The 144,179-nt window shown below is 43.5% G+C and overlaps 1 protein-coding gene across 3 annotated transcripts; it reads right to left on the minus strand.

Annotated features, from left to right (window-relative positions):
- Positions 1–45,139: 45,139 nt before the first annotated feature.
- PXYLP1 (2-phosphoxylose phosphatase 1) lies at positions 45,140–100,749 on the minus strand. Of its 3 annotated transcripts, none has more exons than XM_040349054.1 (6): positions 100,550–100,744; positions 68,029–68,085; positions 59,831–60,001; positions 54,666–54,792; positions 53,891–54,030; positions 45,140–46,504 (listed from the first exon to the last, which is right to left on the minus strand). In XM_040349054.1, exons 1-6 carry the CDS (start codon positions 100,626–100,628, stop codon positions 45,573–45,575), a joined length of 1,506 nt encoding a protein of 501 aa, XP_040204988.1. In that variant the 5' UTR covers positions 100,629–100,744; the 3' UTR covers positions 45,140–45,572. The 3 variants fall into 3 exon arrangements, with proteins under 3 accessions (XP_040204988.1, XP_040204990.1, XP_040204991.1); XM_040349056.1 differs by lacking the exon at positions 100,550–100,744 and adding an exon at positions 73,061–73,234; XM_040349057.1 differs by lacking the exon at positions 68,029–68,085 and having other exon boundaries at positions 100,550–100,749.
- Between the last annotated feature and the right edge of the window lie 43,430 nt (positions 100,750–144,179).

Here is a 144,179-nt window from a genome sequence, read left to right on the forward strand (position 1 = left end):
TGATCTCACCCCAGGTCAGCAGGTGGCAGCAGTGGAGTCAAGGATTGGGTGCTCTGGCCCAGCAGCCTGTCAGGGAGGTTTGGCCTCACTGTGCATGCTGGGAGAGGGTGTTTGTGGGGCAGATGCCATCTTCCTGGGTTTTTTTTCCTCGTGTGGCGACCACCTTTAGGGTAGCCACTAACGCCACCCCGGCAAATGGCCTTCCGGACCGGGGTTGCGCGTGCAACGCAAGGATCCTGGCTTCGGGACCACGTTGGCCCGGAGCAATTAATCTCCCGCTTGGGGACTCAGTAATCGACTGGGTCCCACCTAAGAAGGTCCTGGGCTGTCCGTCCAGTTGGAGGAGGCCGTACGGCGGAGAGTCTGCCTGAGGAGTACCAAGAGAGGCTGATGTTCCGATAGGGGCCTGACCATCCATCGGGGACCAGGGAAACTGGACACTGAGAGGCTGGATCTTGGCCGCCTATCAGTCGGTACCCTAATTCAAAACTACCTGAAGGAGATCCAGGTGCCAAGTCTGCTAAGGAGGATTATCTCCGCTGTTCATTTATCAGAAGGGTCTTTGGCAGAGACTTTTTCCTAAGGTTCGAGTGACAGGCTGCCAGGCTGGTGAGAGAGGCCTGTCCGGGTGCACTACACCCACTCTGACTCCGTTACTACAACTTTCACCAAACACCCCTAGACATCAGAGAACATAAGGTAACATGCCCCCCAAAACAAACCAGCAGCTTCTTTGGGGGTAGTGCTACAATTGTTTTTAAGAAAAATAGGGTTTCTTTTAGAGATATGGACTTCCAAAAATTATGTAAATGCCTATATAATCAAAAAGAGATAAACATTTGAAAAAGGTATTTTTGTTTTGTTCCTAATGCTAACTAAAAAAACAAAACAAAATAAAAATAAAACAAAGAAAAAGAGCAAAAAAATATTTTTTTTGTACAAACTGCTGAATTGCGGACGAAAGCAATTTCTTGGATGTTCAAATTTGTCAAGTAAACTGTAAAAAAATAAAAAATACATTTAATTCTAATCTGGTCTGTAGATCACAGAGAGAACTTAGGCCTGATAACATTGTTTGAGATTTCAGGGCAGTATTGTTAGCTCACTGTAGGAAGTCAGGAGTTTACTGGATTTCTGCCAAGATTAACAAGTATTTTTTGTACCCATTGAAGAGATGTAACAAAACACATTCAACTACATACTAAATAGACCAAAACAGAGCAAATACAAACAAACTGTATAAACTTTAAGCTATAAAACAGTTTCAGTTCAGTCACTAGTTAGAATAACCATTTTCAAACAATAAGAAAAAAAGACAGCCTTTTAAAACAGTCATTTTGCTATAATTTATATCAAAACAGGTTCTCCTTGGCGTGACACCAGCCACATACATTTTTCACAGGTGTCAGTTAAACGGCAAGATTACTGCAGGGCTGGAAGCAAGTTTTAAACAAAAACTTCCTGTCATTAAAACATGCAGATGCTGGTAGAATATCACCAGACAAGGCAAGGAACACATTTCTGTGACTCAGAGTTTTTTGTTTCTCTGAACTTAATTGACTTTCGACAGTACAGAGGTCAGTTGGAAAAGAAATAATAAAGAACATCAAAACACCTACAGCAAGTAGCTAGAAGATGTATGCAAATAAAGTAGATGTACACCATGGCCTAAAGCGGTCATGGACATGTGATGATCAACCCTGATTCAGACAATTACAGCTGGGTCTGGAATTAGTCAAATATCTGTGGGCTGTCAAAGACATTAGTAGAAAATTGCCAAGCTGGAAGTCTAGGATGGATTTTCCTGGCTGATCACTATGCCAGCACCAGGGGAGTTTTCTCAGTCAGAGGCGGCTCTAGGCTTTGTGAGGCCTTAGTCAAAACTTGACATGGGGCCCCACTCACGCCCATGATGGGGAAAAAATAATTCAAGTACAAGAGCCTCTTACCTACAACCCTGGCCAGTGGTTGTGGGGGTCAGGGGGCTTATCGGAATCTGGAAGCCCCCTTTAACAAGGCAGCCCCCAGATCCTGCTCTTTAATAACTAATAGGCGGGGACCACCCGGTGATGTCACCAGGTGAACCCGCCCCCTTGTGATGTCATTGACTGAGGGCATGCAGGGTCATTGACATCACAAGGGGTGGTGTCACCGATATTCACTGGTTGTTGGGGACACTGGCGGCCCCGCTCCTGAGTCGGGGCTCTTAATGCTGCCTGAGCACAGCAGCGTTAATGTCCCTTGTCCCTCAAAACTGGGGTAATGCATTGGGCAAGTTAGGCAGCCGCGAGGCCCCTGTGAGTGTGAGGCCTTAGGCGACCGCCTAATTAGCCTAATTAAAGAGCCGCCTCTGTTCTCAGTACATGTATGTTCCAGACCCTTGGAAAAGTGTTTTAGTGTATTTGATTGTGGGCACTCAGAATTGATTTGTGCTCTAGCCTTTTCATTCTGGGGTCCTGGTTTCAGTTATGAGCCATTCTGGGTCCTGGTTAGGGGCTGGGAGGAAGTGGGGAGTGGTAAAAGGGGTGGGGGGGGGATTTGTGGTGGCAGATAGTAAGAGAAAGAGCTTCTCAAAGAGTGCTAGCGGGTTAAAAGGAAGGGGAGTATTAGGCCCGGTTCACACTTGTGCGAAGCCAGACAATGTGATTCGCAGCGCAATGCTGTTCACATTACATGCGATGCCTGTGCGGTGCGATTTCAGCCATACAGATAGTATGGCTAATATTGCACCACATTTGGTCCAAACACGCACAGGAAACTTTTTTCTGTTCGGACCAGAATGCGATCGCATTTGTGTTCACACATATGCAATCCGATTCATGTCCGAAATGTCAGTTCGCACTGCGATATGCGAGCTGAAATGGTGGTGTCGTTAACATATAATGACACTCCCCAGCAGTTCGCATATGGCAGTGTGAACTGCCGTGCGAGTCCGTGCGATGTGGGAACCCCAGTGGATTCACAGGGTTCTCACATCGCACCAGTGTGAACCGGGCCTAAGATCACAATAAGTTCAGAAATTAAAATATATGTAATAAAATTGGAGAAGGCAGGGAAAGAGTGTTGAACACGCTAACTGAAATGTAATTAATACTTCGTACAAAATGTGGGCCTCTTCTATGTACTCTGATCTTTAGTTCTTTCCATAGATTTTCTTTTGGATTCAAGTCAGGTGATTGGCTTGGCCATTCTAGCAGCTTTATTTTCTTTCTTTGAAACCAATTGAGAGTCCTTGGCTTCGTGTTTGGGATCATTGTCTTGCTGCAATGTTCACCCTTGTTTTATCTTTATCATCCTGGTGGATGGCAGCAGAATTTTATCAAGAAGGTCTTGGTATATTTTTCCATTCATTCTTCTCTCAATGACATGAAGTTTGCCAGTACCGTATGATGAAATACAGTCTCCCACCATGATCTTCCCAGCATCAAACTTCACTGTTGGTATGGGAGTGTTTTTAGGGTGATGTGCAGTGCCATTTGACCTCCAAACACGGTGTGTATTATGGCATCCAAAGAGTTCAGTTTTGGTCTCATCTGACCAGACTATTAGCTAGATTAACAAGACCGCCCTAACTTTGCGGCGGCGTAGTGTATCGTGTTTACACTCCGCCACCGTAAGTTAGCGAGGCAAGTACATGATTCACAAAGTACTTGCCTGCTAAGTTACGGCGGCGTAGCGTAAATCGGGCGGGCGTAAGGGCGGCTAATTCAAATTCGGCTGAGGGGGCGTGTTTTATGTTAATGGGGGTTGATCTGACGTGATTTTATGAACGGCGAATGCGCCGTCCGTGTACATATCCCAGTGTGCATTGCGGCAAAGTACGCCGCGCGGTCCTATTGGTTTCGACGTGGACGTAAATGACGTAAGTCCCTATTCACGGACGGCTTACGCAAACGACGTAAAATTTTCACATTTCGACGCGGGAACGACGGCCATACTTAACATTAGTATTCCAGCTATTTGATGGAATAACTTTAGGCCTGAAAGTGCGTTACGTAAACGGCATATCTTTACTGCGTCGGGCAAGCGTACGTTTGTGAATCGGCGTATCTACTCATTTACATATTCTAGGCCGACCGCAATGGAAGCGCCACCTAGCGGTCAGCCTAAAAGGTACACTTTAGGATACGACGGTGTAAGACACTTACGCCGCTCGTATCTGAGCCTAATTTAAGTGTATCTGGTTACCAGAATACGCTTAAATTAGCGTCGGCGCAGATTCAGACTTAGGCTGGCGTATCAGCGGACCCTTTTTGTGTCCGCTCCGTGTGTGTCCGTCGGCTCAGCGGGGATCATCCGTAATCAAAAAAATGACATCACTTCACGCAAAGCACGGCAGGAGTTCGGAAACGAAGCATGCGCGGTAGGTCCGGCGCGGGAGCGCGCCGAATTTAAATGGCACACGCCCATTTGAATAGGCCCGCCTTGCGCCGGAGACCGCCGGCGTAGGTTTTCATCGCAAGTGCTTGGTGAATCGGGCACTTGCGATGAAAAATTGCGGCGGTGTAACGTATCTAGGATACGTTACGCCGCCGCGATTCTATGTGAATCTGGCCCGAAGGGTCTATCATTATTATCATAGTTGTATTTTAAATTATAAAGACAGAATATTAACCAGAAATCCAGAAACAAAAATATGATGCAAATGTTATAAATGGAGTTGCAGTTCAGTGAGTAAAATAAGTATTTGATTTTCAAGCAAAACACAACTTAGTATTTGGTGGAGAAACACTTGTTGGCAAGCACAGGTAAGACATTTCTTGTACTGTAGTTGGTTAACAGGTTTGCACACAGGATTTTGGTCTACTCTTTTTTACAGATCTTCTCTAAATATTAATGCCCTGTACACACGATCGGTTCAGCCGATGGAAACGGTCCGATGGACCGTTTCCATCGGACGAACCGATCGTGTGTGGGCCCCATCGTTTTTTTTCCCATCGGGGAAAAAAATAGAACCTGTTTTAAAATGTTCTGATGGTTAAAAACCCGATAGAAAAAAACTATCGTCTGTGGGGAAATCTATCGGGTTTTTAACCATCAGAACATTTTAAAACAGGTTCTATTTTTTTTCCCCGATGGGAAAAAAAACGATGGGGCCCACACACGATCGGTTCGTCCGATGAAAACAGTCCATCGGTCTGTTTCATCGGACAAACCGATCGTGTGTACAGGGCTTGAGAGTTGCCAAGTGATATCAAAGAAACCTTTATGCCACGTACACACGATCGGTTCATTCGATGAAAACGGACCGATGGATTTTTTCATCAGATATCCGATGAAGCTGACTTTCATCAGTCTTGCCTACACACCATCAGTTAAAAATCCGATCGTGTCCAATGAGGCGACGTAAAACACTACGACGTGCAGAGGAAAATGAAGTTCAATGCTTCCGAACATGCGTCGACTTGATTCTGAGCATGCGTGGATTTTTGACTGATAGAAAAAAACTATCGTCTGTGGGGAAATCTATCAGTCAAAAATCCACGCATGCTCAGAATCAAGTCGACGCATGTTCGGAAGCATTGAACTTCATTTTCCTCTGCACGTCGTAGTGTTTTACGTCGCCTCATTGGACACGATCGGATTTTTAACTGATGGTGTGTAGGCAAGACTGATGAAAGTCAGCTTCATCGGATATCTGATGAAAAAATCCATCGGTCTGTTTTCATCGGATGAACCGATCGTGTGTACGTGGCATAAAGGTTTCTTTGATATCACTTGGCAACTCTCAAGCCCTGTACACACGATCCGTTTGTCCGATGAAACAGACCGATGGACTGTTTTCATCGGACAAACCGATCTCGTGTGGGCCCCATCGGTTTGTTTTCCATCGGTGAAAAAAAATAGAACATGTTTTAAATTTTTCCTATGGATAAAAAACTGATAGAAAAAAACGATCGTCTGTGTGGAAGTCCATCGGTCAAAAATCCACGCATGCTCAGAATCAAGTCGACACATGCTCAGAAGCATTGAACTTAATTTTTTCCAGCACGTCGTAGTGTTTTACGTCACCGCGTTTTGGCACGGGCAGATTTTTGACCGATGGTGTGTAGGCAAGACTGATGAAAGTCAGCTTCATTGGATATCCGATGAAAAAATCCATCGGATTAGATTCCATCAGATATCCGATCGTGTGTACGAGGCATAAGTTTCAGCTCCCTCCACAAATTTAAAGGATTAAGGTCTGGAGACTGGTTAGGCCACTTCCTGATCTTAAAGGGGTGTTCCAGCCTTTTTTTAAGTTTATTAAAAGTCAGCAGCTACAAAAAGTGTAGCTGCTGGCTTTTAAGAAACAGACACTTACCTGCTCCACGGTTCCAGCGTTCCTTGCCCCCCCTCGCCGGCCGGCTTCTTCATTCCTAGTGTGGGCACCTGGCAGTGACAGCTTTCGGCTTCACGGCCGGGCACCCACTGCGCATGCACGAGCCGCGCGACAGGCGCTCGCCTACAGTGAGGGGCTGCAATAAGGTATTGCCTTACCAGCCCCTCGGTGGAAGGAGAAAGTGGGAAAGGAAGTCCCACTCCTCCTGAAGCCCCCACTCCCTCCCCCAAAAAAATTACATGCCAAATGTGGCATGTAAGGGGGCAAGGAGTGGATTAAGCGGAAGTTCCATTTTTAGGTGGAACTCCGCTTTAATATGTTTCTTCTTGAGCCACTACATTGTTGCCTTGGTGGTATGTTTTGGGTCATTGTCATGCTGAAAGACCCATCCATGACCCATCTTTAGTGTTCTGGCTGAGGAAAAAAAGGTTCTCATCCAAGATTTTACAATACATGGCCCCCTCTATTAGCCTCTCAATACGGCAAAGTCGGTCTGTACCTTTAGCAGAGAAACAGCCCCAAACATGATGTTTCCACCTCCATGCTTGACTGTAGGAATGGTGTTCTTAGGGTCATAGTCAGCATTATTCTTCATCTAAACACAGTGAGTCTCCCTTCCTTAAGAATGCACATGTACAGTTATGCCAATGGACATCTAAATGATTCAGAGAAGGATTGGGAGAAAGTGCTGTGGTCAGATGAGACCAAAATTTAGCTCTTTGACATGAACTCATCTCGCTGTGTTTGGAGGAAGAAAAATGCTGATGGGTGCACTATTATTGACGGTGGACCATCTTGGATACTGCATAAACATTGGGTCATAGGTGCACTCAGTGATGGCTACCTTAGATATATGTATGGGGATATGGGCGCACTGTTCATGATGGCTGACCACACACCATATTGGTGGAGCTCAAACACTATCTTGATAAAGGAAAAATTATTTACCCACCTAAAAGTTTTTACTTTTACGTTGTACTACCAAAACATTATTTACCTGTACAGAACTAATAGAATGCTTAATCTGTAGTATTATTTTCACTATTAAATTAAGGGGAAACATGAACATCATTTCTCTTCCTGTATTCTTCTTTTACAATAACTATGGGATGGAATTGGATTTGGTTGTTCTCGGAATGCCTAATCAAACTGCCTGTTGTAGTTCCACAACACACAAATGCTGCGTACACACACGGTCGGAATTTCCGACAACAAACGTTCGATAGGAGCTTGCTGTCAGAAATTCCGACCCTATGTAGGGAGCCTACATAGGGTCGGAATGGGCATTTGCTGTCGGAGTTTCCGACAACAAAAATTTGAGAGCTGGTTCTCAAATTTTCCGACAACAAAATCCGTTCTCTTAAATTCTAATTGTGTGTGGACAATTCTGACGCACAAAATTGTTCTGAATCAAGTACAAGACGAAAGCGCTTGGTCTGGTAAAACTAATGTTCGTAATGGAGATAGCACATTCGTCACGCTGTAACGGACTGAAAAGCACAAGGCTGAAAAGCGCTAATTGTCTCTCACTAAACTTCTACTAACACGACTGGTATTCAACTACCCTTTAATAGTGTCATCGTACGTCTTGTTCTTGGCGTCCGGAATTTCCAACAACATTTGTGCGACCATTGTGTGTATGCAAGACAAGTTTGAGCCAACATCCGTCTGAAAAAAATCCATGGTTTTGTTGTCGGAATTTCCGATCTTCTGTACACAGCAAAAATTGTCTCTTCCCAATATTTTACATAAATTTTTTGTAATAATACCGCCATAAAAATTACTTTTAATTTACGCTTTTATAACCAAAATGCACAGTGCAAGAAGTAGGCATATACAGAAACATCATACATTTAGCTAAAAAGCAGCAGATTACATCCTTTCATTTAGGATATATCAATTTGTGTGTTTTTTTTTATTACATAAATGAAACAATTTTCTTATATACCACTAAATCCTGTGGAAATATTCTGAAAATGAAGCATGCCATTACTGAAGAAGAATAAATGGAATCCGCTCTGTGGATTTTGTTCATTTCTCAATGGTTCATTATATTTTATCAGTCCTAAGTCTATGCAGTATAGAGAGACCTCTGTTGGTCATTGGGTATAATAACAGCTTGACTCATGTCCAAGCAACTCCTAGTGATGCATTAATTTTCTGCTTGTCTTGTCATTGTAATTAGCCTACAGCATAAATAAACTCTAAATTGAACTCCTGCTTTGAGGATCAATAAGCAACAGTAGCTGGTGAGTCAGACGAACAGTATTACACAGCAAAGAAAGTATAAAAGAGTGGCAGACACAGATTGCAAAAGTCTCTTGTGCAAATGAACAATTTGTGCCTCTGTCTGGTGTACACAGCTGTTCATTTTGTTTTTATCCTCTGCCATATCTTTTCAGTCATTACTGCTTTATCCCCAGCTGGGAGCGCCAGCACAAAAGCATCACTTCTGGGGAAATTTCTAACACCCAGGGATCTTTTCTTAGGTCTTATGCTGCGTACACACGATCGGTTTGTTTAAAGAAAACGGTCTGATGGACCGTTTTCATCAGACCAAACCGATCGTGTGGGGGCCCCATCGGTTATTTATCCATCGGTTAAAAAAATAGGAACTTGTTTTAAAATTATCTGATGGTTAACTAACCGATAGAAAAAAACGATCGTCTGTAGGCAACATTATTATCCCCCCCCCCCCCCCCAAGGAGGTTGTGTCCTTTGTTAATTACACATTGTGGGCCAGATTCAGGTACAAAAGCTAATTAGCATACCCGGAAATGGACGGAAAACGACGCGAACTCCACCCAGCGGGCACCGAAGTATTACACTTACGATCCGAAGGCGTACGAAGCCGTACGCCTGTCGGATCCAAGCCAAAAGCCGTTGTATCTTGGTTTGAGAATTCAAATTAAAGATACGACGCGGCAAATTTGAAAGATTCACAGTATAAGTACGCCGGAGTATCTACTGATACTCCGGCGTACTTATACTGTGAATCTGGCCCTGTATTTCTGAAATGTTTTATCGCTATTCACCAGAAAAACAAATAGACAAGTATTTAACTTAAAGTGGAGTTCCACCCATAAATATAACATTACATCAGTAGTTTTAAAAAAATGTCATTAGTCCTTTAAGAATTTTTTTTTTTTTTTAGATGCCTTTAAAGTGTTGTTGCTAGGCAGAATAGTTAATCTTCCCACTTCCTGCACCTAGGTGCTTAAGCTTCCTAACCTACACCGCACAGACTCCTGGGAATGAAAATGGGTCTCGAAGAATCATGTGACTTGGACAGTACAGGTGCTGAAACCTGATTTGAAACCTATTACACTGCTTGTCCAGCACTGAGCATGTGCGAGATCTGCAAGGCTGAAATCCAGGAAGTCATACAGTCTGGCTTCATGATGCCCACACTTAAGATGGCCCCAGTCAATTTCTATTTTATAAAGTGTCTAAATGCTGTAACAACCTAACAAAACGAACCTTAGTTTACAGACTAACTTTACTAGAATACATTAAGCTTGTGTATTACAGGGGTATTTATATTTAAAAAGTGAAATTGTGGCCGGAACTCCGCTTTAAATGAATTCTCCATTTATTCTGGACCAAAAAAATTAACACGAAGGGCAACAATTGAGCAATCAGCCAAATATATGCAGACTTTGGACCCCAAAGGCAGATTTCACCATGATAAACAACAAAATCAATAACATGAGGAGTCCCTCTAATTGGGATCACAATCTGGACACCAAATCCCAGAAATCAGAAGCAGCAGCAGATGTCATACATGTCCCCAAGCTGTGGTACTACAACAACAACCTCCGTTTTCTGGTAGATCAGCTTGAAGCCAGGGAATCACTTTCTGGTCTTCCTTATAGCCTTCCTTCCACGGCGCCCTGCAGCGTTCCTTCCACGGCCCCTTGCAGGTGGTGAGAATGTGGCAGCAGGAGGAGGAGGAGGAGACTGGGCCAGGTCACTGAGGTGTCATATTTGCCAACTGTCCTGTTTTTAACGGGACAGTCCCATCAAATAGGACCTAGTCCCGGCTAATTTAGCCTGCCGGGACTTGTCCCGGCGCCGAAGTGTCAGAGGGCTTCCCTCCCTCCTCCTCTTCTTCATCCGTGCCAAAGCTCCGTATGCGCCAGGAGAAGCCGCGGCCGCCCACTTACATTTTTTTTCTTGTTGTGGCTTCACTCGCGTCCGAGCGGCGTGTCAATCGCCGTCTCGGAGGAGGTCGCGGACTTCAACTCCCAGAAGCCACGGCAGCGGTGACGGCCGACGCTGTGGCTTCTGGGAGTTGCAGTCCGCGGCTTCCTCCGAGACAGGCGATTGACGCGCCGCTCTGACTCGAGTGAAGCCACAACGAGAAAAAAAATGTAAGTGGGCGGCCGCGGCTCCTCCTGGCACTCCTAACAATACTACTGTCACTGTGAGTGTGTTTGCTAATTTCTAGCGTGCTGAGAGTCTTGAGTATTCCTCAAGGAAGGAGAGGAAATAAATCTGTTTCTGTTTTATTCTGCAGGGGTCTGCCTGGGCACGCTGCTGGCTGCAGTCAGTGCATGTAATTGACCCCAGCAGCATCGCCATCACACCCCCCCCCCCAACAATGGAGGAGGCCATGCAACTTGCAGGGAAGAGGACATGTCCTGCTGAGCTGGCAGCTGCCATTGGACAATGGCTGAGGTGAGAGACCCTGACCGCCACATGAGCATTCTATTTATTTCCCCCCTGCTCTGGTGTGCTGCGACTGTATCTATCGCATACCAAGGATTATGGTGTTGTTGGTGGGAATTTGGTGTTATAAAGGCCTACTCAATAAAGAGAGAATTGCAGGGAATTGTGATGAGAATTTTAAACTTTAAGCAGAAGTAGTGCAGCTGAATGGGAGAATTATTCCAACTCTGCTACATTGGTCTTAAGTTTGAAATTCCCGTTTCAATTTCCTGTAATTCTCTCTTTATTGAGTAGACCCTATAATCTGATAAGTAGGCGAAGATTATGCGGAGTGGGTGGAGCTTCGGGGAAGTGAGTGTGGTAATTAATTAATAGCTGTGCTGCAAAGTGTGGATTTTTTTTTCAAATGTTGGCAACTATGAGGTGTGTGGTCTCAGTCAGAAGGCCCCTTCCCCCCTGAATCACAGAAGCAAAAAGATCCTCTGCCAGTGCCCGTTGTCCCTCCTGCATTCTCTGCAGCTGTAGCCCTCTACAGGGTTAAGGGGTGCTTTCATAATTGCAGCTGCCTCCCTAATGACCTGCAGAGACTCCTCCTTCAGCTGGGAAATGCACCTCTGTCTTTTTGATCCAGCGACGGGTGATCTCCTCTCCGGTCCAGCGATGAGAAGATCGTCCAGGATCCAGAGCGCAGCATCGCAGGCCGCCTGTCTCCACCGCCGGAGACAGCCCGGCGAATGACGCTGCTGGAGCTAGTGACATTTCTACTATCGGTGAGGCAGGGCCACCCATAATGTGACCCGCCCCCTTTGACGCAAGGGGGAAGCCCAGGCTTCCCCAGTGACGTAGCAGAGGGTGCTCAGAGGGGGACGGAGTCACGTGACGGTGGCCCCGCCTCACCTATATAAGAAATGTCACTAGCTCCAGCAGCGTCATTCGCCGGGCTGTCAGCGTGACAGCCCGGCGGTGGACACAGGCAGCCGGCGATGCTGCGTTCTGGATCCCGAACGATCTTCTCATCGCTGAACCGGAGAGATCACCCGTCGCTGGATACCGACAACCGCAGACCCCACAACCACCGGGCAAGGGTTGTGGGGATGAGGCCCTTGTCCCCATCAACATGGGGATATCCTTCCCATGTTGAGGGCATGTGGCCTGGTACGGTTCAGGAGGGGGGGGCGCTCTCTCGTCACCCCCTCTTTTCTGCGGCCGGCCAGGTTACGTGCTCAGATAAGGGGTCTGGTGTGGATTTTTGGGGGAACTCCACGCCATTTTTTTTTACATTTGGGGTGGAGTTCCCCTTAAAATCCCTACCAGACCTGAAGGGTCTGGAATGGATATTTGGGGGGAACCCCACATCATTTTTTTTTTAAATTGACGGCGGGGTTACCCTTAATATCCATACCAGACCTGAAGGGCCTGGTGATTGAATTTGGGGGCAACCCACGCTTTATTTTATTTTTTTTTATGAATGAATTCTCTCTGAATTGCCGAGAGCCGACAATTCATTATAGCCGCGAGTCAGTTTTAAATGACTTTTTTTCTTTCAGAAATGACACTTTGTGCAGAGACAGTTCTAAGTACGGGAAACATGCGCCATTTCACATGCTTACTTTACACCCCCCCAGGTACGAAATTTAAAGGAATATTTAACTTTTATTGTTTCACTTTAAGCATTATTAAATTCACTGCTCCCGAAAAAAATGCAGTTTTTAAAACTTTTTTTTTGCATTGATACATGTCCCCTGGGGCAGGACGCAGGTCCCCAAACACTTTTTAGGACAATAACTTGCATATTAGACTTTAAAATTGGCACTTTAGATTTCTCCCATAGACTTTAACAGGGTGTTCCGCGAGCAGTTCATGCAAGACAGCCCAATAATTTACAGGAACTGGAGGCTTTTTGCCCAAGAGGAATGGGCAGCTTTACCATCTGAGAAGATAAACAGCCTCATCCACAAATGCCACAAAAGACTTCAAGCTGTCATTGATGTTAAAGGGGGCAATACATGGTATTAAGAACTGTAAATGTAAACTTTTGATCAGGGTCATTTGGGTATTTTCAGTTGCCATTATGATTTAAAAAGATTAAACACAGTTAATTGATAATAAATGTTATACAGAGGCAGGTTGGCTCTCCTGGGTGAATAGGCGTGGCTGTATGGCGGGCGTTTTAAGGGGTACAGAAATTGTCGCTCTTTTTTTTGTTTACAGTGCAAAAAATAAAAACCGCAGAGGTGATCAAATACCACCAAACGAAAGCTCTAATTGTGGGGAAAAAAAGGACATCAATTTTGTTGGGGTACAACGTCGCACGACCACCAGTTGTCAGTTAAAGCAACGCAGTGCCGTATCGCAAAAAATGGCCTGGTCATTAAGAAGGCAAATCCTTCCGGGCTGAAGTGGTTAAATGACTGGGACACCACTATGTCCAATCATGAAAAGGCTTTTGGAGACTAGGTAAAACCTGAAACAGACCTTTCCTCCTTGTTTTTCACATTGAAAAAAAGTTATTGGACAAGAAGTCTGCATTGCATTGGCACTCATTTAGGCTTGAAAGATATATTAAGGCAGGCTATAACCCCAAAGGCCTACGAATCCAAATTTTTCCCAAAATTCCAAAGGTCTCAGATGACCTTAAAGCGGGGGTTCACCCTATTAATAAAAAAAAAAATTTTTTTTTTCCTCTAGCATAACATGAGGCATAGTAGCGCGAGCTACAGTATGCCTGTCTTTATTTTTTTAGTCCCGTACTCACAGTGCAATCGTAAACACAAGATTCCGACCCCCCTCGGGGAATGGGCGTTCCTATAGAGAGGGAAGGTGATTGACGGCCGGCTCTGGCACGTGACGCTTCTCCGGAAATACCCGAAATAGGACTTGGCGCTTCACAGCGCCTGCACATAGTCTGTGCGCAGGCGCCGTATAGCGCCGTGAAGAGCCGAGACCTGTTCCGGCTGTCTTCGGGGAGCGTGACGTGCCAGAGCCGGCCGTCAATCACCTTCCCACTCCATAGGAACGCCCATTCCCCGCGGGGAGTCGGAATCTTGTGTCTACGATTACACAGTGAGTATGGGGCTAAAAAAATAAAGACAGGCATACTGTAGCTCGCGCTATATGCCTCATGTTATGCTAAAAAGTTGTTATGGAGGGTGAACCACCGCTTTAAGAAAAGCTGGGATGATATTCTAACATCCTGATCCAGGAACATGATGATACTTCTCATCAAAGATTATAAAGCACAAATAGAAAACCTCAATACAGAAATCCAACAGATTAATACCGCTTTAAACATATTTAAGTTCCATACCAAATTTGAGGAAATAAATTCAAAACTAAACTCTGATCTCAAAATATACAATAGACAGATTTTGATAAATGACAAGAAGTTTGAGAGAGACAAAAGAGCTTGTATTGGTCAAAATGCATACAATTGGGAGAGATTTCGTAGTAAGAGTTTCAATACTTCGGTTTCTCAAAACTTTCCCAAGAACAGCCATATGGATGTCAATACTCATTCTTTTTCTGATTCCTTATCTATTTCACAGGTTTTGCCACAGAGCAATAGGTCAAGAGCTCTGCGTAAACGCCGTGCTTGCACACTGAGCACTATTTTGGATAAAGCACACAAACGCACTTTGGAGTCTGAATCTCACTCACAATCCACAACCATGTGTCAGGTAATAATCTTGGTGGTGGCTCTTCACCCTCTTTGTCTTCCGTTGAGTCCTCCATGCTGGGGGGATCTCGAGCTCAGGCTCAACCCCCCCACTCCGAGTGCCATCGCACGCACATCCATTTCATATCCTTTGTTCACGCCTGCGCCCTCAACTTCCACTTTTCATATCGCTTTAGATCCTAGTCACCTAAAAATAGGCAAAGGGACAAATCCTCTAGTCACCAACCTTCCTTTGATCACGAAACAGGAATGAAAGTTATCAATCTCTCGTCTCACTCTCTGTCATTGGAGGAGACTCAGGTCCTTTCCCTAGGCCTAAGCTTCTATCCCACGGCCGAGATTGATAGAGTCACAGTCATCAAAGATTTAAATCTCTTTGCACGAAAGATTTTGTTATGCTCTATGTTTGACAAATCGCCTAATCCTGAACATAAACTATCAATGCGAGAATGCAAAGATCTTCATGATCTCACATTATTACATGAGGAGAGTCATTCTGCTCAGTCTTCTGACGCCGCTGAGTCGGTTGACTCAGTGGATTTAATTGATAAGATTGATCTTGAACCACTTCTTTCCAACACTTAGGCCCCATACACTTAGGCCCCATACACACGGGAGGATTTATCCGCGGATACGGATTTCTATGCGATGGCGTGTACACACCATCGCATTGAAATCCGCGCCGAAATCCTCTGGCGATGACGTGTCTATACAGACCAGCGGATCCATCCGTTGGGATGGATTCCAGCAGATGGATTTGTTTGGCATGTCAGCAAATATTCGATCTGCTGGAATCCATCCCAGGGGATAAATATCCGCGGAAACAGATCCGCTGGAGTGTACACACCATAGGATCTATCCGCTGAAACCCATTTGCTGGGATTTTTCAGCGGATGGATTCTATCGTGTGTACGGGGCCTAAGCCTGATAAATCTATTCCGGATCCCACTTTACTTAAAAAAATAAGTCTCAAAATGTCCTTCAATTCAAATCGAATCCCATTTGTCAGCCTTAATTAAAGTGGTTGTAAACCATTTACAACCACTTTAGCCTACAGGTAAGCCTAGATTAAGGCTTACCTGTAGGTGCTTGAAATGTCTCCTAAACCTACACGGTTTAAAAGATATTTGCAATGTCCCCGAACAATGCCTTCTACTGCGCATGGGCCATCTTACAAGGGCACGCTGTGCCGTTTCAAGCTGGGGTCATGCCATGACTGGCGGTTCCCGCACACATGCGCGCGAGTGACATCACGTGACTCAAGCCAGTCAGAGAGCCGGAGTCAGAAGAAAGAGGTGTGAAGAATTGATGCTCGCTGCCAGCAGTGGCGGCTGGTGCTCAAAATTTTTGGGGGGGCGCAAAAAAAACAAAAAAACAAAAAAAACAATTGCAGCCTCACTGTGCCCACCAAACGCAGCCACTGTGCCCATCAGCGGCAGCCACTGTGCCATCAAATGCAGCCACTGTGCCATCGAATGCAGCCACTGTGCCATCAATTGTCGCCACTGTGCCATGCCATCAAATGCAGCCACTGTGCAATGCCATCAAACGCAGTCACTGTGCCATCATTTATCACCACTGTCCATTGTCGCCACTGTGCCATCAATTGTCGCCACTGTGCCATCAATTGTTGCCACTGTGCCATCAATTGTCGCCACTGTGCCCATCAATTGTCAACACTGTGCCATGCCAAACGCAGCCACTGTGCCATGCCAAACGCAGCCACTGTGTCATGCCATCAAATGCAGCCACTGTGCCATCAATTGTCACCACTGTGCCATCAATTGTCACCACTGTGCCCATCAAACGCAGCCACTGTGCCCATCAAACGCAGCCACTGTGCCCATCAAATGTCCCCACTGTGCCATGTCATCAATTGTCCCCACTGTGCCATCAATTGTCCCCACTGTGCCATGTCATCAATTGTCCCCACTGTGCCATCAATTGTCCCCACTGTGCCATCACTTGTCCCCACTGTGCTATGCCATCAATTGTCGCCACTGTGCCCATTAATTGTAGCCACTGTGCCCTGTAAAATGCTGCCAATGTTCCCATCAATTTTTGCCACTGTTCCCTGTAAAATGCACTTACCTGAAGCTTCCATGTCCTCCCTCGATGTCTTCTTCCGCCTTGGTGACGCTTTAGCCAACCAGGTTCCTGATAACCAGAATACAGGAACCTGATTGAGTGAAACGGCTCTCAGTTTATCCAAGGAACGCAGGGGGGCTGCGGTCCGAGGATAGACATCCGAGAGGCAGAGGGCTGTACTCGGAAAGCCTATCAGAGCAGCTTGCTCTGATAGGCAGTTCCGCTCAGCCAACCAGCTGCCGTTATTCAGGTAATCGGCGCCCTATGTCCGGTTATCTGAATAGACCAGGCAGCTGGCAACCAACAATAACATACATTCGTGCAATACAATGCATGAATGTATGTTATTTGCGAGAGGGGGTGGCGCTGCAGCGCCCTCTATAGTTGGCCACCAGAACTGCAGTTAAATTATAAAAATGACATTTTAGCTAAATAAAAGTTCTTAAAGGGCCCGTTTTTTTTGTGTGACTACGGGAGGGGGGAGGGGGGGCGATGCCCGGGCGTCCCTATGGACGGGCCGCCACTGGCTGCCAGCGGGGAAGACTGGGACATTGCAGGCTTCTCCTGCAGGTAAATGTCACATAATAGGCTACTATGCGATGCATAGTAGCCCAGTATGCTTTACCAATGCAGGGAAACAAAGAGGAAGTTAAACCCATCAGGGTTTACTTCCTCTTTAAATGTGTAACTCAGGCAATTAAGGGGATTAAGGGGATACCAAAGTGTGGCGTTGTGGACTCCAACTTATCCATTAAACATTGTCAGACTATAACAGATTTACAAAACAATTCATCACTTATAATCAAATGCGCTAATAAAGGAGGAAACACGATAGTCATGACTAATGCAGGATGTGCATGGACATCCTCAATAATAAGGACTGGTACAGACCAATTTCAGAGGCATGTATCGAGGAATCCAATCAAACCTTTTGGTTCTTGATTTCCAAAGCCAAGGTGGATGGAATTATATATCCAGGAATACTTAGAATTTCATGTCAAAAAAGATTACCCCGGGCCAACCTATTATTTATAGCAATTCCAATCTCACGGAAAATGCCAGCAAGTGGGTCGACACTTTTCTGTGACCATTTGTTATAAGTTTGTCATCATATGTCAAAGGCCCCATACACACGATAGAATCCATCCGCTGAAAAATCCCAGTGAATGGGTTTCAGCGGATAGATCCTATGGTGTGTACACTCCAGCAGATCTGTTTCCGCGGATATTTATCCCCTGGGATGGATTTCCAGCAGATAAATATTTGATGACATGCTATCAAATCTATCCGCTGGAATCCATCCCAACAGATGGATCCGCTGGTCTGTATAGACTCACCGGATCCATCCGTCCGAAGGGATCCCCCGCATGCGTCGTAATGATTCGACGCATGCGTGGAATTCCTTATATGACAGCGTCGCGCACGTCGCCGCGTCATAATCGCGGCGATGGCGCGACACGTCATCGCCAGAGGATTTCGGCGCGGATTTCAATGCGATGGTGAGTACACTCCATCGCATGGAAATCCGCACAAATCCTCGAGAGGATTTATCCGCGGAAACGGTCCGCTGGACCGTATTCGCGGATAAATCCTCTCGTGTGTATGGGGCCTAAGACACAATTCATTTTTTGCAGCTATTTGAGGATCTGAATGTTCCTTCTGGTGCCGTATTGGTAACCATTGAAGGGGAAAGTCTTTATTGTTCTATTCCACATTCCAGTGGTGTATGTGTTGTAAAAAACTTTTTTGATCAAAGCATTCAACACCCAAAAGCTTTGTTTGATTTGGTATTGCAGATCCAGGATTTTATTTTGAGACATAATAGGTTTGTCTTTAATGACTCCCACTTCCTCCAGGTGCAAGGCGTAATGATGGGGACTTGTTGTGCCGCATCCTATGCCAATTTGTACCTGGGGAAGTGGGAGCCTTTTTTCTTACTTTCAGAGAATTTTTTCAAGTATTGGACCTGTATCATGACTTAGTTAAGATACATTGATGACATATTTCTGGTCTGGGATGGTCCTGTGGACCTGTTACTTAAATTCCTTACAACCATGAACGTCAACCCATATAATCTCACCTTTATTATGTCGTATGATTGCCACAAGGTCACCATTTTGGATGTATCAGTTGAGGTTGATGACAATGGAACCATAAAGAGCAATTTATACAGAAAACCGATGGCTGAGAATACAATCCTGCAGGCCCAGAGTCTCCATCCCAGACCTTTGATACAATCCATTCCATATTCAAAGCATCTGCAACCGAATCATGCTTATGGTAAGGGTTTAATTGGGTGACTGAACAATCAAGGCTGCAATTACTTTTTGGTTCTTGTCCAATACGCAAGGACAAAACCACTTTGCGTATCATTACACCTTATAACACACAACATAAATTGGTTCGAAAACACATACAAAAACATTGGCATCTTTTTTTCTGATCCTCAAAAAGCCACATTTGTGACACCTTATCCCCAAATCAGATTTAAAAAAGGGCATTCTTGCTGCGTGACAGGCTAGTGTCCAGCAACTATCCATCTGACAATCAATCCACATTTGGAAATACCCTTTTTGGTACCTTCCCCTGTGGTACTTGCAGTTACAGTTACATAGGAGGTCTAGTGCTAGAATTGTTGCTGGTGCTCTAACGCACGCGGCGATGCCTCACATGTGTGGTTTGAACGGCGTTTACATATGTATTTTATTTTTTATTTTACTTAATTTATTAAATTTTTACACTTTTTTTTTACATTTTTTTTTATCACTTTTATTCCTATTACAAGGAATGTAAACATCCCTTGTAATAGGAATGGTGACAGGTACTCTTTATGGAGAGATGCGGGGTCAATAAGACCCCACATCTCTCCTCCAGGCTGGAAAGCATGAGATTGTGAAATAAAATCACGGATCTCATGCTTTCAGCCACAATTGCGGCTTTGTTTACATTCCGGTACACGGCTGTGACGTCATAACATCGTGCCCGGGCCGCCAACGATTATAGAGATGACTGGTGACCATCTGGTCTCTATGCCTCCGGCACCGGCAGATCGTTTCTCCGGGTCTCCGATGGCACGGGAGAGCCCGGAGAAGCACCGGATAGCGGCGGGAGGTCCCCTCCCGTCGCCTATAAGAACGATCAAGCAGCGGAACTGCCGCTATGATTGTTCTTATGGATAACAGAATCGCCGGCTGAAGGGATGGATATCTGAATGATGCCTGTAGCTGCAGGCATCTTTGAGATATCCCCATTGAAAGTCCAGGACGTCATATGGTCTAGAAGTGGTTAAAAACAAAACAAAAAACACATTAAATGCTTTTTTTTATTGTGACTAATATACATACAGGTACCTGGATTTGACTTTATGACTGCCTCTTGTAATTCCCTCTACAAAAGCACAAAAATTGAGAGAGGAGGAAGTAGAGTTTAGGGCCAATCTGGTGTCTTGCATGCACCTGTGCAGACAAGGAACAAACCGACAGGAAGAGAGCAGACAGATGACCTGATTAGCCTGTTCCTGCTTTTTCAATGTCCAGTCACAGGCTTGGGGGCAGGGATTTCACCAGTTTTACTTAAAGCGGGGGTTCACCCTTAGAGGGCACTTTTCCCCCTTAGATTCCTGCTCGTTATTACTAGGGGAATCGGCTATTTATTTTAAAATATGTGCAGTACTTACCCGTTTACGAGACGCATCCTCTCCGTCGCTTCCGGGTATGGGCTTCGGGAATGGGCGTTCCTTCTTGATTGACAGGTTTCCGAGAGGCTTCCGACGGTCGCATCCATCGCGTCACGATTTTCCGAAAGAAGCCGAACGTCGGTGCGCAGGCGCAGTATAGAGCCGCACCGACGTTCGGCTTCTTTCGGCTACGAGTGACGCGACGGATGCGACCGTCGGAAGCCTCTCGGAAGGCTGTCACTCAAGAAGGAACGCCCGCTCCCGAAGACCCATACCCGGAAGCGACGGAAGAAGATGCAGCTCGAAAACGGGTAAGTACTGCTTATATTTTAATATAAATAGCCGATTCCCCTAGACCGAACGAGCAGGAAGCTAAGGGGAGATTTTTTTTTTTTTTTTAAATGGGTGAACTCCCGCTTTAAACACTTCAGCCCTGGAAGATTTTACCCTCGTCCTGACCAGAGCACTTTTTACAATTTCGCACTGTGTCGTTTAACTGTCATGCAATGCTGTATCCAAATGAAATTAGCGTCCTTTTTTCCCCACAAATAGATCTTTCTTTTGGTGGTATTTGATCACCTCTGCGGTTTTTATTTTTTGCGATATAAACCAAAAAAAAAAGACCACAATTTTGAACAAAAAAACAATATTTTTTACTTTTTGTTTTAATAAATATCCCCCAATTTAAAAAAGAACAAAAACAAATTTCTTCATCAGGCCAATATATATTCTTCTAAATATTGTTACTAGTAATGGTGGTGAGCTGAACAGATTGGACACTTTTGACACATTTTTGGGACCATTGACATTTATACAGCGATCAGTGCTATAAATATGCACTGGTTACTGTGTACATGTCACTGGCAGGGAAGGGTTTAACACTAGGGGCGATCAAGGGATTAAATGTGTTTCCCCCTCAGTGTGTTCAAACTGTATGGGGATAGGACTGACTAGGGGAGGAGACAGATTGCGTGTTCCTACTTAGTAGGAACACACGATCTGTCACCTCTCCCGACAGCACAGGGATTTGTGTGGGTTAGGATGAAGGAAAAAAGCTGGGACAGCCGCACTCCAAAAAAACTCCTCCTTTAATTAAAAATCACAAAATACATGCCACAGCAAAAAACAGCACAACAAAAGAAAAGCTGACGTTTCGCACTATGCCTTAGTGCTTCTTCATAGCTAGTGTGTAAGCAGTAAAATGAGTGAATATATACCCTACAACCCAATGAGTGGGAGGGGGCTCTGGAAACAATTAAGTTAAACAGGGTCCCCTGTGAAGTTTGGGTGTGTGTCGACAGACAATCAGAGAGTGTCTCATGTGGACTATGTCTCATACAAATTCATAGTGAATAGTGAACATTGGATAAAATGATGTGTTGACCCAATAGAGAAGTGGGGTGCAGAAAAATGTGAAAGAGAGTATAGGGGTATGTGTAAGTGTGAAGAAATATATTTGAGTGTAAGAGAAGTGAATTAAGGAGGATAGGAAATGAAATGATATGTGTAAAACATGTATAACATGTATAAGTAACAAATAAAATGAAATGAAGAAAACAAAAAATATGATATGAATTAAAGTGCAATAAAGTAAAGTGAAATGAATTAAAAAAGAAGAAGAAAGAAAAACAAATGAAAAGTGAAATGGGGGGAAAAAAAAAAAAAAAAGGGAAAAAAAATGGGGGTGAATATGACGGTGAACCATATGAAGGACGATGCATAGACCATAAAATATGGTGTAATGTAGTGAACAAAAAATGCCTAAAGATTGAGCATAGTGAAAAGGTGCACCTTAATTCTAATGGTCTTATTTGTTTTATAGTATATTAACTTGTGTTTTTTATTATTTTTATGATTATTGTTATATTATTTTTGTTTTTTGTTGCCTGTATGTGTTTGTGTACTTACTCATTAATGTAATAATAACTGAGACACCGGGGCATCTATCTGGACTGGTTAAACATTCATTGTGAGCTGAACCATTAATACAAAGACAAAAACAAAAGCAAAAAGATGTGAACATGTGTGGCCGTTTATAGAAGAGTTCTAAAATATCTTAAAAACCAGTAAATGAGTAAACATGCAGAGTAGTATGAAATGATAGTAAAAAAGAGGCACTTGAAATGTCGGGAAGTGTCAATGTGGCTATATGAGGCTGATGAAAAATAACCGCTATTAGCGGACAATTGCCAACATGTGAACCTCAATCTAAATAGAGAAACTCTCTAGAGAATGATAGCGATCAGGGTATGGGCATGGAGTGTGTGTCAGGTTGCATAGCGGAATCAATATATTGGTATTACAATATTTTAATACTTTAATGTTAGACTGGAAAGGGAAAAGTAAAACCAAAAGGAAACCAAGAGGTTGATGAAGGGTTAATGAAAAACTCCCTAGGCAGTAGGTAAACATGTGTTGAAATGGAAATACGCCATCTGATTCTCTGTCTTGACACATCCAATTACAAAAAAAGCCACATTTGAGGCCACCACATCTCGCCGACAACAAAGACATCGCCATACATGTCGCGATGACTGTGCGATCTACATGAATGAAATACTTAAATATGTATTTACAAGGAACAAATAAAATTCGATAAAACGGAGAAGCCGAACATTACTGTTGACAGCTGTATATACAAAAAACAGTTAATACAGTAATAAGAACAAAAAACACACAATATGCATATGAAATGTCCCGATAAACATATTAAGATAACGAACAATATCGTATGAATGGCTGGGAAGCCAGCAGAACTGTAATCGTGGGACATATCTTACAATGTATGTTGGTTGGTTCTCTAATGAAACCCAAAGAGAAAGAAAGAAGAGAGTATAGGATACTGAGATCTTGTTGAAAATGGTGCCAAGAGCCTAGGTGTTTTGTAGTCCTCTTACAAAGAAGGAGATACTGGGCCAGATTCATGTACAATGGCGCATCTTTGGACTGGCGTAGTGCATCTTTTTTACACTACGCCGGACCAGCGTGGAGAGGCAGGTAGGCTATTCACAAAGCACTTGTGCCTAACTTTGCACCGGCCTAACTTAATTTCCTCGGCGTAAGTGGAAGTGGGTGTGACCTTATGCAAATGATGTTCTGAACGTGGAGCAGTGATTTACGCCCGGCGTATCTTGAACGGAGCATGCTCAGTACGTTCGTTCCCTTCTGAGCATGCTCACAACTATGCCGGCCCAACTTACAGAGATACGCCGGCCCAACTTACGCCCAGCCGATGCAAATGTACATCCAGTTTTATTCCCCCCCCAGGGAAGGTACATTTGCTGTGAGATGGCTACTCCCGTTCCCCACAGGCAGAGGAGGAAAAAAAACTTTAACACCCAGGAGATGTCAGCCCTCATAACAGCAATGGAGACTTATGACCAGGGCCACCATCAGGGGGGTACAGGCAGTACACCTGTAAGGGGCCCGGGGGTCCCCAGGGGCCCAGATGGGAACCCCCCTTTTAAAAAAAAAAAAAAAAAAATGTTTTAATATATTTGTAATTATATTTTTTTGATGGACAAGAAGGCCTGTCTTGCAGTCTCTGCTCTAATTCATTTCAAAGGTGTTCTATCGAGTTGAGGTCAGGACTCTGTGCAGGCCAGTCAAGTTCCTCCACCCCAAACTTGCTCATCAATGTCTTTATGGACCTTGCTTTGTGCACTGGTGAGCAGTCATGTTGGAACAGGAAGGGGGCCCTCCCCAAACTGTTCCCACAAAGTTGGGAGCATGAAATTGTCCAAAATGTCTTGGTATGCTGACGCCTTAAGAGTTCCCTTCAATGGAACTAAGGGGCCAACCCAACCCCTGAAAAACAACCCCCCACCATAATCCCCCCTTTCATCAAATGATTTGGACCAGTCCACAAAGCAAGGACCATAAAGACATAAATGAGTGAGTTTGGGGTGGAGGAACTGGACTGGCCTGCACAGAGTCCTGACCTCAACACCTTTGGGATCGAATATTCCGATGGACATGTTGTGTCGTATAATCAAACCATCTGTACACTCCATCGGACAAAAGAGCAGAAAAACTACGTAGTTTCGTGAATGTTGGCTGAAAAAGTTCTGCCGTCTGTATGCAGAACAAGTTCACGGCCAGTGCCTTTCGGACAAAAATATATATATATAATTATTATTATCATTATTATTATTATTATTAAAGGGCCCAGAGGTCCCGGATGGAAAGCCCCCTTTATTTGGTAATTTATTTTTATAAAAAAAAGGGGGGTTGCCATCTGGGGCCCTGGTGGCCTCCGGACCTTTAAGGGGGTTCCCATCCGGGCCCTCTCCAGCTGACTTGAGCAAGTCTGGTGCAAAGTTACCCCTGCTTTATAAAGGGTAACTTTCCGCTGCAAACCAGAGTTACACGCACCGGGAGTAGCCTGCGCCGGCAATTCGTAATTTGCTGAATCGGACCAACTCCCTCATTTGCATATTTAAAATAGAAAAACCAGGGCTGCGCTAGTTCAGACCAGCGTAAATGGGCGCCCACGCCGCACCGGCGTGGAAAGGTCCAAACGAAAAAAAAAAATCTACGTTACGGCGTAATATTGTTTGCTGAATACGGCGCGGAGATACGCCGGCGCAAATTGGCATTTACGCCGCGCATCTCAGTCTACACCGGCGGAAATTGTTCCTGAATCTACCCCACTGTGTTTATGGATCCTGTAAAAATCGGGGAAAAAAACATCCAGGGTGCTTGTAAGAAAATAAGGTTAGGAAAAAAGGCAAGATGAAAAGAGAGGGGGGGGGGGGGAGGGAAGAAAAAATGGGAAAATGTGCGCAAGGAAGAGCGATGAAGAAAAAAAAAAAAAAAAGGTGGAAGTGGAAGTGGAAGAAAAAAAAAAAAAAGAAAAAAAAAAAAAAGGGTGGAAGCGGAAGCGAAAAATAAAATAAAAAAATAAATAAAAAAAAAAGGGGTGGAGGTGGAAGTGAAAAAATAAAAAAGGAAGCGGAAGTGGAAAATATATAATAAAAAAGGAAGCGGAAAAAAATGTAAAACAATTAAAAAAATATATGGAAAAAAAAAAAAAAGATGAAATGAAAATGAAAAAAGATAAAAGTCAATGTAAAAATAAACATAGGGCAGGGACAACCGGCAGATCGAGGGAGCTTAATGTATGTTTAGGACCGGGCTCATATAGAATGAAGTATGATAAGCCTCTTAAATACCTAGAGTGAGATATGCAGTGAGATGAGATCCATAGGAATCGCATGCATACATAAGATAAGATGGATGTGCTGGTACTTGGGCATATACATAATCTGAATGTGTAATTAGAACGCTTCAAAAACCAAAAATCTACCACATGTGTTGTAAATACATGTATGGGAGAGCGTGAAGATGGTATAATGTAAAATCCATGTCGGAGAAATATCGGTTATCAGCGAAATAGTTCTGTATGTATATATATAATGCACTCAAGAACCGGACACGTCTAGAGTAAAAAAAGGGGGGGGGGGAAATTAGGAGACACAAAATCAGAGAAAGATCTCCAAGGAGATGTGATGAGCTGTGTAATATGTAATTGTGGCAGTAATGGACAAAGGTACAAACGTGAAACTGGATACTGATACTGATCAGTCATAAAAATGGGACACATCCCACTCAAAATTCATTCCAGACGGAATTCTGGTTTGGAGTGAAAAGATCCAGAACACTTCACGTTTGCACAATGACCGGAATTGTTGCCTCCCCTGATGGGGGTTTTGACCTGTTCTACACCCTGTATAACAAGACTGGTGATGTCCTTAAAGTGTATGTTGTTCCAATGTCGTGCCACATTGGTGTTTTTATTGGTGGAGATATCATAAAGATGGTCCCTGAGGCGATCTCTGAGCCTACGAATTGTACATCCCACATACTGTATATTACACAGTGTGCAGGAAATGACATACACAATGTGTTTGGTGTTGCAATTCATGAAACTCTTAATCTCAAATTCTCTATGATTGCTACATGAAATGACGTGTTGGCCTGTTTTGATGAAGCTGCAATAGATGCAGCTTTTAATACCACACTTGAAGGTGCCCTTAAAACTCAGCCAGCCATGATGGGTGATTTTGCTATTAAATAGGCTGGGTGAAAGGGAGCTTCCAAGCGTGGGTGCCCTTCGAGACACTGTTTTAATGCCCTTGAGTAGTATGGCACTATAGGCTGGGTCACTATACAGTATGGGCAGATACTTCATCACTGTGTTTTTAATTTTCTGAAACTCTAGACTGAATGGAGTAGAGAAAACTGGAGTATTATTGGAGAATTTGGAAGCTGTTCTCTTGGAACTTTGTAGCAAATTATCTCTGGGAACAGAGCTGGCAGCCAGCAGGGCTTTAGTAATGATGTGTTCAGGGTACCCTCTATCTTTAAACCTGGTTGCCATATTATGGGCCTCCTCGTTAAAGGTTTCAGGTGCACTGCAAAGTCTCCTGAGTCTGAGGAACTGGCCATACGGGACCCCCCTGATGGTGTGTCTCGGATGGGCAGAATCTGCTCTTAGAATGGCATTGCCCGCTGTTGGTTTTCTGTAGAGGCTAGTAACTACTGTATTGCCCGCACCTGTCAACTTAACATCCAGAAAGTTTATGGATTTGGAATTTAATTCACCGGTAAACTTTAAATTCAGAGAGTTATTGTTGAAATAATCAAGCCAAAGTGTGAGATCTGCCTCACTGTCTGAAGTGATAAACAGGAGGTCATCAATGTAGCGACAATAGAACACTGTATCAGTCCTGCGGGAGCTATCATGTCCAAAGATGCGGGACCTCTCCCACCAGCCCATGAATAGGTTGGCGAGCGAGGGAGAAAACTTGGCTCCCATGGAGGCCCCGCATCTTTGGAGATAATAGCCCCCGTCAAACATGAAAAAATTGTGAGTAAGTAAATATTCCAAAACAAGTAAAATGAAATCTTGAAGTACCAGGGACATTTTACCCGATTCCCTCAGGAAAGTAGCCACAGCTCTGATGCCAAGATGATGAGGAATGCTGGAGTATAAACTTGTCACATCACAGCTGACCCAACGATAGCTGTCATGCCATTGAAATTGGTTGAGTTTGGTCAGAAGCTGTGTTGTGTCCTTGAGGTAACCGGGTAAATCCACCACTAATGGTTGTAGTTGCCCATCAAGCCATTCCCCAAGACGCTCGTTAAGAGAGCCTATACCAGCCACAATGGGTCTCCCCAAAAGGGGATCTAGCCCCTTGTGGATCTTGGGTAGGTGATGGAATACCGGCATGATGGGACAATCTGGAATGAAAATGTCTCTCTCATGAACAGAAAAGATCCCAACTGATGTGCCTCTATCCAAAAGGCATGTAAGGGCCTTGGTGAAAGCTGCAGTGGGGTCTGATTTGAGTGCCTGGTATGTGTCTGTCAGACAATTGGCGAAGTGCCTCATTCTTATAGACATCAGCATTTAAAATTACCACAGTCCCCCCTTATCCGCATTCTTGATGACTATGTCTCTGTCTGATTCAAGGTCATTCAAGGCTCTTCTTTCCATGTCAGTAAGATTGTTGTGGGGATAGGGTCTCCTATGGCAGTCACGGGCAAGGTGGGTTAAATCTTTTTCTATCAATTTCTGAAAGAGGTCTAGTTCCTTACACCTGGAGTCCACCGGGTAGAAGTTGGACCTGAGTTTGAAAGACACAGTGTTACCCGTGTTGGTAGGGTCCACAGGGCTAGGATCTGACTGTATGGCAAGTTCACTTAGATCATATAGAGCACATACTTCTCTAAATAAAATAGGAGAAAGAGGAGACTCACCCACATCCGTGTCTTCACAAAGACTGTCACCGGAGTTGTCTGAAGATTCAAAGTAGAATTTTTTAAGTGTGAGACTGCGGGAAAACTTGTTGATGTCCAAGAGTGTAGAAAACAAATCAAAATGCTTAGTAGGGCAGAAATTAAGTCCTTTAGAGAGTAATCTGGATTCGCCAACACTCAAAACCCTGTTTGAGATATTAAGGACGTTGCTCACTGTTTCTTCTTCCGTAAGGTGTAGATGGGATTTTTGGTTCCTTTTTCCTCCTCTTTGGGTCTTTTTGTAGTGGATTTTTTCTTCTTTGATTTTGTGCTGGATTTCCGAGGGTGTGCCGGGGCTCGTCCTCCATCTGTGCGGTTCATAGATGTTGAGGGTCGGTCGGGCGATGACTCTGAAACAGAGGTGGCCATGGTGTCATTTGCCGCATCGCTCCCCTGATCTGAAAAGCTGACCCGCTTACCCGAAGGTTTGCGTGACCGGTTGGTGAAGAATTGAGGTTTTTTCCATGTATAAACATTGCCGCTTTCATAGTCGGCTCGGTCTCGGTTCATTTTTCCTTTCTTGGTCTCGATCACTGATTTTTCCAGTCTGTCCAATTTGATATTGAGACGACTATCCAGATCGGCGAACTCAGTACATGTTTGTAGGACCGTCAGCTCAGTCTGTATGAGTGTCATTTCCCCCTGCAATTTTTCTGCTGTCTTTTTGTTGGACTTGACTAAGATGTCCATAAGTTTAAAAGAGCAGGCATCCAGGGTGTCAGTCCACTCCTTCTTCATTTCTTCGTCGAAAAGGTCTGAGGTGGGGAACTTCTTAATCCTTAAACCTCTGGGGATTTGGCTGAGTGTAAGGTATTCCGTTAGGTAATGTGTGTCCCAATATGACCGGATCTCTCTGGCCATTAGGTGTTCAAGCCTTCTGAACATTCGGATAAGCGATATCCCCTCATTATCTGCCGATGAGGTCGTTTGTGTCCGTGGGATGGTTCTCAACGGATTGTCTGATGGTGCTGTAAGGGTTCTGCTGTAGCTAGTTTCAGCTGTTGGCAATGCAGGCGTGATGGTATCCATAATGGGAGCAGGCTCGGAGAATGAATGGAAGCCTTGAGTGAGGTAAACAAGGAAGATTTGGCTGGTTCTCGGGCTGGTAAACAAATGTTGCAAAGTCCGAAATGAAAATGAGAGAGTGGGTAACCGCTCAAAGAGAACCAGGTAATCTGATTCCTGTGGTCCGAGCCAAGGGTGCAGGCAGTGCAATCAAAATGCAGGTTAGGATGAAGGAAAAAAGCTGGGACAGCCGCACTCCAAAAAAACTCCTCCTTTAATTAAAAATCACAAAATACATGCCACAGCAAAAAACAGCACAACAAAAGAAAATCTGACGCTTCGCACTATGCCTTAGTGCTTCTTCATAGCTAGTGTGTAAGCACTAGTGTGTAAGCTTCTTCATAGCTAGTGTGGAGTGCGGCTGTCCCAGCTTTTTTCCATCATCCTAACCTGCATTTTGATTGCACTGCCTGCACCCTTGGCTCGGACCACAGGAATCAGATTACCTGGTTCTCTTTGAGCGGTTACCCACTCTCTCACAGGGATTTGTGCGTTTACACACACAAATCCCTGTACTGGCTCTCATGCACGCAATCGTGCGTGGCCGGCAGCGATCCTGCCCGCCAGCCACACACATCGGGTTCCCTGCTGTGCAACGGGTGTCTCACGCATGCCCTCTGGTGGCTCTCCTGGGCAAAGCTGTACCGGTACAAGATTTCGCCTAGGAGAGCCATTCTGCAGCAGTAAAAGTATGTGAACCTTTTAAAGTGGTAATAAACTCTTTTTGGTTATTTTTACCTACAGTTAAGCTTACCTGTAGGAACAGCATACCTGTGCCGTTCCTTCAGAGCTGTGTGCTGCGGCCGCGACTTCTACGTGTGGAGTGACGGCTCAGCCAGACGGTCAGAATCCGGACTCCCGAAATGCGGAAAGAAGACCAGGTGAAGATGGAAGCCTCTGCAGCGGTGACAGCATGCCGCTGGAGGGCTTTGCTTTAAGATGTCTTTCATAATGTGCTAGTATGCAGTGCTAGTATGCTAGTATGCAGACTTTACTATCATTTTAACTACAGCAGAAAAAGTCAAGGCACCAGGCCGGCTGTGCTGGGCAGCAGGGCTGTAAAAAAAATCCCAGGACCGGCTGCACAAAATTACAAATCCTCTGGCAGTTAAGACAGCTCCCATATTTCAACTGGGTAAGTAGCTGTAAAACACCTGTGTTTTTTGGTGCTTTTTGCAGAAACGCACTATAGTTCATTTAATATGGTTTCTTATGGGACACGTTCACATCTATGCTTTTTTCTTTTTTCAGCCGCTGCGTTTTTGGTAAGTGTCAGGGACTTATTTTAAATGCAAAACTGTGCTTTTTTTTCTCTTTTTTGGCTTAATGGACTTCAATGGAGAAGCTGCAGAAAAGCATGCATTACATTTTTGTCATGATTTTACTGGGATTTTGCTGCAATTTGTGTTTTTTAATCTGCCCAACAAATTGGCCAAAAAAAAAAGGATAAAAAAAGTGTAAAGCACAAGTCTTGGCAAAATCGTGTATTCAAAACGCACAGCAAAAAGCACTGAAACAGATCAAAAGTGAACTGCATAGGTGTGAACCGAGCCTTATTTTGGGTACACACAACCATTTTTCCTGACGTTCAAAAACCCGTAATTTTTCACAACGCGATTCCTCTCCAGCCTGACTTGCATACACACGTTCATGCAAAAAAACGTCCGACTAAAGCGTGGTGACATACAACGGGACTATAAAGGGGAAGTCCCTTTCAAACGGCGCCACCCTTTGGGCTGCTTTTGCTGATCCTAGTGTAAGTAAAAGTTTGGTGAGAGACGATTCGCGCTTTTCAGCCTTGTGCTTTTCAGTCAGTTATAGCGTGTTGAATGTGCTATCTCCATTACGAATGCTAGTTTGCCAGAACGAGCGCTCCCGTCTCATACTTGATTCTGAGCATGCACGTTTTTTTCCCCTCGGAAAAGCATACACACGACCCTTTTTCGCGACGACAAAAAAGAGCTGGTTTAAAAAAAAAATCTCGACCAATAGAAAAAATGGCAGTTTTCTCATCGTGAAAAATGGTCGTGTGTACGAGGCATTAGACTGGAGTTAAGCAGCAAGGTCTGCCAAGAAATATCCACTCTTAAAACATATCTAAAACCATGAACAAAGGGCCAGATTCACAAAAGAGATACGACGGCGTATCTACTGATACGCCGTCGTATCTCTGTTTCTAACTATGCGGCTGATTCATAGAATCAGTTACGCATAGCTAGTCCTAAGATCCGACAGGTGTAATGGACTTACACTGTCGGATCTTAGGATGCAGTACCGTGTCGGCCGCCGCTGGGGCCATTTCTCGTCGTAATCCAGCGTCGGGTATGCAAATTAGCACTTACGGAGATCCACAAAGCTTTTTCCCTTTGTTAAGTCGCCGTAAGTGTTAGTTTGCCGTCGCAAAGATAGGGTACCTTTTCCAAAGTGTAAAGTTAGTACACCATGTAAAAGTGTACCCGTCTTTCCCGCGTCGCTGTCAATTTTTTTTTTTTTTTCGCTGCATCTCTTTTTTACCCATCGCGAATTCACAAAACTCGGCGTAACGTAACTTCGCGCAAAGCACGTCGGGAAAATAGCGTCGGGAGCATGCGCAGTACGTCCGGCGCGGGAGCGCGCCTAATTTAAATGGGACTCGCCCCATTTGAATTGGCCCGCCTTGCGCCGGACTGATTTAGGATACACCGCCGCAAATTTCCAGGTAAGTGCTTTGTGGATCGGGCAATTTGCGGCGGTGTAACTTAAATCAGAAAAGTTACGTTGCGCCCGCTCGTTGTGAATCTGGCCCAAAAATGTTATAAAATTGTAGCTTACCAGTCCTTCGATATGGTGGCTGCATTTGTTTTTACTTTTTTAGGTTCCTATATTTTCATCAGGTGATCTTGTCAGCAACACAATTTCTGTTCTAGGGTGACGGTGACAATGCTCACTTATGCACTGTACTTTCACCGTTAGGACAGGACTACAACCCCACCTTCCCCCAATAACTTGGAAGGGGGTATACTGTAGTATAAAGAGAGGAAACAGGCATAAAGCAGGCATAAAGCACAAAAAAAATTGCTCACAACATTCTTGGCAGAATCAACTGTTTTTTTTGCATTTATCAAACACATTTATCAAAATATAATAAAACACTTTAAATTGTATATGTATTAAAAAAGAGAAGCTTTTGGTCTTGAGTAGTTCTAATAACTTAAATACGAATTGCCTTAACTGGCAAGAAGCAGTTCTGATGTAATAAAATCTTCCTTCAGGCAACAAAGTACTGAAAATGACATTGAAATTGCACTCTACTTTACCCATGGAAGCGTGTGATCTCTAGTTTCTTATTTTCAATCATTAACACAGTTTAAATATTTTGTATTTTAATGTACATAGCTGCCAGAAGGGCTTTTTATAGCATAAGTATCTGAAAGGAAGAAATCCTGTATTCCCTTCATTTGACCCTGGGTTTTGTATGTCTAGCGCATGTTCCAAAAGGAAAGAATCTGACTAGGTGATCTTTATGCCTCGTACTCACGGACGGATTTTCAGAGACAAAAAGTCAGACTGGCTTTTTTCCAAGGAAAGTCCGGCTGTGTAGCCTCTATCGGACATTTTTTTTTTTTTGGAAGTCCGACGGACCTTAGATAGAGAACCGGTTTTCTTTCTTTCCATTTGATGGACCCACGGCGGACTTTTGTACAGTCAAAAGTCTGACCGTGTGTACAAGGCATTAGAGACACTTTTGGTGCTTTTCTATTACTAGACAGAATTAAATCATAAACCGCCAGTAACTTTGTTGTGCTCCAATTAACATTATAATGGAACTTCATCCAAAAAGGGAAGTTCCACTTGCCCCCCCCCCCCCCCATTTAGCACTTAGTTTTTTGTGGGGGGTGTGAGTGGATACCTGATTTTGACAATTAAAGTGTTGTTTTCACTTGTTTCACAACAATACTCATGGTTTGCATTTTTATTGCACTGTAATTATATTTTTTCCAAATTATCTTTCCTTTAGGATTACACAGCAGCTATAGCAATTTAGTTGATGTGGGCAGGCTGGTGTGTGTTTCTACTGCTAATTATTGATCTTAAATTTAATAATTCATTCATTAGCGCCTCCATTAATATACACTTTTCATCACATCTTCCAAATTTTGAATAGTAGGGGATAGCGGCTTATTTTTTTACTTACTTAATAGGCGCAAAATTTATTTATATTTCCTGATTTTGACAATTGCCTGCTCCCTCTTCCATCTGGATCACTGCATCGATCTGAGCGGAAGTTACACCCCCCTGTCTTCGCCTGCAGCCTTCTGGGACACATGACAGGTCCCAGAAGACTGTGTGACCATTCACAAAGCACAGCATGGCTTGGTTTTCCTTAGTTAAAGGGGTTGTAAAGGTAAAAAAAAAAATCCCTAAATAGCTTCCTTTACCTTAGTACAGTCATTCTTCACTTACCTCATCCTTCCATTTTGCTTTTAAATGTCCTTATTTCCTCTGAGAAATCCTCACTTCCTGTTCTTCTGTCTGTAACTCCACACAGTAATGGGAGGCTTTCTCCCTGGTGTGGAGTGTCGTGCTCGCCCCTCCCTTGGACTACAGGAGAGTCAGGACGCCCACTAACACACAGCTCCTTTCTCTATCTGCAATGTAGAGAACGTCCTGACTCTCCTGTAGTCCAAGGGAGGGGCGAGCACAACACTCCACACCAGGGAGAAAGCCTCACATTACTGTGTGGAGTTACAGACAGAAGAACAGGAAGTGAGGATTTCTCAGAAGAAATAAGGACATTTAAAAGAAAAATGGAAGGATGAGGTAAGTGAAGGAGGACTGCACTAAAGTAAAGGAAGCCATTTAGGAAAAAAAAAATTGTACCTTTACAACCCCTTTAAGGTGCTGGCACCTGGACCCAAAGCCCATTGAAGAATCAGCTCAGGTGAGGACAGTGCTGGATCCCTGGACAGGTAAGTGTCCTAGATAATGACTTATTTTTTTATGGGGGAGACTGAAGCGTCTCCACCAATAACTACTTTGAATCCATATGCTGCTACCATTAGAAAGTAGATAGGAAGGAATAGTATTGTGGTAAACTTTTGTTTATTTTTTTCTATCTGGTGACAATTTCTGGACATCTGTGGAGAGGTGCAGCTGATGTTGAGAAGAATCCACAGACTCAGGAAAAGAAAGACATCCCTGTTTTGGTAGTAGACCAACAATGCCTCCAATAGCACATTCTAGCATTTGTTTTTACTAAAATTGATCACATAACAAAAAGGGGTGGAGCTTCTACAAAAGGGCATCATCATTAGGGTGTTCCTAGAGCAGCATAAGTTCTGAATACGACCATGTTAAAGTGGAGGTTCACCCGGAAAACGTTTTTTTTTTATATTAGAGCCAGCATAGTAAGGACATTTCATTTCGGCATGTTTTCTTTTCTTTTTTTTCTCTGCACTTTCCTTTATATCCTGATTTTGTCCAGGGCTTCTGCGTTCTGATGTCTCCGGGACTGGGCGTTCCTATCCCAGCCTCAGGGCTCCGATGACTGCGGGACTGGGCGTTCCTATCCTTCCGTTCGATGATTGACGGCTTGTGAAACAGGTGACCTGTCGCACAACGCGCGTCACCAGATTTCCGGAAATTGCCGAGCTGCGAGTCGGCACTATACGGTGTCTGCGCCTGCCGTGTAGAGCTGACTGTGCAGGCGCCGTATAATGCCGACACGCAGCTCGGGTATTTCCCGACATCTGGTGATGGGCGTTGTGCGACAGGTCACCTGTTTCACAAGCCATCAATCATCGAACTGAAGGATAGAAACGCCCAGTCCCGCAGTCATCGGAACCCGGAAGCCCTGGACATCAGGATATAAAGGTATGTACAGAGAAAAATAAGAAAATGACCTGCCGAAATGTAATGTCCTTACTATGCTGGCTCTGATAGATGTAATAAAAATAAAAAAAATTGGGTGAACCCCCGCTTTAAGTAATGTTAGCTACAAGATTTCAAATACAATCAAGTAAAATCAGAAACATTTAAATATAATTTTGTCTCACAAATCAAAAATACGTATTTTATTCCCAAAATGCTTTGTTTATTGGTAGAAAATACACTGCCATTTCTCAGTCAGTTAAAATTACTGTTACAATGTTTTTTATTTTCAAAGTACATGTTATAAAATGGAATAATGCTACATTACAGACAATTTCAACAAGACAAGAATATAACAAAGTCAAACTTGGTTTTAATGAAATCTCTAAATTTGTCAAAACAGCTTTACTACTATACAGATCATTATGTTTACTTATATAACATTTAATTGAGTTTATCAGAATCAAATGTTACACTGTATGTTTATTCAAACCAATTGATCAGCTTTGGTCAAGTTTAGTTATCTCCTGGCTGCATAGAACAAAAAAACGAGGACTCATAACGAACACTCTCCACTCAGATGCCAGGGCCATACTCCCTACCTTTCCGCCAGACATGATAAAAAAAAGTCTGGCTCAACAGTTACATTTTCTACATTATATATATATATATATATATATATATATATATATATATATATATACACACACGTATATATGAACTCCAACTTAAGCACATTGCTGTGCATGTTGTATGAGGAAGGTCCTAATAGGGCACAGAACTGTGAAATTTGGGTTCCTTGAATACTATTAGAAGCCAGAAGGTGACTAAACCCACCATCATCCACCAAATTCACCAGATTGCCATGGAAAGTCAAATTAAAGGGCCACAAAACAAATGACAAGCTGGCTGATCTAACTTCTTGCAAACATTGTGCAGCGTAAACCCCCAAAACGTTACATATACTACTGCTGGTGCTATTTGCCAACAGATCATGCTTCCTTTTTTACCTCGGCAGTCCCTTCTGTGAAAAACACAGCTTATGAACAGTGTAAGTAACACTGTACAGAAACTTTATTCAAAAATAATTGTTACATGGTATTTACCCGTATGAACCATATGAAAAGCAGCACCGCTCATTGATAAGAACACGTTCGGCTTGTCCATATAGCTAGTTTCACAGGACTGCCCGCCAATAGAGTGAATCAGAAAAGAAATGATCACATATTGGCTTTAGCTGGCTCTTGATCCAGGCCTTCTAACATGTTTCACCTGTGTAGGGTTTAAAGAGTTTGTTAACCCCAAAAAGCCCCCATGTAACACCTAAAACAAACAGGCTGATCCTGCCAGTTTCTCCCCTCCCCTTCTGTAAACTGACACGGTGTATGGTGGCTGCTGAGCCCTGACACCGTGGTCAGTTTACATGCCTCCGTCATCTGCAGCCTGCTATCTGTCCCCTCTCTGCTTCTGTGGCTATACTCTATGTACAGAACCCAATACCCATACTTGATCCAGAGGAAGCCTCCCTATAAAGCATGATCCAATTTACTCCTTTGGGGAAAATATCCTTCCCCTTTCCCATAAGGCAAATGGACATTTCCTGGATTAACAGTTTCTAAGGTTGTTATTTTTTTCCAGGTACAAATTTTCAAGTTTATACTTTATACTCTAATCAGCTCTAAATAACTAACTTCTTTCCGTTCACTATTAATTTTTGCTGTTTTTTTACTTTTTCTATTTTTTTTTTTACCATTTTAATTTAGGCTTCTGTTTTATTTATTTTTGTTAATTTATTTAAAATGTCATTAAACCCACACCATTGAAAACTATAAATAAATGCTGTATTACATGCTGTTCATACTCACTCAGTAACTAGGATTTGTTTTCTGTATTCTGCAAAAAAAATGATTTATCCTGTTGTTCTCTATCTCCACCTTTTGTTCATGTCCCTAATTCAGCTAGGGATTTTTCAGAGCAGTGTTTCAGAGTCACAGCGGTAAATGACAGTCTACTCCCTCCCTCCTCCTCCAGTCCCATTAACAAGCTAAACACAATGGGGGCGGGATATTACATCTTTATTGATGGAGGCTTTACCTCCCTGTTATTCTAAGATACAAGCTGAAGGGGCGTGACACTGCCTGTGACTGTCAGAAATCCACCCACACCATGTTATTGCCAAAAATAGCCAGAGTCACCATTATTACCCTTGCATTCCACCATTTGACAATGCCTGCTGATATGCCTGGGTATTACGCCATGGGATTGCAGTGATGTACTATTTCTCGACCACCCGGAAGTGGATACAAAGGGGTAGAGGGGGTTTCTCCAGGCACAGGCAAATTCAAAGGTAAGAGGCACCAGGGGTTAGATAAGCTTGTCCCAAAGGTTTTCTCTAAATTTTGTGTTGGTATGGAACTGTTACTAGTGCCTCTTTTTCATTTTTATTTTCAAGTTTGGTGGCCCTTTAAGTTGTATTTTTCTAAAATTTGCCTTAGTGCTCTCACTGGTGACTGCAGTGAGGACCATTTAGGCTATTAATATAAATTAAAATTTTTGAGCAAAATAGCAAAAATCCAAGATCTGTTTCTGTAATTGGGTTGTGCATGAATAAACAAATGTTTTACAGCAATATCTGTGTTGTTGGTTCAGTTCATCGTGAAGCATACAGTGCAGATATGAACCTTTAGACACATTGCACAACTACGAAAAGCAAATAACATTTTCCAAACACTAAACTACGAGACCACTCAGGGCTTCAAATAAAAATTCACTGCAACACATCAAATCAAATTAACTTTTAACATTAGTCAAATATTTCAATCTCAATCAACTCTGCTTTTCCAATAGTTTCCTACTGGAAGAATGTAAGCTGTAATGGGGGAAGAAAACTACCAGGAAATCAAAAGTAGTACACTGTATATCATGGCATTGAATCAACGCAAGTTGCACTGAAAATTCATAAAAAAGTAACAAAGCTGCAAGTTTGAGGCAATTATAAAGCCACAAAAATTTCTGAGAACTAATAACATGGTTTACTGCAGTGGCGGGTGGTGCTAAACATGTTTTTTTTGGGGGGGGAGGAACAAACCCCCCCAGGTCTGCACTCACCCCTCCAGCGGTCATGGCGCTTCGGCTTCCCTGGCTTCTCCTCCTGACCAACCCGATCATCTTTAGATCTGCCTCCTGTCCTGACTGGCTGGGAGGAGAAGCTGGAAACCTATAGCGAATATGGATTCACTAGTTATCCTTAAGTGGGAGGGTTTGGGCACAGTGCCCAACCTTTTTTAAGCCAATTAGAGCATCAGGCTCTAATCATGTGGTTAAAAAAAAAAGACCTAATAGAAAGGCATTAGTCTGGCGCCCCTAGGGACCGGCCACTACTTGTTTACTGTATAGGTGATGCATGTATTTTACTAATAATAAAACAATTTACGGCTCTGTTGATCAATTTTTTTTACTCTTTGATAAAAACGATACCAGACTGCTCAAAACAGTTGAAACAGTTAACATATGATGGACGGATGATTAATAATATGACATTAGAATACACACTTGCACATATATTTTAAAGTACAGTAATACCTCGCAATACGAGCTATTAAATCCTGACTCTGTTTGCGAGTGTTGTCTCGCAATACGAGCAGAATTCAAGCCTCTCAGGTGTGCAGTACCGCATTTGGCCAGAGGTGTGGGGGCGCCGGTGACACTCTGAGATGTTCGGAGCCGCTCGGATGCACTTGGAAACACTCCGTTCCTGATTGTTTCCGAACCTCTCGAATTATCTTCGTTTCCATTGACTGCTATGGGGAAACTCGCTTTGATATGCGAGTGCTCTGGATTACAAGCATTCTCCTGGAATGGATTATGCTCGTAATCCAAGGTTCCACTGTATACTTTTCAGGTCCTCAGAAACCCTTAAGTGGCTGTAGTGATACACTGCAGGCACCTTCAGATTTATTCTGAAGCTATACAGGAGCTTCAAGCACTACGACCCTCTGATATATAAATTTGATAACACTCTCCTGCAGCATCAAGGGCTGACATACCCCTTCAATGCTTTGCTATTAGTCAATCACTATGATAAGTGGCATTACTGACCAAAAGGAAGGATATGAAATAATGGAAAAGATCGGGGGCTCCCAGGGAACTCAAGAACACATTTAAAGGAGGTTGTGCCTGCAATTTTTCACTTTAGCCACTTATCCTGACAGATTTACTTTAAGTACCATTGCAAATGACCTCACACCAGTGAGAATAAGCCTTTTACTTGCACTGCAACACCTTGGGGGGGTGTATATTTACAAGCTTTTATCACAGTCAGGATAAGTGAATCAGAAAAACACCCATTTTATAGAACTTGGGTTTCAACAACCAGGCCAATAAATCCAGAGAAACAGGGTGGAATATTGGTCCTTGGGATAATAAATCTGACCAATATGGTAGAGAGCACAAAGCAGTGGCTAATCGCCAAACAAAGTCAGGGTGCTACACTCCCCAAGGCCAATCTAGAGCTAGGATGATCGCTGAAATGCCCTCGCTGTTAATTCTTCAAAGTAGATGAGGTAGTAGCTTCAACTGAACAAAGGCATAGATCAGGGCATACTGATACCATGGTGTCCCCAAGGCATCTGCTGCACTCACCATTGGGTCCGGTGTCCTGTCAAACCAACATACTAGTAAATTCACATGACTCAGACACACTGCTGAAGGGACTAGTCTCGGGCATCTAGGTGTTGTCTGCTGAGAACATCTTCCTGCCAGTGCTGGAATGAAACTCGTCTTGTGACAGGATACATTCTACTTTTGTCAATGCAGCAACAATCTTGGTACCCCCGGATGATTGATATAAGTGACAGCTGTGGCATCGCCCCATTGAACCTGGGGGGAGGGGAGAATTAGTGAAGTAATGGCAGACAAATCGCTCTCAACTCCAGGATGATTAAAATACTTCCAGATTCTTTCAAAGACAAAATAACCTAAACCGAGAGATGGCACAGAGAAAGACTGGAATGTCCCAGGTTATGAGAATGTTCAATTGTAAAGTTCTAGACCAAATGTATCTGCTTTAGTAATTATGCATATGAGCGCATCATTTTTTTTTGGTGGGGGAGTGGATCTTGGGTGGGAGTTCCCACACTTTTTTCCCCAGGACTTGACCCCTGCTCACTACATGAGCGAATAAAGGTCCTAGTTCACAAAAAAGACTTTATATATATATATATATATTTGCTGAGTTATGAAGAATGTCTTCACCTTTCTCTTCATGTTAAATTAAATAGGTTGATAATAAAATAGAATGCACACTGACAGAACACGAGAAAGAAAAAGGGAAGAAAAAAAAAAAACATCAAAACAGCATTGACATTGAGTACCTGAAGTCTTATTCAAGCAATAACCAGATTACACTTGTCTACATACTTGACTGCACAATAAAAACAAACAAAACACAAACACTGTCTGTGTCCCATTGGAGAGATTTCCCTTTACCTTTTGTCCCATAGCCAAATAGGTGTGAGATTAGAACCCTGAAAAATAAGGGAATTCCTTCGGGACCCCCAAGTCACCAGAACTAGTGTCCCCATTGGAAGATTTCCCCCCTGTTACTTTTCTGGAAACAACCCAAAATTTGGCATTTTCTTTTACTTTCAATGCTGATGTTAAACAGGACAAATATAGAGGGTGAATCTCCTTAAAGGAGTTCTCTGACCTAAAACTTTTAACCCCCGCTGTGCCCGGGCTGTAAAAAAATAGAAAATAAACTGTCACTTACCTGCCTACGATCCCCCGTTGTTCCGATATCGCCGTCCCGTTCTCCGGTCCCGGGCCCCTTCCGCTTCCTGTGTGTCGGTGACTCATAGTGCGCTCAGCCTATCAGCGGCCGCAGCAATGTCCCGTCGCGGCCACTGATAGGCTGAGCGCACTATGAGTCACCGACACACAGGAAGCGGAAGAGACCGGGACCGGAGAACGGGACGGCGATATCGGAACAACGGGGGATCGTAGGCAGGTAAGTGAAAGTTTATTTTCTAACAGCCCGGGCACAGCGGGGGTTAAAAGTTTTAGGTCAGAGAACTCCTTTAATGAGGACACAGATGGCAATAAAAACTTACAGGTGTTCTAATGCCTCTCCACTCTATCCAAAACTACAAAAAAAGTTTGCCTTTAATTATACTTTATTGCACTGTAGTAGCATTAGCTACATAAAGTAAATGTAGCTGTGTTTTCAGGCAGCAGTACAGGGGGTCCTCCTGTCTGCTGCCAGAATGAAAGAGAATCAGTGTTTCTCCAACATTCAGGAGAAGCTTTGTTTTTGTATCGATGAATACAAGACTTTGGATTGGCAGAGGTGGAGAAGTGGGAAGATGACCTCACGATTTCCAACTCAACCAAAGGAAACCTGGTATTCACTGATAAAATTACAAGGCATCGCCTGAATGGCAAAAAAAAGCATTCAGCGCTGACTTCCAGCAGCAGACAGGAAGTTGCCCGTACTAATAATGAATACAGCGGCACTTACTCTATGCAGCTAATGCTACTACAGTATATTACAACACACTCAGCGGTTGCATCATTCTGTAATGAAAATAGTTTGTTTGTACCAACTTTGCCAGAAACACACTATTTAAAGTGCATTGAAACCTGAAATTCTACTTTAATGATCTGGTACAATGAAAGATTAGATTGTGAATTTCAATACATCACACAACATGCCAACCAGGAACTGCAATAAAAAAATATTAGCAGTGCCAAATGACACAGGAGTTTAAATTATACTTAAAGGGGAGTTCCAGCCATTTGTATGTTTATTAAAAGTCAGCAGCAACAAAAAGTGTAGCTGCTGGCTTTTAATAAACAGACACTTACCTGCTCCAGCGCTCCAGCGACGCGCCGGCCGGGGCTCCGCTCCTCTCCCCCCCCTCCCCGGCCGGCGTCTTCATTCTCAGTGTGGGCACCCGGCCGTGACAGCTTTCGGCTTCACGGCCGGGCACCCACTGCGCATGCGCGAGCCGCGCGGCCCGGCGCCGTGTAATTGGCCAGGAGATCGCCTAGGACCTGTGACGTGTCCTAGGCGATCGCCTACAGCAGCCCCTTCCTGAAGGCGATTAAGCTTAGTCGCCTACAGGAAGGAGGAAGTGGGACAGGAAGTCCCACTCTTGCTGAAGCCCCCACTCCCCCCCCAAAAAAATGACATGCCAAATGTGGCATGTAAGGGGGAGAGGAGTGGGTTAAGAGGAAGTTCCAAATTTGGGTGGAACTCCTCTTTAAAGCCCAACTCCAGGCATTAAAAACAACCTTTTAATCCAGTTATGTCTGTTAAAAATGTTTAAATATTTGTTATCTATAGCTGATATAAGTACTTCAAACTTGTCCGTATACTGGCTTTTAGGGTAATCTCCTCCACATAAAAATTCTGAGCCATCAGTGCCAGTTGATCATGCTCTTGGGTTCAACTGTGTTAACACTGTAAACTTATTTACTGGAAGCGGGAACAGAGGTGACCTCATCAGTGTGCTGTGGCTGCTCTATCTTTATCCGATCAGTAGAACGGGGCAGTCAGGTGACATTGTCTAATTTTCTACTCACTGGCTCAGCAATATGGCACGAGTTTGAGGATCAGAAAGATGTTTGAACAGTCACAAACATTTTAACCGCCACATAAGTTTCTGGCATGTGTATTTCAAATCATATATTTAGTGATTTGGCTGGTGATTAGTTTAAGTTTGACTTTAAAACAACAACGACTTTTAACAACATTAATAGACAATTATTAAGCCAACAAGTCTATGCTGTTGAGCTACATCAAAAAATTATGATCAAAGTGACCCCAGAACAGTTCATAAAACAATGTGGTATAATTAGAAGTTAACTTTTAGGCCCGGTACACACGAGCAAACATGTACGATGAAAGCGGTCCGTCGGACCGTTTTCACCGTACATGCCTGCCAGAGGGCTTCTGTACGATGGTTGTACTAACCATCGTACAGAAGTCCGCGCGTAAACACTACGCGGGGCGTGTCCGCGTCGTCGCCGCGACAATGACGCGGCGATGACGCAGCGACGTGGGCGGGCCTGCCATTTAAAGGCTTCCACGCATGCGTCAAAGTCATTCGACGCATGCGAGGGACGGCGGGCGCTCGGACATGTACGGTAGGTCTGTACTGACGACCGTACATGTCCAAACGGGCAGGATTCCAGCGGACGGTTTTAAAACACGTCCAGGAATATTTGCCCGCTGACCAGTTTCAGCATACATGTTTGGTCGTGTGTACGGGGCCTTAGAGGTTACAAAGATGCCTTATGAAAACTACTGTCTGTTCTTCACATCCAAGTAATGAGGTCCTTGTCAATTTTTCTAAAAGATGTCCACGTACCGGAGATTTCTCACAGAGAAGTTTTAAGCATAATCCTGTCCAATCTGCCTTCCTGATTAAGGCAACATATGCCAAGCACAGTACCGAGGAGAAGGCATATTGGGTATTGTGTCTTATACATGCTCAGCTGCAAACATCTAGCCAAGTCTTTTTATGAGTACATTCCTTACGGGATAAATCCTAATCAAACTCTCAAAAGTATAGGAGTAGTTTAGGGGCCCATCCTTCAGTTCTGCAGTTTATGAGCTTATAGGAAATGGAAGATCCAGTTTGCCCGTCAAAATTTACTTGAAACTGCATAACGAGTGCAGTCATTCTTAAGGCAGATCATACACTGCATGCAAGATCTTCTTTTAAAATGTGCCACCCTCCTAAAATGCTGTGTAAAAGTTTAGAAAACATTAGATATTTATACTCATCTGTCATCCAGCTCCCTTAGTTCAGGGGGTGAAGTCATTGTCCTGCTGCTGAGATCCTGGGAATGGAGCGTACTCCAAGTCTTTTAAGAAAACACTGCAGCAGTGTGCTGGGAGAGTCTTATGCCCTGTACACACGATCGGTCCATCCGATGAAAACGGACTGATGGATTTTTTCATTAGTTATCCGATGAAACTGACAGATGATCAGTCGTGCCTACACACCATCGGTTAAAAAAACGATTGTGTCAGAACGCGGTCACGTAAACCACGTACAACGGCACTATAAAGGGGAAGTTCAAATCCAATGGCGCCACCCTTGGGGCTGCTTTAGCTGATTTTGTGTTAGTAAAAGACGTTTCGCGATTTTCTGTCTGTTACAGCGTGATGAATGTGCTATCTCCATAACGAACGCTAGTTTTACCAGAACGAGCGCTCCCGTCCCCTAATTTAGTCTGAGCATGCGTGGATTTTTAACCAATGGACGTGCCTACAGACGATCGTTTTTTTCCTATCGGTTAGTTAACCATCAGATAATTTTAAAACAAGTTCCTAGTTTTTTAACCGATGGATAAAAAACCGATGGGGCCCACACACGATCGGTTAGTCTGATGAAAACGGTCCATTTTCATCAGACTAACCGATCGTGTGTATGCGGCATTAGAGCTGTGAAAATGTGGAATAGACTCCCTCCAGAGGTGGTTCAGACCGTTTTCATCAGACAAACCGATGGTGTGTACGCGGCATTATTATTACGATTTGGGCTACTCTACAATCCCCAAATATTATCTGAAGGAGAATTACATCACCCTTGCATAGGTGGTACTCAGGGCTGGACCAAATGGTAGGCAGAAGCGACTGCCTTGAGCATTTCAGGATTAGAGAGGATGCAAAAAAGGCAAAACCTATGCTGCTGAAGTAGTTCACAGCTCATGAGCCACACTGTTTGTTTCACTTTGTCTTGGCATTGGCACCACAGGTGGAAGCTAGGGGAAAGATGAGTATATTATCTATAGTTTTTTTATCCTACAAGTGTTTTTTGTGGACTCTTTTTTTATCCACATTTAAAAAGAACTTGCATTTTAGGTGTGCTTTAACAATTTTGATCTAATAGTATGAGCCTTGTATTATACAAAAGGTGTTGTAAACTTGGTTTAACTAGCCAACTAACATCCTACTGTGTGCAGCCAGTTTTTATTTTTTTTGCACATTTGTTCTAGTTTGGATCTAGTAAACACCACAGATTAATGAATAAGTTCATAAGATACAGAACACAATGTAGGCATAACTATGCTTAATACATTCATTCTCTAACATTGTATAATACTACATTGCAGCTCATACATTTTTACATTAAACCATTACCCGTGACCTGCTATATAAGGCTGATGTTATTTCATTAATTACTTAAGTGACCTTGTGTTTGTGTAAAGGAAAAAACTGCATGGCAGTTGAAATGGTCATTTAGCAGCTCGGATGCACTTCAAGCTGTCAACATAAACCTGTTTAACCCAGTGCAAAAACACAAAATTAACATGTACATGTCACAATAATAAAGCATGAAGGATGTTTCCTGTACACAGTCGGATATAAATCTGAATTGATAGACTTCTTGCTGTTCATTTTTGGTCTAGAACAGCCTTTGATGGCAAGCATCATAGTAACCAGTGCTGTTAAGAGCAGAGAACATTTCTTTTTTCACAAAGTTGACAAACTTCCCAAGAGGACACAATGGCTGACCTAAGCGTCTGTCATGGGTACGGCAAAATGAGGTTTGATATGTGACATCCTCTCCATTATACAGAATCCTGACAAAGTGTTCTTTTGCTTTCTCCAAGTTCTGCCACAGCTCAAAGACCAAGCGAGCTGCAAATCGTGGGAACCTGGCTTCTGTGAGCCCGATGGCACTGAGGACTGGGGAAAGAGTCACATCGTGGGCAGAGTATAAGGCAAACACTTCATCCTTTTTGCTTTCAGCTATACGCTGCATTCGGTTTACAGTCTGGTTTAAAAGCGGGTGGGTAGCAAGTAGTGCATACTTGTAATAAAGCTGCTTTTCATGTCTCTCCTTTTCATCCTCTATTTGATGAGATTTAATGACCTTAAAGTGCTCAATGTCAATGCAACCATTTTTGGTGCAGGGGAAACTTACATTGTGGCAGAAATGGCACAGTAATGAGTCAATGGGGTTTGAGGCTCTTAACTGGCGAGTGGGGACCCCAACCACCTTGGCCATACTAATGTAAGTTTTCTCTAGCTGGCTGTTCTTTACTCTAAAGCTGTATTGGCGGCGCTGCTCTTCTTCTAGATAGTGGTTCCTCATAGGGCACTCGCAGTGACCGGAGCAGAAGATACTGCTCCACTGGTGTTTAATGTTTATCTTCTTCCAATCAAAGCCAGGCAGGAGGCTGTAGAGCAAGGCCAGCCCGCTTTGAAGCGTTCGGCTCTTTCCGGTAGATTCAAGATAAAGGTGCTTTGTGGTCCAGTCATTTGGTATCAGCTTATGCTTCTTCATGTAGTTCTCTTTTAGAATCTGTCCATTCTGTAGATGTTGAACAACACCTGCATAATGAACACAAGATAGTTTTCAGAAGTTAGGAGGTTTCTTACCGAAAAACAGGGGATTTTTCACATCTAGAGTAAAACATGGTGTGTGGTCTGCTTATTTTGTAACTTTCCCGCCCCTTCCAATAATAAATTCTAAGTGGGAAAAAGCATTGAAAGAAAAGCATACTCACCTTACACCCTTGCCTTCTTGTGAGCTTGTCTAGTGGAGGATTAAATCACTGGGCCTTCTCCTGGTAAATATGGAAAGCCCAAATCTTGCAAGAAGTAACATTTACTTTTTACTCCCAAACACTTTTTTTTCTCTATTGCAATTAGCAGATATTTTGGGGGAATGGGGATGTGCTACAAAAGAAGCGTACCTTGCATTTTCATGCAAAGCCTGCTTTAAATATTAAGGAGGATCATGCAATGTACCACTAATAAATATTAAATATTCTACCTATTACAATGACAGGATGGCATCTTGTGAGGACAGATATATATATATATATATATATATATATATATATATATATATATATATATATTTTATATATGAGTTACCAATGATGATTTATATCAAAAACTGTAGGCTGTCTTTTTGATACTGGTTTCATTACTTCTAAGTAATTCAAGTATAGGAATTGAGGATGGGAGTTTAATATGTTTGGACTTTACTGGATGCTTGCTAAATCTGGACAGGGACTTCACGTTGACCATTACCCCCAACTTTCCATAAATTTACTTCTCTCCCCTTTCTTTCACAGAATTGCACATTAATTTGTAATGCTTATCTTGGTTACCTTTGCTTTTCTGGATTTCTCGCTTAGGTGAGAATGACATCCCCAGCTTCCCGATGCTTCCTGAGATCCTCGTGTTACACATTCCAGGAGGCATTGGGACAATCTAAAGCACATTAGCCACATCAAGGGGGCCAACTGACATTTCTTGGTTCTTGCAGCTTACCCTTGAGGATAGGGCACATATACTGTAGATTATCAGGGAGCTGGCTGCAAGAACCAGTAAGAGAAAGCTGGTTCCTGATGTTAAAAAGACTTGGCAGGCCAGAGTGGAGTGGCAGATCACAACAGTTCAACGCTGGATTCCCTGGACGTAGGAGTATATTTATTGAGCACAACCCAGCAGAAAATGTAGGAAAAAATGGGTAAAAATAGAGCAGAAGTGTGAATTTCCTTCCAGTTAGTGCAGCTAGATTCAGGAAGACAGCCCTGCAGCCAGCAATGGCAGATTTTATAGGGATTGAAAGTTTTTGGGCATACCTGTAAAATCTGTGTTTATTAAGCATTTATAAAAGCCTCTGTAACACAGCGCTTGGTGTGGAAAGTATGTAGTAATATACAGTGCCTTGAAAAAGTATTCATACCCCTTGAAATTTTCCACATTTTGTCATGTTGCAAAAATGTAAAAGTATTTTATTGGGATTTTATGTAATAGACCAACATAAAGTGGCACATAATTGTAAGGTGGAAGGAAAATGATAAATGGTTTTAATTTTTTTTTTACAAATAAATATGTGAAAAGTGTGGCGTGCATTTGTATTCAGCCCCCTCTACTCTAAAACCCCCAAAACTAAAATCTAGTGGAACAATTGCCTTCAGAAGTCACCCAAGTCCACCTGTGTGTAATTTAATCTCAGTATAAAATAAAGCTGTTCTGTGAAGCCCTCAGAGGTTTGTTAGAGAACCTTAGTGAACAAACAGCATCATGAAGGCCAAGGAACACACAAGACAGGTCAGGGATAAAGTTGTGGAGAAGTTTAAAGCAGGGTTAGGCTATTAAAAAATATCCCAAGCTTTGAACATCTCATGTAGCACTGTTCAATTCATCATCCGAAAATGGAAAGAGTGCGGCACAACTGCAAACCTACCAAGACCTGGCTTTCCACCTAAACTGAAAGGCCAGGCAAGGAGATCATTGATTAGAGAAGCAGCCAAGAGGCCCATGGTAACCCTGGAGGAGCTGCAGAGATCCACAGTTCAGGTGGGAGAATCTGTCCGCAGGACAACTACAGGGCAATCCTAGGTGAAAACCTGTTAAAGTCTGCAAAAAACTTGAGATTGGGACGGAGGTTCACCTTCCAGCAGGACAATGACCCTAAACATACAGCCAGAACTACAATTGAATGGTTTTGATTAAAGCATATCCATGTGTTAGAATGGCCCAGTCAAAGTCCATACCTAAATCCAATTGGTAAACTGTGGCAAGACTTGAAAATTGCTGTTCACAGATGATCTCCATCCAGTCTGACAGAGCTTGAGCTACTTTGCAAAGAAGAATGGGCAAAAATGTCACTCTCTACATGTGCAAAGCTGGTAGAGACATACCCAAAGGGACTTGCAGCTGTAATCGCAGCAAAAGGTGGTTCTACAAAGTATTAACACAAGGGGGCTGAATACAAATGCATTCCACACTTTTCAGATAGTTATTTGTAAAAAAAAAAAAATTGAAAAACATTTATCATTTACCTTCCATTTCACAATTATGTGCCACTTTGTGTTGGTCTATCAAATAAAATCCCAATAAAATACGTTTACGTTTTTGGTTGTAACATGACAAAATTTGGAAAATTTTGAGGGATATGAATACTTTTTCAAGGCACTGTAAAAATCGGAATTAAATCCTCCTATCCTTTACACCTACATTTTGTAGACTCTCTCAGGAGCTGGAGTGACTGTTGTATACATAGGGTGAATCAACCATATTATCAACCTACATTAAAAACTTGTCAGTCAATGATTCGAACGTCTGGAGGGCTCTCAGTGTCCTAAAGTGAGGACAATGTGACCAACGAGGCAACAAGTGATATTCAGTGGAGAAAATAATTATTTAAACCCTTGCAGATTTTGTAAGTTTGCCCACTTACAACAAAGAAATGAAGGGTCTATATTTTTTATCATAGGTATATTTTAAATGATAAAGAGAGAATATCAACCAAATATCCAGAAAAAACACACAATATAAATGTTATAAATTGAGTTTCAATTCAGTGAGTAAAATAAGTATTTGACCCCCAAGCAGAACATGACTTAGGGCCAGATTCTCGTACATCCGCGCAATTTTGTGCGGGCGTAACGTACCTGATTTACGTTACGCCTCCGGAACTTAGACGGGCAAGTGCTGTATTCTCAAAGCACTTGCTCCGTAAGTTGCGGCGGCGTAGCGTAAATCGGCCGGCGTAAGCCCGCCTAATTCAAATTTGGATCAGGGGGGCGTGTTTTATGTAAATCTACTGTGACCCGACGTGATTGACGTTTTTCCCCGAACGGCGCATGCGCCGTCCGTGGAATTTCCCAGTGTGCATTGCTCCAAAGTACGCCGCAAGGACGTCATTGGTTTCGACGTGAATGTAAATGACGTCCAGCCCCATTCACGGACGACTTACGCAAACGACTTAACTTTTTCAAATTTCAACGCCCGAACGACGGCCATACTTAACATTGGTACGCCGCACTTATGCCTCATATAGCAGGGGCAACTATACGCCAGGAAAATCCTAACGTAAACGTCGTAACTTTACTGCGTCGGTCGGGCGTACGTTTGTGAATTCGCTTATCTAGCTGATTTACATATTTCGATGCGTAAATCAGCTTACACGCCCCTAGCGGTCAGCGGAAAAATGCAGTTACGATCCGACGGCGTAAGAGACTTACGCCTGTCGGATCTAATGGATATGTATGCGTAACTGATTCTAAGAATCAGGCGCATAGATACGACGGGTCGGATTAGGACTTACGACGGCTTACATGGCGCTGCACCGTCGTAAGTCCTTTCAGAATCTGGCCCAAAGTACTTGGTGGATAAACCCTTGTTGGCAAGCACAGAGGCAAGACGTTTCTTGTAGTTGGTTACCAGGTTTGCACACATCTCAGGAGGAATTTTGTTCCATTCTTCGTTACAGATCTTCTATAAATCCTTAATCTCACTTGGGAACTCGAATTTTCAGCTCCATCCATACATTTTCTACAGAATTAAGGTCTGGAGACTGGCTAGGCCACTCCATGACCTTAATGTATTTCTTCTTGAGCCACTCCTTTGTTGCCTTGGTGGTATGTTTTGGGTTATTGTCATGCCGGAAAACCCATCCATGACCCATCTTTAGTGTTCTGGCTGAGGGAAGAAGGTTCTCATGCGAGATTTTACAATACATGGCCCTGCCTATTAGCCCCTCAATGCGGAAAAGTTGGCCTGTACCATTAGCAAACAGCCCCAAAGCATAATGTTTCCACCTCTGTGCTAGACTGTAGGGATGGTGTTCTTAGGGTCATAGTCAGTATTTTTCTTTCTCCAAACACGGAGTCGAGCTAATGCCAAAGAGATCAAGTTTGGTCTTATCTGACCGCAGCACTTTTTCCCAATCCTTCTCTGAATCATTTAGAGGTTCATTGGCAAACTTCAGACGGGCCTCTACATGTGCCTTCTCGAGGAGGGGGACCTTATGGGACCTGCAGGATTTTAACTCATGGCGGTGTATTGTGTTACCAATGGTTTGTTTGGTTACTGTGGTTCCAACTGCCTTGAGATCATTCACAAGCTCATCCCATGTAGTTCTGGGCTGATCCCTCACTTTTCTCATGATCATCCTTATCCCATGTCAAATCTTGGATGGAGCTCCAGACTGAGGGCAATTGATGGTTATTTTGTATTTCTTCCATTTGCAAAAATTCAGTCTGAGGCCTTGTACACACGACCGAACATGTCCGATGAAAACGGTCCACGGACCGTTTTCATCGGACATTTCTGCTGGGAGCTTTTGGTCTGATATGTGTACACACCATCAGACCAAAATCCCAGCGGACAGAGAACGCGGTGACGTAGAAGACACCGACGTTCTCTATACACGGAAGTTCAATGCTTCCACGCATGCGTCGAATCAATTCGACGCATGCGTGGGATTTCGGGCCGCTGGTTATACGTCATAACCAGCGGACATGTCCGATGAGTCGTACTAACCATCGGACATGTCCGACAGACAGGTTTCCAGCGGACAAGTTTCTTCGCATGCTAAGAAAATTTTGTCTGCTGGAAACCTGTCCGCTAGGCCGTACACACGGTCAGACATGTCCGCGGAAACTGGTCCGCGGACCAGTTTCAGTGGACATGTTCCGTCGTGTGTACGAGGCCTAACAGTTGTCTCCTTCTCACCAAACTTCTTGCTGATGGACATGTAGCTCATTCCAGCCTTGTGCAGGTCTAGAATCTTGTCCTTGAGGTTCTTTGACAGCTCTTTGGTCTTCCCCATGATGGTAAGGTTTGAATAAAAAATATTCTGTGGACAGGTGTCTTTTATACACATAATGAGTTGTGGTCAGGAGCACCTTCTTAAATTGACAGGACTAATCTGTGTACAATATGAGCACATACTGTAGCCAGTCTGTGGGAGCCAGAATTATTGTTGGTTGGTAGGGTATCAAATACTTATTTTACTCACTGAACTGCAACTCAATTTATAACATTTGTATTGTGTGTGTTTTCTGGATTGTTTTGGTTGATATTATGTCTCCGTCATTTAAAATGCACCTATGATAACAATTATAGACCCTTAATTTATTTGTAAGTGGGCAAGATTACAAAATCTGCAGGAAATCAAATAATTATTTTCCCCACTGTAGGGTATGAAATTAGCTGGGTAGTGGTACAGAAGAGGACCCTGGTTGAACCTGCATTGGATGTGTTTTTTCCTATATAGAAAGTGTATAAGGGGGCTGCTTACATTATTGACCCTTGCTCCCCCTTTCTGGACATTGGACCAAACTATCTGCTTGTGGTCCTTGTTGGTCTTACTGTACTCGCATTAGGCCACTGGGTGTCCTCTGAAACTTTGAGAGAATAATTGCCATGTTTTTTAATGTAGGCTGATCATATTGTTGATTCACCATATTTATACTACATAGTGGTTCCAGCTCCTGCGGAAGTTTCCAAAATGCGTTGAGCTGCATCCCACGCTTGTGATCATCAAATTAATGAACACGAAAAGTTCTATTACCCAACAAATTGCCATGTAATGGGTAATAGAGGGACTTTGTTTCATGTTGGTTCTGTACAATTTTATCGTCTTATAATTTGATGTTACTATCATTCTCTTAAATATTTTGTAATATAATTGTAACTTTATAGATATCGTGTTTTGATCTTCATTGGGTGCCACGCTAAAATGAACAGTCATTTGATGGCTTGACCGTTTGGGTGAAAGCAAAAGCAGCTGCAACAGTTATCATGCATGCCTTGAATGTAATGCCTCGTACACACGACCGGTTTTCCCGGTGGAAAAACTGCGATGAGAGCTTTTGGCCGGGATTTCCAACCGTGTGTATGCTCCATCGCAGTTTTTCCGATGGGAAAACTGCCAAAAAAAAAAAAAAAAAGAGAGCAGGATCTCTTTTTTCCCGTCAGGAAAAAATCCTAGCGGGAAAACCGTTTGTCTGTATGCTTTTTGTGCGACCGTGTGTATGCAAGGCAGGCATGAGAGGAATTCCATCGGGCAAACCATAGTTTTTTTAATCCGATGGGAAAACCGGTCGTGTGTACGGGGCATAACGGTTTTGGGAGACAGTTAAATGAATGGGTTACATTTTGCTTTAGCTAACCTTTATTGCCGTTTTTGTTCTTTTAAATGTAGCATGCTGTACTCTGCTGCCTTTAACCTGCATACAGTACATTCCTTCAAAGCAGTGCCTCTCAAGTCTTGTGGCTTGTGGAGCACTTTTAAAACAACTCTTAAATTTGGTGGAGCATGTGTACCTACACCCACCTCTTACCCTGTAAAAATCATTACCTATAGGTGAATGTCAGTTCTTTTGTATTTTTTTTCTCTCCTGTCATTGATTTGACACCTTGTTGCTAGGTTTGTATGATGCCTTGCTATACTTCTTATTTGTAATAACATTTTTACAAACTCTGCTGTCTATTGCTTCAGAACCTGTTCTTTCCTGCTTTATGTTCTCCTTTATCCCTTCCAGTCACTGTGCAGAACATGCTGCCCCAACTATGTCAGTACTCCACAACTGCTCCCTCTTCTACTCCATTCTCTGCCCTTTGATTGCAGTACACCATTTGCCAATCAGGAGAGGGGCATTGCTTTGTTCTCTGGCAGCAGAGGCGCTGTAGCAGCAAACTCCCCACCTATTTGCTATCCACCTGTCATCAAGTATGTTGCATCCTACAGCAAACTGTAAAAATACAGGAAGGGATCATGCCTGTTGACCACAAATGATACATAGACCACAGCCAGTGGTAATATAATTTGAAGAAGTCTGGCAAACACATTTCGAAAGCAAGCCATTATTCCAAAAGCATAAAAAAAAATCTTCTGGCTACAATTAACTTCCTACTTCGTCTGATGATGAGACACTTTCTTTCCTATATGAATATCAAAAGAATTACCTGTCTGGGTTAGCTCTCCCATTTCACAAGTAGAATGGCTAGGAAAATGAGCCAGGCTACTCAAAGTACCATCCATTTGTGCTTCTGAACCTTTCTTCATATGATTGACAAATTCTGCCAAGTTAGGATGAGATGGACTTCTGCATAAAAGAAAGCGTGATCAATAACAGCATAAATACATGTTTCAAATAAGCTTCAGTTACCACTCAACTAATATTTCAGCTTTGGTGGGCACTGGCAGATTGCATCAAAGAGCTTTATCATTTTAGGGATGTAATCTGACCAATTAAGTTTTAAGCTTTGCACTTCACCCCAACAAAGCCTCACTTTTTGTGATGGATCAGGTATAGTGTCAAAGTTCAAACTACATTCTTGATAATGTTGAAAATATGGAAAATCCAGCTGGGGGAAGGAGTTCATGGTAATGGCAGTTGAAGACATGGCAGAGAGGCCTGTGGGTACAAGGTATAGGCATGTTGCCCGTGTAGTTCTGAGTTACATAAAACGCTACGATTTACATAATTCAACCTACTGCCATCTACCCCAAACTGGAATACAATTTTGGATTGCACTCAAGCAGGAAGAGACAGTAATATGCAACCAATTAGGCATGCATTCCCCTATCATAAGGTGCAAGCATTGGAGCGAAGGGTATGGCAGGTTCTGAGTCTCTTGAGTCTCAAGTAAAGATCAGGTTTTATTGCAAAATTACATTGCAATACATTAAACACAAACATACATGAGTATAAGACTACTTAAGGAACATGTACTGTACCTGTCAGGCTCCAGCACACAGTCAATATCAGGTCTCTTGGTTTTGGGAATCGCATACAATGGATACCTGTCTCCATGACGGATCATCACCTGGACGGAAACCAGTTTCAAGTTGTGTGGTGCATGGCCTAAATACAGGAAAGAACGTATGAATCTAACTACATATTTTACAAGCAATTTCTAAAAAAAAAAAGTATAAAATGCCTGAACTGGGCTTTTACAAAACCCAGAAGCTACTGGAGAGGGTTACACATAATTATTACTTCTTAGGCCGGCCATACGCGGTTCGAATTTACGCTGATTCAGCAGGAACCGGACGCGACTCGACCAATTAATGGGCAGGCTGAATGTACTAAGTTGGTCAATCGATCAACATGGGTACAACCAGCCTGCCGGATTCACTTGCAATAAGAAGCCATCCTGGTAGGGACCGCTTCTCCTGTCCACCCCTGCCGGGAGAAGACAATTGCTCGGCATGAGGGATTCCCCTGTTAACACGGTCTATGTTGAAGGGGAAATCAAGCAAATTTCTTTCCTGCAAATTTGCTACGTTTATGCTGGCCCTAGTGGACATGATCTGAGTGTTTACTACTAAAACTCTAAACAAAAGAACGCTTTTTTTGTGGGGCTTCAAATTTAAATACCTTTACGCTTATTCAATACAAATAGCACAAAGCAGTAACTTGCAACAACCAATCTGAAGTAACCTATTGAGAAAAATTATTTTGTAAAGCTGAAAACTAACTGGTTGCTATGGGTTACAACACATTTTAAACTTTATTTGCTTATTGAAAGAAGCACATTTTAAAAAGGAATTACATTTATTTGTGAATGACATGTGACAAGCCAAAATAGTACAAAGGAGTTCAGTCTTAGTACACGAGTTTCTTACGCCACATTTATGCAAATAAGAAACAGCCTAAAACACCGAGACCAAAGCCACTCTGACACTTCTGTCTAGTCTTGATTTCCTGTTTCAAGTTTAGCACAGACACTTTCAGTAAAAGCGGAAGTTCTATAGACTATATTTCATGAGCCATCACATAGAGATAGAACTTTAGTAAAAAGAATACAACTGAGAATTAATGTCAGCTTTCTGCAAATTTTTACATTTCGTTCATTTAGATTTTAATGACAGTAAATAAAATATGACTGATAATGACTGACAAATTTGCATATGTTTTATTGAAAAGGCTTATTTAATAAACAGGAGAGGGATTAAAACACCTGAAAAGGTTTTTATTGATGTCTGCGCCTCCATTAGGGAGATTCACCCTCTTAGGCCTTGTACACACGACCGAACATGTCCGCTAAAACTGGTCCGCGGACCAGTTTCCGCGGACATGTCCGACCGTGTGTAGGGCCTAGCGGACAGTTTTCCGGCCTAGCGGACAGGTTTCCAGCGGACAAAAGTTTCTTAGCATGCTAAGAAACTTGTTCGCTGGAACCATGTCCGTCGGACATGTCCAATGGTTAGTACGACTCATCGGACATGTCCGCTGGTTATGACGTATAACCAGCGGACCGTTTTCATCGGACATGTCTGCTCGTGTGTACAAGGCCTCATGCCCCGTACACACGCTTAGGATTTCCGACGGGAAGAAGTCCATTGGGAATCCTGATGGGAAAAAGAAGAGCTGGTTCTCTTTTTTTGCCGGCGGGTTTGGCAGTTTTCCCATCGGAAAAACTGCGAGGGAGCATACACGCGGCTTCCCGGGCAAAAGTTCTCCTCGCAGTTTTCCCATTGGAAAACCTGATTGTGTGTACGTGGCATAATTGTCCCATTTATCTGGGGTTTCTGGGGTGCCAACAATTTCGGCCATGACTGTATGTGCCACTTTGTGTTGGTCTATCACATAAAATCCCAATAAAATACATTTATGTTTTTGGTTGTAACATGACAAAAATGTGGAAATGTTCAAGGAGTATGAATACTTTTTTAAGGCACTGTGCCGTTGTACCATTTAAGGCTATTCACTGGACATGAATTTTTTAACATTCTACAAAAATTGTAATTATATATAAAAAAATACAGTATACACACACGGCTAAAAATATTGGCACCCCTGCATTTCCGCCAAATAATGCACCACTTTGCCCAGAAAATTGTAAACGATTAGGCATTCTCGTGTTTATTTATTTTCTACCTTGACAAAGGACCCTCAGAGCACTAGGAGCATTTTTTTTCTTTGCAGAAACCTTCAGGGGATTTGCCTGCTCATGGAAAGAAATGCACCAATTTTAATATGTACACCTACTTAGCATTTTATCCATCAAACAAATACGCCGCTTTCACACTGGGGCGCAGGCAGCGTCGTCGGTAAAGTGCTGCTATTTTATTTAGCGCCGCGTTACCGTAATTTTTGCGGAGGGATTTGGCCGCTAGTGGCCGAAAAGGGTTAAACCCACCCGCAAAGCGGCGCTGTAGCGCCGCTTTGCCAGCGGTTCAGCCACGCTGCCCATTAATTTCAATGGGCAAGACCGGTGTACACACCGCTCCAAAGATGCTGCTTGCAGGAAATTTTGTAACGGCCTGCCAGCGCACCGCTTCAGTGTGAAAGCCCTCTGGCTTGGAGTGAATGGAGCCGCTCTTTCAGGGCGCTTTTTAGCATTATAGCGCCTGCAAAGTGCCTCAGTGTGAAAGGGGTCATAAGGATTGCAAAACAATTTGCTATGTTAATGCATGATAGTGGTGTGCGGTCTTTGCATACACATCCACCTCTACTCTCCCTTTTTTTTTTACTTTGGTGCAAGTGCTTACATTTTTGTGGTGCACACTGTGGGACAATGTCATGATATTGGACATATCACTTTTAAAGGATAAGTTCACCTTTCGCAACATGTTACCACTATATTCAGGGTGTAACATGTTACGAACTGACTCTTTTTTTTTAAAGAGAACTTATTCTTTAAATCAATTTGGTTTCAATACATAGAAATTGTGTAATGGCATTGTTAATTTGGGGCATGGAAAAATGCACCTATATGTACACTAATGACGTATTTATCTCTGGTAAATACTGTATGTATTTATCTTCGGTCTTTATCTATAAACCTCAGACAAAGCAAGCAAACTGAAAGTAAAGAGGGGGATTGTTCTGAATCATCTACTTAAACTAAGCTCTGTAAATAACAGGCTATATTCAATAAGTAGAAAACCTGCAAAACAAAGCCAAAAGCTCCACCTTCTGGCTACCTATAAACATACCAAATATTCATTTTAAATAATGTGCTATAAAAGGAGTAAGATATATACAAACATTTCCTTTAAACTCATCGGGCTACATGATTTTTTTTTCTTTACTGTGGTTTAATCAGCTTCCTATGTACAGTATGCTGAAGAAACTGGATCCAAAATGATCCCAGCTCTGTCCCCTTCCCGTGGATCTGTGTGTGTAAACACACAGATCCACGGTCCTGTCAGAGGAGAGGAGACCGATGTGTGTTTCCAGAGGAACACACATCGGTCTCCTCCCCTTGTAAGTCCCCTCCCCCTACAGTTAGAATCACTCCCCAGCGAACATATTTAAACCCTTGATCGCCACCTAGTGTTAACTCCTTCCTTGCCAGTCACATTTACACAGTAATCAGTGCAGTTTTATAGCACTAAATCGCTGTATAAATGTGAATGGTCCCAAAACGTGTCAAAAGTGTCCGATGTGACTGTCGCCATGTCACGATCACAATAAAAAAAAAAAAAACGCAGATCGCCGCCATTACTAGTAAAAAATTAAAATAAATAAAAATGCCATAAATCTATCCCCTATTTTGTAGACGCTATAACTTATGCGCAAACCAATCAATATATGCTTATTGCGTTTTTTTTTTAAAAAATATGTAGAAGAATACATAATTGGCCTAAACGGAGGAAATTTTTTTTATTTCTTTTTTAAAGTGTGATATTTATTAAATCAAAAAGTAAAAAAAAATAGTTTTTTTTAAAATTGTAGCTCTTCTTTTGTTTACAGAGCAAAATAAAAACCACAGAGGTGATCAAATACCACCAAACGAAAGCTCCATTTGTGGGAAAAAACAAACAAAAAGGTACAGAGTTGCATGACCGCGCAATTGTCATTCAAAGTGCGACAGGGCTGAAAACTAAAAATATGTCTGGGCAGGAACGGGGTGAAAATGCCCTGTATTGAAGCGGTTAAAGCGCCCTGTCCCGACAAGCTTGCGCGCAGAAGCGAACGCATAAGTAGGTAGTGCCCGCATATGAAAAACGGTGTTCAAACCACACATGTGAGGTATTGCCGCGATCATTAGAGCCCTAGACCTCCTCTGTAACTCAACACATGCAACCTGTAGAATTTTTTAAACTGCGCCCATGGAGATTTTCAAGGGTAAAAGTTTGTCGCCATTCCACGAGCGGGCGCAATTTTGAAGCATAATAGGTTGGGTATTTTTTTCCAAAAAAAGTGCGCATGCAAGACCGCTGCGCAAATACGATGTGACAAAAACGATTGCAACAACTGCCATCTCTCTCTCTCTCGGTGTTTAGAAGTAAAAAAAAACATTTTTCTTTTGCTAGAAAATTACTTAGAACCCCCAACCATTTATATATATATATATATATATATATATATATATATATATATATATATATATATATATATATATATATATATATATATATATATATATATAATGTTTGGGGGTTCTAAGTAATTTTCTAGCAAAAATAATGTTTTTTACTTGTAAACACCAAATCTCAGAAAGAGGCTTGGTCCCTAAATGGTTAATAGATTACAAAGAACAGACCTCTACTCACCACCCTTTCCATGTGTACAGACACAGGGAATTATCAGCACACAAGATTGATGAAAAAACTAACAGGTCTTTTTGCCCTTATTGAACAGATATAACAAAACACCTACAATGGTATAAAAACACCTACAATGGTATTGTATATCTAACAGATAAGGGAACAAATAGGAGAAGTTCATTTTTAGGCTTTACATACCTTTTATTTGTATCCCTACTAGGTTGCTACATGCCTAGTAGTACGGCGAGATCCACATTTGAATGAGGTTTTTAATCAACTTTAACAAAATAAATATATGTACTTTTATGAAATTGGTCTATAGTCTAATAACCGTGTCCTCCTCAGATGATCCCATTCTCTCCTTCCCTCTAGTTTGAGATTCATTTAGATCATAACCGTACCTTCCATACTGCGCTCTGTTATTCCAGGAGTGTTACAGTACAGGTTGGCTTCATACAGTGGATCAGGTACCGAAGGCTCTGTCAGGGGGTCGGGCATGATTCTCTTCCTGTTCTTAGCGCTAAGACCATCCCCTCTGCCTGAACCAGCTGGTATCAACCGCATAGGAAACCCTAAGAAAAGTGAAAACATATGTTTTAGATTGTGGTGCCTTCTGGGTTGGTCCAGTTTTTTTTTTTTTATTAGACCTTGATTTGGTGATAGGCCAATATAGCTCTAAATATATGTACATATTAGTATTTTCAATGCCTTGATCCTAATTAAAGCAGAACTCCAAGCAGGAAAAAAAATATCCCAACAATCTGTAAGGTGTGTGTGAGGTTAATGTTGCGTACACACAGTGTTTTTTGTGATGAAATAAAACGACGTTTTTAAAAACGTCATTTAAAATGATCGTGTGTGGGCTTCACATCGTTGTTTGTCTTCTAAAAAACGACCAAGAAAAAATTCGAACATGCTTCAATTTTTTATGTTGTTATTCAAAATGTCGTTTTTTGTGTCATAAAAAATGATCGTGTGTGGGCTAAAACGACGTTTTAAACCCGTGCATGCTCAGAAGCAAGTTATGAGACGGGAGCTTGAATGGAACAGAGTGCCATCGTACGTGTTGTACGTGACCGCGCTTTTGCAAGAGAATTTTCAGAAAACGATGGTGTCTGGGCAACGTCGTTTTTTATGACGAAGTTAGAAAAACTTTGTTTTTTTTCATGATGAAAAACGTTGTTTAATTTCATCACAAAAAACGACCGTGTGTACGCGGCATCACATGTAACATCCTCGAACAGTGGTGGACAATGTAAGCCTGGGATGTCAGTACCAAGCTTACTAAATTAACATTTTAATTAAATATCTCCCCTTGCTTTACCATGTTGATCCCTTTATCATGTGACTACAGGCCGTAAAGTCTTTTTCTCATTACCCCAACCACTTGCTGACCGCATAACTGGGAAATTACATCATGATTTTGACGTTAAAAACCAGGGTTATGGCTGCAGCTAGACTTTTTTTTCCCTTCGGCTGCCGACTTTCCGATAAAAGAGATGCCAGTGGTGGATTCGCTGCCGTGGGAGAGGTGCCTCCCACCCCTTTCTAGTGGTTCCTGGACTTGGGTTACCTATTGGTGAGCCTGGGAACCATCTGGCGTTGGCAGTCATTTCCCAAAGAGATAAATGATGGCAAGATGGCCACCGCTCATCTCTATGCCCTTGGAGGACTTGAGCTATGTTTTCATGACCTCACTTCCCGTTCCCAGGGCCATGTAAAAACATGTTTTTGTTTTTTTTCTCAAAGCAAAAGATTATTTAATTATTTTTCTTTAATCCTTATCTTTGGTTTTTAAGGGTAAAGAAGATATTTTGGATCTTTTAGATCCCAGATCTCCCCATAATGAGGACCTGTCATGATAGCAATAAAAGTGATCACATTTTTTTTAAAAGTACCAGTGTAAAAAAAAGTAATAAAAGCTAAAAAAAACAGTGGCCCAGATTCTCAAAGGACTTACGACGGCGTAGCGCCATGTACGCCGTCGTAAGTCCAAATGAGAGCCGTCGTATCTATGTGGCTGATTCTTAGAATCAGTTTCGCATAAATTCAGCTAAGATACGAGCGGCGTAAGTTTCTTACACCGTCGTATTGATATGGACTGTTTTCCTGTCTCAATACAGGAGAGGCTTGCAGTGTTTCACTGGCACCATCTGTTGAGATAAGAAGAGACAAACAAACACACACACACAGACACAGGACAACTTCTTGTGGAGAGTGAAGGAGGAGAGCAGAGCAGAACAGAAGACTGAATAGCTCCCTCCCATTGCCTTTATAATGCTCATGACATCACAGATACATACATTTTCATTGGTTCAAAATAAGTACACACCCATCGATCCCTCCCAATCACCCTGGACCCCACCCATTTACCCTCCTCTCCTGTAAGCACATGGCAAAGTCTTTTGTTCAACCCTAAATCATAGGGGTCTCCTAATGAAATCTACAAGGAATATAATGAGATGGCCTGGGAAAGGGGCTTGTCCAAGAACAGGGGCAGGGAAAAGGCAGTCCTTTGTTTGAAATAGTCCAGAAAATAGTCCATTTAGATATCCATACGCAAGAAGCAGGCGTGTTGCCTTATAAGGGCATAAGCAGTCCAGAACAAGGATTCCTTTGATGGGAGGTAGCAGACAAGAAGAAAATGGAGTGGAAAACACTTTTTAAACACAATTCATTGCATCAAACATATCTTATATATATCATCAAGGAGAATAGGTACTAATATGATTTCATTCATGCATATATATTTATATATAAAAAGGTATCAAAAAGAATATATGAAAAATAATACTAAACATTATTAATAGTTCTAATAAAACATTAGCTCAGCTTATCAAATAGGCATTATTACAGAAATCTATCACAGTATCTTAGTTGCATATTTCCGCTGGCCGCTAGGTGGCGCTTCCGTAGATTTCCGCGTTGAATATGCTAATTAGCTAGATACGCTGATTCACGAACGTACGTGCGCCCGGCGTAGCAAGATACGTCGTTTACGTAAGACATACGCCGGCGTAAAGTTACCCCTCATAAAGCAGGGGTAAGTCATGTTAGGTATGGACGTCGGAAATGTACGAACAGCGTCGTTTGCGTAAGTCGTCCGTGAATGGGGCTGGACGTAAGTTACGTTCACGTCGACTAGGCATTGAGCGGGCGTAATTTAATTTGAAAATTCGACGTGATACGGAGCATGCGCGCGCATGTGCCGTTCGAAAAAGGGTCATTTACGTGGGGTCATGATTAGTTTACATAAAACACGCCCCCCTGTTCCTCATTTGATTTAGGCGCGCTTACGCCGGCACATTTACGGTACACCGCCGTAACTTTAGACGCAAGTGCTTTGTGAATACAGCACTTGCCTCTCTAAGTTGCGGCAGCGTAGCGTAACTACGCTACGCCCGTCTACATTTACGCCGCTCTACGAGAATCTGGGCCAATGTTTTAAAGCACCCATGTCCCTGCGTGCAGTAGTAAACACATATGTAGGTCACACCTATATATATATAATGTTTGGGGGTTCTAAGTAATTTATTCAACAAAAAAATGCTGATTCTTACATGTGAACAACAAATGTCAGAAAAAGGCTGGGTACTTAAGTGGCCAACACCTCAATAAGTCTACTGCCACCATGTTTTTTGTTTACATTTTGGATACACCTTTGTTTTGGTAGGGATACAAAATTGTTAAAGTAGGCTCCAGCAGTGCCATGTCCATGAACTCTCTTGCCGGCGTTGACATTTTCTACTTGGCTTCTTCCAGGTTTGGTATCTTCTGCTATCTTGATTGGCTGGACTGGTATGATGTCATTCCTGCACATGCGCTGTTGGCTCCATGACTAAGAACTGAACATGACAGCTGATCGCTTAGTTCTCGGTCCGCTCAGAGCAGAGAGCGATGACTGTCAGTAAACACTCCCTGCTCTGCCTTTCCAGCGCTCACTGAAGCGCTGGGGTGGAGAGAGGACGGGTGCAGCTGGCAGCCGGAGCCAGCTGTCCATCAGACAGTTGGGTGGATCCTGACAATATGGTTGGGATTCTTCCAGAGTCTGGAGCGGCTCTGTTATATCAGATGACAGAGGGCTTTACCCTGCTGTCGGCTGAATTTGGGTCACCGGAGAGCAAAAGTAAGTGCACTCCTGTGAACCAGAAGAGAAGCTTTGGCTGTGCTTCTCTTTTAAGGAGGTTTAGAATAAGCTGTTCACAAAAGTACCCATTTTTTTTTCTCTCTGATGCCAACGCTGGTCAAAGGTTTAGAGGAACCAGAACATCTTATTAAATTAGGCGTCTCTGCCACTCTTAATGTAAAAGGTCTAAGTGCCTCAAAACAAAATATATTTTGTATCTTTATACTGTATTTAATTACATTATACTGTAAAGCATTCTATGTCTCCTCTACAATGAAACGTGCTTTTTACCAAAATATTCAATTTTCCTGTACTTTAGGGCGAAGAAGGTATGAAATTATACCTTTGTTCTTTCCAGCACTACAATTTCTCTGGCCTCAAAGAATAAGCCTTGGTTCACCCAGTGCTGAATAAGGCAGTGACCTGGGCTTAAAACCAAAATATATTTAATTACTATCATTACATGATGCACAGCATGTACTTTTATGACACAGCTATGGCAACTGGTTGTATTTATTGGTATGTAAAACCTAAACCCAATATTTAAAGGAACACTTCAGAGAAAAATGAAATGTAAACCTGGAAATATATTCAGAAAGCAAAATACTTCCATTTCTCTTCCAGTTATGGCTTTAGCGCACACGTCTACCTCATTTCCTTTTGTCAATGTGGTGATCTGAGAACATCTGCCTTAATCCCAGCTAACAATTAGATTCAAGCATCAGTGAGCTGTAATTAGGGCTGGCTGCATTGGACTAAGAGCAGCCATACACAGAACAAATTTCTTTCTTGCAACCACGGGTTGCAGGAAAGAAATTTGCACGATTTCCCCATCAACACAATCGGGGTTAATGCAGGAATCCCTCCTGCTGGGCCACCGTCTTCTCCTGGGGGGGGGGGGGGGGCAGGGGAAGCCATCCATGGTGGGAGAAGACAGTGATTAGATTAGACAGTGGGTGAAGGCAGTGATTATCGCTAGTCACAAGAAAATCCGGCAGGCTGGTTGTATCCAAGTTGATCGATCGATCAACTTGGTACATTCAGCCTGCCCATTAAAGGTTTGAATCTCAGCCAGTTCCTGCTGAATAGGGGAATCTGTCATTTTTTTGGAGTCGAAACAAAAAGTAGTGTATGGCCAGCTTTACGATTCCTGGACAGTCTCAGGCAGGTCATACATTATGTATAAAAAGGAAGACAATCAGCGCAAACAGATAAGGGGAGAAGTAAAACAAATAAATGCAAGCTGAACACTATAAGTAATCATATTGCCTACAATAAGTATACAAATAAAATAATTAGGGCCAGATTCACAAAAGAGATACGACGGCGTATCTCCTGATACGCCGTCGTATCTCTGTTCTAACTATGCGACTGATTCATAGAATCAGTTACGCATAGCTAGCCCTAAGATCCGACAGGTGTAATTGTTTTACACTGTCGGATCTTAGGATGCAATACCGCGGCCGCCGCTGGGTGGAGTTTGCGTCGTATTCCAGCGTCGGGTATGCAAATTAGCAGTTACGGCGGATCCACGACGGATTTTCGCGTTCGCTACGTCGTCGGCAGTCAAGTTTCCCGTCGCAATTTTAGTCGTTATTTGACCTGCCCTAACTTTACACAGCAATCGTATTGCTGTATAAAGTATGGCCGTCGTTCCCGCGTCGGAATTTAAAAATTAACGTCATTTGCGTAAGCCGTCCGGGAATACGGAATTACACTACGCGCGTCGCCGTTCGAAAAAATGATGTCACTGCGCGCAGAGCACGGCGGGAATTCCGAAACGGAGCATGTGCAGTAGGTCCGGCGCGGGAGCGCGCCTAATTTAAATGGCACACGCCGATTTAAATTACGCGGGCTTACGCCAGAGGCCGCCGGCGTAGTTTTCATCGCAAGTGCTTTGTGAATCAGGCACTTGCGATGAAAACTTGTGGTGGTGTAACGTATCTACGATACGTTATGCCGCCGCACTTCTACCTGAATTTGGCCCTTAGTGCGGCGCAATAAAATTGAGAGAAGAAAATTCCAGCCAACAATAAAAAGGAACTACAAGTCCCAAACAGGAGGGCGAGATCCCTCGTGAAGGAAGGTGATGTTCCTCAGTGAAGAAGTCCTGCAAGGACGCAACGCCGCGTATGGGGGGGGGAGCTAGTGCACGGACATCGCCCGCTGCCATCTCTCGATCCTTGGATCTTGTTGTCTATATTGGCAATTTTACATTGATCATGCCACTTTGCGCTAGTACTATATGTCTTTTATCTTTAAATAAAACCTACGGAGTACACTTAGAGGGTGTCCTTCAATTTTTATATACTCACCTTGGATGGTTTGGTCCCACTGTAATGTTGGAAAACCACTGCCGTGCTGGGGATCACCTCTGCCAGGCTGGAGTTACCATTGCCGTGCTGGAAATGACCATCATTCCTCTGTGGATACAAGTGTACATGACCATCTGTTGAACAGAGGTCCATCTGTTCTGGTAAGCGCGTTTGGCTTTCTAGTGGAGGATTCTGTCACCTACATATCACCAGTGGATTAGACCTCACCTTTCTTCACGAGGGATCTCACCTTCCAGCTTGGGACTTGTAGTTCCTTTTTATTGTTAGATGGACTTTTCTTCCCTCAATTTTATTGTGCTGCACTAAATATTTTATTAGGTCATACATTATACATTATTTTTCATTCAACCAACAGGTTGACAATAAAAAAGTGCCAATTCAAGGTGCATGGGGAGAATCGCTCCTGCTGTACTATGGTGTTCTGATGGCGGGAGTCTTCCCCGCCATCAGAACACGATTGGTGTTGCTGGCTATAGCCGGTGGCACTGATCGTTCAAAAAATAACCCAACCGGTGGGTTGTACAGATGTTGACTGATAGATTGACTTCTTCTGCACAGCAAAGGTGTCCATACATGGATCAAAATTCAATCTGTCCCTGCGGAACCGGGCAAATTTCGATCCATGTACAGTACATTCAGCCTCTCAGAAGCTATACCTCATTAACATACAAAGTGGAAGGGCGGTTTCTTCAAAAACTGTATTCAAATCTAGTTTAGAACAGATAATGAAGAACTTCAAACACAGTACATGGAAAAAAGAAATGTTCCTGGACTGCTGCACTCCGATAGGCGATTTATTAAAACAAAATGAACAAAGGATAAAATCCAAAGCTGTATAACATCCAAAAATTCATGCAACACTGCAATCAACTGTAGAAAGTGGACATAGGGGACAAAAAAGCTAACATGTTTCACATCATGGATAGATGCTTAGTCATAGCTTAGGTCGCAGGGCTTGGAGCAGTACTCTTTTCCATCAAACACAGTACAGACAGGAATAATTATGTTAAACATTACTCAACAGACCCCTTCAAAACACTACGGGCCAGATTCAGAAAGAATTACGTTGCGCAGCGGCGGCGTAACGTATCCCATTTACGTTACACCGCCACAGGTTTACAGCGTAAGTGCCTGATTCACAGAGCACTTACCTGTAAACTTGCGGCGGTGTAACGTAAATCCGCTCAGCGCAAGCCCGCCTAATTCAAATGGGGCGGGCACCATTTAAATTAGGCGCGCTCCCACGCCAAGCGTACTGCGCATGCTCCGTCCATCAAATTACCCGACGTGCATTGCGCTAAATGACGTCGCAAGGACGTCATTGGTTTGACGTTAACGTAAATGGCGTCCAGCGCCATTCACGGACGACGCGGGAACGACAGCCATACTTAACATTGCTTAGACCACCTAGGAGGCAGCCTTAACTTTACAACGCGTATCGCTACGGAAACGACGTAAATTTAGATTGACGGGCATCGCGGACGTTCGTGAATCGCCGTAACTAGTCATTTTCATATTCTACGCCGACCGCAATGGCCTCGCCACCTAGCGGCCGGCCTAGAATTGCAGCCTAAGATCCGACGGTGTAACACAAGTTACACCTGTCGGATCTTAGGGCTATCTATGCGTAACTGTTTCTATGAATCAGTCGCATAGATACGACAATCGTATCTCAGAGATACGACGGCGTAGCAATTTTTTTTTTTTTTGTAAGTTTTGCTATGTTAATGGAAACATGTAACATATATAAAGTAGGCGTTATCCCAATGTGGCTGCAAAAAAAGTAGAAATACACTTTAATAATTTACAGACATGAGTCAGCACAGGAAAAGTACCCTCATCAGCAAAAGAGGGAATAATCGTGTTTGTAGGGGCCCAGATTGTGTCTGGCATTTTATGAGTGTCTGTGACGGCAGACGTTTTTTTCATTATGCACGGTGCATATAATGTCCTTGGGAAGGACACAGCTGGTTGCTTCCACATCTGATCTACATGTAGGCTTGCAGACATGCACATGTTGAATCAATACGTTATAGTAAGGTTGTGATCCCCAGCCACTCTGGCCCCATGTTAATATGTCTAATTCTGTTTATATCTATAATAAGGCAAAACGATTCAGTATAACGCTAAACATTACCTGGGAGCATGTGGGATTGTGAGTTTAGCTGCAAACTGACAGGCAACCATCTGGTGACTGCAGAGACACAAAAACACAAACAAGAATCAGTATATTTAATAAAAACAGTGAAAGCCAAAAGGTAGAATGCAAAGTGCAAGATGTATCATTGGCAAAAAATGGTTATAAAGTCTAAACATTTTTTAGCTTAAAAAGAGGAGTTCCGCCCCCCTCCCCCAGCAAAAATTTTAAAGCCAGCAGCTACACATACTGTAGCTTCTGACTTTTAATATTAGGACACTTACCTGTCATGGAATCCAGCGATTTCGGCACCCCAACCAATGTTTCCATCAGCTCTCAGGTGTTGCCACCGCTATTGCCTGTAAGGGAAACTGGCAGTGAAGCAGCCGATTTCTTACTGAGCATGCGGGAAGTGCGCTGCGCTTTCTGAATGGCGCGGCGGTGAGGAAAAGAGGAGGGGCCAAATCTTTAAGTGATCTTTCCTTGGGGAAATCTCTCAAAAGTGGGGACGGATACCTGTCAAGAACAAGAGATAAGTTACACCCACTTTTGGGTGTAACTCCACTTTAATGTATTCCTTGCATTAAAGTGGTTCTAAAGGCAGAAAGTTTTTTTATCCGAATACATTCCATGCATTAAAATAAAAAACTTGCTGTATGCAGCAGCCCCACTCATACTTACCTGAGCCCCGTCTCTATCCAGCGATGTTGCACGAGAGACTTGGCTGTCCAGGGCTCCCCCTCCTCATTGGCTGAGTAGCTGCGAAGCGCTATTGGCTCACACTGCAGTCAATAAAAGTCAGCAAGCCAATGAGGAGGGAAAGGGGGAGGGGCCCCCATAGCAAGCTGATTGCAGTGGGGACGTTCATAGGTGGAAGGGACCAGGAGCGTCATTGAGGGACCTGAGAAAAGTAGGATTGAGGCCACTCTGTGCAAAACCACTACACAAAAGCAGGTAAGTATGACATTTTTGTTATTTTAAACAAGAAAAAACAAGACTTTAGTATCACTTTATGGTAAAAAAAATGTTTAGGCAACAGTATAGCCTCTTCTTGCCCTTGCTGAAAAAGGCTGCTTTACATACACTTCAACCCTAATCAATGTGCCTTTCATTTTTTCAATACTGCTGTGCAGATAGCATTCTTAATAAAATCAGGCACCAAATCTTCCTTCCAAGATATAAAACAGTTCCAATAGGCTGTAGTGTTGGCATCACTTTACTCAACTCCAGTGGCACCATGGCTCAACATGTACATTGTATATGGATCTCTCCCGTAACTTTGCTTCTACCCACCTCTGTTCACAAAAGCTGAATGGATAGCCAATACCACCTTGTGTCATGTCTATCAAGTATTTTGCATATTTTATCTCCTCCCCAGGTTTATGCGATTATTTTACAGGTTGCCAACTAAAGCCCCTGCAGCGAACCAGACAGAATCGATTTCAGAAGTCAACTTTGTGGTACTTTTACAACTTATTTTGTTACGATATGTAAATCCTAACAATGAACTTCTCCTATATTCTCCCTTTTGTCCTGTGCACTCTGCAGTGTTATAGTTCGACCAATAACTAGAACTTCTGCTTTAAAGGACCCCTGTCCACCTGACGTGCCACATTTGGCATGAATTTTTTTTTTCGGGGGTACCCAGCTCCCACTTCCGCTCGGGGCGCCTAGGTGACTTGAGCGGAAATTCTCCTCTCCCCCTTCCTCCCTGCAATCTTCTGGGACACGTCACAGATTGCCCAGCCATTTAGGACGCACAGTGCACACTCCGCTGTGAAACCACAAGTTGTCACAGCCGGGTGCCCACACTAGTGATGCCAGCGCCGGGGAGAGAACCGAGGCCTCAGGTGGCTGCATCGCTGGATCATAGGACAGGTTAGTGTGTTTATTAAAAGTCAGCAGCTACACTTTTCATAAACACAGAAATAGGTGGAACTCCGCTTTAAGCAGGTTTATCAGAGCAGAGCTTACCTCTTAACTAAACAACTTTCCCTTGTGTTATAGAGAGGGAAAGTTGTTCTGTAGTACCAACACATTTTCTGCCTTACTGTGACAACGCTATTTCGTAGATACAATATGGTGAGTGAGCGTTGTCAACCTAGGACAGGAAGTATGTTACTGGCAGGATCACCAGGTGAAATAAAGACAAAAACTAGTTTTGCTCGAGTTTAAATATACTTTAGAAAACACATTTTCTTTGAGAGATGTATGGGGCTGCCATTATTATGCTTCCAAAAAATGATAGTTACCTGGCTGCCCGGATAATCCCATAACTTTACTAATCGTGTCACTGACTTGGAACAAACATGCAGATCAGGAGTTCTAAAATCGTTCTTCCACCAATGGCTGCATACTTTTTGCTGGTCAGCTATTGTGAAAGTATCAAAGTGAGAAACATGAAACTAGCAGGCTCCATTTTTCTCTCAGTACAGGTTTCCTTTGTTGGTATTTTTTAAATCAAAGTGTACAAGTGACATGGGCAAATTACAAAATATACTGTACAATATAACTAAGCCCTGCACCAAATAGCATTTCATCAGATGTTCAAAAAGCACTACGATGTATCTGGCTTCTGAGTGGTTCCTCCATAGAAATATCCAGATAAAAGAGCCAAGGAATAACAGCCCAGAGCAAAGCCATGGATATAATGGAAGGATGAAATGGTAGAAGAGATCTCTCTACCAGGGTGAAAGGCACCATTAAGATATGAGAAGAGTGGGAATCTAATCCTTCCCCACTGTACCCAAAAATGACCCCCTTCTTAAAAAAAAAATCATAAAAAATAAAAAAAATAAAAATTCACTCTAAACATTGCGCTTAAAAAGCTTGGTAATGTGAATTTGTTTTACCAACTTACGATGCCTATGCACTAGATGTTATAAGTGTTACAGTGCCTTGCAAAAGTATTGACCCCCCCTTGGCATTGTTTGTGTTTTGTTGCCTCGCAACCTGGAATTAACATGGATTGTTTGAGGATTTGCATCATTTAATTTACAGAACATGCCCACAACTTTGAAGATGTTTTTTTTTATTGTGAAGCAAACTACAAATAGGACAAAATAACAGAAAAAGTCAATGTGCATAACTACAGGTATTCACCTCCTGAAGTCGCTTTGGATAAGTCTCTATGAGCTTGCCACATCTTACCACTGGGATTTTTGCCCATTCCTCCTTGCAAAACTGCTCCAGCTCCTTCAAGTTGGATGGTTTGCGCTTGTGAACAGCAATCTTTAAGTCTAACCACAGATTTATCATTGGATAAAGGTCTGGGCTTTGACTAGGCCATTTCAACACATTTACATGTTTCCCCCTAAACCAGTCAAGTGTTGCTTTAGCAGTGTGTTTGGGGTCATTGTCCTGCTGGAAGGTGAACCTCCGTCCTAGCCTCAAATCACAGAGTGGTACAGGTTTTGCTCAAGAATATCCCTGTATTTAGCACCATCCATCTTTCCCTCAACTCTGACTAGTTTCCCAGTCCCGACTGCTGAAAAACATCCCCACAACATGATGCTGCCACCACCATGTTTCTCTGTGGATGGTGTTATTTGGGTGATGTGATGTGTTGGGTTTGCACCAGACATAGTGTTTTCTTTGATGGCCAAAAAGTTAAATTTTTGTCTCATCAGACCAGAGTACCTTCCTCCATACTTTTTGGGAGTCTCTCACATGCCTTTTCCCAAACTCAAAATGTGCCATTTAGTTTTTTTCTCAAAGCAATGGCTTTCTTCTGGCCACTCTGCCATAAAGCCCAACTGGATAGAGCGTACAGCTTATAGATGTCCTATGTACAGATACTCCAGTCTCTGCTGTGGATCTCTGCAGCTCCTCCATGGTTACCCTAGGTCTCTGTGCTGCCTCTCTGATTAATGCCCTCCTTGCCCAGTCCGTGAGTTTTGGTGTGCGGCCATCTCTTGGCAGGTTTGTGCCATGTTCTTTCCATTTGGTTATGATAGATTTGATGGTGCTCCTAGGGATCATCAAAGATTTGGATATTTTTTTATAACCTAACCCTGACTTGTACTTCTCAACAACATTGTCCCTTACTTGTTTGGAGAGTTCCTTGGTCTTCATGGCAGTGTTTGGTTAGTGGTGCCTCTTGCTTAGGTGTTGCAGGCTCTGGGGCCTTTGAAAAGGTGTGTATATGTAATGACAGATCATGTGACACTTAGTTAGTGAAATTATGTCCACCTGTGTGCAATCTATGTGACTTCTGAAGGTAATTGGTTGCACCAGAGCTTTATATGGGCTTCATAACAAAGGGGGTGAATACATACGCACATGCCAATTATCATTTTTTTATTTCTAAAAAATAGTTTTATGTAAATATTTTTCTAATTTTACTTCACCAATTTAGACTATTGTGTTCTGATCCATCACAAATAATTCAGAATAAAAAACATTTAACTAAATGCTGTAATGTAATAAAATAGGTAAAAATCCAAGGGGGTGAATACTTTTGCAAGGCACTGTATATTTCTTGTAGGGTCACTGTATTCACCCCTTTTTTGAAGTAGCCAAAAGGAGGTATTAGTGACAAAAGAAAAGAGCAAGACAGGCAAACCTTTCAGATGGAAACTGGTTTCTTCAACTGAAGAATAATACAGTTTGGAGAGTAGAAATCTGAAAATTAATCAATCATTAATAAATGGAACATTTTTTTTTTTTTTTTTTTAGAGTGCTTAGTGATCTTCTAGAAAAGTACCTGATCTTTTGTTGCCATGGATGGAAAATCTGTTTGCATGCTCTCTGCTTAAGCAGATATATACCTTATAGTATAGTTGTGCAATGATATTAAATATATATCTAAATTTACCTTTACAGTATGCACAAACACAACAAAGGTACAGAAACTTTCCCAGCAATTAAGTGATCACACATGGAAGAAGGGACACATTCTCCCCTAATTCAAATGGTGTGCTAAAAAGGTATTTAAAGCAACAAATAAGATAGATGTAATTTATAGATAGGTTGTAGTACTTTATCATAGTTCCATACAAGCCATACAGAACATCAAGAATAAAGAATATACCTAGTAGAAGAAGAGCAAAATGCATTTTGCCGCCGCCGTGTTGTAGCCGTCCAGATGCCGTCTAGTATGGAAATGGTAATGTTTTGCTCAAACACACTGTATATTTTTATTCTTTGGCAGAGCACCTCCTAAGGACGGACAGGACTGCCTTTCACAGCGTTGCATACCTAACAGCTGATTCAGTTCTCCGTTCAGGGAAACCGACAGCTCTGGACCACAGGAAGAATGGCTGTCTTGTTCTCCATGGGGCTAACATATAAATTACATATTTAAAAGGTTTTTGGTGGTTTCCCTGCAGAAACTCTTGCAAACATGTCCAATCCTTTTGCACAAGGAATTCATTCGTCACACACAATTTAATGTGGGTATATCAGTAAAATATATACTTCACATGAACCAGCATTATACATTTTAGAATTACAAAATCACACTATTATTTTATTTATTATGTGCCTTATGATCTCTAAAAATTAAAAAACAGCTGTTTCTAAGCTTTTAGCCTAGGAAACCCAAGGCAGGCCATAGATGATGCGATTTTCTTTCCTGCCAACACGGGTTTCAGAAATGAAAGTCACTGGATTCTCCCATCAACACAGTCAGTGTTGATGGAAGAATCTCTCCTGCGGAGCTCTCCCAGCGGAGGAACCCTATAGCCGTTGGCAATAATTCCACGTATAAATCTTATATGTTGGTTGTACCTAATTCAACTGCTGGATCAACATGTGTACAGTCTGCCCATAGATTGTTTGAATATCAGGCCGGTCCCCGCTGAACCAGCTGAAATTTGAACCACCTACGGCCAGATTCACTTACATGGTCACTGAATACCAATCGTCATTCATTGTTTGAATACCTGAACACTGACAGCATCTGACTAAATGCAGTTGTTGCTCAGCCGGCAATTTTTTCCCCACTTCATTAAATTTCTCAAAGGAAGTTTGTCAAGCCAGGTGATGTCAGCAAAGTCCCCCATGGCTTGAACTTCAGCCAAATTCAAGCCTTGTATAGCTAGCCTTAAGCCGGCCATATCTCAGACGGTTCAGCAGGATTCGAACCATGTATGGGCAGGCTGAATGTACTCAAGTTGATCAATCGATCAACTTGGGTACAACCAGCCTGCTGGATTTTACATGCGATTAGTGCCAATGGCCATAGGCGCTAGCACTATCCACTGTCTTCTGTCCCCGTCGGAAGAACACAATAGTTTCACAGGAGGGATTCACCCATCAACACTGACTGTGTTAATGGGGGAATTGAGTGATTTTTAAAAGTGCTATGTCTATGGCCAGCCTTAGACGTGGAGTGAAATAAGAGGACCATCAAAGCAGAAAGGAAGCAAATACGACTGTGTATGCTCAATAGATAATTACAAACTGAATATATAGGCAAGGTTTTAAAAAACATTAAAAGACACTGTTGAAATTATCACCATTATGCTTGTTCCTTTCACATATACAGTGCATCCGGAAAGTATTCACAGCGCTTTTTCTAAATTTTGTTAAGTTACAGCCTTATTTCAAAATGTATTAAATTCATTATTTTACTCAAAGTTATACAAACAATACCCCATAATTACTATGTGAAAGAAATTTGTTTAAAATCTCTGCAAAAAAACAAAAAAAAAGGAAAAAAATAAAAACAAAAAAAATAAAACAGATGTACATACAGTGTACAAGTATTTAGTCAGCCACCAATTGTGCAAGTTCTCCCACTTAAAAAGGTAAAAGAGGCCTGTAATTGTCATCATAGGTATACCTCAACTATGAGAGACAAAATGTGGAAACAAATCCAGACAATCACATTGTCTGATTTGGAAAGAATTTATTTGCAAATTATGGTGGAAAATAAGTATTTGGTCTCCTCTACAAACAAGCAAGATTTCTGGCTCTCACAGACCTGTATCTGAGGTTTTGTAGAGAGCATTTGGATGATCCAGAAGAGGATTGGGAGAATGTCATATGGTCAAATGAAACCAAAGTAGAACTGTTTGGTAGAAACACAACTCGTCGTGTTTGGAGGAGAGAGAATGCTGAGTTGCAACCAAAGAACAGCATACCTACTGTGAAGCATGGGGGGTGGCAACATCATGCTTTGGGGCTGTTTCTCTGCAAAGGGCACAGGGCGACTGGTCCATGTACATGAAAGAATGAATGGGGCCATGTATCGTGAGATTTTGAGTGAAAACCTCCTCCCATCAGCAAGGGCATTGAAGATGAAACGTAGCTGGGTCTTTCAGCATGACAATGATCCCAAACACACTGCCCAGGCAACAAAGGAGTGGTTTCATAAGAAGCATTTCAAGGTCCTGGAGTGGCCTAGCCAGTCTCCAGATCTTAACCCCATAGAAAACCTTTGGAGAGAGTTGAAAGTCAGTGTTGCCCAGCGACAGCCCCAAAACATCACTGCTCTAGAGGAGATCTGCATGGAGGAATTGGCCAACATACCAGCAACAGTGTGTGACAACCTTGTGAAGGCTTACAGAAAACGTTTGACCTCTGTCATTGCCAACAAAGGATATATAACAAAGTATTGAGATGAACTTTTGGTATTGACCAAATACTTATTTTCCACCATAATTTGCAAATAAATTCTTTCCAAATCAGACAATGTGATTGTCTGGATTTGTTTCCACATTTTGTCTCTCATAGTTGAGGTATACCTATGATGACAATTACAGGCCTCTCTCATCTTTTTAAGTGGGAGAACTTACACAATTGGTGGCTGACTAAATACTTTTTTGCCCCACTGTAAGTATTCAAAGCCTTTGCCATGACACTCAAAATTGAGCTCAGGTACACCCCCTTTCCACTGATCATCCTTGAGATGTTTCTACAACTTGATTGGAGTCCACCTGTGGTAAATTCAGTTGATTGGATATGGTTTGAAAAGGCACACGTCTGTCTATATAAGGTCCAATGGTTAACAGTGCATGTCAGAGCATAAACCAAGCCATGAAGTTCAAGGAATTGTCTGTAGACCTCGAGACAGGATTGTATCGAGGCACAGAACTGGAGATGGGTACAGACATTTTTTTTGCAGAATTGAAGGTCCCAATGAGCACAGTGGCTTCCATCATCTGTACATGGAAAATGTTTTTGAACCACCAGGACTCTTCCTAGAGCGGGCCACTCGGCCAAACTGAGGGATCATGGGAGAAGGGCCTTAGTCAGGGAGGTGACCAAGAACCAGATGGTCACTAACAGAGCTCCAGCATTTCTCTGTGGAGAGAGAGGAGAACCTTCCAGAAGAACAACCATCTCTGCAATACTCCATCAATCAGGCCTGTATGGTAGAGTAGCCAGACGGAAGCCCCTCCTCAGTAAAAAAAAGCATGACAGGCCTCCTGGAGTTTTCCAAAAGGCACCTGATGAAACAAAGATTGAACTCTTTGGCCTAAATGGTTTCTGGAGGAAAACAGGCACAGCTCATCACCTCGCCAATACCATCCCTACAGAGAAGCATGGTGGTGACAGCATCATGCTGTGGGGATGTTTTTCAGTGGCAGAAACTGGGAGACTAGTCAGGATCAAGGGAAAGATGAATGCAGCAATGTACAGAGACAACCCTGATGAAAATCTGCTCCACGCTCTGGACCTTGGGCTGGGGCGAAGGTTCATCTTCCAACAGGACAATAACCCTAAGCACACAGCCAAGATAACAAGAGAGTGGCTACGGGACAACTCTGCAAATGTCCTTGAGTGGCCCAGCCAGAACCCAGACTTGAACCCGATTGAACATCTCTGGCGAGATCTAAAAATGGCTGTGCACTGACGCTTCCCATCTAACCTGATGGTGATTGAGAGGTCCTGCTAAGAAGAATGGGAGAAACTGACGAGAAATAGGTGTGCCAAACTTGTACCATCATGCTAAAAAAGACTTGAGGCTGTAATTAGTGCCAAAGGTGCTTCAACAAAGTATTGCGCAAAGTCTATTAATACTTATATACATGTGATTTTTTTTCTGTTCTTTATTTTGAATAAATTTGTAAAGATTTCAAACAAACTTCTTCCACGTTGACAATATGGGATATTGTTTAAAGAATTTTGAGGAAAATAATGAATTTAATCCATTTTGCAATAAGGCTGTAACATAACAAAATGTAGAAAAAGTGAAGCACTGGCCCGGATTCAGAGAGCAATTGCGCCTGCGTAACCATAGTTACGCAGCGCAATTGCTTACTTGCGCCGGCGTAACGAATGCTCCCGATTCAGGAACCTCGTTATGCCGACTGCAGCCTAAGATATGCGTGGCATAAGGCTCTTATGCCCGCATATCTTAGGCTGCATTCTTGCGATGGCCGCTAGGTGGCGTTCCCGTTGTGCTCAGCGTATAGTATGCAAATTGCATACTAACGCCGATTCACAATGTTACGCGAGCCCTGCGTACGCAGTTTGCGTACGGCGGTCTTCGCGTAAGGCTGCCCCTGCTATTAGCAGGGGCAGCCAATGTTACGTATACCCGTCGTTCCCGCGTCGCGAAATTTGAACTTTACGTAGTTTGCGTAAGTGAATCATGAATGGCGCTGGACGCCATTCACGTTCACTTTGAAGCAAATGACGTCCTTGCGACGTCATTTGCCGCAATGCACGTCGGGAAAGTTTCCCGACGGAGCATGCTCCTCTACGATCGGCGCGGGAACGTGCCTAATTTAAATGATTCCCGCCCCCTACGGGATCATTTAAATTGCGCGCGCTTACGCCGGGCATTTTGCCGGAGCACCCACGCAATTTACGGAGCTACTGCTCCGTGAATCGCGGGTAGCGCAGAAAATTTGCGGGGGCGCAGGGCAAAAACTGCGCAAAGGTACCTGAATCTACCCCACTGTGAATACTTTCTGGATGCACTGTATAGAGTATAGCTAAATTTTACAAAAATATCTAGGTCTAGGCCAGAGATGTATTATGGCCTAGGCTGACAAGGCCCAGGCCTAGGGCGGCACTTTTTGCGGGGGGCAGCGGAAAAGCCCACCCTGTCCTCCTGTGCTCATCCCACCCTGTCTCCCTGTCCTCATCCCACCCTGTCCCCCTTTGCTCATCCCACCCTGTCCCCCCTGTGCTCATCCCACCCTGTCCCCCTGTGCTCATCCCACCCTGTCCCCCTGTGCTCATCCCACCCTGTCCCCCTGTGCTCATCCCACCCTGTCCCCCTGTGCTCATCCCACCCTGTCCCCCTGTCCTCATCCCACCCTGTCCCCCTGTCCTCATCCCACCCTTTCCCCCTGTGCTCATCCCACCCTGCCCCCATGTGCTCATCCCACCCTGTCCCCCTGTCCTCATCCCACCCTCCCTCTGTCCTCATCCCATGAAAATGACAGGACGGGTCTTAAAAAGGAAGGGGTGCGTCATATATAAAGTAGGGGGTGCGCGAGTTTCACCAGGCCTAGGGCAGCACAAAACCTAAATACACCCCTGGTCTAGGCCTTATTTATCAAAGTGTGTAAAGTAAGGTTGGCTCCTGTTACCCGATCCAATCCAATTCTTCCTTCCATTCTCCAACTGTTGTACTCCAATTCAGATTAGTGTAGTTGGCTCCTATGGAAAAGTTCATCCATTGTGTACTTTGAACAGAACACCTGTTATTATTTTGCTATTTCTTTCTTTTTAGCACCACAAGCATTTTCCTGCCAGTCTGGTTTGGCAAGCAGACATATCTATAAAGATATGCAAAGTGTAAGGATAGGTACACCTGGTGCCTTGCTGTGCACTGTCTGTTGTGCTGACATGTGTGGTCCTGAATGCTGACCACATCAAAAACAGGTCAGTAATGTGTTATTTAATGTTTACAGATCACAGGTTACAAACCGAAATAAGAGAGACACATTTCACATGATGCGAAGATATAGGAAACATTTGTAATATTTGTAAGTATGCAGTGTACACGTACAACATAGCAACACGGTATCAACTTAGTTATTAAGCATGGCAGATACAGAAAAGCAAGCAGTCATAAAAGCAGTTTCAGTTGATCATGGCTCATAAAAAGCCAGACTTTACAGCGTGCTGCAAGATGTTTCCAGCAACATATTTAAAGCTGCACTCTAGGTAGATATAAAAGACACAAATTACTGACTACTCTATGGAGGATTACAAGAGACTGATACCAGGTACCGGTACTTACATTTGAAAATACATGTACAGTAAAACCTTGGTTTGAGAGTAACTTAGTTTGAGAGCGTTTTGCAAGACAAGCAAAATGTATTCATACATTTTTACTTGATATACAAGCGATGCGTAAAAGTGTAACAATATGGTTACATTTAAATAAAGGTACAACATTTAGCAACATATTGATACCCTTAGGGGTGCCTCTCTTCTCTTTAATACAGTAAAACCTTGTGTGACAGGAGTGACTTTGAGTCGGGGGTTTGTGCGGCTAGGCTTGCCCTGGAGAGTTCTAGAGGCTCCTTGTCCAGCTTCCCCAGGCCCTCTTATGCACACTACCACCTAGGGCGCAACCACAGCCCCTGTCCTGTGTGAGCTCGGCTCTCCTCTCCTGATTGATCTTTGTGTGTCGCCACCAATCCCTCATGTGTCCCGCTGAGCTGTTATATCTTCTTAGACAGGTGTATCACAGCGCTGCTCCGGGACTCCTTTGCTCTAGCCTGTCCCTCTGGTGCAGCGCTGAGTGTCTGTGTGTGCAGCGAAGGGGCGGGGCTCAATGGAGATGGGAGCATTGAGAGGAGCAGCTGACCTCCGTGGAGCGGGTGGATGGCGCTGGCCTGGCCCCGGCGGGGAGATGGTGCTGGCCTGGCCCCGGCGGGTAGATGGCGCTGGCTTGGTCTTGGTGGGGACACTGTGGAGCAGGTAGATGGCGTTGGCCTGGTCTCGGCGGGGACACTGTGGAGCGGGTGGATGGCGCTAGCCTGGCCCCTGAGCAGAGCCCTGATGATGGTTGATGAAGCCACAAATAGCTGAGGTAAAAAAGGAGGACGGATCCTCACCGAACTACATTAAGCTGTATGTGGAGTGGGGGTGCTGTGTGGTGTGTGTGAGAGTCAGGTGGGCCAGTGTATGTGTCAGGTGGGGGGGGGGGCAGTGTATGTGTCAGGTAAGGGGGGGGGGGCAGTGTGTCAGGTGGGGGGGTCAGTGTATGTGTCAGGGGGGGGGGCAGTGTATGTGTCAGGGGGGGGGTCAGTGTATGTGTCAGGTAAGGGGGAGGGGGTCAGTGTATGTGTCAGGTGGGGGGGTCAGTGTAGGTGTCAGGTGGGGGGGGTCAGTGTATGTGTCAGGGAGGGGGGGTCAGTGTATGTGTCAGGGAGGGGGGGGTCAGTGTATGTGTCAGGTAAGGGGGGGGTTAGTGTGTCAGGTAAGGGGTGTCAGTGTATGTGTGAGGTAAGGGGGGTCAGTGTATGTGTCAGATAGGTCACATTTGTTGCATGGGCAGAGTAAAGTGAAGTCAGGGGCGAAAATTAGGATTCGCCTAGGGTGACAAAGATCTCCAATAGGGGCACAGGGTGCTAGTCGGATTCTCTTTACAGCCACACTAGAGCCTTGTAAAATGTATATAATAAGTGCTGTACATATTGTGTGTATATTGTGTGTTGGCTGTTGTGTACTATTTGCTGTGATGGTTTGGGGTTCTATTGTCTATTGTGTCTGTCTGCCTCAACTATTAGGGGATGTACAAGTGTCTTGCTGTGAGAAAAGAGGGAGGGGGGATTCCTCCAACAGCCCCCTGCTAAGACTGTTTACTGATGAGAAGTTGGAACACACCTGACCTGTGTCACCATTGTCATTGGACAGTTTAACACTCCCTGTTTCCCAAGGGTGGGGGGAGTTTTTGAAGTGAGAGATCTGTTAACATGTGCTTGAATAAAGAGTCTGTTGGTTTTTACCCTAGACTGAGGTGTTGTCTGGTGATCTTGGAAGGTGCTGGATCTGGACAGAGGAAGCATTAATGGCGGACCTAGATATGTTTGAGGACAGAGGGTTCGTCACACCTTGGTTTGAGAGTAACTTGGTTTGAGAGCGTTTTGCAAGAGAAGCAAAGTGTTTTAATACATTTTGCCTTGATATACAAGCTATGTCTTGATATAAGAGTAGCGTCATGTCACAACTGAGCATAAAAAAGAAGAGAGGAGCTTATTAGTGTAGCAATATGGTTACATTTAATGAAAGTACAACATTTAGCAACTTATTGCTACACTTAGTGTCCAAGGTTTTACTGTACTCTGTAGCTCCTGCTGGATTTTGCTTCTAATCCCCTTGCAGAGGCTTCCAATTGTGGATGGAAATTTTATGGTTACACAACCAATCACATTGCTATAATCTTTTAATATTCAATATAAACTGAAGGACCTATAAATAAATGGTTGTGGAACGATTCATTTGAGTTTCCATTATTTCTTATGGGGAAATTTGCTTTGATATACAAATGGTTTGGATTACAAGCATGCTTCCGGAACAAATTATGCTCACAATCCAAGGTTTTACTGTATTCGTTATTTATCACACAACTACATTAAGACCCCTTTCACATTACAGCACCCGGCCGTTAGCGATAAAGCGCTGCTTGTTTTTGAAGCGCTTTAGCGTTGTTTTAGTGGCGCTTTTCCCATTTTGCGGTGCTCTCAAATCGCTTTTAAGGTGATTTGGAAGCGCTGCCCATTCATTGCTATGGGAAGGCGTTGCGGGAGCGCTGTTTACAGGGCTCCCAACCCACCCCAAAAATGCTGCTTGCAGGACTTTTCGTAACGCCCCGCAAGCGCACAGCCCTAGTGTGAAAAGACACACTGCAATGAATGGGAGGCGGTTTTCAGAGGCTATTTCTAGCTCTAAAGCACCTGAAAACCACCTCAGTGTGAAAGGGGTCAAAGTGTTTTTTTATATCATTCACTGTTACCTAAAGTAACCCACTTACCTAATCTTTCAGTCTTTCCTTAGACTATCCCCTCTCCCCATACTTATTCCCTCTACCAATTTAATTTATGTTTTTTTATATCTGCCTGGAGTTCAGCATTAGGGGAACAGTTACCATGGCATTTACAATACATGTATATGTTGTATAGTGAGGTGAGGGGCGCTATATCAAAATAGTGGATGCGTGTCACAATGTGCGTTTGAGTAGTACACAGTGTAACTGTGTACCCAAATCTATGTGAAAAACCAAACAGATTATAGTCTAAACTCTATAAGTACAATAGTGCCAAATACTGTGGAAAAAAAAAAAATATATATAAAAAAAATAAATAAAAAAAAATAATTTAAAAGAATGTCCAGCAAATAAATAGTTAAGTGCAAAATGGATCCAGTGTTTTATCAAGTCCAGGTGCAAAATGCAAATAATCCAATCCCAAATCGCAGGGAAAAGTGCAAATGCTAAAGTGCTTGTGAATCTTCAAAATAGCCAAAGTGCGAGAAAGAAGTGATCCACCTTCACCTATAGGTCACCAGAATAATAATGGATGGCTCCTTACCACACGGTGTTGACCAGATTACTTAAAATATGGTCGATCAGGCTTGTTTTAAATGAGGATCAGCAGGGTCTCATTGGGTTCCAATGTCAGCGATTGCAGCAAATGGTGTACCAAGAAAGGAGAAGAGATACCACCATAGTGTAAAACCGTCTTGAAGACGGTTTAACTGAAACGTGACGTCAAGGCGGTATCCGAGCGCACACGCATAGCCACGCACTTCCGGTCTCACTGGTTGATGGACAACTAGCGGTGGAACGCACGCTAGTGGACCAGGACGCGGCCATCTCTTATCTTGTCTTACTATCCCCACCACCTACAGCCTCAGTGCCGGGAACGGGCACCAGCAACAGTAAGAGGCCATTTGGCATTGTAATTTTAACTTTTGTATATTAAATGGTTTTACACTATGGTGGTATCTCTTCTCCTTTCTTGGTACACCATTTGCTGCAATCGCTGACATTGGAACCCAATGAGACCCTGCTGATCCTCATTTAAAACAAGCCTGATCGACCATATGTTAAGTAATCTGGTCAACACTGTGTGGTAAGGAGCCATCCATTATTATTCTGGTGACCTATAGGTGAAGGTGGATCACTTCTTTCTCGCACTTTGGCTATTTTGAAGATTCACAAGCACTTTAGCATTTGCACTGTTCCCTGCGATTTGGGATTGGATTATTTGCATTTTGCACCTGGACTTGATACAACACTGGATCCATTTTGCACTTAACTATTTATTTGCTGGACATTCTTTTAAATTATTATTATTTTTTTTTTTTTTATATATTTTTTTTTTTTTTCCACAGTATTTGGCACTATTGTACTTATAGAGTTTAGACTATAATCTGTTTGGTTTTTCACATAGATTTGGGTACACAGTTACACTGTGTACTACTCAAACGCACATTGTGACACGCATCCACTATTTTGATATAGCGCCCCTCACCTCACTACACAATATATGCAAGTCAGTCACCTGATTTTATTTGGGAGCAGCTTCACTCAGTTAGTCACTTGATTTATCAAGTATATAATTTAGTGTAATTCATTTGGCGCGAGATTTCTTTTTCCTGAATACATGTATATGATTACCGAACCACATCCAGGTATATATTACACACTAACGCAAATATATTAAAATATACAGGAAAGTGGATCTAATTTTAAAAAGACATGATTCTCAAATGGAAGCCTCTTCTACCTGTATGCATTTAAAACAGATGTGTATATATATCTAAAGCCTTGTACACACAGGCCGAATGTTGGGTGGCATCGGCTGGTTTAGTAGAAAAAAAGCTGACATTCAGCCAGTGTGTACAGTAGCCAGTCCAACAGAAGCCAGCCGCTCGTTCAAAGAGGCATGACCAAAAAAGGTGTGCCGATCGGCTCAATATCAGTGCTCTCAGCCAATGGCACATAGTACAGCGGCTCCTCCTGAGCTGTCAGTTTTTTTTCACTAAAAAACTATTAGTGTGTTTTAGGCATAAGGGTGGCACACAATTATCGCATACCTAAAAACACACAAAAGCCAAGAGGTATTAAAGTGGTTGTAAACCTCAGGCATGAAGTATGAGCAAAGAATATCCTTCTATAGTGTGTACTTGTCTCGATTGAAAGCACAAAGTATCATTTCAGTCTGCTGCCTCATTCCTCTGCTATCAGCATGAATCACGTCTGACAATTTTTCCTGACACCAAGAGAAAAAAGGTGACAGGGGAGGGAGCTCCAGCTGATTGACAGCCTCAGCTCTGTTTCTGTGTAAAGGGGGTGTGTCTCTTCCCTCCAATCAGCTCTGCAGAGTATAACTTCAGCTCTCTGCCCCCATTTTTCTGAGCTCTCAGACAAGCTTATGTCTTATGTGTATCACCTGAGGATAGTCCTTTCACAAAGGGTCTTGTTTACCCCTTGTAATAGCAATACAATTGAATAAAAACAAATAATAATAAAAAGTGTAAAAAAATAAATAAAAATGTTTTAACAAAATACTTTTGAAAGCACTCACATTCCCCAGTAAAAATGCAAATGCGCATGCAAGTCCGGCACATATATATGTAGATGGTGATTGGACGAACCATGTGAGATAACGATGCGACAAACCTGGATGTCTGTAAAAGGCAATTACAGCTGAAGTGTGGAGAGATTTGTTAAAAAAAGTCCAAAACACAAGGGTTAAGCCTTGTGTAGGAAGAGTGCACTTCAGGGATATAATCCATTGTGACACACTTTCCCAAATCAAAGTCACTCCCAACAAAGGATGGAAAGTTATTCCAGTTAAAGTAAAACTATGGGCAAAACTATCATGCGTTTCCTGCATTTAGATGCTCCTGCTTTAGCCGAGGGTTTAAAGTTCCTAATCGGATCCTGAGCGCAAAGTATTCTTGTTTTCTCTAAAATGACTGCACCCAACCACAAGTAAATGCACAATGTGAATGGCACCTTTGAAAAATCATTGCATGCACGCAGATTTATTTATAACTGCTCTCAAAATGCATATAAACTCAGGTTTGACAGTGCCAATGTGAATGAGGCCTAAAAGACTACCAGACCTCCTTGTACATGAGTAGACACTTAAGGTGCTTACATGTTTCAGCCTATTACTATGCCACTAAAAAGAAACTTCCCTCTTTGTATATTTGATAATGGTTTAGTCTGAGGCAGAGCCTGGCGGGCTAAGCCAGCCTCAGGATTTCTAGATCCTAAATTATGCAACTTATGCCGCATACACACGATCGGAAATTCCGTCAAAAGTCCGATGTGAGCTTTTGGTCAGAAATTCCGACCGTGTGTAGGCTCCATCTGACTTTTTCTGTTGGAATTTCCGGCAGCAAAAATTTGAGAGCTGGTTCTCAATTTTTCCGACTGGAAAGGTTCTTGTCGGAAATTCCCATCGTCTGTATGCAATTCCGATGCGAAAAAAAAACACGCATGCTCAGGAATTTTTCTCGGCTCGTTGTAGTGTTGTACGTCACTGCGTTCTTGACGGTCGGAATTTTGTGTGATCGTGTGTATGCAACACAAGTTTGAGTCTCAACAAAAAAATCCACGGTTTTCTTGTTGGAATTTCCAATCGTTTGTACGTGGCATAAATGTTTTGGTTATAAAAATTCTCTACTTTCTTACTATTCAACTGGGTATTTTGGATGTCAGGGCCCACTTTTTGTGTGCCAACACCTCTTAGGCCCCGTACACACGAGAGGATCGATCCGCTGAAATTGATCCGCGGATCGGTTTCAGCGGATAGATCCGCTGGTGTGTACGATCCAGCGGATATTTATCCGCGGATATATTTCGGGCCGACCGATTTCCAGCGGATAAAAATTTCTTAGCATGCTAAGAAATCTATCCGCTGGAATCGGCTCCAGCGGATCGATCCGGTGGTCTGTACAGACTCACCGGATCGATCCGTCCGAACCCATCCCTCGCATGCGTCGTAATGATTCGACGCATGCGTGGAATTCCTTATATGACAGCGTCGCGCACGTCGCCGCGTCATCATCGCGGTGACACGTCATCGCGATGGGAATTCGGCGCGGATTTCGATCCGATGGTGTGTACACTCCATCGGATCAAAATCCTCAGAGGATTTATCCGCGGAAACAGTCCGGAGGACCGTATCCGCGGATAAATCCTCTCGTGTGTACTAGGCATTAGTTTCATTCTTCATAACAGAGAAATTAAAATCAAGCAGAAAAAAAAAAATGGTACCCATCATAAGTAGGCTTGAAGACCCAGGAAAACAAGCGTAGCGTAGATATCTTACTAATGAGGTCTTCGAGACATACTAAAAAAGTTGATTGGTTAAACTCTCCAACACGTACTAAAAACCGAAATATGAGTTTTGGGTAGAATGACTGAGTGAGCAAGCACCTAGTAATTTTCTGGTGGATTTTCCTCTTCGCACACGGCTGTTTCATGTGCCAGTTAGTCCATACTTTTGGCTGATGCTCACTGTACAGCTGTGCTAATCTGGTCATGTGATCTCAGTCTACAGCTTAAACTGTGAGAATTGCTCTTCACTGATGAGGTCTGGGAGACAAAGAATCTAGTTACTTCACTTTCTAGGCACCATTATTAGGAAAGTTGCTATAAACACGCACGGTCGCAGAAATGTTTAGCAGATCCCATGAGATAATCCCACTTGTGACTTTAACATAAAAGTGCTTCAATTATTTTAGCCAAAAGCGCGGATTTCCTTGGCTGCTGTACAGTGTAGCCCTTTGTAGTGATCCTTCTCACAGATTAACTAGAATTGTTGGTACCGATCCAAGATCTGGCCACAGCTATTCTAACCAGGAAGCAAGTTGAGAATTGTAACCAAGGTCTTATGCTGACCGTAAGAAGCTCAAATTCGTTTTACTAGCATTATTCCAGCTTCTAAGGTTGGATGTCTCTGGATCGCCCATGCTTGCATCTTAATGCTCTTTGTGTGAAGAACATATCTAGACTCTCCTGGAAATAGTCTTGTTTTGGGGGGAATACTACTTATCAAAAAATCCTGGCGAATAATTTGCTGGGGGTGTCTGTTTTGTGAAATGGAATGTGTAACTAGGGTAATACCAGTGTTTCCAGAACATGACAAGCAATGTAAGATAAGGATCATGTAAAAGTATAAAACATTTACAAATATACTTTAGCCAAAGAACACCAGACAGAACTTCTGGTATTCTAAAGTAACCATTCCCATCTAAAGTAGATAAAGCTTTGAGCACTCTTCATGCAATACTCATGCCTTGTTGATGTTCCTTAAAAATTGTAATGCAGATCCCTTTGGAATGTTACATGATCTATTTGATAAATATTAACATAAAAGTGACTTTTACCAGAAGTGGGGTGTTATGGAACAACAAGGCAGTTGCACTAGGAACATTGGGGGTTATTTGCAAAAGGCATATCCACTTTGCACTACAAGTGCAAACTACAAGTGCAAAGTGCACTTCAAATTGCACTGCAAGTGCACTTGGAAAGTGCAGTCGCTGTAAATCTGAGGGGTAGATCTGAAATGAGGGGGAATATCTGCTGATTTTATTATCCAATCAATCTGCCAAGCCGAATGTTGTACAACTGGCAGTGGGAGGAAGTTGGGTTAAGAGCCTAGTAGGGTCATGTCTGAATGGTGCTGTTGTAGCAGTAGAACACAAGTAGGGGACTAGTATCAACGCAGCATGGGGGCCAACAGCGCATGGGAGCCAGCAGGCAACATCAGCAAACAGATTCTATTTGGCTTTACATTTACCTGAACCCCTGGTTCCGTCACTTTGTCATGCTGGCTCACGTTGGTCAGTCTGGGTAAGGGGGAGAAAAAGTCTCCATTCTTGTGCACATACGCCCTAAAGTCACATTATCGCGCAACGGACAGGGAATCCGTTATGGAGATGTCAAGTGTCATCGGTACCCGGTCTGTTGGAGGCGGAGATGCGGCCAGTAAAGTCTCTCTGTCCTTCCAGGGCTTTAAGAGATTCACATGATAAATTTGGTGTGGTTTCCTTTTGCCTGGCTGGTAGATTTTGTTGTTTACCTTCCCCACCATTTCGACAACCTCAAAGGGACCCTGCCACTTGGCTAGGAACTTACTTCCCACCGTGGGAACCAGTACCCCGGGGGTAAAAGTATGAACCTTGGCCCCCCCGATCATAGACCCTCCTCTGGGCCTCCAGGGCTTGCTCCATATGTTCTCGTACCAGGGGCAGGACAGCTGTGATTCGTTCCTGCATCAAGGAGACATGCTCTATGATGCTTCTATATGGGGTGGCCTCTCCTTCCCACGTTTCCTTGGTGACTTTAACCTGGGACCCCTGCTGTGTCTGGCAATGACTCTTCTCTCTGAGCTACCTGAGATGCTGGACAGCACTATGATCCCCTGGACAACCCTGCCGTGTGCCTTAACGTCTGCTGAACCTTGAACTCTCTGCTCCTCCCATGAACTTCCTGATTTAAGCCATGTCTCTGCACTTCCTGTTTCCCAGACTATTGTGCCTTCTTCAGCCAGTATCACTCTTGTTTTCCCTGCTGTCTATATTTTGCTACCACTCGTTATCGACCCTTGGCTTTTCCTCGACTACGCTTCTGCCACATCTCAACCTGCAACTACTGGTTACTGACCTTTGGCTCGTTTACTGACTACGCTTCTGTTTGATCCTTACCTGCTTATGCGCTACAGGACCCTGGCTTGCTTACCTCCTTGTGGGGCGATCCTGAGGACCACAGCCTGGTACTAACACGCAGCAAAATCCATCTCCACCACCAGGAGCTCTGGTGACTACTGTATAAGACTCCGCACCTCAGATGAGCCCACGTCATCCGCCAGGGTGACTACCTGTGTGTGTATCCTGATGGTTGGTGGTAATCGTGCAACTGCTATAGCAATTGGTCTTTGAGCCTGCAACTGCTATAAGTGTCATACACAGATCAGAGTATTCTGGCGGCAGGGAAGTCTCTACGCTGTCAGAGTACAAAGGCTCAGTGGGAAGGATTCACACACAACTTGGATGAGGGAATCAAGTGTAGCGGCCTGCTCCTGTTGGGCTGATGCTATTTTTAATTTAGGGGGAAGTCTAAGAGTTAATTGACTCAGACATGTAAAATTTAGAGCAAATTTGGCTTCTGTTCCAGCCATGGCTGTGCTGTAAGTGACCACTATTGTTCGCCTGGGGTGTTGTTTCTACTCCAGGCCAAGGGTGGCAGCAGCTAGGTCAAGGTGGTTTGGGTATTTCCCCTCGGCATCCAATCAGTGGGGGTTGATCAGCCCACTGTGCATGCTAGGGAGGGGTACTTAAGGAACAGACGTCATTGGACGGGGTTGTCGATCCTGCGTCTGTTGTACCACCACCCCGTGTGTGGCCCTCCTGGCCGGGGGTGCGTGTTCCTGTAATCCTGGCTCTGGATCACGTTGGTCCAGGGTTGTGATCTGTTAGGTAGACCCAGTAAGCAGATTGGGTCTACGTTTTCAAGGGTAATCCTGTGCTTTACGTCTTGGAGGGAGGAAGCCGCTTGATGAAGGACCTATGTTGGAGAGGACCAAGCACGAGGCTGGTTTCTCAAGAGAGGCCTTGAACTTCATCGAAGGATGCACTGTTTACTGAAAGGCTTGATGGTGATCGCCTGTCAATTCCAAGTACTGCAAGAAGTTCATCTAGAGAGATCCGGATGCTGAATCCTGTGCTACAAGGATTTTGGACCGAAAGTGTCTCCATTTGTGGGAAGGTCTGTGGCAGAGACTGTACCATATTCCGTGAGCTATTCCGGCTGCTAGGTTAGCGAGAGAAACCTATCCTGGTGCGCAATACCCACTCTGGCTAGAGTGGCGACGAAAGCCGTGTCGCAGAAAGCAGGAGTGTTTCCCGACTGAAATATTGCACCTGAACCCATTTACCTACTACCCTTCCACCCCTTCAACCACTTATTTTATTCTGTTACCAAGTTCAGCAAATAAATCTTTAAAAAGGAAGTGTAAAGTGTGGACATTGAACTTTCTCTACTCTCATCCATCACCCTGGACGGCGAAGAAATAGAGGTAACATGCCGCCCAAAAATATCCAGCAGCTCCTTCGGGGGTAGTGCTAAAAAAGTTTTTTTCATTGTTTAACCCCCTAGCTGAATAAAAAAAAAAGACTAGACTAATCTATAGCCATGTCTCTGCACTTCCTGTTTGCCAGACTATTGTGCCTTCTTCAGCCAGTATCTCGCTCTCGTTTTCATTGCTGCTGTCTATATTTTGCTACCACTCGTTATCTACCCTTCTGCCTGATCTCAACCTGCAACTACTGGTTACTGACCTTTGGCTCGTTTACCGACTATGCTTCCAATTGATCCTTACCTGCTTATCCGCTACAGGACCCTGGCTTGCTTACCTCCTTGTGGGGCGATCCTGAAAACCACAACCTGGCACTAACACGCAGCAAAATCCATCTCCACCACCAGGAACTCTGGTGACTACTGTACGATACTTAGACTCCGCACCTCAGATGAGCCCACGTCATCCACCAGGGTGACTACCTGTGTGCCTATCCTGATGGTTGGTGGTAGTCGTGCAACTGCTATAGCAATTGGTCTATGAGCCTGACCCCTGATCATGACACTGTTTTTTCCAGGCTTTGTTTGCCCTGTGCATGCTCCCTATGCTCCGCTGATGCACCTTACTGCTACTAGTGTAAAGCAAGCAGTTTTGCTAGTTTACTCTATGCTTACTACAATTCCCATAGAGCTGAACGTGCCTGCATGATGATGTGTTGTCTCAGGATCAGTCAGGGGAAAGTGTCGACAAACACATATGCACGGGGGGCATGGAGAATGAACGTAGCCACCCAAGAAAGGGAAGTCTGAGAATAGCAGAAAAAAGCTTGTTATTGAGAGATGAAACAAAAGGAATAAAGAAACAGGTGGTACATTTTACTTCTATTCAAACATATTGTATTTATTTTATTAAAGATGTGAGTTTAGTGTTACCTTAAAGTGGTTGTAAACCCTTACATATACCCAGTGAAGTGACTGGACTCAGGTGATACACAGAGATGAAACAAATCCTTCTACATAAGTTGTACCCATCTATCAGCAGCTATCTCTTCTCTACCTCCGTTTAAAGTGCTAAATAAATTTATAAAGCTTATCGGAGCTGTCAGAAAAAAGGGGGCAGAGAGTTGAAGTTAGAGGAGTTCAGTGAGGAGAGATCTGAGATCCGATTGGAGGGAAGAGAAACAACCCCACCCACACAGCACACAGGAACATTTTTCTCTTGGTGTCAGGAATACTTGTCAGATGTGATTCATGCTGATATCAGAGGAACGAAGCAGAATACAGAGATTATATTTAGTGCTCTTAATTGAGACAAGTACACACTATAGAGGGATATACTTGTTCATATTTCATGTCTGAGGTTTACAACCACTTTAACCACTTGCCGACCGCTGAACAACTATGTACGTCGACAGAATGGCACGGGCAGGCAGAATGGCGTACGTCCCTTTAAATCTGCCGCCCAGCGGGCACGGGCGCACCGCCAGGGAGCATGTGCCCCGGGAACAGAGGCCCGCGATTGCGGTCGGCAAGGACAGAACAGGGGAATGCCTTTGTAAACAAAGCATTCCCCTATTCTGCCTAGTGAAACTGTCACTGATGACCGTTCCCCGTGATCGGGAATGGTCATCAGTGACATGTCACGTGTAGACACGCCCCCTAACAGTGAGAATCACTCCCTAGGAACACTTAACCCCTGCAGTTTCACCTAGTGGTTAACCCCTTCACTTCCAGTGTAATTTTTACAGTAATCAGTGTATTTTTATAGCAGTGATCACTGTAAAAATGACAATGGTCCCAAAATGGTGTCAAAAGTGTCCGATGTGTCTGCCATAATGTCGCAGTCATGATAAAAATCACTGATCGCCCCCATAACTAGTAAAAAAAAATATTAATAAAAATGCCATAAAACAGTCCACTATTTTGTAGAAGCTATAACTTTTGCGCAAACCAATCAATAAGCGCTTATTGCTATTTTTTTTACCAAAAATATGTAGAAGAATATGTATTGGCCTAAACTGTGGGAAAACATGTTTTTTTTATATATTTTTGGGGGAGATATTTATTATAGCAAAAAGTAAAAAATATAGAATTTTTTTCAAAATTGTCGCTCTTTTTTTGTTTATATATGATCCACAGCTAATCACGGCAGGTGGTGGTTCGTTTTTAGTGTTTGGTTTAACATTTTGTATTCATTTATTCTTGTTTTTTGGTAGCACTACCTAAACTCTCACATATATTGGTTTTGCGCTGTACCTCATCTTTTACCATAATAACCACCAAAAGAAAGCTCTATTTGTTGGAAAAAAAGGGATGTAAATTTTGTTTGGGAGCCACGCCGCACTACTGCGCAATTGTCAGTTAAAGCGACGCAGTGCAGAATCGCAAAAAGTGGCCTGGTCATTGACCACCAAAATGGTCCGGAGCTGAAGCGGTTAAGTAAGAAGGTATTTGTAGTAAATGTAAATGTGCTATCCTAAAGCCACCCATACATAGATCAAAATTCAGCCAGTTCAGCAGGAGGGAAGGCCAATTCCAATCCATGTATGGGCCGGTGGCTGTACAGAAATCGATCTACCAATCAACTTCTGCACAACCAGCCTGTTTGATTTAACCCTGCTCGATTAGTGCCACAGGCTATAAGTGTCATGCACAGATCAGAGTATTCTGGCGGCAGGGCAGTCTCCCCGCTGTCAGAGTACAAAGGCTCAGTGGGGAGGATTCACACACAATGTGGATGAGGGAATCAAGTTTTTTTTATTGTTTAACCCCCTAGCGGAATAAAAAAAAAGACTAATCTATAGCTTGCTATACATCTGGCCCTGGATAACAAAGGTTATATGTAATTGTTTGTCCAGATAACAAGAGTGCCCAATAGTAAATATTACATACAAGATATTTTTTTTTCTATGTGACCCCATAGCTTTGTTTGTTTTACGAAAAGGCATACTGTATAACCAAACTCTGTATCTATTGTCCTTGTCATTTGCAGTAAATGCTAAGTGTCCCACACGTGTTTTTGTTAGGACTATGTGAAATAAACCTCATGCTCTATTTTACCACAAGATAGTGGGCCAGATTCAGTAAGCAATTGCGCCTGCGTAACCATAGTTACGCAGCGCAATTGCTGACTTGCGCCGGCGTAACGAGTTCTCCTGATTCAGAGAACTCGTTACGCCGACTGCAGCCTAAAATCTGCGTGGCATAAGGCTCTTATGCCACGCAGATTTTAGGCTGCATTCTTGCGTTGACCGTTAGGGGGCGCTCCCATTGTGGTCAGCGTATAGTGTGCAAATTGCATACTTACGCCGATTCACAATGTTGCGCGGGCCCTGCGTACACAAGTTACGGAGTTTCCGTACGGCGTCTTTAGCGTAAGGCTGCCCCTTCTAATAGTAGGGGCAGCCAATGCTAAAGTATACCCTCCGTTCCCGCGTCGTGAAATTTGGACGCCATTCACGTTCACTTTGAAGCAAATGACGTCCTTGCGACGTCATTTGCCGCAATGCACGTCGGGAAAGTTTCCCGACAGCGCATGTGCTTTACGATTGGCGCGGAAACGCGCCTAATTTAAATGATTCCCGCCCCCGGCGGGATCATTTACATTGCGCGCGCTTACGCCGGGCAATTTTTTGCCGACGCGCCCTCGCAATTTACGGAGCGCAAAATATTTGCGGGGGCGCAGGGCAAAATCGTTGCCCTGCGCCTCCGCAAATAGAGCGCAGATCTCTTTGAATCCGGGCCAGTGATCATAAATTCCACAGCAATGGGAATATGTATCAAACATGGGTACAAATTGTAGTCGTGGTGCAAAATAAGAGAATGTTTGTGAGCAACTGTGTCATTAAGATATTTAGCTCAAAATAATTCATACTGTGTGTCTGGGAGCAACTGGACCATGTCTAGGGCACCCTGTGTGTGCTCATTTTCTTGTGTACAAAGCCATGCAGAAGACTGCATTAAAAAGTTATAAACCACTGGTGGCTCAATTCACATCCTATAGGCCAGTTCACACTGCCCACACACTAAACCGCAGCTGCAGTGGATGGCGGTAGCTGGTGGTGTGATGCATGTTTTACTGCACCACACCGCTCCCTTTTTTTGTGTAAAAAAGTAAAGTTTGTACAAAAAAAGTGGAAATTCATTCATGTCACTGTACAGCAGCGATGTGTGTCGCGCTGCTTTACACTGAAATGTGGTGCCTTCCTGTGCACTGCGTTAAAGTGTAGCATGTCTGCATTTTATTGCAGCTTATAGCACCACAGCTGCAGGATATGCGCAGTGCGAACATGGCACAAAGAAAACAACTTTTTGGTTTGTCTTAGCGATGGCTGGCGTTCTTCCAGTGTGAAAAAAATCCCGGTCATATCTGCGGTATACGTGAACAAGCACTAAAAGGCAACATTCACTTAAAGACAATATTTAAATTATTGATGGATAATAAAAAAGTAAAGAATTATTCCAGGCAAGGGTATTTTGTCTATAATTACATTCATCCTGCTTGGACCAATGTAACTATGTATATACTATACCTGGCCAATGCCCCATGGGAGCAGAAAAGCACTGAAGTAGACTGCTATTCCAGTGCTCTCCACTTGCTTTTGGGTCTCCATTGAGTGGCTTCACTGTTGCTTACTGAACACAGGAGATCAGCTGCTCAGTACGAGCATCATTCAGAGAATGCTAGCGGCCGAATAAAGGGTTAAAAGCGCCTGTAAAGCATCGCTTCCGAAGTGGTGCCTAAGCAGGTGCGGTGGAACGCCTAAAAGATGCTGCTTGCAGGACTTTTTTCCTGTCCTGTAAGCGCATCGCCCCAGTGTGAAAGCTTTTTGGCTCTCATACTGGGGCTGCGGGGGAGGCATTTTTCAGGCGCTTTACAGGTGCTATTTTTAGCCCAAAAGCACCATAAAAAATGGCCCAGTGTGAAAGATGTCATAGTGAAGCCACTCGGTACAGGACCTGAAAGAAAGTGGAGATCAATGGAGTAGCTTTGTCTACTACAGCGATTTCCAGCTTCCAAGGACATTGGCCAGGTAAATTAGTCCAAGCCAACTTTTCTTATATTTCTCAAGGACTGGTGACATCCATGCACTGGAAGGTGGTGATATCCCTTGCACTGGAGTTTAGAGTTTTTCACATCTGTGGCCAGTAAGGTAGAATTCTGACTGGGCTTTACCTAACTAGTCTTAAAAGGATAAGTTCACCTTTGGGAACATGTAACATATTCCCACTCCTGCAGCGGCTCAGGTATCTGATCTCTCTGTGTGACAGTAGTTTGGGAGGAAGTTCCCTGTACCAGCTGTCACTTTTTGAAAAGAGCACGGCCATGGCTGCATCGGTCATTCACAGAGTTCTGTCAATGTATTAATTATATGTACCAACATCCTTTGCAAATGATAGCTTGCAGTTCTCAAGGAACTATCATGGCGATGTTGAGCACACTGGTAGTTCACCGATTCTGTCAGTGTGAAACTGCCTAGCCGTACGATAGCACCTGATGGAATAGATAGATAGATAGATATATATATATATATATATATATATATATATATATATATATATATATATATATATATAGATATATATAGAAGCTATTTGGATTTTAGCGCAGGTATAGCTTATTTATATTCAATAGTCCAGGACAGTGACCAGATCTGCACCTGTAGCACGCCAACAACTTGTGTCTATCTACCCTTATATTGGCATTATATCCACTGGAGCATTTGTATTTTACAGAGCAGAGTAGGGACTGGCCAGAGAGGAATTACTTTAATGCAGTTGGCCAGCTTAACCACTTCCACTGCCGTACATATACTGCAGCAAGGCGGCTCTATTACGCAAAATCACTTACCTGTAGGTGATTTTGTCAATGACCACTGGGGGGCGCGTGCGACGTGATGTCTGCCGGCCACCCGTGATCGCTGAAAACTTCATGGTATTGGTGACATGCACACTGCTTACTAGGATTGGAAGCAATAGCCTTGCAGTCTTATGGTCAGCCTGTGACATCACAGGCTGACATGACCTCTGTACAGCCCTTATTCCGGGAGTCAGGCTATAAAAGCCTAGTGCAGTTACACCAGCAGGTTGCATGGGACACCTCAAATAGGTATCCGGATCCACTGTCTTTCTGTGCTTGATCCTGCCACAGACAGAGTCCTCTGTCCACCACCTGCCTGCACAGATTGCTGGAACAAGAAAGTCTGTAACATTCTGTAAGATGCATGGAGGAGATCCCAGGAGGTGTCCTATTTGAAACAGGGCATCAAGCAAGCTGATATTGATTGGAGTTTTGAGGTAATAGAAACATTGTAGAATCAAACCACTGAGGATTGGAGCTGGGAGCACATTGTTACTGTTCGACAATCTTTATAAATTACATTTTCTATGGGGGAGCATTGAGTTCATTTGTGTAACTGGCACTAGCCGAATGCTGCGGGCATAATTAAGCCCTTTACCTTGTACAGAACTATCAGATGGAACCTATTGTGGGCATCCGACAGCATAAAGGTAATTTAAAAGGGTATTAAAAAACTAACACTAATCTTTTAATAGACCATATTTTTCGCTCCGTAAGATGCACTTTTTATCCCCAAAAACATGGGGGGAAATCTATGTGCAGCTTATGGAGCAAATATTGACCAATACCGGGCCGGCCATGGACAATACCGTGGAGCAATTATCTTTTTCAAACCCGGTCGGGCCCCAGCAGGGAGCATGAGGTCATATAGCAAGGGAAGGGGGTCCGGGTAGAAGAAGCCAGCCCAGGAAGCTTGCCGCAGGTAAGCAGGCCCAGTGCGTAGAGGCACGCCCAAGCGACGTCATGTGTTGCTCCCTGCACTGGGCCTTCTCACCTGCTGCTGCAAACCTAAAAATGTACTCCCATAGGTCCCTGCCTTTCTCCGAGTTTCTAGTTCCTCACCTCGGCAAACAGTGCCCGCCTGGAACGGACAGAAGAGAAGAGGAGTCAAAATACACACCAGAAAGCCACAACAAGAGAAAGAACAAGAAAGACGTCTAGAGAGGGATGGGGATAACAAACAAGAAATTAGGATAGAGAGAGATAAAAGGGAAAGAAAGGAGAACAAAGAGAAAGAGTGGTACATCCAAAAATGTACTATAAGGGGTTTTATTACTGTAGGAGTGGAAGGGACTCAGGGAGTGCTAAATGTCCGTGGGTTAGGGGCGCAAATTACTTGTCTTACCTTGGGTGCCGACAACCCACAATAGGAAAATTATTTTACCATTAGGGGTCTCCACAACTTGGGAAATTTTATCAAGGGGTCATGGCACTAGACAGGTTGAGAACCACTGGACTAGATGGAACTGAAGATAGTATTGTATATGAAGATAGCAAAGAAAGTGATGTCAGTGATTGCGAGCAACCGAGCTTCATAAATTCTGACACAAGCGATGATGAGTTTATGGGGTTCCCAGAAAACTAGAAGAGTACTCGAACCTTAAGGCCCCATTCACACCTCCGCGACAAAACGCCCGACACCGGACGCTCGTGCCGCTTGAGGGGAGAATTCCCATTGCTGTCTATGAGATGGTTCACATCTCATAGACGCCGTACGCCTGCCGCCTGAAAAGTCCCGGACCCTTTTTTTCAGGCGGCATTGGCGTTCGGCCATACAAAGCAATGGGAAGGATTTGTAAAAAAAAAAAAAAAGTTACACTATTCACAGCAAAATAAGCCGCGTAATGCCATTATTGACTGCTGTTCACTTTACATGGTTGAAATATTATTCTGATATATTTTATTAAATATTTTAGTACACCATTAGGTTCAGAATTTTTTTTCTGTTTTTTCTCCTCTAAAATCTGGGTGCGTCTTATGGTCAAGTGCGTCTAATGGAGTGTAAAATACGGTAGTTCTTAGACAAGTGATGGCTGCTCAAGCTACATTCACTTCACAAATACTTTAATGATGAACCTCAAGCTAAAATGTATTCAGTAGGTCAAATCACAATGGGCCTCATTAATAACAGCATCGGACATAAAAATTATCTGTATCCTCCACAGCAACTAACTAACTAGATATCAGAGTTTCTCATTCCAACCTGATTTCCTGCATTAAGGTGAAAAAACACCTCGCTGTCATGGCCCCCCAGCCCCCCCGTTTTACTAACCTGAGCCCGTTCACCTGCTCTGTGCGTCCCCCGGCGTCCTCTTCTCCATGGTGTCTCAGCGTTGATTGGATATATCGATAGCAGCGCTACCATTGGCTCATGCGGCTGTCAATCAAATCCAATGATGCGGCCGCTGGGGGGCGGAACTGAGTCATACAGTCGGCGTCTATGGATGCCGACTGTATGACACGGAAGCACGCCTGCAAGCTAACATCCTCGGGAGAGAGCTTCCCAGAGGGGGTTAGCTATTGCAGGGAGCAGCCATGAGAGCCACCGTGGGGCCCCAGAACAGGAGGATCGGGGCCACTCTGTGCAAAACGAACTGCACAGTAGAGGTAAGTTTGACATGTTTGTTATTTAAAAAAAAAAAAACCATTACAACAACCCCTTTAAACCTTTAATTATATTTTTACTTGTCTCCCTCATTTATTCTCCAAAGGCACCATGTGGAACATTCTGTCTATCTGCAGATTGTCAGGGATGTGCATGATCAGTCAGAGACGAGTTGTGTAATGGCAAAAGGTAGTGGGGAAGTTGGGTGTATTTGCATATATTACAATCCACTGTGAGAAAATGTGGAGGAACATGCACTACGCAATACTTACTGTGATCATCATGTCTGGGCAGGTGAGACTTGGTATTGTGCAAGATCTCTTTAGCGGTTATATCAAAGTACATTAAGTCAGTATAAACACAGCCGTTTGACTAGGGGGGTCCACTTGTTAGTTTGTAGCCATAAATAATATCTATTGAACTGGATGCTACCTAACAGAACTTACTTTTAAAGTCTACTTCTATGTTAGTAATCGCAACTACAATGACTGTCTTTGTTTCACAGGCAAATAACACTTTTAAAATAGTACAGAAATTGGCATGCAAAGCATAATCTAGAAAAAAAAAAGAAGTCTTAGTTTTCACAGAGCTTGTCATAAACTACACAAAGTTTGTATTTACTGTTACAATTCTGAGACTTTATTCATCAACTCTCCTGTGTATAACATGTGAGTGGGTGCGTTCTGTCCAAATCTTCCAAGCCAGTAATCACAATAACTCTAAACAACAAGGGTCTGGAATGGATATATTTGGGGGGAACCCCACGTAATTTTTTTTTAAAATTGACGGCGGGGTTCCCCTTAATATCCATTCCAGACCTGAAGGGCCTGGTAATGAAATTTGGGGGTACCCCCACGCTATTTTTTTTTATTTTTATGAATGGATTCGCTCTGAATTGCCAGAGCCGACAATTCATTAGAGCCGCAAAGCCGGCTATAAAAGACTTTTTTTCCTTTCAGAAATTACACTTTTTGCAGGGACAGTTCTAAGTACTGAAAACATGCGCTTTTTCACATGCTGACTTTACACCCCCCCTAGGTACGAAATTTAAAGTAATATTACACTTTTATTGTTTCACTTTTAGCATTATTAAATTCACTGCTCCCGAAAAAACCCTATTCTACAGACACCAAAAGCCTTTAATGACAGATTCGACATAGAGAGAAAAGATTCGACATAGAGAGACATGAAGAGTCGACATTTTTTTTTTTTTTTTTTTAAGATTCTATCGAATCTTATTTATTTTTATTTTTTTTTTAGAACATTCGACAGACACCATAAGCCTTCAATGACAGATTCGACCTCAATTCGGATTTTCGGACGAATGCATTTTTTTAACGAAAAACGAAATAAATAAAAATGAATTTCGGGAGTAACTAAATAAATTTATTTTTTGGACGAAAACGAAATTACGAAACAAAATATTTCAGTGTGCACATGTCTAGTGCAGGAGGGGGAGGATCTGTGCATACGGGATCAAAAGAGCCTTTTTACACAATGCAGAGGATTATTCACTTAAATTCCACAGTGGGTATAGCAAGCATGCTACTATGTATATACAGACAGATTTTACCATTGTGGGTTTAGTAACACTTAAAGGACCGTACACAGGGGGTTGAATATCTGGTGGAATCCTCCAGTTTAATAAAAAATGGCTTACATTCGGCCCATGTGTATGTTAGCCGGCTCAACAGAAGCCGGCATGACCACAAAAGGTCTGCGGATCCGCACTTGCGAGCGCTACTTGGTGTGCTCTGGTAGGAGGGCCCCCTGTCAGAACAGAAAAGCTTAGCGGGGAAGATTGCTGTACAAACATCACATAGTACAGCGGCTCCTCTCAAACTGTCAGTTTTTTTTTTCATTCAGCCCGCTGGGTTGAATCTGAAGAGGGTAGATAAGAAACTTTTATCTGACATCATCATGTGAACATTACTGTCACCAAAATGTACTTAATATTTGTGGTTTTTATGCAAATATAGCCTCTTTTTTTATACAGACCCGAATCCCTCACACATTATGCAAACTAACATTTATAAGAAGGAGACTACAGAGTACATAATGAAGAGCTACTTTTATAAATAAAGCATTTAAGCGTACTTACAGAATTGCAGACTAAGGCTTAGGAAGGCCAGAAGTGCAGCCAGAGCCGACAGTAAAAGAAATCGGTTTCGGAGAAGCATTCTTCAGTACCGTCTATTTTGTCTTCATGGTGTCATGTCTTCTGTTAAACATCCCTGATAAAGGGAAGCAAAATAGTTAAACTAATTATCAGCCATTAGAGAAAAAAAATGCACTCTGTAGAACAAAAAACATATAATAAAGAAAAGGACACTTTAATGATTGCTTTTCTTTAAATGGGTGAGTGGCAGTAGCATCAAAGCATAAAAATGACAAACATCTTTGTTTCTGATCTCCCTATTCATACTGAAAAGGACACAACTTTTGGATCGGTACACCAAGCCCACTGTGTTCTTTTCTTGTCTTTATATTTTGGCATTTTATTATAAAAAAATAAAAAGTCTAGATGAGAAGAAAAGGCCTTCTTTAGATCTAGGCTGCATGGTAATGGATTCTATTACACTGCAGGCCTATAAAACAAAATAAATACTTACAATGTGCAGGCTGAGAGTGGCAGACATACATAAAAGAACCTATAAACTGAAATGACTGGAAGAGAAGCTTACCTCTTCCCTTGCTGTTCCATGAAGATCTTTTGTAGGATACGGAAAGTGAACCCTCCTAAACTAATAACCCAATATCAATATTTACTAAGGAACAAGAACGAAGCGTGTCTGTGACCATTACTAGGAGGTACACTGACTATACTAATTGGATTTTTTCTCTGATCTAAAATAATAAGCACGAGGAAAAGCAACCATACAACCTGACATGATGTAGTGATTGTTATATAGGAAGATTAGTAGGCGCTTATAGGAGAGAGTGATAGAAGGTGAGAGGAGTGCAAGAGCTAGAGATGAGAGAGATGGAGATTAGAGAGAGAGAGAAAAAAAATGTTAAAGAGTGAATTCAACTTGTATCTAAGCTTAGAAACAAAAATGTTATATAGAAGCTTATAAAAACATGTGAACAGAAGACCAGTTTGCAGCCTTACAGAACTGAGACAGGCATGGGCATCCACGGATTTTGTTTCGGGGGGGGGGGGGGGGGCGCTTCGGCAGTGTCGATACACAGTCGCATTTAACCCTTTCTTCAAACGCTAGCGGGGGTTAAAAGCGCCCGCTAGTGGCCGAATAGCGCCGCTAAAAACGATGGTAAAACGCCGATAAAACTAGCGGCGCTTTACCGGTGAAGCGGCCAGCTGGCAGTGTGAAATAGCTCTTGAGATAATTCAGCTTCACTCCATGCCCATATAAATATAGCCTAGAGAATGTACATCTTTCTATATTGCAATACATGTGTTGTGGCCATATTTTGATCTTTATGAAAACAGCCTTTACTGTATAGGTTGTTTTCATCAAGATCAAAATATGGCCACAACACATGTATTGCAATACAAAAAGATGTACATTCTCTAGGCTATATTATATGGGCATCATGGACTGGTATGCCTGAGAGACTGAGTAACTCCATACAAAGTGAAGAAGATTATATAAAACACACACACATTTTTTTCCCAGCAATAGCTCAGCTGTCCAACTTTACAAACAATATATTCTCCTCCTAACTGGCACAGACAGTGTGGCACTGCTGTTACCTGTGGTTCTTCAGCGATAGGCCCAGGGCAGGCACTGGCAGCGTATTCTCTCTCGGCCACTGCACGCACCTTTGGGAGGAGCCTGTGCCGACCGGATCGGCATAGCGATGTACATTTACACAGGCAGCCAATCACGGAACAGCCGAGATGTCCAGCAGAGACCCAAGCTTCAGAGTTAATCCAATGTTCGGGCCGGGGGTGAGGAGAGAGGGACGGATGTCTGCATGTATCTGTGATTGTGATAAGTCGGAACAGACTGAGAGCAGCCCCAGAATAAAAAGTCCATGGCTGCCGTGGTGGCAATTGCAACAAAGAGGGCAACTGTCTTCACTCTTTAACACCTTCTTACGATTCCAGGGGGGGGGGGGGGCAATTGCCCCCCCCTTCCCTATGCTGCGGATGCCCATGGAGACAGGAATGCCTTATGGTGAAAAGCCAATGAAGCACTCAACTGCGCAATTTACACAACGTGTTGGCTATAAGAGCTTCCTAAATGTCTGCAAAGGCCATCAGATGTCATCACTTGTGATGGAGCTGGTGGGGACAAACCTTCATGCTAAGGTGGATTTAGCCTAATGTACCAAAGCCTGAGGGAGTAGAAAAAAATAATCGTGTGCGTCCTGGAACTGGAACTTGACTTGAAGGATTGAAAAGAATGATTTAATGCAGAACATGAAGGTGTTTAAAGTAATATTAACACCTTCTTACCCAGTGTTCTAAAAAAAATCCCTGACTTATGAAAAGTCTCGACTGCGTCAGTTACGGTGCGGCTACATCACAAAACAGCTTTTTTGAGATTGTTTAAACACGTCATCGGCACCACCGCGTTCAGCCCCGCCCCCAGGCTGTTCTTTCTACTAACCTGTACCGAAGGAAAAGTGGTGAGCGGTGCTTGGAGAGGGGGGCGGACCGCACACTGTGCTAGCCTCTATCTCCCCCTCCCACTTTCCTTCAGTACGGGATAGTAGAAAGAACGGACGCAGTGCTGCCGATGACGAGTTAAAACAAATCACAAACAGCCGTTTCGTGACGTAGCTGCAACGGAAGTGACGCAGTTGAGGAATTTCATATATCGAGAATTTTTTTTATTACACAGGCCTATTGTAAAATGACTAAACACGAAAAAAAAAAAAAAAAAAAACAACAACAAACACATTCAGTGCCTTGCCTTCTAAATCACACATATATTTCATAAAGCCATAAACAATATAACTGGCTGATCACCCTGAATACCCAAGTACCCTCCAATATAGGATACACCAGTCAGTCTCCCCCTCTTTTAAGACAATCTATTTAGAATTAATGAAATTGAATCTAAAACCTGTTTTTTTTTTTTTTTTTTTTTTTAAATTAGGTAGTTTGAACAGTTGGACATTTGGTAGATTAGCTTTTCTTTAGATATAATATGATTTATTTGTGTTTTCATTTCCTTCAAGGTGGGTGTCTACCTGTGAGTGTAGACAACACCATCTCTCACTGGTGAGCTGTTACAGGGCCCAAATCTTTCGATCACTGTTCTTTAGCCAGAACCACCAACACTTAAAACTTAGCGTGAAGAGTGGAAAACAATTGGGAAAAAAGGCCTTAGTATCAACACTGAAGTATAGACAAAATAGCGGACCTGCTTTATTGAAATGTATGCGCACAAGTTTGAGACTGGATGGCATATCCTAAAAAGATTGTAAAGTCTATGTATTAAGATAAAAAGCATTCAGTGTACAGCAGCCCGCCTCAGCACGCCCGATATCTATCTGAGCCCCCTTTCTGTTCAGTGATGTCCAGGAGTCCCATGGTTGTCCGGGACTCTCCCTTCTGATTGGCTGAGACACTGCAGTGGTGCCATTGGCTACCACGGCTGTCAAGCAAGGTCAGTTAACCAATCAGGGGAGAGAGGGGAGGGGCCGAACGGCAGCTCTGTGTCTAAATCAGTGTTTCTCAATTCCAGTCCTCAGGCCCCCCCAACAGGTCAATTTTTCAGGATTTCCCTCAGATGAAAAGGCTGTGGTGATTACTAAGGCAGTGAAACTGTTCAAATCACCTGTGCAAAATAATGGAAATCCTGAAAACCTGACCTGTTGGGGGGGCCTGAGGACTGGAATTGAGAAACACTGGTCTAAATGGACACGCGGAGCTGAAACTCAGCTCAGGTGCACACATAGCAAGCTGCTTGCTGTGGGGGCACTCAAGAGGAGGGAGGGGCTAAGATCAGTAAAGAGGGACCAGAGAAGAGGAGCAGGCTGCACTGTGCAAAACCCCTGCAACAGAGTAGGTAAGTATAACATGTTTGTTATTTAAAAAAAAAAAAAAAAAAAAAAAGGGACTTTACAATCAATTTAACTGGGGGTACTAAAAAAAACCTCTGACGCAGGAGGTCAAATTCCACACACAGTTGATCAAATCATTTAAGAGGGGCATTTTCATACAATTGTATCATATACCGTATCCCTTTGTTATACCACAATTCAAAACCCTTCAAGTGTTTGTAAAGCCACAATGTTTTTCACCTTAATGATACGATCCAGCGATGTACACGAGAGCAGCGGCTTCAGCTGATGTCTCTCTTCTCATTGGGCAGATAGCAGCAGGAGCCATTGGCTTCCGTTGCCATCAATCAAATCCAGTGACACAGGAGCGGTGGCTGTGTCAATGGACACAGAAGCGAGACTCAAAAACGAGCCTGCATGGGTGCCCCCAGGGAAAGCGGCTTCCCATGGGGGCACCCAATGAAGAGGAGGGGCCCGCACCACCGGGGGGGCATCCCAGAAGAAGAGCACAGAGTAGGTAGGTATAGGCATGTTTTTTTTTTTGTTTTTTTTTATATATAAAAATAACAAACGGGTTTACAACCCCTTTCAACTTATTCAACTCAGGAAGGGTCGTTTTTAAGAACATTCAATTACAATATGGCTTGTTGCGCAATTGTATATGCTATATTATTTATTATATTTGCAATATTTTTTTTTCCCATGAAAGTGTATTTACCCTTTAAAGATTAGATAGATATATGTTACAGGTCAGGTTCAGTACTATACACATTGTTTTCAGCACCAGCAGCCTCACGCTGGGAACGAACAATGCCAGAAGCGAACATACTGATTTATTTAGCCAATTTCTATTGCAAAGTAATATTGTTAGGCTTAATGGCTGTTCTGGGCCCCACGCCTGATACTGGCGGCATTATGTCAGTGTGAAATGAGCATTATTATGACAATTTTTCTTACACATACTGAAATATTCACACAGTCTTCATTATTCTAAATATTGTACTTCTTTACCATAATTTGCAGGTGTAAATTCATGAACAATTTAAATATGTTATAATTTAGAAAGCTGGAAGAGAATCAAGCAAGACTAAAATATGAAGCAGGGGCTGAACAAAAGTGTAACATATAAATGATACAAATGGCTTTTGGTAAATACTATCTCAGTGGCGTCATTATTTGAAAATGCATAGTCTCAAAATGACTGCACTGTTCACCTAACAAACCCTCTCTCAGAAAGCTACAGGACATTAGTGTGCCACAGAACTAATAGCAGAAATTTAAATTTTAAAGCCCAAGAGACCTATTTCTGCATAACAAGCTTGCTAAAAAATAAAATAAATTCTTGTGTCTGTATTTACACCGCATACTAGCTCATTATGACATACTGTACTTACCTTAGAATGAGGCATCAGTATCTAATCCCGGTCCACGTCGAGGGAGCTGACATTTTGCCCTCAGCGTGTCTTCCAGGTTCGCGGCTCTGATGCTGCGATTGGCCAGAGCCGCGATGATGTCACAGCCAGGCATTCACAGCAAATGCGCCACTGACGTCATCATAACCATACAGATTTAGGAAATATTAATTTTACCTACAGATAAGCCTTACCTGTAAAAATAAAATAAATGGGTACCGGTATACAACCACTTAAACCACTTCCATACAGGGCTTTTATACACACCTCCATACCAGGCCTATTCTGGCCCTTCTCTCCTACATTGTACAAATCATAATTTTTTTGCTAGAAAATTACGCAGAACCCCCAAACATTATATATGTTTTTTTAGCAGACACCATAGGGAATAAAACGACGGTCATTGAAACGTTTTATCTTGCACGGTATTTGCGCAATAATTTTTCAAACGCCTTTTTTGGAAAAAAAAAATTCATGAATTAAAAAAATAACAAAACAATAAAGTTAGCCCAATTTTTTTGTAAAATATGAAAGATGATGTTACACCGAGTAAATAGATACCCAACATGTCACGCTTTAAAATTGCGCACACTCATGGAATGGCGCCAAACTTCGGTACTTAAAAATCTCCATAGGCAACGCTTTGAAATTTTTTACAGGTTACCAGTTTAGATTTACAGAGGAGATCTAGTACTAGAATTGTTGCTGGCACTCTAACGCACGCGGCGATGCCTCACATATGTGGTTTAAACGGCGTTTACATATGTCAGCGGGACTTGCGTGTGCGTTCGCTTCTGCGCGCAAGCTACTGGGGACAGGGGCGTTAGAAAAAAATGTTTTATTTCTTTTTACATATTTATTTCTTTTTTTACACTTTTTTTATTTTTTTTATTATCACTTTTATTCCTATTACAAGGAATGTAAACATCCCTTGTAATAGGAATGTGTGTGACAGGTACTCTTTATGGAGAGATGCGGGGTCAATAAGACCCCACATCTCTCCTCCAGGCTGGAAAGCATGAAATCGGTGAAAAAAAATTCACCGATCTCATGCGTACTGTTGCTTAGCAGCCGCAATTGCGGCTTTGTTTACTTACGGGGACCCGGGCGTGACGTCATCACACCGCGCCTGGGTCCTCCGACGGTCATAGAGATGACTGGTGACCATCTGGTCACCAGTCATCTCTATGCTTCCTGCCAGCGCCGGACGATTCGTTCTCCGGGCCCCCGATGGCACGGGAGAGCCCGGAGAAGCACCGGATGGCGGCGGGAGGGGGGGATGTCCCCTCCCGCCGCCTGTAAGAACGATCTAGTGGCGGAACCGCCGCTATGATCATTCTTACGTTGTGCAGAATCGCCGGCAGAAGAGAAGGATATCTGAATGATGCCTCTAGCTGCAGGCATCATTCAGATATCACCCCACAAAGCCCAGGACGTCATATGACGTCCACTCTGAACGGTAGAGGTTCTTTGTGGACGTCATTTTACAATGGGCCGGTTTTGAAGTGGTTAAAGCAGAATTATACAAAAAAAAAAAAAAAAATGGAGGTAATCCCACAAGTGCTTTTTTTGTTTACCACGACTATTCCTTTATACTGGCTATAGAAATTTGCAAATGCACAATTTAGAAATTGGATAAAGGGTTTAGTACTATATAGATCAGTCCAAAATGAGGGACACATGAGGAGTACAGATGGACTTTGTTCCAAATCAGGGACAGTCCCTCAAAATCAGGGACAGTTGGGAGCCATGTATCAATCATATTTGCTTTCATCCAAAAAGTTACCCGTAGGTTTAGGCCACTTTCACACAGGCATTCCAGGAGTCTTTTTTGATCCATGATTACACAGATCAAAAACAGACTGAAAAAGTATTCCTATGGGCGACTGGCTGTAAGCAGATGTGTATCTGCCTATATCTACCCACATCCGAGGCCATTCAGATATGTCAGACTAAAAGCAATAAATTTGGGCCCAGGTTCACTTTAACTGACCCGACTAAACTGTGGGCGGCCATAGGTGGGCGCATGTCCACTTACCATATATACTCGAGTATAAGCCGAGTTTTTCAGGAAATTTTTTTGTGCTGAAAATGCCCCCCTCGGCTTATACTTGAGTCACCTTTTTGCGCCTGATCTCCTGGACTTTGGGGACCCAGTACCGGACGGCAGTAGGTCCCCAGGACCCCAAACACATGTAGCCCCACTCTTCCTCTACAAGTGTGCAACGTTTGTTGTCCGGGGGAACTACGGCTGGGGAGCACCGATTTTTCAAAGCCCTTCTATAGACGCCAATGTTAAGCGGTAATTTCTCTGGTGAATTTGGGGACCCGGTACCAGCCGGTCGTAGGTCCTTCTGGACCCGGAACTTGGCACACATGTAGCCCCATTTCTCCTCTACAAGTGTGCAAAGTTTGTTGTCTGTGGGACCTACAGCTGGGGAGCACCGATTTTTCAAAGCCGGGCACCCCTTCCATAGACTCCTATGTTAAACGTCAGTCTAGTCATGGGCACAGTGAGGTAAAGTGAGGCACAGTGAGGCATGCAGATGGACACCCTAAGCTTATACTCGAGTCAATACGTTTTCCCAGTTTTTTGTGGTAAAATTAGGTGCCTCGGCTTATACTCGAGTATAGAAGGTAAATCTGCCCACCCACTGAGGTCCCATGGTTCTGTTTTTTCTCCATCCCAAAAAAAAAATCAGAATGGACACAGTTGTCCATATGCAAAATCTTTGCTGGGATATAATGGAAGGCATTCATGTGAAAGGGGCCTGTAATCGCAGTCGATTCAGGTAAAACCCCAGAGATGCCACTTTGTTACTACATAGGCAATTCACAAACAGCCAACTAACAAAATCAATCAGTGAACAGCTAAAACAGCGAATGCCATCTTCTTCTGTACTTTGAAAATGGGAATTAAAAAAATGGGAATTAATCTGGACTAATAGAATGGACTTTGGCGGTACAAGTAGTTAATGTAAAAAAATCTATAAATATTTATTCATAAAAAGGATATACGAAGAAACCTGTTTAACTACCGTATTTACCGGGGTATAGCACGCTCCCGCGTATAGCGCGCACCCCTAAACTTGACCCGGATTCCTGTGAAAAAAAAGATTTTTTGTACTTAGTTTTGGTGTCTTCCGCGGCATCCATCGGCGGCCTCGTCGGGTCCGGCGTCCGTCTGCGGCTTCGGGTGTCCTCTTCGTCGAGTCCGGCGTCCTTCTGCGGCGTCCTCGCGTCCTCCCCGCTCGTTTCCTGCGCCGAGTTTGAATACTGCGCCGACATATACCGAGCGCAGTACACTCGGGCAGGCTCGGCTACTCTCGTGGTGACGTTCTGTACGTCCAGGACGTCAGCGCGAGAGGCGTCGAAACTGCCCGAAGATACACGAGTGTACTGCGCTCGGTATATGCCGGCGCAGTATTCAAATTCAGCGCGGGAAAGGGGGTATCAGCGTATACCGCGCACCCACGATTTTGCCCTGATTTTCAGGGCAAAATAGTGCGCGGTATACGCCGATAAATACGGTAATTGACATCTTTTGATGTTCTCTGTTCGTGTTATGTATGTTTATTATTAGACCTCTATGCTCCTGATGAAGCGTCCTGTACGCGAAACATGTCGAGAGTGAAAGCAAGATCTACCATTCCACATACCAAACTCAGTTTCAAGGATTAAAAGTTTATATATATATATATATATATATATATATATATATATATATATATATATATATATATATATATATATATATATATATATATATATATACCCTCTGGTGTCATATGTTCTCATGTCATGAGTATATCTGCATAAGTATAAGCTTTTTTGTAATATTCTTTATTATATGTACTGAGATAATATGCTGATACTGTACTGTTTTTCACAAAGTTATGTATACAATTTTCTTCGTATATCCTTTTTATGCATAAATATTTATAGATTTTTTACATTAATTACTTGTACTGCCAAAAGTCCATTCTATTCCCATTTTCATATTATCGGGACGTTGGTACACTCTAAGGCCGCGTACACACGGTCGGACAAAACCGATGAGAATGGACCGAGGTTCAGTTTCATCGGTCCAAACCGACCGTATGTATAGCCCATCGGTCTGTTGTCCTTCGGTCCAAAATTGTAAAACATGCTTTAAAATCGAACCGATGGCCCGCTGCCCGATCGGTCCAAACCAATGGTTAGTATAGAAAGCATCGGTTCAAAACCCGCGCATGCTCAGAATCAAGTCGACGCATGCTTGGAAGCATTGAACTTCATTTTATTCAGCACGTCGTGTGTTTGACGTTACCGCGTTCTGACCCGATCGGTTTTTGGAACGATGGTGTGTACGCACATCAGACCATTAGGACACTTCAGCGGTGAACCGATGGAAATGGCCCGTCGGACCATTGTCATCGGTTTGGAACGACCGTGTGTACGCGGCCTAACAGTTGCATTCGCAGTAACTTGTCGCCTTGTGTTTTATGCATTTTTTGGCAAGGTCCACTTAAATTCTTCTGTACTTTAGCCTTTTCACAATTCTTTGTAACTCTTCTGCGGGGGAGAAAAAGGAGCATGCATTTAAAAAATGTGCATGCTGAAGAACTGTTTTCCCAGAATACAAGATTTGAATTTATATTTTCGTTTTTGACAGATGCTGGCGAGTTAAACAAGGTATGGTTTCTTCTAGCTCTCGGGAACTTCCATATTGAGAATCTCACATTTGCCGGAACCCATTATAAGGGGCTCACACTTTCACAGACTTTTTTTTTTTTTTTTTTTACTGCAGTTTAAATTAAAAGAGAATGTAGAAAGAGGTGGCATCTAGTAGACAACCAGAACTCTAAGGTGAGCAGTAAAATCTAGGATCTATGGTGTGGTGACTACATACCTGGAGTTGTCAAGAGGCTCAGAAAGTCACAGTGGCTTGTTCCACCAGTATTCGAAATATCAACTTTTGGAAAGACTTCTCAATTACGCAATACAAGGTCACTTTATTTGTGCTAGGTTTGTGCTGTAAAAAATAAAAATTTGTACAGACATCACCCAGCCCCCTACAACAGCAAAAATAATTTAAACTGGGCTGATTGGCTATTGCCATATTTGTCCTGGTTCGCGCCATTTTATTCCTAGTCCTCTCTCCTTTTGTTTTTTAGTTATTATTGATTTAATAAAAGTCACCCAGCCCCCTACAAGAGACAAAAGACATGAAACCAGACTGCTTGGTTAGTGCCGCCTTTGTGATGGTTTGTACTGTTTAACCACTTGCCACCAAATCACGTACCTGGAATGTCATTTGAGTTCAAGTGGTTGTACCGGGGTGATGCCTGCAGCTGTGTTTTTTAGAGCCAATCAAACTAGCCACTCGATTGCCATTACAGGTAGCGGGAGGGGACACCCCACTCCCCTTCTCGCCACCTTCCGCAACTCTCTCAGGTTCTCCCAGCCCATCCGGAGACCCAAGCTACTAGCCGGAATTATTCGCCAACTAGTTGGAGACCCATACAAAGCCAGAATCGGCTTTGATCAGGTCTCTGCTATGGTAACCTGGAAGCAATGACATCACTTCTGGTTTATCTGTACGCCAACGGCGCCATTTTTTGAAAATCAAAAGTATTAAAAAATGCTGATTTTGGCATTCTGAATGCGTTCAAGTGCAAATGAGGGGTGCATCGCCCCCCGCACGCACACAGCAATGTGAGGTATTGCCATGGACGTCAGATCATGAGCAGTAATTCTAGCACCAGACTTCCTCTGTAAATCTAAAGTAGTAATCTGTAAAGACTTTTAAATTGTCACCTATGGATAGTAAAATTGCTGTTGTGCGGGGGCGTGCGCAATCTTAAAGAGTGACAAGTTTGGTATCCATTTACTCTGCGTCACATCATCTTTCATAATTTACAAACAAATCGGGTTATGTATTGTGTGTGTTTTGCATTAACATGTAAAAAAAATGCAGCCTAGTGCCCACCATGCAGCCGTGTGTCCACCAAGGCAGCCGTGTGCCCAGTGCCCACCAATGCAGCCGTGTGCCCACCAATGCATCCGTGTGTCTACCAATGCAGCCATGTGTCCACCATGCAGCCGTGTGCCCAGTGCCCACCAATGCAGTCTTGTGTCCACCTTGCAGCCGTGTGCCCAGTGCCCACCATGGAGCCTTGTGTCCACCTTGCAGCCTACCTGTGCAGCCGAGGAGAGGAACAGGAGAGCCGCCCAGGTGATCAGAGTACAGCTGGGGAACACAGTGATAACAGCTTTCATTTCAATAGCCGTGTTCCCGCTGCGCAACGTCATATACAGCCCCGCCCCCTGGCTGGGGAACTTGGATAGACAGATCACCCGTCCAATCCCAGTGACGGGTGATCTGTCAAAGTTCCGGGACCAGGGGGCAGGCTGTATCTGACAGCGAGCAGCAGGGAACACGGCTATTGAAATGAAAGCTGTTATTACTGTTACCACCGCTGCGCTCTGAACACCTAACGTCTCTCTCTCTGTCTCTCTCCTCCCCCTCCGGCCTCCGTGATTGCTGGGAGAAGGACTCCCAATTGACACAGGCTGAAAGGTCGCCCCCCCCCAACTCCCAGGCAGCCCTTCCTCGCCAGACCTCAGAATCCACTCGCAAAATGCGAGCAGGCGAGTGGATTTTTTGAGGGCGGTGTGTATATATATATATATATATATATATATATATATATATATATATATATATATATATATACATACATACATACACACACACACACACACACACACATACATATATATATATATATATATATACATATACATATAATGTTTGGGGTTTTAAGTAATTTTCTTGCAAAAAATACTGATTAAAACATGTGAACAAAAAGTGTCAGAAAATGCATGGTCTTTAACCGCTTGCCATCCCCAGCTAGTAGATATATGTCGGCAGAATAGCACTGCTGCATAAACAAACGTACAGGTACGTTGCTTTGAATTTGCTGCCTTGCAGGCGCGCGCTCGCCCCTGCCGCAAACTCTGTGACCGTGCCCACGTACTCAATGTCCGCCAGTGTCCTGCGATCGTGTCACGGTGCTGTAGAACAGGGAGATGCTTGTGTAAACAAGGCATTTCCCTGTTCTGCCTTGTGACAGGACACTGATCTACTGCTCCATGTCATCGGGAGCAGTGATCAATATCATGTCACTGGTAGTCCAGCCCCCTCACAGTTAGAATCACTCCCTAGGACACACTTAACCCCTTCCTTGCCCCCTAGAGGTTAACCCCTTCTTTGCCAGTGTCATTTACACAGTAATCAGTGCATTTTTACAGCACTGATCGCTGTATTAATGACAATGGTCCCAAAATAGCGTCAAAAGTGTCCGATGTGTCCGCCATAATGTCGCAGCCAGGATGAAATAAAATCGCTGGTCGCCGTTATTACTAATAAAAAAAATAATAATAAAAATGCCATAAAACAATCCACTAGTTTGTAGACGCTATAACTTTGTGTAAACCAATCAATATACGCTTATTGTGTTTTTTTGTTACCAAAAATATGTAGAAGAATACATATCGGCCTAAACTGAAAAAAAAAATATATATATGAGAGGATATTTATTATAGCAAAAAGTAAAAAATATAGCTTTTTTTTCAAAATTTACGCTCTTTTATTGTTTATAGCGCAAAAAATAAAAACCGCAGAGGTGATCAAATACCACCAAAGGAAAGCTATATTTGTGGGAAAAAAAGGACTTAAATTTTGTTTGGGAGCCACGTCGCACGACCGCGCAATTTTCAGTTAAAGCAACGCAGTGCCATATCGCAAAAAGTGCTCTGGTCAGGAAAGGGGTAAATTCTGCCGGGGCTGAAGTGGTTCAATTCTACCACTTCTTGTTTTTCAGTTCTTGTTCTACCACTTTTCATTTATTTTTATTAAAGGACACCAAAGGTCACTCAGCCTCCCGGCAGCATCCAAAAAACATGAAACTGGGTTGGTCAAAGCAGCAAAAATAATAATTTTAACAGCTCAAACTAACCAGCCTAGTTGCAGGTCTTTTAAATGTTGTAGGGGGGTTGAATGACCTTTGGTGATTTTTAATAAATAGTAAAAAACTGTTAGAACTGAGATTTAACCAGCACAAAGGTGGCACTAGCCTGGTTTTATGCCTCATGTATGGGGGGCTGGGTGAGGTTTTGTGACCTTTATTAAATTTATAATAACTGAAAAACCAAAGGAGATAGAGAGTAAAACGTGGCACAAACCATTACAAACGTGGCACTAACCAACCAGCCCGGTTTCATAATATATATATATATATATATATGGGGGTTCTTAAGCTCCGCGAGACAAGTGCGTAAAACCGTGTCAGTAAAGCAAAGGGTCTTTATTGGTGACCAAACAAAACAAAATAAAGCTTTTCTTCAGCATCCAAAACGTCACAACAAAAGTCCTGCTTGTTTCCAGCATAAATTAGGAAAAAGTCTTTCTTCAGAAAAACAACCAAAAGAAAGGCACATACGTTTTTAGTAAGAAGTCCTCCAGACCTTCCCTGCAGACACAGCTTCACTTCCAAACTACTCAGAAATCCTCTCTGAGCAGCTAGCAGACTTCCATCTTGTCCTCACAGGTGCACTCTCCCAACTCACTCATTCCCTCCAGCATCACTTCCTGCTTTAATGGGTGGTTGTCTGAGATTTTAACCCCTTGTGCGCTGGCTTCCAGGGTTTAGGAGTGGAGGCTCCATCCCACCCAAATAACACTTTGGAGCCTCCAAAATTCCAGGCCCCAAACTACTTTATTAAGATAGAGAAGACTGCGAGCCAGTCCTCTCTGAATTAGCGCCTGCCTGGAACTTTTCACCCACTTTTGGGTGACCCCCTGAACCTTCTACCTCTATTTAAATGGACCATAGTCCAAACAGTGGTGCCGTATAGCACCCGTCCAGGACCCACCCCTGGTGTCCTGTACATATCCCCCCCCTCTGCCTCAACGCGGAGGTGTTGGAGGCAACAGTAGACACCATACAATGGACTCGGGAGAGGGCATCGGCATTCTGATGCTGTCTCCCGGGTCTGTGCTCTACCATGAAATTGAACTCCTGGAGAGAAAGGAACCACCTTGTTACCCTGGCATTGGTGTGTTTATTCTGTCTCATCCAGGTAAGCGGAGCATGGTCTGACACCAAGCGGAACTTTCTGCCCAGGAGGAAATATCGCAAGGAGTCTAGAGCCCACTTGATGGCCAGACACTCCCGCTCCACCACCGCATAGTTTCTTTCAGCTGCCGTCAGCTTCCTACTAAGAAAGACCACAGGGTGCTCCTCCCCATTGATTTCCTGAGACAGGACCGCTCCCAACCCTTCGCTTGAAGCATCTGTCTGTACTACAAAATCTTTTGTAAAATCTGGAGCTACAAGCACCGGATCTTGGCACAAAGCTGTCTTAAGCTTTTGAAAAGCCGTCTCGGCCTCGGCGTTCCACTTTATCATCACTGACTTTCTGCCTCTGGTCAGGTCGGTCAGTGGTGCAGCAACAGTGGCAAAGTTGGGGACAAACCTCCTATAATAGCCAACTATGCCCAAAAACGCTCTGACCTGCTTCTTGGTTAGGGGACGGGGCCAGTCCTGTATGGCCTCCACCTTACTCATTTGGGGCTTCACCAGCCCTCTACCCACAATATATCCTAGGTATTTTACTTCCTCCATCCCAATGGCACACTTCTCGGGGTTGATGGTGAACCCTGCTCTTCTTAAGGAGTCTACGACTGCCTGAACCCGGGGAAGGTGGGACTCCCAATCAGTGCTGAAGATGACTATGTCATCGAGGTAGACAGAAGCGTACCGTTGGTGTGGACGCAGAGTTTTGTCCATGGCCCTTTGGAACGTGGCCGGGGCTGAGTGTAGACCAAATGGCATCCTCTTATATTGGAAGTGGCCTTCTGGGGTAGAGAAGGCTGTCTTCTCCCTGGCTTCCTTAGTCAGGGGAATCTGCCAGTACCCTTTTGTGAGGTCTAGCGTGGTAATGTACCTGGCAGGCCCCAACCTTTCAATTAGCTCATCTACTCGTGGCATGGGATATGCGTCGAACTTGGAGACTTCATTAAGCTTTCTGAAGTCGTTGCAGAAGCGGAGGGTGCCGTTGGGCTTGGGTACCAACACAATTGGACTTGACCATTCGCTCTGCGACTCTTCAATGACTCCAAGCTCGAACATTCTTTTAACCTCTTCGGACACTGCCACCCTATGAGCTTCTGGGATACGGTAAGGCTTTAACCTGACTTTTACATTGGGCTCGGTCACAATGTCATGCTTGATGACGTTGGTGCGACCGGGCAACTCTGAAAACATATCTCTATTTTTTTGTAGAAACTCTTTTGTTTGCTGGGTTTGAGGTCTAGTCAGGGTAGCAGCAACCTGCACCAAGTCGATCCCTGCATGGTCCCCTGACTGTACCCCTACTACCGCTGACACTTGTTCTCTGTCTCTCCAGGGTTTCAACAAATTGATGTGATAGATCTGGTATGGTTTTCTTTTCCCTGGCTGGTGTACCTTGTAGTCCACCTCACCGACTTTCTCTACTACCTCAAATGGGCCCTGCCATTTGGCCAAGAATTTGCTCTCTACCGTGGGTATTAGAACAGCCACCCGGTCTCCTACTTGGAACTGTCTAATTTTAGCCGACCTGTTATACACTCTTCTTTGGGCATCCTGGGCCTTCTGCATGTGCTCCTTCACCAGTGGCATCACCTTAGCCACCCTCTCTCGCATTTGAGAGATATGCTCTACCACCGTTTTGTGTGGTGAGGACTCACTTTCCCATGTCTCTTTTACCAGATCGAGTAACCCCCGGGGCCTTCGTCCATACACTAATTCAAATGGCGAAAAACCTGTGGATGCTTGCGGGACCTCCCGGATAGCAAATAACAGGGCAGGGAGTAACATATCCCAATCCTTCCCATCTTTCTGGACTACTCTTCTCAACATGGATTTTAGGGTTTTATTGAATCTTTCGACTAGGCCATCGGTCTGTGGGTGGTAGACAGACGTCCGCAACTGCTTAATTTGAAACAATTTGCACAAGTCCGCCATTACCTTTGACATAAAAGGGGTACCCTGGTCTGTCAGGATCTCTTTGGGGAACCCAGTTCGTGAGAACATTTGAAACAACTCCCTGGCGATGGCCTTAGAGGAGGCTTTCCTCAAAGGGACAGCTTCTGGATACCTAGTTGCGTAATCTAGGATGACCAATATGTATTGGTGGCCCCGTGCCGACTTTACCAGGGGTCCCACCAGATCCATAGCGATCCGTTCAAACGGGACTTCGATAATCGGCAAGGGCACCAGAGGGTTTCTATAGTGTGGCACTGGGGCGGTTAACTGGCAAATGGGACAAGACGCACAGTATCTTTTAACCTCGGCCTTCAACCCTGGCCAGTAAAACCGGTCGTTTATCCTGGCCTCTGTTTTCTCCGCCCCCAGGTGTCCTCCCAGTGCATCGTTGTGGGCTAGATCGAGGAGCATCCGCCTATACGGTTGGGGAACCAGCAACTGCTCTATAGTTTCCCCTCGGCTCTCAGCCACTCGATACAGTAAGTCCCCCTTCAACGCAAAGTGAGGGAACCTCTGGTCTGCATCTGGCATTTGTGGGACCCCATCAACAACAGAAACCTGCTCTCGAGCATTGACCAAGGCAGGGTCCCGTAATTGGGCGGTACCAAATGCACCTCTGGACACGTCTAGATCTGGATGTACTGGCCTTGAGGAGGTTTCCCCTTCATCCTCCTCAACCGGGGAGAGCTCCTCGTCATCCTCCCCCAGCATGACTTGTAATGGGAAGACCTCCCCCACCTCAGAGATCAACCCGGGTTTAAGACCTGGGTCAGGGGCATTATCCTCCACATTAGCATTCCCTGCGACTTCATTATCAATGGTAGGTATTTCTATATGAGAGGGGTGTATTTCAGCTCCGGACCCCTCGGACCCTGTCCCTTCCAGGCCCAGTGCCCCCAGTTCCCCTGGTGGTGCCATTTGCACCTCGTTCCATAGTTCCAGAAATAGTGGACAGTCCCGCCCCACTATGATGTCATGAATTAAACTGTTTACCACCCCGACCTCCTGTGTAACTGAGGCATGGCCATAAGAAACAGTCACCGGAACCAAGGGGTACTCCTTGGTATCCCCATGAATGCATACCACCCGAAGAGTTTTAGTCACTGGTCTAAGCCTCCCAAGTATCCTGGCATGTACTAATGTTACCATGCTACCGGAGTCCAGTAGGGCCCTGGCAGGAAGGTGGTTCACCCACACTTCACACTCAAACCGTCCTGCAGCCAGGTCAAGATGAGTGGTACACACACTTCGCACATAGAAGGAGCTTCTCCGACCAGTTCCGCACTCCATAGGCTCCTCCTGCAGTGGGCATTGTGCCCGGGTATGCCCCCAGGACCGACATCGCCAACATTGTATGTCTCCCATCTTTGGTACAGGAACCGACCTCCGTGGTTCTAGGGCAGATGGTGTAAACCTGCGGACGCCAACATCTGGCAAGGCTTCTCTCCTCAGGTTGGTGGCTGGTCTGGGTGTCCTTGGCGTGGGTTCTCGACGCTTGGCAGGCCCAAGCAGGTCCTCCACCACGGTATACCGTTCAACCAGCTCGATCAGCTGGTCAGCATTAGTAGGGTTTCCATGGCTTACCCAGCGCTGTAGGTCATCTTGTAGGGACCGTAGGTACCGGTCCATTACCACTCGTTCCACCATTTGTGGACCTGACAACTTTTCTGGCTGCAGCCATTTTTTAACTAACTGAATTAGTTCATGCATCTGGGACCTGGGTGGTTGGTCCGATTTGTACCGCCAGCGATGCACCCTCTGAGCCCGGACAGCTGTGGTCACTCCCAGGCGGGCCAGGATTTCAGCTTTTAGACGTTCATAGTCTTTGATGTGCTCAGCTGGGAGGTCAAAATAGGCCTTTTGCGGGTCACAAGTGAGAAAAGGCGATATAATGCCGGCCCATTGGTCCCGGGGCCACGCTTCTCTCTCTGCTATCCTTTCAAAGGTGGTAAGAAAGGCTTCCACGTCATCGCTGGGTGTTAGTTTCTGCAAAAAATGGCTGGCTCTAACAGACACTGGGTTGCTAACGGCAACGACCGCTTGCGCTTGTCCCTGAGCCAGCTGCTGTACGGCCTCCTGCAAGGCAGCCACCTGTGCTTGAGTGGACTCCTGCTGGGCCGTAAACTGGGCGGATAGCAGCCGTGTATTTTCCTGCTGCGCAGCTATAGCCTGTGCCAGGGCCTGCTGCTGTTGAGCCATCGCTTCCTCATGGCGACGGTTTGACTCTGCTGACGCTTGCTGCTGGGCCACAATGGCTTGCTGCTGGGTCACAGTGGCTTGTGCCAAAGCCTTAACGACCTCCTCCATGCCTTTGTCTGCTGTTTGTAACGCCTGGGCTGACTTCACCCAAGACATGCCATAGGTACACTGTCTCTTTAAATGTCAGTTTTAAACGGTTTTTGCGCCTGCAAATGCACTTTGCCCGCATTCGACACCAATTGTAAACTTTGGGGGTTCTTAAGCTCCGCGAGACAAGTGCGTAAAACCGTGTCAGTAAAGCAAAGGGTCTTTATTGGTGACCAAACAAAACAAAATAAAGCTTTTCTTCAGCATCCAAAACGTCACAACAAAAGTCCTGCTTGTTTCCAGCATAAATTAGGAAAAAGTCTTTCTTCAGAAAAACAACCAAAAGAAAGGCACATACGTTTTTAGTAAGAAGTCCTCCAGACCTTCCCTGCAGACACAGCTTCACTTCCAAACTACTCAGAAATCCTCTCTGAGCAGCTAGCAGACTTCCATCTTGTCCTCACAGGTGCACTCTCCCAACTCACTCATTCCCTCCAGCATCACTTCCTGCTTTAATGGGTGGTTGTCTGAGATTTTAACCCCTTGTGCGCTGGCTTCCAGGGTTTAGGAGTGGAGGCTCCATCCCACCCAAATAACACTTTGGAGCCTCCAAAATTCCAGGCCCCAAACTACTTTATTAAGATAGAGAAGACTGCGAGCCAGTCCTCTCTGAATTAGCGCCTGCCTGGAACTTTTCACCCACTTTTGGGTGACCCCCTGAACCTTCTACCTCTATTTAAATGGACCATAGTCCAAACAGTGGTGCCGTATAGCACCCGTCCAGGACCCACCCCTGGTGTCCTGTACAATATATATATATATATATATATATATTATATTTTTGGGGCTTTTGTAGGGGGACAGGGGGATGTCATCGTCTGAAAAAAACAAATTCTATTATCTTAAAAAAAAAAAGTAGCACATGTTTACATTTTTATGGCACAAAAAAGCACAAACATAGCACTAGAAAAAGAAACTAGCTGTTAAACTAAAAACCCATAACAGCATAAGTATACAATTTTAGCAGCACAAACACGGCAGTAACCAACCAGCCCAGTTTCATGTCTTTAGGCTGTTCTAGGGTGGCTGAGTGACCTTTAATAAATAGTTAGTAAAAAAAACGAAAAATGATAGAACAGAGATTTAAAAACGGCACAAACCAGCACAAATGTGGCACTAACCAAGCAGCCTGGTTTTGTGTCTTTTGGCTGTTGTAGGGGGGCTGGGAGACCTTTATTAAATTGTTAATAAAACCAAAAGGAGATAGAACGGAGATTTATGGCACAAACCAGCACAAAACATGGCAGTAACAAACCAGCACAGTTTCAAGTCTTTTGGCTGTTGTAGGGGGGCTGGGTGATGTCATCGTCTGGGGGAAAAAAAACAATTGCTAATATCTTAAAGGGGAGGTTCACCTAAAAAGTAAATTTTTAACACTAGATTGATGCTCATTTTGTCAAGGGGAATTGGGTTGTTTTTTTAAAATCGAAGCAGTACTTACCGTTTAAGAGAGAGATCTTCTCCGCCGCTTCTGGGTATGGGCTGCCGGACTGGGCGTTCTTATTTGATTGACAGGCTTCCGACAGGCTTCCAACGGTCGCATACATCGCGTCACGATTTTCCGAAAGTAGCCGAACGTCGTTGCGCAGGCACCGTATAGAGCCGCACCGACGTTCGGCTTCTTTCAGCTACTCGTGACGCGACCGTCGGAAGCCTGTCAATCAAATAGGAACGCCCAGTCCCGAAGACCATACCCGGAAGCGGCGGAGAAGATCTATCTCTAAAACGGTAAGTACTGCTTCGATTTAAAAAAAAAACACCTGATTCCCCTTGACAAAATGAGCATCAATCTAATGTTAAAAAATTTTTTTTTCGGGTGAACTCCCAATTTAATAATAAAAAGGAGAACAAATTAAAATGTTTATGGCACAAAACAGCACAAATGTAGAACTAAATAAAAAAAACATACTAGAGTTTTTATTTGCGCTGAGCTCACAAAGCCATACCGTACTACACCTATGGATTTAAAGACTTATTTTGGGGATTAACCTTTAACCACTTATGGACCGCCCACTGCAGGTTTACGTCGCTACTTTGAAGAGGAATACTATTGTTATGGCCGCAGCTAGCTGCCATAACCTGGTATCCTCCTCTTCAGCGGGCGGTCCTCTTTCAGATAAAAGTGGTCACTTTTATCGGTGGCGGGAGAGGGAGGTCCCCCTACCGCCACTCTCCGGTGCCCTCCACCGTTTACCGGCGTGGTCGGCAGCGGTGGAGGTGATCGGGTCCTCTCTGCTGCTTGTTATGGAGACGAATGAGGGGGAAGATGGTCCCCACCTGTCTCCATATCACTGCAGGGCGGAAGTGACTTCTAAACGTCACTTCAGCCCATAGCTCTTAAAAGGGCCTTTTTTTTTAATTAGAAAAAAGATGAGTTGCGCTAGGAGTCGCAACTTAATGCGAAAATAATATAAATAAATAAATGCATAAATGAATACATAAATAAAGTGCTAGTGCAAAAAATAGCAAAAAAAAGGGATGATGCCCAAACAGTCATGGAAAAAACCTTTCGGAGTAAATACAACAATCTTCTATTTGGGACCAAACGCTTCGAAAACTTTGTTAGTCCATTAGAATTGCATACTAATCAATTGTTAGGCAGTCCAAAATGAGAGGGGAAATCAACAGCAGAACCCCAAAACATATGAATGTCCAAATAGATGGGCAAAAAACAGTTGCAGAGTAATAAAATGATCCAAAAGGGCCCTTTGACAACGCCATCTGTGGCGAAATCGATCAGGGCGGAGCCACGCACCGAACGTCATTGCGTTTTACGTGACCCCGGATGCACGGGCGCACGTTTTTTATTTGTATCTGTTTGCTTGTTTTAGCCGGCAATTTTAAATTATATGTACCGCTGTGTATATGTTGCACAATTTTTAATAAATATTTGATGGTACTTCACATTCTGAGCCTAGTTCTTCCCCTGGTTCGCCGGATGGACGTGGAGCCGTTAAACACATTGGAGAGGATATTCTGCCTGTCAGCTGTGACCGAGTTTTCTCCATGACCTGAGTGGATCGACACGCTTTTTATGATCGTGGATCTGGTAAGAGCACACCCTTACTTACCTCTCGGTGGGAATATATGTTTCTTCTGACCAGAGACCAGAGGCTGTTCAATATTTGGATCATTTTATTACTCTGCAACTGTTTTTTGCCCATCTATTTGGACATTCATATGTTTTGGGGTTCTGCTGTTGATTTCCCCTCTCTTTTTGGACTGCCTAACAATTGATTAGTATGCAATTCTAATGGACTAACAACGTTTTCGAAGCGTTTGGTCCCAAATAGAAGATTGTTGTATTTACTCCGAAAGGTTTTTTCCATGACTGTTTGGGCATCATTCCTTTTTTTTGCTATTTTTTGCACTAGCACTTTATTTATTTATTCATTTATGCATTTATTTATTTATATTATTTTCGCATTAAGTTGCGACTCCTAGCGCAACTCATCTTTTTTCTTTTTACTTTTTGCTTGTATATCACATGTTTAGCGTTGCTGCTGGAATTACTCACTATTTATTTATTTATTTATTCATTTATCCATTTGAAATTCATTTATATTCATTTTCCTAGCGCAAGGAAAACCCCCCCCCCCCCTCTTTCCTTTTTTTTTAATTGCATTTTAGTGTAAATATGAAATCTGAGGTATTTTTGACCACAGATCTCATATTTAAGAGGTCCTGTCATGCATTTTTTTTCTCGTTTTACATTCCTGGCAATAGGAATAAAAGTGACACATAAAAAAAAAAAAAGAAGAACAGAACAGTGTAAAAATAAAAAAGGTAAAATAAATAAGGAAAACAAATTTAAAAAATGTAAACATGCCCCGTCTCGCCGAGCTGGCGTGCAGAAGCGAACGCATATGTGAGTAGCACCCACATTTGAAAACGGTGTTCAAACCACACATGTGAGGCATCACCATGATCGGTAGAGCAAGAGCAATAATTCTAGCCCTAGACATCTTATCTAACTCAAAACATGCAACCTGTCGAATTTTTAAACTTCGCCTACGGAGATTTTTATTGGTAAAAGTTTGTCGCCATTCCACGAGCGGGCGCAATTTTGAAGCATGACATGTTGGGTATCAATTTACTCAGCGTAACATTATCTTTCACAATATTAAAAACAATTGGGCTAACTTTACTGTTGTCTTATTTTTTTTATTAAAAAAAGTGTATTTAAAAAAAAAAAAGTGTGTTTGTAAGACCGCTGCGCAAATATGGTGTGACAGAAAGTATTGCAACAACCACCATTTTATTCTCTAGGGTGTTAGAATATATATATATATATATATATATATATATATATACACACATACATACACACACACACACACACACACACACATACATATATATATATATATATATACACATATATATATATATATATATATAATGTTTGTGGGTTCTAAGTAATTTTCTAGCAAAAAAACGTTTAACTTGTAAACAACAAATCTCAGAAAGAGGCTCGGTCCTTAAGTGGTTAAATAAAGATTCTTATCCTTGGTGCCAGGAAAGTCCCATTTAGTTTTTTATATGTGTACCTTTAAATAAAGTCGCCTAGTGATCTGCAACTTGAAAAAGTTTATAGAGCCTTCATACAATACAAATTTCCGTGAATATTCATGAGCTAGTCAACAGCCTGTTTATGAAGGCAGAACATGCCCATTCTGCTTCTGAGACTTCCGTGGCAACACACTATTATGTACTTTCCTGACTAGAATCAGAAAACACTGCCTGCTTTAGTTGATATAATGACATTTCATACAAATGCCTTTTATGTATAATATGGAAAGGTAGGCGTCACAACTATACACTGAATTCTACTCAGGCAGCAGTACTGATGGTCATTTTATCAAACTTACATAATGGGTTCACTTTGAATAAAAATAACTGTAAAGTTTCTGATTTTAGATGGTAAATCCTGAAAAGAAAAATGTATAATAACCGGCAATATGTATAGTATGTTTAGTTCAGGGCTTGACAAACCCCAGGTGCCAGGTCGCAATGGCAACAAGAAATTGCATCCTGCCACCGAAATGGTCCACACACTCCAACCCCACTATGTATCCCGGACTCTGCTTTCCCATCTGCTGACCCAAGACCGGCATAGCGGGTTCCCCCCAGGCGCAGCGGAGGGAGGAGAGTGTCCACTTTTTGTTGCGTACCCAGAAATGATTTACAGGTCCCCGTTGACAGTTTCCCTGGTCTGCAATACATTCAGGGGAGCAGGGCTGGACTGGGACAAAAATTTGGCCCTGGACTTCATCCAGACTGGCCCACTTTGACAGGTCTCTCCCATGGCGGCCGGACAACTTCCGCACCCCCCCCCCCGCACCTCGGCCACCCAAGCCCCCTCTCCCCCTTCACTAGCCATTCTACTTTATTAGAGTAGAACGGCTGGTACTGGTACTTTTATAGGCAGTACCAGTGGGGAAGCTAGACAGTATTTCACCCGGGGCAAAGAATCAGTTCGGTGCCCCCCTTATGGGACAAGATTAGGCAGAAGTGAGAAACTCACCCAGGCCATAGCTGTTGAGTCAGCTGTCTGTCCCCTCCCCCATGCTCCTCTGTTGTCCCCCCTGCTCCTCCCCCTGCTTCTCTGCTCCCCCCAGTTGAGCGCTGCGGGGAGGGAGAGGAGGTGAGCGCTGCGGGGAGGGAGAGACAAAGGAGTGGAGGGGGGGCGGCGGTCTGCTGTCACTGAAGCCGGCCCACTGAGCAATCGGCCCACCGGGAAACTCCCTGTAGTCCCAATAGCCAGTCCATCCCTGCAGGGGAGACATGCAGGGTCTTTAAGATGTCTCATTAAAGAGAACCGGTCACCAAAAAAATCATCACATGGGGGCTTTAAAAAAAATGTAATTGTAAAAAATGTAAGTTTCACCCAAGCACATAAAATCCCCCGCCCCGTCTACTCCTTTAACCTGGCTTCACAGTGCTGCCCCTCCTCACCCCCAGCATCAGAAAACACGTTACACGTGCCGGCCACCCAGAAATGGTGCGCCACCAACAACAGCCAAGACGCAAGAACGCATTTTCTAGACGCCATGGCGACCTGGCACCTGTGATTTCTCAAACCCTCATCTACAGTATATATCAGAAACATCCTGACATGTAACAGAAAAATCCTAACATAACAGCTGATGGCTAAATGAACCATATAAAGTTAAACGGATAGGATCCTTATGGACTAACTTTATATTTCCATGTTCCATCTCAAACCACATAGACCAATCCTGTCCTGGCATTACCCTTGGTTACATTTATTTCTTTTAGGAGAAGTATTCTCCATAAAGGAAAAAAAAATATGAGTGTAGAGAAAAACAGCTGGCTCCAGCAACAATCAATAGCAGCCCTTGGTGTCTGTCTCCAGGAAAGTACCGTTCTAATTCTATCAGATGGCTCCAGACATTCACCATTAAATCACGAGCTGCATTTGCTGAACACTCATGTTATTAGGAAGGTTTTCAGTCAAGGATCCAGAGAGATCCATTATGGAACTCCTAATACACTCATCTGTACGGCACTGATGAGATGATTTAGGTGGGAGAAGGTTGTATACTTATTATTCAGGAATGCAGTGCATTTCTAATCCGCTTCCCACTGACTGTTGTACTTATTTAATACATGAAATGCAAAGGCCAGTGTTTGGGCAAATAAATGAAGACCTGTGTGGTGATGTCATTTCCTTCCTGACCAAACCGTGAATAAAAAAGAAGTGTAAGGTGCCTGTCCACACTTAAAGGAGTTGTAAAGGAAAAAAATGGTTTTGCCTAAAATTAATGTCTGCAAGGTAGACAGACAGAATAGTGTAATGATTCTGTTAGAAAACGAGTAAATACCTATTAAATTCCTTCATCTATATCACCTCCGGCGTTCTAGTTTCTGTTCTCTCATTCACTTCCTGGTTTGCATCGCTCGTTCATGTAAGAACTACATTTCCCAGTATGAATTGCGGCACGCCCAGTAATTCACTTGAAGTCTCTAACACGTAGAGAGCGTCCTGCCACACAGATGTAGTTCCCAGGAGGGGGTGAGCACGTTACTGACCACCGCAGTAAAGCCTCCCTTCACGGTGGTCAGTAAAATCAGACAAGCAGGAAGTGAACAGAACAGAGAAGAAATAGAGCAACTTCTGAGCAAAAATAAACAATGAGGAAGTGAAAAGAGGAATGTCTGCAGGTAAAGGATGCTTATTATGAAAAAAAAAAATTCCTTTACAACCCCTTTAACCTTAGGCCACCTAGAGAAACTGTATTTGCACAAAAGATTGTTCCATAAACAGAAACGGCTTCCAGCACTGAAAGAAATAGTTGTACATAAAGTATCAGCTCTCATCCAGGCACAGGAAACATGAGTGACTCCATTGCAAGGAATTTCTCTAGCTTGGGTGGTGTGTCATTAGGACATTAGGCTACAATGAAAGCCACTGACAGGAATACTACCTGTTCCACACTCCGTCTCCAGTGAAATAAAGATTTCCCGTTACTTCCTACTCTGACAAGACATTAAGGGAAAATATAAGTGTATATATAAGTGTATAGGGATACAGTGGGCGCACAGACACTGCTGCTCAACCCAGTTTGACAGGTGTGTGGGCACAGGGGACCCGCCCGTAATGCAGACAGTTCAGGTTCGGGGCCGCTCACCTGCACGCCTGTCAAACTGGGATGGACGGATATGTCCATGTAGCCGCTGTGTACGCATACATGTACATGGGCTACTTGAACGCAGCCCCTGGTGGCTCAAGTTGAATAGAAACAGGCCATTCGAAGACTTAACATTCATTTATCAACTGAGGCCGTATAAAGTAATGTAAAAGTAGATGCAGACAGTCTGCGTCCACAGTTATATGCACATACGCATGCACAGGTTTATGCAAGTAGTGGCATTAACCCACATATGGCCATTTAATACTACGGTCCTATGTATGTGGCAGTTGTGTATCCTGGGAATGGAAATACGCCCTCAATTCACATCATATACCCTCATGTGCCCGTAAAGATGAGGCCTTAGCCAAATGAACATTCGACTCAAATTCCTTTAAAAAGCTCTTACATTTAATGGTATCCATATTGACAGCAGTGTATCTTACAACAGGAGGGAGTAGAAGATTACAACACCCCTCCGCTTCCAGAATAGGGCTTTCTTTTTTGTATACTTTTTTGTTAAAAATAAAAAATAAGGTGCAGCCAAGGCGCTTCATTCAGAAAGAGGGGGGCCGCACCATCAGGAGGCGCACTGGCTGAACCAGCAAGAGCTGTGTGTGCCTCTTGATAATTTCATAAGAAACATGGCAGCCCAGGTCCCAGAGGTGGAAAAAGTACCAGAGGGGCACAGTGCGACAATGCTGGATCCTCTGGGTAGGTGAGTATCGTAAACGTGCACACCTGGTATGTGGGAGAAAAAAAAAAAAAAGGGGTGGCCAAAAACCTGCTTTAAGAAATATTCGTGTCCCCCCCCGAATTATATTTGCTTTAATGCAGGGTCTCAGTGTCTTCCACGAACCAGGTCCAGCTGTGATGACTGTTGTAATATTAATATAGATGTGTAGGTATTTAAAATATTGTGTTATATATATGGCATGGTATATCTGTGTTACATACAGGCATTCAAGGTTACACATCAAAGTGTGTTTTCTGACCAAAAGGGTTAGTGGTCAAACACAGATCAAAGGAACAGCTGAGGACCCTTTGATGTGTTAATCTTATCTAAGACTAGTTGTGTGAGATGGCCTGGTACTTCCTTACATACATAAGGAAGTATTTATTGATGGTAATTAGACTTGGGGAAGTTTCCATTGACCTGGAAGAACCACTCCCTCCAGTGTGAGACCAGTATTTGAGAAAGTCAAGCTGGCATTCAGCTAGTCTTGTCACTCTATGATGAATATAGCACAGATCTAGGAAAAGATGGGATTCTGAATTACTCTGTTGGATTTGTATCGTCTGTGGACTTTGGACTTTGTAGGTTATTGGAAGTTAATTAAATTTGCGTACTCTGGAGAGCCTGTGTGTTGCTGCGAAACAACGTAAATTATAGCCATCATACTATACAGTTATATCACTACATTTATAGGATACATTTATGAGATCACTACAATGACTAGTCACATGAAGCTGCTTTTCTTGCTGGTCTCTTTGGCCACCAACACTCTCACCGACATCATCACATACAATGCACTAATAGTGGCCGTCACTGGTCCCGAAATGTACATTATGATATAGGAGGATCTTCTCACATTCCAGCACTGGAGAGAAGAGAAGACGAGCACTGACTGTTGTAGGGCTGTGGGGTAAATTAAGTCAAAGCTCAAAATATCAAGTCCTGAGCCACTAGCCAGGCCTTAAGAGTTACTCGCCACCAGTTACCCCACCCAACCTCTACCCCCCCCCCCCTCCCCAAGTCTGCCCCTCGTAAATTATCTCATAAAAATTACACGGTTAAATGTTTTATACTGTATTGAGCTACAAAATAAATATTAACAACAACTTTGACAATATTAACTTAAACCATATCAGTGCAGCATACCAGTGCTGCCTTATCAGTGCCACCCTACCAGTGACCATCAGTGCAGCCTCATCAGGGGCCACCAGTGCAGCATTTTAGTTCTGCCTTATCCGTGCAGCTTAAAAGTGGTGCCTCATCAGTACAGCATATTAATGCAGCCACATCAGTGCAGCTTAAGAGTACCGCCTCATCAGTACCAATCATTGCAGCATATCGGTCCTGCCTCATCAGTGCAGCTCATCAGTTCCACCTCAACAGTACTGATGGTGCAGCCTATCATTGCCCATCAGTGAAGCGTATCATTGCTCATCAGTGCAGCCTACCATTGCCCATCAGTGTAGCAGGGAGGAATCAGGAGTATCTGGATGCCAGATGACACCGAGCAGGGATCTTCCTTCTGGACCGACCACTCTAATAAACAGCATACTGGTCCAATGCCGATCCGCGAGATGGGACTTTTGTTTGACAGTGTGGCCATTCATATACAAGACATGTCTCAGTGGGAGCGGGAGTCCCCCGCTCTGCACGATCCGCCCCGCAGATCCTCCTGACAATTTCCTGGCTATTCGCTTCTGGCAGAAGTAGTGCAGCATTTTTTATAAGACATCTGGGCCACTCTGATAGCCGCACTGCTTCTGCCAGAAGCGATCAGCCAGGAAACTGTCAGCCCAGTTGCCTCCACTCCAAATTTTGAGGGCTGAGCCAAGTAATATTCTGTCTTATCAATTATTAACAAGTAGCAAGTATTAGATTGTGGCTGGGGGGGGGGGGGGTAGTATATTCATTAATTGTGTTACTTACTGGAATGTAGTCTGAATGAATCATATCCAATATACTGCTGAACATACTAGTTGGATTAAGACAGTACTTAGAGGACATGTTGCTGAAAGTACACTGCAATGATGGCATAGTGTAAAGGTCTATCCATTTTCAACACCAAGCATAGTACACTACGAGGTCCATTTATATAGCAGCAGAATGGGACTCCAAAGCCAGCAGACTACTAATCCACCAAACAAAGAAAGAAAAAAAAAAGGAAAAGAAACCTATTTAGGTGCCCTCTCAAGGTCACATGACTGGCCTCTATTCCATAGGATATTGCAGGCTCCATACCACGGCCTACATTTTATGAAATACACAGGCTACAGTATGGATCAACCTTACAGCGTAGACCCGAGAGTAGACAGCAATATCCATTCTCTGTGGGCCCTTATGCAATGTAACATGCAGTTCAGATTATAAGCTACTACTGGATATCACCGGTCCGTGAGCCTCGTTTCTATATTTTGCCAAAGATACCAAAATAAAATGATCACAGGAAACACAAACTGGAAATCCTATTTGATTATGCTCCTTTGTGAACATTCTATATACAGGATGGATTTATTACTTGGCCCAGTAGGCCATTTTACTGTCCTTCAGACCTTAGGGGGACCGGGTTGTGCCTACTGGGAGTAAACAATGCCTGATCTTTGGTATTATGGGAGAAATAGTTGGTGTCATTGGGAGGAATTATCCCCAATCATTGGGGTCAGTGGAAGGAATAGTGCCCCACTGTTGGTTTTAGTTGAAAGAATAGTGCCCCAGTGTTGGTGTCAGTGGAAGGAATGGTGCCCCAGCGTTGGTGTCAGTGAAAGAAATAGTGTCCCAGTGTTGGTGTCAGTGGAAGGGATAGTGCCTCAGTGGTGGTGTCAGTGGAAGGAATAGTGCCCCAGTGGTGGTGTCAGTGGAAGGAATAGTGCCCCAGCGGTGGTGTCAGTGGAAGGAATAGTGCCCCAGCATTGTCATCAGTGGAAGGAATAGTGCCCCAGCGTTGGCGTCAGTGGAAGGAATAGTGCCCCAGCGTTGGCATCAGTGGAAGGAATAGTGCCCCAGCGTTGGCGTCAGTGGAAGGAATAGTGCCCCAGCGGTGGTGTCAGTGGAAGGAATAGTGCCCCAGCGGTGGTGTCAGTGGAAGGAATAGTGCCCCAGTGGTGGTGTCAGTTGAAGGAATAGTACCCCGGTGTTGGTGTCAGTGGAAGGAATAGTGCCCCAGTGTTTGTGTCAGTGGAAGGAATAGTACCCCAGTATTGGTGTCAGTGGAAGGAATAGTACCCCAGTATTGGTGTCAGTGGAAGGAAAAGTGCCCCAGTATTGGTGTCAGTGGAAGGAACAGTGCCCCAGTGTTGGTGTCAGTGGAAGGAATAGTGTCCCAGTGTTGGTGTCAGTGGAAGGAATAGTGCCCCAGTGTTGGTGTCAGTGGAAGGAATAGTGCCCCAGTGTTGGTGTCAGTGGAAGGAATAGTGCCCCAGTGTTGGTGTCAGTGGAAGGAATAGTGCCCCAGTGTTGGTGTCAGTGGAAGGAATAGTGCCCCAGTGTTGGTGTCAGTGGAAGGAATAGTGCCCCAGTGTTGGTGTCAGTGGAAGGAATAGTGCCCCAGTGTTGGTGTCAGTGGAAGAAATAGTGCCCCAGTGTTGGTGTCAGTGGAAGAAATAGTGCCCCAGTGTTGGTGTCAGTGGAAGAAATAGTGCCCCAGTGTTGGTGTCAGTGGCAGGAAAAATGCCTCAAGGGCTGGATAATGACAAGCAAAGGGTTGCATTCAGCCGCAGGGCTGAAGTTTGAAGACCACTGCTATAGGCCACAGAGACAAAAACAGCAGCTTTTCCTCGTATAGCTTTTTCCCCTGCCATCACTAAAAATATAGTCAATTGATACAAGCGTATTTATCATTGTCCAGTTTAGCAGCAATAAAAAAAGGAAGTGTTTGGTGTATCAGAGATCCTTGCAGACAGGTTTCGGTTCTGGCACCAAAAGTTTGGCTACAGGCGTCACTGATGGAAACTCAGCTCTGGCCACATACGATATTGTATAATCTGTCGCACTGAAACAATGGCGATCTTTCATAGTCAGAGTAAAAAATACACAGATAATCAGTGAAAACCTAAATGGTTGATTAATTCCATTGTTTATGTAATTACATTGAATGTTCCTGACTATCCTGTTCAACATCCCTAAGTGAGACATAAATCTTTATATATTCAGCAAGAGAAAATGCTCCTGGCGTAGTAGATAATAACTCTTGAAGTGAATTAAAAAAAAAAAAGTAATCTGCAAAGCACATATAAAATTGCCATCATATCTGCCCCAGTTTAGTCTGATTTACGGCTCCTACCCAGGTCCTATTAGAAGATGTAGTGCACTGTAGGCTACACATGTCCACACATGTGCTCAGTATAGGCTCCATGTCTGGATTCCATCCCACTGAAATAAGCTTTTAGGCCGTGTGCCAGGAAAGGCACTTATAGTGCTTCATCTTGTCATTACAGCATATTATGATGAAATACACGAACGAGGAACGAGGCTTTTCAGTGATCGGCAGAGGCAGGTTGAAGGCTAGTAGTTGCAGCAATCTCCGAGAGGCGTACCTCCAAGAAGTTGATTTAAAAAAAAAAAAAAAAAAAATCTAAATTTGTTTCATTTTTACACTGCATATTGGTACCCTGCCATAGTCTTAATTTGAATTTCAATATGTCTTGAGCTAAAATTATATTCTGAGATTGCCTTGAGCAGTAACAGCTGAGAAATATCATAATGTTATACAGAAATAACAAAACATGCATCACTATAATTTCTCTTTCAAATATGACTGATCTAATTATGACCAATGCCGCAAGCCATTCCGATGAAAGCCTCCAAATTGAATTTTTTTTTATCGTAGCTGCTACTGAAATACATATTGAGCTATTTCTGCTGTCTTGCCTTTAAGGACTGCAAAAACTGCCGCAAAAGGTGTAACTTCGACAAATCAGGTATTAAACCATTTTGTGCGAGTGTTTTTTACATTTTTTTAAGTAGAGACCCTAGAGTAGTTCCAGATTTTTATATCGCATGATCTTGGAGCAATGAAGCTCAAGCTTTCAGTAAAAAAAAATACATGAGTTAATTTTTGTGCACATAAAATAAATATATTACCAATTTTTTTTAAAAAATTGAAAAGATAAGGTTGTGCTAGTAAATAGATACAAAACATGTGAAACTTTAAAGCGGAGTTCCGGTGCATTGCCACGAAATGAGATTTGCCATCGGATGAGATGGTCCGCCTCCATCACATCCTATTGGCTCACTCCTGTCACATGACATATTTAAACGTCAAGTATCGACGCGAACATCAGTCTTAGCTAGGCTATCATAGGGAGAGGATCTCCTCTCCCTGTGATAGCTGAAGCTGCACGGAGCTGGTGCACGGAGCTATTTGCGTAGTGCTGCGCCTGCGCACTACTACTTTACCTGCACCCGATGCTCTACTTTCTGTTCCCCGTTCCCTGAGCCTTAACGGGGGACGGAGAGTAGAGCTGCGGGCGCGGGGTGTAGTTAGCGCTGGCGGGAGGCACGCTGACAGCGCTATCGGGCATTGGGATCCTGATAGCGATGTGGATCTATCGCGATGTGGATCTGTCACTTCGGGATCTACAGCGCTATCGGGCAGAGGGATCCCGATATCGCTGTAGATCCCGAAGTGACATTGTAATGAAGGAGAACATTTATTAGTCAGACATTGTAATAAAGGAGAACATTTATTAGCCTAGTAAATGTATGAGCTTCTGTGGCCCGATTCCGCTCTCGGAATCGGGCCACAGAGGCCATGTGAGCTCCGTGCACCAGCTCCGTGCAGCTTCAGCTATCACAGGGAGAGGAGATCCTCTCCCTATGATAGCCTAGCTGAGACTGATGTTCGCGTCGATACTTGACGTTTAAATATGTCACGTGACAGGAGTGAGCCAATAGGATGTGATGGAGGCGGACCATCTCATCCGATGGCAAATCTCATTTCGTGGCAATGCACTGGCCACGATTTCACTTTTTAAATATAAATACCCCTGTAATACACAAGCTTAATGTATTCTAGTAAAGTTAGTCTGTAAACTAAGGTCCGTTTTGTTAGGTTGTTACAGCATTTAGACACTTTATAAAATAGAAATTGACTGGGGCCATCTTAAGTGTGGGCATCATGAAGCCAGACTGTATGACTTCCTGGATTTCAGCCTTGCAGATCTCGCACATGCTCAGTGCTGCGCAAGCAGTGTCAGATCAGGTTTCAGCACCCGTGCTGTCCAAGTCACATGATTCTTTGAGACTGGGGAGTGCACAGACTCCTGGAAAGTTACACCCACTACATTCCCAGGAGTCTGTGCGGTGTAGGTTAGGAAGTGTGAAGGATGCTTCAGTTTAAATTCTCCCTGCTTGGTTAATGCTGTGTTAGAAGGTGATTTCATGTGCGACTCATCTCTCTGTTAATATGTTAAATAAGGCTAGCTTTTGAAAGGCTTTTAATTGTGTGATAACACTGTCTAAAACCTATTGATGCTCAGAGGTGTGAATAGGTGTCAAGCGGCATGCGGAGACGAAACGTCTGCCTAGGAAACTCAGTGTGTGAAGGCGGTTTGTTTGATGCCATTAATTAAGGAATGTGCAGTGATTAGACATGATAATTATAGGCCGGTGCCGACCTGTCTAGAATGTTGTAGTAATTAGCCTTAGTGTGTGATTAGGGGGGGTGGAGATCTCATGGTTGCTTTAATGCCTGGTACTGTATATAAAGCTAAGAAGAAACCTTTAAAGTCTGTCTTGTTCCAGCAGTGAGCTCTGACTCATGTGTGGCTTAATGGGCGATCTCAGGAATATTCCTCCTAGTGGAATATTGGGTGATGTTCTTATGGAAGAAGGGAATCTTTGACGGGGATATCATACCAATACCGTCACAGGAAGCATTAAGCACCTAGGTGCAGGAAGTCGGAAGATTAACTATTCTGCCTAGCAACAACACTTTGAAGGCATCTAAAAAAAAAAAAAAAATTTGTAAAGGACTAATGACATTTTTTTAAAACTACTGATGTAATGTTATATTTATGGGTGGAACTCCACTTTAAAGTCAGAAGTTTTTTTTATCTTAACCAAGGACCACCTCCTGCACATATACGTCAGCAGAATTGCACGGCTGGGCACAGGCACGTACAGGTACGTCCCCTTTAAGTGCCCAGCCGTGGGTCGCGGGCACGTGCCCTGTTCCGAAGCTCCCTGACTGCGGCACCCACGGACCCGATCACTGCCGGTGTCCCACGATTGGTCACAGGAGCTGAAGAACGGGGAGAGGTGTGTGTAAACACACCTTCCCCGTTCTTCACAGTGTCAGTGTCACTGATCGTCTGTTCCCTGATATAGGGAAAGACGATCAATGACGTCACAAGTCCAGCCCCGCCCCCCTACAGTTAGAAATACATATAAGGTCACACATAACCCCTACAGCGCCCCCTAGTGGTTAACTCCTAAACTGCAATTGTCATTTTCACAGTAATCAATGCACTTTTAGCTGTAAAAATTACTATGGTCCCAAAAATGTGTCAAAATTGTCCGATGTGTCTGCCATAATGTCGCAGTCACAACAAAAAAATAATCTGGAATTTAGTTAAAAAGTAGCGAGTATTTTGTTTACTATATCTATCTTAGAGGAATGGATTGAAAATTATCAGTGATACAGATATTATAATCTCCTTCGGCAGTAATTTGTGAACAATAAATAGAGCTGAAGAGAGAGAAGAAATTTAATATTCATATATATATATATATATATATATATATATATATGTGTTAATGTATAGGACTGTGCCTAGTCCTCTTCTTATGTTTCCTGTATCGCTTTCTTGCTTTTTTTTTTTTTGGAAAGAAACAAAATAAAAATAAAAAAAGAAAAGAAAGAAAAGAAAAGAAAAAAAAAAAAACTGATCGCCGCCATTACTAGTAAAAAAAAAAGATTAATAAAAATGCCATAAAACTATCCCCTATTTTGTAAACGCTATAAATTTGTGCAAACCAATCGTTAAAACGCTTATTGCAATTTTTTTTACCAAAAATAGGTAGAAGAATACGTATCAGCCTAAACTAAAAAAGCATTTTTTTTATATCTTTTTTGGGGATATTTATTATAGCAAAAAAGTAAAAAATATTGCATTTTTTTTCAAAAATTACGCTTTATTTTTGTTTATAGCGCAAAAAATAAAAACCGCAGAGGTGATCAAATACCACCAAAAGAAAGATCTATTTGTGGGAAAAAAAGGACACCAATTTTGTTTGGGAGCCACGTCGCATGACCGCGCAATTGTCAGTTAAAGCGACGCAGTGCTGAATCGCAAAAAGGGGCAAGGTCCTTTAACTGCATAATGGTCTGGGTCTTAAGTGGTTATTGCATTTTATGCATTCTTTTATTAAGGCTGCTGTGTGCAGCAGCCATACTGTCAAGCGATTTCCATAAGTGTCTCAGCCATCCAAGACTCTCCTTCCTGATTGGCTGAGACACAGCAATGGCACCATTGGCTCCCACTGCTGTCAAAGTAAGTTAGCTAATCAGGACAGAGGGGGCGGGGCCGAACTGCAGCTCTGTGTCTGAATGGACACACGGAGCTGCAGCTCTCCTTGGGTGCCTCCATAGCAAGCGGCTTGCTGTGGGGGAGCTCAACAGGAGGGAGGGACTAGGAGCAGAGATAAGGGACCCAAGAAGAGGAGGATTGGGGCTGCTCTGTGCAAATCCACTGCAACAGAGCAGGTAAGTATAACATTATTTTTCTATAAAAATAACAAAGAGACAAGACTTTACAATCACTTTAAAGTGTTACTAAATCCAGGACACTGCAGTCACTATATCTGGCCTCCCATAGTACATGGAAATGCAACAGTTTTAGTAAATATAAACTGCTAAATATCTTTCTTCATCAGCAGTTAGAGCATTCTTGTGACATGTATCAGTGTCTGAATAAAGCTTGTAGGAGTTTTCATTCTCCCCTGATCCTCTGCCTGGACAGTGCTGCAAGAGCATATTGAGCTACTGTACCCGGTTCCAAACTGCACAGGAGTCAAAAAAGACACAGGAAGTGGTCCAGGGTGGTGGTTCAAAAGTAAATTGGGCAGTTGTGTTTGCATGCACAACATGGTATCGGTGCCCAGTAACCACCTTCCGATGGGTTCATTCTTTCACTTTGAACATGGCCCTATGTACAGCCTCTGGGATAGGTAATTACTCAGTCTCCTTATGCTTGTAAGATGTAAAATCTTCTAAAGAAACAGCGTAGCTGGCAATCTAAGCAACAAAAATAACAGCAGTGTGTCCTTGTCAACATTTTTTTTTAGCTCCAGTAATTGTATTTGGAAGAGCAAAAATTGAACTCGAACATAATGAGATGAAATTACAGAGTGTGGTGTGCGCAGCAATAAAGTATTAATAGTGGCAGGCGTGCTTGAAATTCATCCAATTATTCAGCATTCCCTGTACTAAAATGATCTTCAAAACGGTCATTTAAAAACATGAAACATTTCAGCTAAGAAAATACAAAGAGAAAAACCCAATCACCAGCACATATATTGTCTGTCAGGGATTAGTTACTTGTAACATGAGCCTTGATTGGTCAGGATAAGGAGACTTCTGTAGACTATTAAAGCAGACCTTCAGGACTGAATTTCCTCTTTAACTGTTGCTTAATGAAGACTTCTTCAGGTTTACTGTGTGAACGGCTTCCAAACATCCATGTGACCATGTCCCATACCCCACTTGTGGCACCAAGTTATTATTTTTCTTACACAATTTGACTAAGTATAATCCATATTTGCCCCAACCCCCCCCCCCCACAAAGTATGATCCATATTTGCCCCAACCCCCCCCCCCCCCCCCCCCCGTTTCCCTCCTTCAGGCAGTTAATGCAGTTTGCATATTCCAGGTGCTTTTTGCATTTTCCAATACACGCTTTTGATCCATTAAAGTCTATGGAACCAAAAACCAGAAGCAAGTCCCTGGCCCTTTCCATAAAAAGCATAGATGTGAACATGACCCATAAGAAACTATGTTAAATGAACTGTAGTGTGCTTCTGCAAAACTGAAAATGCACTAAAATATGCATAGGTGTGAATCAGGCCTTAGAGCAGGGGTAGGCAACCTGGTGCCCTCCAGCTGTTGCAGAAATACAAGTCCAATCATGCCTCTGTAATTGTAACTGCCAGCCTTGCAATGCCTCATGGGAAATGGCGCTTTACTGACGTATTTGCGGGGGTATTCGGCTAGAGGGGCGCTTTTACCCCCACTAGCAGCTGAAAAAGGGTTAAAACCACCCGCAAAGTGCCGCTGCAGCAGCACTTTGCCAGTGGTATAGCCGCGATGCCCATTTATTTCAATGAGCAGGAGCAGTATACACACCGCTCCTTCACCGCTCCAAAAGATGCTGCTAGCAGGACTTTTTTTTACCGTCCTGCTAGTGCAACGCTCCAGTGTGAATGCCCTCCGGGTCACATTAAAGACTATACAGAAATGCATTTGGCCTTTGGGTTGGCAGTTGTCAGCAGTCACAGATTTTAGTATAATGTAGCTGTTCTTAAAAGAAACTTGTAATGAGATAAAAGATATTAAAATAATAGGCTACCTCTAGATCTTATACTTTAAGTTCTGACTTAATTGGCTACATGCTAGTTCTGGATCAGTGGCTCAGAAAGCTCTTAAAGTGCAACTAAAACCAGTTTTGTATTGAGCGGTGAAATATTAGAATTCTTGTTTTTACAGCTAACCAGTACTAAGTTAAAGCCCAACTCCAGGCAAATAAAACATCATCCCTTACTGCAAGGCTTAATTGCTCATTTATGTCTAGAGAAACAATAAAATGAGATTTACCTAATCTTTCACTCCTCCCCACAGCTAGAACGATGTCCAAAGTGTCTGCACCCCATGTTCCACTGATCCAGAGTCCTGCCATCATCAAGACCAGAACAGGGTCCATTGTCCTGCACTGGATGTGAGGACGCAGAGGGACAGTCCGCCACAGGATCATGGGGGGTGCACCCCCTTACGGGGGAGCAAAAGATCAAGTAAAAGTGTTTATCCTCTCCACTAGACAAAACGAGCCAATAACCTGTGCAGTGTGGACAAGGTTAGCTCGGGCAGGTTGGCTGGGCGAGATCACGTAATATTACGTCATCTCGCCAAACAGCCAATAGGGCGCGCGCCCCCCGCTAGCCCCTGACGCACGAGCCCACGAGGCACCCGAGATCGCTCGTTACAGAACGAGAACCAGGAGCTGTGAGCGTAAACACACAGCTCCCGGTCCTGTCAGGGGGAGAAATGACTGATCGCATGTTCATACAATGTATGAACAACGATCAGTCATTTCCCCAAGTCAGTCCACCCCCCCTTCAGTTAGAACACACCCATGGAACATACTTAACCCCTTCCTTGCCCCCTAGTGTTAACCCCTTCCCTGCCAGTGCCATTTTTATAGTAATCAATTCATTTTTATAGCACTGATCGCTATAAAAATGCCAATGGTCCCAAAAATGTGTCAAAAGTGTCCGCCATAATGTCGCAGTACCGATAAAAATCGCTGATCGCCGCCATTACTAGTAAAAAAAATATATATTAATAAAAATGCCATAAAACTATCCCCTATTTTGTAAACGCTATAACTTTTGCGCAAACCAATCAATAAACACTTAATGCGATTTTTTTAACGAAAAATATGTAGAAGAATACGTATCGGCCTAAACTGAGGAAAAAATTGTTTTTTTATTTATTTTTGGGGGATATTTATTACAGCAAAAAGTAAAAAATATATTTTCAAAATTGTCGCTCTATTTTTGTTTATAGCGCAAAAGCTAAGAACCGCAAAGGTGATCAAATAGCACCAAAAGAAAGCTCTATTTGTGGGAAAAAAAAGCACGCCAATTTTGTTTGGGAGCCACATCGCACGACCGCGCAATTCTCAGTTAAAGCGCCGCAGTGCCGAATCGCAAAAAGTGGCCTGGTCTTTGACCAGCAATATGGTCCAGGGCTGAAGTGGTTAAAGTGATTGTAAAGGGTAAAACATTTTTTTTTATAATTGCCCTGCGATCAAGGCCTTCTGGGCGGACATTGGGGCTCAGATAGTGAAGATCCTGCAGACTGATCTCCCCCTCTCTCTGGTACACTTCCTACTCCAAGTCCCTTCCACTTAGCCACTACAAAGGAAGCGCTCTTCCCCATCTCCTTAACGCAGCCAAATGCCTCATACTAATTCATTGAAAGAGTGCACACGTTCCTATCTGTGAGGGCTGGATCAGGAAGGTATCTGAGATAATAGAAGCTAAAGAGTGGATTGCGACCTGCAAGGGCACGCAAGATCGCTTTGACACAATATAGGCCACCATTGGTTATGACGAAAACCTTATAGGCTGAAACGCGCCAACCTTTCCTATTGCGTTTGTCTACAGTTGCTTGTCAATAAATACGCTTATTGTTTAAGAGCAACAACCGGAGTGCGGATCATCCTTTCCTCTGCATTATACCTCTGGCTTAAATATGGGTTCATCTAGATTAGACATGGCTATACTCTTAGTTGACCCTTCGTTTGGACAACTTGGACGATCTTAGGCCCCCTCTTTTTAAGTTCCCTCATTACTAGACTTTATGATCAGACACGGTGCATACGAATATCATCTCTGTTTGGTTTTGCATCCATAGGCCTTCCTGAAGAATTACTTGCCTTTGGAAATACCACTTATTTATAGCACTTATCCCAGATAGCAAGCAATTATGCTGCGAGTTTGAAAATGACTTGCTAAGCTATTGCTAGACCTGCCAGGCTTCATGAGTTTGTTGCACAATAGCAGCAAGTCCGCATGACTTCACATCAACTTTCTTTGTAAATATTCTTTCTGCAAGTTCTGGTTCAGTTATGTTGTGCAACAGTCATCCCACCACAGGGGGTCAGTGTGGCTGACCTTACATGCTGTAGACTTGCAGAGCTCTTGCTGTAGACTCACCACTGCAATTTTGCTCTTGCATTGGAAAAGTGCAAACCAGAACTTGTGCTTCAATAGCTAGATTCAGGTAGATGGGCGCATCTTTGACGTGGTGTAGCGTATCGTATTTACGCTATACGCCGCCGTAAGTAAGTGAGTGAGTGAGGCAAGTGCTGTATTCACAAAGCACTTGCCACTAGCGTCAATGGGCCGGCGTAAGCGTGCCTAATTCAAATGAGGATGAGGGGGGCGTGTTTTATGTAAATTACTCATGACCCGACGTGATTGACGTTTTTTACGAACGCCGCATTCGCCGTCCGTGTACATATCCCAGTGTGCATTGCTCCAAAGTACGCCGCAAGGACGTATTGGTTTCAACGTGAACGTAAATTACGTCCAGCCCCATTCACGGACGACTTACGCAAACAACGTAAAATTTTGAAATTTCGACGCGGGAACGACAGCCATACTTAACATTGGCTAGGCCACCTAGGGGGCAGCTTTATCTTTACGCCGGCGTACCTCTTACGGAAACGGCGTATCTTTACTGCGACGGGCAAGCGTACGTTCGTGAATCAGTGTATCTAGTCATTTGCATATTCTACGCCGAACTGAAGCGCCACCTAGCGGCCAGCGGAAATATTGCACCCTAAGATACGACGGCGAAGGCCGTCGTATCTTAGCTAGTGTAAGATACGAGTGTATCTCAGTTTGAGCATACACTTAAACATACGACGGCTTAGATTCCGAGTTACGACGGCGTATCTACTGATATGCCGGCGTAACTCTTTGTGAATCCAGCTACAAGTGTACTTGCAAAACACATGAAGCACAAGTTCTGGTTTGCACTTTTCCAATACAAGAGCAAAATTAGTACAAAAGTACAACTTGCCAGTGAAATTGTGCAGCAAGTTAACAGACTTACAATTCAACACTGCCACAAATTTGTGAAAAGTTACCTTTGCTATCTGGGAGGCTTTTTTTGTGAAGTTCTGTGTAACCTTTGCGTCGTCCTACTACACAAAATAGCAGTCCCTTGAATGTCCGTTTACTTCTTTCTTGTAGTCAAATATCATAAATAAAGATTACATTACAAGGTTTAAAAAAATAAACAAACATCTAATACTTACCTTCTTTGTGCAATGGTTTTGCACAGAGCTGCCCCGATCGTCCTCTTCTAGGGTTCCCCTCCGATACCCTAGGTTCCTCCTCGTCTCAGTGTGCCACCATAAGAAGCCGCTTCCCATTGTGCCACTCCTGCAGGCTAGTTCCAAGCTGTGCTGCTTGTGTTCATAGACACAGACAGTGTGGGTCAGCCCTGCCCCCTCACCACAGGAATTGACCGACAGCAGCAGGAGCCAATGACTCCCCTCTGCTATCAACGTGCCTTGTGAGGAGAGAAAAGGCAGAGAAATCTGCTGCTGGATCAAGTAAGCATAAGTGTAGCTGGCAGGGGGAGCTACACACAGGTTTTCTTACCTTAATGCAAAGAATATGTTAGGATCAAAAAACCTTGAAAACCACTTCAAACCTATCCCCCCACTTACAGTCATAGTGACAACCGTCTCCAATAGGGACTGGGGTAGGCATTTTTATTTCTATGTTGCTGTTGGAGACATTCCCTCACTTCCTGTTTGATGAATCCTTTGCCACTGTGACAACAAGTGAAGAAACATCTAAGGCCTCGTACAAACGGACGGACTGTCCGCTGAAAACGGTCCGCCGGACTGTTTTCAGCGGACATGTCCGCCCGGAGATTTCTGTCTGATGGTTGTACACACCGTCAGACATAAATCCGCGCGTACACGATACGCGGTGACGTGGCCGTGCCGATGACGCGGCGACGTGCACGGCCCTGGAAGTTCAATGCTTCCACGCATGTGTCGAATCACTTTGACGCATGCGAGGGATGGCGGCCGATCGGACATGTACGGTGAGTCTGTACAGACAACCGAACATGTCCGACGGACAGGCTTCCAGCGGACATGTTTCTTAGAAACATTTGTCCGGCGGAAAACGGTCGGCTGGACAAATGTCCGCTGGAAACCTGTCCGGTCGGCCGTACACACGACCGAACATGTCTGCTAAAACTGGTCCGCGGACCAGTTTCAGCAGACATGTTCGGTCGTGTGTACGGGGCCTTACAGAGCCCCCATTAGTAGTAAAAACTTGAAAGGTATCCTAGCCCTTCTCCACTCTATCCAACTAAAAACAAAAGGGGGGAAAAAAAACACGTTTGGCTGGATATACACTATTTTAAACAGTGAATATATTTGCAGCTGGCTTTAGTAATATAAAGTAATTTGCATGGTATGGAAATCTGTTGATTAAAATAATTGCATTCTCTCACGCAGATCCCAAGCCAGTATAAAGACTGAAAGACACAGATTCCTAGTCCAGATAGTTACATAAAAAAGAGTCCCACGGGCCCAATGTGCTTTGTGCTGCCAACCCACAACCTCTTGACACAAAAGTGAAAGGCAGCTAACTGGAAACTCCTAAAACTATGCATTTTTAATAAGACAAGTGGAAAGCTTCAGTAAGATTGAATTCAATGATGGGTAAATACGAAACTCTTTAAAAAAAATAAGTTTTCATCTCAAGGCACATAATTACGAATCTTCATGCTGAGCGTAAATCCACACCACTCAGTTTGTAAAGGGTATATTGTTTTAAAAGTAAATTCAGGGAGAATGAAATAAACAAATTAAAAATACACTGAAAGATATATTTTTTTACCTAGGCAATATGGCCATTCTTCCGAAGAGAAGGTGGGACTTTAAAGGGTTTGTAAAGGAAATTTGTATTTATTTTTTAAATAACAAACATGTTATACTTACCTCCACTGTGCAGTTCATTTTTCACAGAGTGCCCCCGTTCCACGTCTTCTGGGGTCCCTCGGCGGCTGTCTTGGTCCTCCCCGCAATTAGTCACCACAGTCATGCGAGAGCTCGCATGGTGGTCAGTAATTGCGGGCGCTCTCCTGTGATACAGCGAGCGGCTATCACTCGGCCCCGCCCCTTGGCGCGCCGCGTCACTGGATGCGATTGACAGCAGCGCCAGCCAATGTCTGCGCTGCTCTCAATCCATCCGCGCTAGCCAATCAACGGCCAGGCTGAGCGGTAAAGAGAATATCGGGACCGCGCGGGACTTTCGAGGGGTCAGGTAAGTATAACGGGGCTCGGGGGGGGGGGGGGGGATGCAACATGCATAGATTGCATTAAGGTGAAAAAACATTTTCCTTTACAACTCCTTTAAATGAGAAGCACAGCAACATGCAACTCCATACCTAATTATATAGAATAGGAGGGTTTTAAAGACTTTGAGCGAGGCACGAATTCAAGGCTAACAAGCAATAAATGTAGAACAAATACGTTTTATTATTCTACAGCCGTAAATGACACAATGTATTTTCTTACAGTATTATCATGCATAATTACATGGACGAGCATTGTATAGCAAGACCACACAGGCAATCATAAAGCATGTCAACTGTATTAAAGCTTCTTACAAAATATAATTAATAAAAACGTCCTCCACATCAATCACCAGGGACAGCATATAGCAAAATATTTTCAGTATATTACAGTTAATAGTTAAAAATGTATTAATAGTGGAA

This window comes from Rana temporaria, chromosome 4 (assembly GCF_905171775.1).
Source record: "Rana temporaria chromosome 4, aRanTem1.1, whole genome shotgun sequence".
In the NCBI taxonomy this organism is placed as follows: domain Eukaryota; kingdom Metazoa; phylum Chordata; class Amphibia; order Anura; family Ranidae; genus Rana; species Rana temporaria.

What these genes read in the sequence shown, in the direction of transcription:
- PXYLP1 (XM_040349054.1), bottom strand. Translation starts at nt 100,628, where the DNA reads ATGCTTCTCCGAAACCGATTTCTTTTACTGTCGGCTCTGGCTGCACTT. An exon ending in TGTGTGCTGGAGCCTGACAG is followed by an intron (nt 54,031 to 54,665) that starts GTACAGTACATG and finishes TCTTTTATGCAG; the next exon opens with AAGTCCATCTCATCCTAACT. An exon ending in GGGAGAGCTAACCCAGACAG is followed by an intron (nt 46,505 to 53,890) that starts GTAATTCTTTTG and finishes TTCATTATGCAG; the next exon opens with GTGTTGTTCAACATCTACAG.